This window comes from Amblyomma maculatum, chromosome 10 (genome assembly GCF_055883805.1).
Source record: "Amblyomma maculatum isolate TAMU_Amacu chromosome 10, ASM5588380v1, whole genome shotgun sequence".
In the NCBI taxonomy this organism is placed as follows: Eukaryota; Metazoa; Arthropoda; class Arachnida; order Ixodida; family Ixodidae; genus Amblyomma; species Amblyomma maculatum.
This window is the reverse complement of record NC_139353.1, coordinates 173888937-174033115: the sequence shown is the minus strand read 5'-3', so window position 1 is coordinate 174033115 and position 144179 is coordinate 173888937. Positions and strand designations below refer to the sequence as shown.

Below are 144179 nucleotides of genomic sequence, written 5' to 3'. Positions count from 1 at the left end.
GTGCGTAATGGTGTCGAAAGTAACAGCTTGTCGCCGGGCCGGAACGAAACTTGGCGGTGGGTTGCATCATAGCGGCACTTGCGGTCTTCCTGGCTAGCTTGCGTGTTGACGCGAGCAAGCCGGCAAGATTTGACCACTAGGGAAAGGAACTCGTCAGGAAGAGAGGATGAGGAACTGGCATGCGTAGAAAGGAAAGAGGCATCAAGAAGGGTAGCGGGAGAACGGCCGTAAACGAGGAAAAACGGGGTGTAACCTGTGGTCCGCTGTACCGCCGTATTGTAGGCGAACGTAACAAAAGGAAGTATTACGTCCCAGTTTCGCTGGTCCTGGTCGACGTACATAGACAACATGCCAGAAAGCGTGAGGCGGAACCGCTCAGTTAACCAACTGGTATGCGGGTGATAGCTGGAAGTCAGTTTGTGATGTGTGGTTTAGGCCTCAAGAACGTCGGCTAAAATTGTCGACAGAGATGTCCGACCACGGTCGCTGAGAAGCACTTGAGGGGCCCCATGGAGCAGTACGAGCGATTCTAAAAAGCAAGTCGCGACCTCGGGTGCTGAGCCATTAGGCAGAGCAGCGGTCTCAGCGTAGCGTGTTAGGTGGTCGACGGCGGTGACGATCGAGCGATTACCTCGTGCGGACAATGAAAGTGGCCCGTATAAGTCTATTCCAACAACGGCGAAAGGAGTAGCAGGGCAAGCTAGCGGCTGCAGTAGGCCAGCAGGAGGTGAAGTCGACTGTTTGCGGCGCTAGCATGGTAGAGACGAGGCGACGTCTTTTGCCACGCTTGAAGCGAGGCCTGGCCAGAAGAAACCGGTTTTCACGCGGTGGTTAGTTTTATGAAAGCCTAAGTGACCGCGTGTAGCATCATCGTGGAGAGCCGCCAGGATACGGGTGCGAAGCGCTTTCGGGATAACGGGGACCCAACGGGTACCTTCAGAGCAATAAATATAACGTGAGGCACGCCGTTGTCAAGTTTGAACTTTTGGAGTTGCCTGCGCATCCTAGCGGTAGGAGGGTGAGACGGCCGATGAGGGAATGGCTGTAGGGATGTGCAGCTGGTGTGAAATAATGGCATAGTATCTGGGGCAGCGGCAGGCGTAACACAGGTGAAGTGTGGAGCTCTGGACGACATTGGGACGTCGAGGGTGCATGCTGGAAGGCGCGAAGAAGCACTAGGTGGTGATTCTTGAAGCGGGCAACGGGTAAGGGCATCGGCATCTCGACGTTTGCGACCCGATTTGTATGTGATATCGAAGGTGTAGTCCTGCAAATGCAGAATCCAACGGCCCAGGCGTCCAGTCAAATTTCTGAGGGTTGATTACCAACACAGAGCGTGGTTATCGGTAACAATCGTGAAATGGCGGCCGTAGAGATAGAGGCGGAATTTCTGAACTGCCCAAACGACGGCGAGGCACTCTTGCTCAGTGATGGTGTAATTGCGTTCCGCTGGTGTTAGAGTTCGTCTGGCAAACGCAATTACCTTTTCCCAAGAAGCGGTATCCCGTTGCAGATGTACGGCACCGATAACGAGGCTGCTGGCATCGGTGTGGAGAATGGAGGCAGCAGTGTCGTTGAAGTGAGCGAGAACAGGGTCCGAAGTGAAGGCATTCTCAGGGTGTGAAAGGCTTTTTCGCATTCTTCGGACTAACTGAAAGTAGTACGGTTGGTAAGAAGGTGGGGGAGCGGTGTAGCATGGTAGCGAAATTGCGAATGAAACGGCGAAAGTATGAAGATAGGCCAAGGAAATTGCGCAGATCCTTAGCCGCTGAATTCGCGCAAAGTTTAAAACTGCAGCAAGCTTGTCAGGTCGCATCGAATGCTATCGCGGCTGACGAGATGGCCCAGGATCTTGATTTCTTTCTTGGCGAAATTACAACTTTTTTTCTGTTCAGCTTTAGGCCAGCGGATGCCAGGCACGTTAATACTAGATCAAGGTGGCATATATTATCAGAAAAAGTCGCAGAGAAAACAACTATGTCGTACAGGTAGCACAAGCATATTTTCCCCTTAAGTCCTCTAAGAACAGTGTCAATCATGCGCTCAAACGTAGCGGGGCCGTTACAAAGTCTAAAAGGCATGACATTGAATTCGTAAAGCCCATCGGGAGTAGTCTCAATTCTGCAACAAAAAGGAAGTGTATGTTTTCCTCGCGTAGATGACGCCTCGACTGCCTCTCTTGTGAGTCGTCTTTTTTTGTCTCGATCTCAGATCTGGCTATTTTCAATTTCCAGTGAATCCTGCTGATAAAGAAAACACGGCCTTTTGACGTCAGGTGGTCTTTTTTAGTTTATTTTTATGCCAATCAGGCTGTGCAATGCGCCTGTCACATTTCAATGGTTCATGGAAATAGTTCTGAGCGGCTTAAAATGGTCTGCCTTTGTTATTCTGACTACTTCGTCATATTTGGAAAATTGTTCCAAGAGCACGATGACCGTCTGGCCACTTTGTATAGCGCCAAGCGCTGGTCCCAGGACATCTTGTTAATGGTGATGGTGCTATGCTGGACCCCAGGAAACCGTAGCTGTTGTGTCCCTTAAACTGCCGCAGACAGTGAAGGAATTCCGCTGTTTTCTAGGATTAGGTTCGTATTTTGGAGGCTTTATGCGTCACTTTGCTGACGTTGCCTACCCGTTGATGTGCCTTCTCCACAAAAATGCAACATTTGACTGGACACCACAGAGCAATGTGTCATCCCGTCAGCTAAAATTTCTTTCAATATCGAAACCCATCCTCCGTCACTTTGATCCTGCTGCATCAACAGAAATTCACACTAACACTAGTGGAATCGGCATCGGTGCAGTTCTTGTCCAGCGCCACGACAAACGAGATCACGTCATTGCGTACGCAAGTTGTGCCCTAAGCAAGCGAGAGAAAAATTATAGTAACAGAACAGGAATGCATGGCTGTCGTTTTCTCTACACAGAGTTTTCGTTCATATCTGTACAGACGGTCGTTCACTATCGTAACCGACGATCATTCACTTTGTTGGCTGCGGAACCTTCGAGACCCATGTGGTCGCCTCGCTCGCTGGGCCCTCCTGTTACAAGAATATGACTTCGCCGTCGTATACAAAAGCGGTAGCCGTCGTGCACACGCAGATTGTCTTTCTAGGATGCCAGTGACGAACATGCCTAAAAAAGGCTGGCCGTGTATGTGGATGCGGGGCACATGAACGGGGACACCGTACTACCCTTCATTACATACGCGTTTAACACCGCTGCATGAGACAACTGGCTACAGCCAATCCTTCTTGTTGTATGACAGGCCACCACGGTACTCCCTGGATACCATCTTGCCCTTCTCAAGCTGTGAAGGTCCCTACCTGGCTGATACCCTCTGCCTCGCCGAAGAAGCTAGAAGAATGCCCACTTATGGTCTAGTACTTTACAGAAACGCTACAAAGCACGCTATGATGCCAGTAACCGGCGAGTCACAAATTCTATAAGTGATTTCATTTGGCTGTGGCATCCAGTTCGGCGCCGCAGCCTACATCAAAAACTCTTAGCTCACTTTGACGGACCACGTGTGGTAGTCAAACGGATAATGATTTTCATATCAAATAACTTGCCTGAAGGCATCGGGTTATCTGTCTGCGGAAACATAACTGTGTTACGTCGCCTTTTTAAAACCGTATCAGCCTCACACGAGATATGAACACGCTTAGGGGGCTTCGGCTAGGTAAGGGGGGAAATGTAGCGCTACTGACAAAAGTGAGGCATTGTGGGGCAATAGAGAAGAAACAGGAGAAGAGAAGGAATAAGCGGTGGTGTTTTGAAGCTAGTAGACTTTACCTTGCGCCTCTTCAATTTACATTGTAAATAAACACTCCACTATTGTATCGTAGGAATATATACATTAAAATGGTTTGGTTTGGTTTGGTTAGTGGGGTTTAACGTCCCAAAGCAACTCAGGCTATGAGAGACGCCGTAGTGGAGGACTCCGGAAATTTCGACCACCTGGGGTTCTTTAACGTGCACTGACATCGCACAGCACACGGACGCCTTGCTTTTCGCCTCCACCGAAAAGCTGCCGCCGAGGCCGGGATTCAATCCCGCGTCCTTGGGAACAGTAGTCGAGCGTCGTAACCACTGCACCACCCCGGCGGGGTTATATATTAAAATAAATTAGCGTAAATATCCAAAACATTTCTAACAAAACTTCTGAATATATGGTAGGTTTGACTAATCAGGGAATGAAAGGTCAAACATTGGCCTTTGCTCTCTGGGACGGAACAGTATGCACAAGATTTTTTTGATCAGCTATGGGATTTATAAGAAGCACAAACTCCCGCTTGAGGGAAAAGGATGAAAAAATTATTTACAAATCTCTTAATATGCTAAGTACCAATTCCTAATTAGTGGTGGTACCAAGAGCAAAAACCTGCGGCTACATAAGCAAACCTTTCTAAATAATGAGCTGCTAATTTTGAAACTTGCAAATGTACTTTATAGATGTTGCAATATCCTGGGACCTTGTATCTTTTCTGGGCACCATTCCGAGGCTGGAATCCATACAACACAAGATGCATGAGGTCTGACTTCATTGAAAAGGGGAAGGAAGAAGGCGTGTGGAAGCGCTCGGTTTCCTTTATCGGCACGTAAGTTACGTTTTGAAACTTTTATGAATCAGTTTGATACAAGTTCTTAACCTGACCGTCTTGCTTTGTAAAGAAAAGCAAAGAATGAATTAATACAGTCTGCCAGGAAGGCACAAAAAAAATACCAACCAGCTTTGTAGTTTATGCCCGAAAATCCATTTTGTTACACACCTGCCTTGTTAGCCAAGCTAATTTCCCAAAGAGCAATATCCCAGTATTCTTATGTAACATATTTCACAGGCAAGAACTACAGGAGAGCATTGTTTTCGTTATATTCGATGTAACTGCTATGAGCATCACAACGAATCGCGGCAACTTGTGTAGCAATATCTCAAGTGAGCATAAACTGGTGTCTTATTTCATTCCGAAATGTTAATTAAAGATGGCTATTATTCATTTCCCCCGACTATGTATCAGCGAGAAGGTACCGCGTATACAAAATTAAAGAAAGTGCAGAGAGATAGTAAAACTATTTTTTTCAAGGAACAATAAATTATTGGAGCACTTTGTACCAGGAAGTCATCATCATCAGCAGCAGCAACAGCTGGAGTATACCCACTGTAGGGTGAAATCCCCTCCCATAGCACTCCAACTCAGCCTGTCCTGAGCTGGCTGCGTCCACCAAACTGCCGCGAATTTCTTAACTTCATCAATCCACCAAACTTTCTGCCGCTTGCTACTACGCTATCCCTGATTTGAAATTCAGTTTCTCTAGCCTTAGCCACCATCAGTTATACTTTATATGTCCTACATACGCTGCCCATGGCCTTTTATTTTTTTATTTCTAATAGAGCTTTGTTAACTAGAGTAACTTCTATAGCCCACTCTGCACGCTTCCTATCTCTTAAATTTACACCGCCTATTTTCAGTCCTATAGCTCAGTCCGTTGTCTTTAACTTAAGCAGCATTTTCTTTATTTGCCGCAACGTTTCACCTCCATAGGTGAACTCAGGTAAAATGAAACTGTTATATAATTTTCGCTTGTAATTACAGCAAGTCGTTAAAACAAAAATCTAAGTAAACAATTGTCACAATGTTATATTACTGTCAAGCATTCTTTGCCCGCCCCTGGATGGCAGTCCACAACTGTCTTACTTCAGGGCGTTGAGGCACAAGACGCAGAAATAGAAGCTAGAGCCTAACAAAGCTGCGGTGACCGATTCCACTCGCACTCCGCACGATTTCCTCTGTAGCCTCTCCTACCGAAAAGGCTCATCATCCCTTTTCGCGTTCCGGTAAAACAAAATGTTAATGTGTTCGGGTGGATGCAGCTAGCACAGAAGCGGCATAACTGGAAGAAAATTGAACCTGCGGTAGGTATCATCCTGCTGCTGATGATGATATGACGAACGACCTCGTATCGGTCAAAATAAATTTGAAGAGAATCACTCTAATACGCAATGGCGAATGGCAGTCCACACTACACCATTATAATGTTCGAAATGAATGTCATGATGGCAGAGGTTATATCTGCGCGCATCGACGCGCTGGCGGTCTTGGATGGACAGTCTTGTCAGCTATCAGGATTCTTCCTCGTGCTAGGCTACGAGTTGAACATCGTCGTAAGTGTAGGCATCCGGCTCACGCGGAAGCGTGAACTGAAGTACGGAGCACCTCTCGACCTTGAAACCAGGAGAAAAGGCGAACACTCAGTTGCTTCGTGGTTTGTGGCATTGTGAGTGAAACTGAAATAGGGAACAATCTCGTCCCATGTGAGAATCTAGATGTCCACATACATAGCAATTATATCCGCCATAGGTTTAATAAATTGCTCACTATAAACACGTTCGTTTCGGGGTGGTATACAGTAGTTCTGTGGTGTTGCCTTTGCTTAAGCGGCAATTCTCTGCAATGATTTGGGATATGAACGCGGCCCGTATTCAGCGATGAAGACCTCAGGAGAACCGTGACAGAGGACGACGCACACAGCGAAACATTTCTCCACTTCAGGCGCTGTTGAAGACGACAAAGCTCGCTATTCGACAAACTGCGTGAGGTAATCTGTGGTAAGCGCAATGCTGCGGGCCCCGAGGTGCATGTAGAAATAAGTCCAATCAGGCCCACATCTACTTGCTGGAAAAGCGTTGTCAGTGGTGGAAAGGGTGATGTCCTGCAGGCTCTACGGGCGAAAGCTTACGTCTTTCATTATTACGGCAGGTCCTTGTGACGAACAGTCTTAGCCAGTTCAGCTGAGTAGTACTTAGAGCGAATTCGTGCGAGTGTTCGATTGCACCCCAAATGTGCGGATGTTCTCAAATGTCTGAATGCTGGGTCATCACGACAGACCTTCATAATTGCATTACGTACATCAGTCAGAAAATCCATATGAATAAAACATTGCTGCGAAGTCATTAAGCGAGTTTCACGCACAAGCTGAGTCGTGGTATGGTGGCTTCTTGACCTTGCAAATGAGCAATAAGATTGCAGAGTTATGCGTCGACAGTTGCTGCTGCGCTGCCATATCAACCGCACTTAGTGCTCTTAAAAATTCGTCGTAAATCTTTTCGTCTTGATGTGCACGTTTGGTTCTATCGTGGCTCTCGAGAGCAAGTTATCATCGGTGTGCCGGCGACCTGACTTATAACTTACCGTAACCTCGAATTCTTGCGACCGAACAGCCCACCGTGAAAAGCGGCCTGAAGGGTCGCTCCTGAGGCAGCAGACACTGGTGGTCTGAAATGGGCGTCTTCGCAAATAAGGCCTGAGCTATGTAAACATCCAAACTACCACGAGACATATTTTTTGCACTGGAGGAGTAGTTAGTTTCTACCTTCGATAATGTCCACCTCGTGTAAGCGATTACGCTCTTTTTTTTTCGTTCTTTTTCTGAAGGAGCATGGTCGCGAGGCCTTGTTGATAGCGTCTGTGTGAACATCAGTCTCGGCGTCCTTCTCAAATTGTCCGAGTACAGGAGAAGTCTCTATGCTCTGCAAGTCGGTCAAATACAAACTGCTGCTCATCCAAACACTGGAAGGAAACGTTCTTATCCGTAAGGCGAGTTTGTGGCGCAGCAACATGAGAAAAATTGGGCACACAGCGCATAACGTAAGAGCAAAGGGCCAATAACCTCTATATAGCGGTCTTGCCCGATGGTATGTGGAAAGAGCCGACGGCGGCTGTTTACTCGAGTACTGGACGAACACTGGCGCTACTGATGACAAGACCAAGGAAAAGCGGGATCTCATTTTTAAAATTGTGCTATGCTCAATAATGCAAATTATCATTTAACGACGACTTTATAGCGGCAATCCTTCACGAAAAAGACGAAGCAAAATTTGAGCTTCATCACAATTAACTACTCATTATTATAAGTGCGATCTCTTCAACGCAGAAATCAGGATTTATAAAATTGACCGTTCTAGAAGTAGAAACGCAGTAAAAAAGTCCATCTTCATCCTTAATGAGTGGTAGTACTAGTCCATAGGATAAAAAGTGGGGTAGGGAATAAAACTCTAAAGACACTACGCGTTACGTGTTTACGCATATGTGCAGTATATTGCCACATAGAGAAGAATTGTCAAGCCTATTAATCGACTGTGATAGTAATACAATTGCAATTACAGAAACCTGGCTATCAGGAGATATATTCATGTCTGAGTTTTGTCACTACAAAAAGAGCCACCATACTTTTCGCTATGACCGTACTAACCAAATAGGGAGTGGTGGGTTGTTAGTCGTTCATGACTGTTTTGATTCCACTTTTCTTCCTATTGGTGTCAGTTAGTAAATGTGATGCTACCTTACAGTGCATTTTTACGAAAATTATCATAAGTCTTTGTAAAAGCTCGTCATCATGCCGAGTGTCTTTCTTCGACAACATACACGACAAGCTGAATAATATAAATTTTCGGGTTCTTCCATATCAGTAAATTCATGAACAATTTTGAATTTCCTAACATTTGTTCATCCTACACATGCCGCTTTGTTAACCTTTCTAACTAGCCAAACCTCTTTATCAACACATGTGTAGACTTTGACATCTCAAATTTTAACATCACCCAGATGTGTTGCTGATCACTCGTCATCCTTTTAGATCTGATATTATCTTCACCGCCACCGACAGTAGCAGAAGTAGCAAATTTGCATTGGTTTCGCGATTAGGGTGGTTCACATTATAACGAACATGTTTCGTTTCTACATCACGTAACCGATTCAAAGGATTAGGATCAGCTGCAAAAGTAAATGCATGAACAACAAAGAACTGCCATTGCTTATTTACGCTTACTTTCCAACATTTTAAGAAATAGTAGTGTAGGAAAACTGGACTCTCATTAAACTATAATTGCTTACTTTACCTAAGCATTTTTTCCATTCGCCAGGTTTTCCACGCCCACTATGCCCCATGCTATACCGGGGCAAATGCATAGACACACAAACTAATAGACAGAGGGTTTTCGTGCGGCCAAGCGGAATTTCAACCCTGCCCAATGGTTAGGGAACAAAGGCCCGTCAATTGTACAACACGTAGGATCCTGCAAACCAGTCATAAAATCCATAACGTTCAAGGCAAATAGTGCTTTGTGATTCATAGCGTTTGTTTGTCACTATCCTGTAAAAAATGTAACTATGCCAAAAAATTGTTCGACTACACTTCGGTTATGATTCATAAATATGGGAGCCGCATCACACAACGTTAATCTAAGCATTAGAAGTAGTACGAAACCAATCAGTCAGTTTTATACTCGACATTAAAGACGCACTGCAAGAGTTACACAACCAAGAAGTGCACCACGAATAGACCAATGGTGGTCTAATGTTAGAAAACAGCAGCATCAATGAAGGGCCGACATTCACTTTCGGAACTAAACAATTGACATTTTTGGGTGACCATTCTTCCCAGTATTGGTACATCGTACAACCTGTTCACCAGTACCAATATGTCTGATTGTCTACATTTCTTTTCATAGTCCATCGGACAACTTCAACTTGTAGGGCAAGCACTTGTAGGACAACTTAAATTCATTGGCGTTGCCAAGTTTTTCTGAGCAGTGACTTTCCCTACATGGCTTTTTCTCTCGCTTTTTCACTCATGTCAAATTATAATCGCGCCCATTCGATGGTCATTGTCGAGCCATGGGGCAGCTTTCCTGCTCTGTTGTTTGATTGGTTTTCATACTTCAGTCTGTAAGAAGCGGTTAAGAATGAAATTTCAATTCAAATTGTTTCATGTACCATACACTTGTAGGCAACAAGAAGTATTCATAAAATGAGACAGCAAAAGGATTCAGAAAATACTTGTACGCAACAAGATGTATTCATAAAATGAGACAGTAAAAGGATTTAGAAAAAAATTTTACTCTTAGATATATGCCTTTAGTGCCTGATTCGGGGGAATCGAGGGTGTTTCTATTGGCTATGTCGTCAGAAGAAACAATCTTTCAAAATTAAATCTATATCTATTCAACAAATACATCAATCTTAAACCACCTTTTAATGTGCGTTTTAGAATAGTCTAATGCAGTTAAGTGACCCATGGATATGCATGAAATGAACAGATGAACAGCTACGAAGCAATTAGGTAGCCAGATGTTCTGAGGGTGTGCTGGTATGTGAACAGTTCTGGCTCGACAGGGTGGACTGGGTCACCGAACCGGTTATTGCTGCTCATATAACAATGTCGATATAAGTATCCTCTCCTCCTCTTACCGATTTCGAAGCTTCAGGCTCTCCTCAAGCCGAAGTTTCAGCAGGCTACCAAGGTATGGTAAATTCAAGCTGCTCCCTTTCCGCCTCCGTTAGGACAGCGCTTAGACCTTCATGGGTTGTATAAACTCTCAGTGACAAGTTGAGACATTGAGAATCCCTTTGAGAAATAAATCCTGGGAATCAATAACTACTATTCATGTTCTCACGAATGATATCTGTAAAAAAACAACAAAAAAACAAAACAAAACAAAGGCCTTATTGCACCATGCAGAAATAAGATTCATTGTTCAAATAGGCAAGCATAAAAAACAAAATAAAATCGGCAGCATACTTGTGATTTCGCAAAATCGCGTATTGCAAGCAGCTTGCAATAGTTTATTGTAAATTTAAGCAATGACAAAGATCACCCTTTAAGGCGCTGTGCAAATCTTTTGCAATGGCACCGTAGTGATACCCTGTAGTGTAGACTGTTGCGTTAGTTGGGTATACTGTATTCAGCGATGTAAGGGGATATTGCAGGCTGCTGGCAGGGGCAAGGCAATCAACTGCAGCAACTTGACAACAGTTGGACTTGAATGGCTTGAGGACCTCTGCTCTGCTTGAACGGTATCGTCTCTTTCACAGTTGAGCTGTATCAAGCTGTAACATTTCATTTACCTAGCTGAGTAATTAATTACACCAAGGTGAGATTATCACCCTAGACTAATTGGGTCATTATTGTGAGAAATTAAAAAGAGCAAAAGCAAATTGCAGTGAAACATGAGAAATGCTACAAAAATTGGATATTTCTTGGCAGCTTTGGAATTCAAGCCTTAGGCAAATAAAAACAAAGTATACATTTGGTTTGTACCTAATCACACCATTTTTAATTCGAAATGCGCTGTGTCAAACTGCCAAGAAACATATTCAAAACTAAATGTCAGAACCTCGTTTCTCTATATAGTGACGCTTTTACCACATATAGATATCGCATTTAGTAAGTTCTTTGCACAAAAATTTCGTAATTCCATAGAAATACGCTAGCACCGGTTTGTACATTGGCTGAACGCAACAAATTTAGAGCTGCTTTGTTTTTCAAGGATAAATAAAAATGAGCAGTTTACCTGCGTCCCTACAATATTACCAAATACAAAAATACCATTTGGTCAGCGTTGCTTGGCAGGTGAAGCAAAGCTAGAAATTTACCAAAACAATTTAACAAATGTTTCCACAGCTTTTGGTCTCATTCTCTATTCATGCCGAGGAAAACCAAACTTGCACATAGGATGCTTTAATTCCCGAACGTTTCACAATGTAAAAGGGCGAAAGGAAGGTGTTACTGACAAATAGTCTTGCAGGAAGGGTTTCTAACCTACCCTGGAGCTGCCATGTCCTGTGGGATGTGGTGAATTCCTTCCGTAGGCTCCGCGCAGCTTCACATACGCTGACTTGAATCGTGTGACCATGAATACTGCTGGAAAATGCTCTGCTGACAAGGCACTCGTTAACACAAGCAAACTAACTTTTAAATTACAAAAGGGGTGGGTGGTGAAGGCCAAGGCACGCACGTGTTCCTGCTCTGTAAAACGCAACTGTCCGAGGAGCCAAGGACGTCCTCAGCCTCACAGTTCGGCAGGCAAGTCCATTAGAGTTTCTCTATAGGCTCACAGGGAGCGAGAGCGACTCGCGATCTCGAGTAAACGTCAGGAGCAGAGGCATGGGTCGCGATGCCGCGTTTAGTTTACCAACGGCTCCTCAAGCCACAGGCAAGTGCGGAAACAGGAGGAGAGGGGTATAACGCCGCATTATATGCATCATGCGCGAAGAGGCAGCTGGATGGAGAATACACGAAGCCGTACACGCCCCCCATAGAAAATAAAAATAAAGTGGGTGAAAAATACAGGGACATAGACGGAGGGTGGTCAATACGCGGCGCTGCTTGCGAGTTCGATAAAATAATGTTTTGAAGGTCAGCATGGAAACTCACAAACACAAAATAGCGCCTCGCCCGGTGTAAAAAAAAATTATCTGTAAGAGGTCGAACGGAAGAAAGATGAAGCGACGGGATTGTTCGGTCAGAGGCAAGGTCAGAAGCAAAAGTACGTGGCTTTCACTTTTCATCGCATATCCGCTACCAGTGTTCGTATCTTTACGGCGGTGGCGGAAACCTACGATATCGTGCTATTGAGGCTACTCGCATGATGAGCGGTCATTACTAATACAGTCGCAATCGTGTTGTGCTTGTGTACCGGCTTTATCATAATAATTGACCCTACTCCCTGTAATCCATCCCTAATACGTCTCTCATTTATTTCCTCATCCACTTCGTGTGTTGCTCGCACGCTTTCGTAGACATATTTTTCTTTCCCTTTGCCATATGTTTATTTAAACAACCTCTTGCGTATACTACTTTACAGCAAAAAATGCGCAGCTCATCCACCCGTTTCTTCAAAACAGAGCGAGACATTCAGTTAAATGTCCGGCATTCTGCTGTGGCCTGTTGTTTCATAATGGAACAAAAAGGCTGCACAGATATAACAACAGATGAAAAATATTGACCAAAATAACCGTTCAGATACAAGCTCTTTTATATACTTGGACGCCACACACTAAATAATATCGTCAATTTATTAGTTTTCTTGTCACCATCCAAAATATATTAGTTATCGATAACCTGATACAAAGGTTGTGACGATAACGTCATACTGAACTCGCAAAAATCTCATTATTTGATGAATATATCATTCACCTTATGAAAATATATTTGTTTGTATGACATTTTATAAATAAAGTAAGACGAAACCTGTAGGTGTTTAATCTGACACGTAGTGTATTTTTCACTATGGTATTTAAAAATCCAATTTTTTTTTTGCGCGAGACGTTTGACAAGTCGGCAGAATCTGACTATGTGGCCCTTACATTGGCGACTAGTTAGCTAGAAATAAGGCGAAGTGCTATACAAGGCAAATTAGAAAATTGCTGCAGCATAACGCAAAAATAATTCCAAATGAGCAAAAATGATTACAATTGCATCTGACAGCTACATCAAACTCTTCAGTCAATAAATACAGTGGTGACAAGTAGAAAAAGTTACAAACGGCACGAACACCTAGAACGGCAATCATGGTGCAATTTACTGCACATGCGCCTATGTTTCCACGTAAGATGGAAAAAGAATGTTCGGTCGCCCTTTTATATTCGAAAAATTGATACATTGTTGCATGGTGACGGCAAGGAAGAGAGCTGCAATTGATGGAACAGCCAAATGTTTGTTCAGGGCACATGGAATTATTAACCACGTATAGGTGGATTGCCGCGCTTACGTTCTCTGCTGTTTTGGCCAGCGTTAGTTATGAAGTATACAAAATGTATTTATACAAAGTTATAAATTACACAATATCGGACAGATCGAATTGGCCAGGATATCAAAGCTAATCAATAAGCGCAAGGTGGCCGATATAAGGAAGTATAACATGGAGAAAATTGAGCATACTGTAAAGAACAGGGGAAGCCTTTAAGCAGTAAAGAAGAAATTGGGCATAGGCAAAAACCAGATGTATGCGATAAGGGACAAGGCGGGCAACGCCATCACAAATATGGACAAGTTAGTCAATGTAGCCGAGGAGTTCTATGCAGATCTCTACCGAGTAGTCAGATTCGTAATGAGAAGGGCGGTAGGGAAAAACAGTCAGACGGTCCACTAGTGACGAAGGACGAGGTCACGAAAGCACTAGAAACTATGAAAAGGGGGAAATTAGTTGGAGAGGATCAGATAACTACAGATTTGCTGAAGGACGGGGGGGGGGGGGGGGGGGGGGTATCGTGTTAGAAAAACAGGCCACCTTGTATACGCAGTGCCTGGTGTCATCTACGGCACGGGAACAATGGAAGAATGCAAACATTATCCTCAATCATAAGAAAGGTGAATACAAGGACGTTAAAAATTACAGACAATCAGCTTACTGTCTGTTACGTAAAGGATATTTATTAAGGTAATCGCTAAAAGGATCAGGACAACCTTAGACTGCAATCAAGCAAAGGATCAAGCAGGTTTTTGGAAACGGTACTCTACCATCGAACATAACCATACCATCAATCAGGTGATAGAAAAATGCTCAAAATATAACCAGCCCTTATATATAGCATTCATTGATTACGAAAAAACATTTGACTCAGTTGAAACCTCGGCGGTCATGCAGGCAATGTGAAATCAAGGGGTAGACGAGCTGTACGTGAAAGGGCTGGAAGATATATATAGTGGCTGCACAGCAACCATAGTTCTGCATAAAGAAACAAAATTCCCATAAAGAAAGGTGTTAGGCAAGGAGACACAATCTCCCAAGTGCTATTCACAGCTTGCTTAGAGGGAGTATTCAGAGACTTGGAATGGGAGAAGTTAGGGATAAGGGCAGATGGAGAATACCTCAGCAATCTGCAACTTGCTGATGACATTGCCTTGCTAAGCAACTCGGGGGATGAACTGCAAATAATGATTGATGACCTAGACAGGAAAAGCAGAAAGGTAGGCTTGAAAATTAATATGCAGAAGACTAAGGTAATGTTCAACAGCCTCGGAAAGCAACAGCAGTTTACATTAGGTAGCGAAGTACTGGAAGTAGTAGGCGAATATGTCTACTTAGGGCAAAGAAGTAACCGCAGATCCGGACCATGAAAAGGAAATAACAAGAAGAATAAGATTGGGATGGAGCGCATTTGGCAAGCACTCGCAGATTAGACTAGCATCTTACCGGGATCGCTCAAGAGGAAAGTATACAACAGTTGCATCTTACCTGTACTCACCCATGGGGCTGAAACGTGGAGGCTAACCAAGAGAGTTGCAGTTAAGTTGAGGATAACCCAGAGGGCTATGGAACGAAAAATGGTAAGGGTGACATTAAGAGATAGGAAGCGTGCAGATTGGGTCAGATAAATAACTCAGGTTACCGACATTCTAGTGGAAATTAAGAAGAAATGAACATGGGCAGGACATGTAGTGCGAAGAGAGGATAACCGATGGCCGTTTAGGGTAACAAACTGGATTCCAAGGGAAGGAAAGCATAGCAGCGGGCGGCAGAAAGTTAGGTGGGCGGATGAGATTAAGAAGTTTGCAAGGGTCAAGTTGATGTAGCTAGCACAGAACCGGGTTAAGTGGGACATATGGGAGAAGCCTTCGCCCTGCAGTGGGTACAGTCAGGCTGATGACGATGATGATGATAAAAAATTTTATTTCCCTAGGCAGCTGAAAATTGTCTGACTAAATATATGAATGTTTTATCTGTATGCAGTTCATGTTCGTTTTTCTGGGTAGCGTAGATATTTTTATAAAATGTCTCAAAATCGGACCAAGAAACTAAGTTTGACCTAATTGCAGGCCTTTATTGCACAGAAGGCTCATGGCAGAGCAGCAATAATTCCACACTATGTTCTCAGCATAAATGTCTATCAGAAAACTTATATTTATAGCCTATATTTATACAGCTTATGTAGCTTACATACTCATATGTATCTTAAATGGCTCATATTTATAAAACGTTTCAATAAAGAGGTACGCTCGCGCTAATTTCAAGAAAAAAGCGAACAAGGAAAACTTCTGAAGACAGACCTTTTTGATATTTTGTAACTTTGTGCATCTATTCTCCTCTGACTCAGCTTTCAAAATAATTAAAACATGTTGCATAACTTGTTGCATTAGTTATTACGGCAAGTTCAATAAGGCCCTTGAGCCAGGCGTAGTGCACTACGCAGATCTGAAGATTCTACGGCATTTGTGAATCTCCCACGATTCTCAAATTTTGGCATAATATTGTAACAGCAAGAAATATATTTACAAAGAGGATTATTTATATATACATTGATAGACAGGCAACGAGCCAGGCAATGATGGCCCAGCGTTCGACGCACGTCTCTTCAAATTCCACAAATGAGCGCGCCGCTTCGCTTCACCCTTCTCAACCCGTAACAAAATTCACCTAGTCCTTTTTTATCTCGACGTTGCAAATTAGCTGTGACAGCCAGAACAGTGAATGATTCGGAATCAGATCTGTACCCGTAGAAATTCTGACTCGTTGTTGCGTCGGGCAGCACACAGGCGTTTTTCGCAAACACCTTAATCTAACAATGAAACTTTCTGAGGACCATTGAAAAAATAGAATTTTTTTTATTTGTCTAGGCATTTTATTTCCCGACAGATTTCCACTATAATAAAGATATATTGCGTAATATTGATGCACAAGTAGTTACGGCCAGTCCAATAAGACCTTTACATAAGAATTTGCAATTGTAGAGCTGACGTCTTGCACGCTAAGCGTAAAAAAATGCAAGCAGGATTCGATTTCAGGTCCTTAAAGAATGCCGAACTGTGAAGAAAATATATGGATAGAACTGAGGACGTTAATTCTGAGATGATATAGTCAACAAAACGGCCATGATTGTGGGGTATGCTCACCGCGCCGCCCCCCACGCTTGTTTGAAGGGGTAGCGCAGTGAGAGTTCGTTTTCGCGTCTTCGGGCCGACACAGTTCGAAACAGTCGTACCTCTCGGGTAATGCATGTGCACTAGAGCTTCGCTATTCTATCCGCCTTTTGTTGGCACCGCAACCAGTCGCCGATACCGCGGGGGTGAAGGAAGCATGTTAAGCGCCCTATCGGGGAGCATTGAGCGCCCTCGTCACCAGTGCGATTGATAGCCGCTGCCGCATTAGAAACTGCTGCGCCAGATGTGATCGTTGGAAAGCATGAAAGCGGAGCTCCAGTGGCATAGCGAGGCATCGAATGGCAAAACATAATATGAGCAAAACTATTGGTAAGCCGATGCTCGCACCTATCTCAGGTGACGGCATCCAGCAGACCTCAGCTGGGTCTTTTGCCGCGCTTTTGATTTGCTGTTCACACTTCATGCCGACACGTATAACCGAGACTGCATGGAGGAAACTGTGTGTACAGGAATTAAGGCAATGTGCTCGGTCGAATCTTTTCAATAAACGAATGCAACACAGAAACACTTTTTTAATGAGGCGGTGCCCCATGCCCTTCAAAATTTTCCCATTTCACTAAAAATAATTTGGAATACGTTGCTTGCTCATTGAACTTTATCATCTTTCGGTGTAGTCCACCTTATGCTGAAGGTGATTGTAAAAAACGTCTGTGTGCTGCCCGATGACGCAGCGCATCAGGAACTGTACCCGTACAAACTGATTCCGAATCCTTCAGAGCTATGTTTGTCACAGCAAATTTGCAATGCCGAGACGAAAAAAGACAGCATGCAATAATGCTACGGGTGGATAACGATAAAGACGAAATGGTGCGCTCATTTGTGGAAGGTGGAGTGAAGTGCGTCGAACGCTGGGCCCTCATTGCCTGACGCCTTGGCTGTATCTCAATGTATTTATCTTTAATCCTGACCTGTAAATATATTTCTCCCTGTTACAATATACTGCCAAAATGTAAAAATCGTGGGCGATTCGGAAATGCCGTAGGATCTTCAGATCTTTGTGGGGCACTACGCCGGGCAAAAGGGCCTTATTGAACATATTTGTTTATGATACTGTCAATCCCATCAGGGATTGTAACAGGAAGGGCTGTGCGCATATTTACACTAAACCATAAAATCATACATATTAATACATGGTGTAGAGTGTTACATGCAGCTTAAAACAATCGAAGAAAATAGGTTATATCACATATATTATTTACATGATTACAGATGATAACTAGTACAAAAGGCTTATGACAAGCAAGAATTCAGTCGCAATGTCAGTAAGGGATCGGTATTAGTTGTACTTCACAGCCAAGGCATAATCAAGGTTTAAAATACTAAAAAAGAAGAAAATCGATTATAATGAATTCACAACTTGAATCAGGCATAAACGGCAAGTAAAAATAACAAGAGAACATGGAAGCATAAATATAAAATATACAATTGTTACTGGAGTGTGTATAATTCACCTCCAACGAGGGAACTAAACTCAGCTGAGGACGGGCTGTTAGCAATGCGCGTGTGTAGATGGTTGCATTCTCGTCTTGTCCTTGGAAAAAAAAAATGAGTAATTGAAAATATCAGTATGAAATGAAAATTCGCCTAATGTATGCGTAAGGTTATAACGGGTTAATCTGTTCGAGGATGTCGGCATGTAGTTTGTAATAGGCAGTTTTAGCTGATTTTGTATTACCGGGTATATGATTTTAAGTCTTGCAGGTAGGCTCTGTTTTCTGAGGTTAGAAGTTTTGCATGTTTGAGTAATTCTGTTGGTGAGTCTGTAATGGAGTGTTTATTATATAGTCACGAAGACAGGGATTTATGGGAATCGGCAACAGGGGCAGAGACACACAGTGAAGACAGGGGTTCACGGGAAACGGTAACACAGAGGCACAGGCTCAGGAGTCCACAGTCTTTGCCAGCCGAAGCGCGCGAGAGTCTACAACTTCTTCGTCTTTCAAGCGCTACCTCAAACCGTCAGAAGGCATTATTCTGACCCCCCCCCCCCCCCTCGAAACAAAACGCAAGCTCACAGAAAAAAAACTGATCCGGATGGCAAATACGAATTTCAGCGGGTGAAATACGGCTTCATGCGAAGCACATGCACTAGGTCAGACGAGCACTGACGACTAGAACTTGGTACAGTTCCGTCTGGAATAACCTCCTACGTAACTCCTGAGAGGCGACGCAATACTATGTAGGGTCCAAAGTAACGATTGAGAAGTTTATCTGACAGACCTGGAGCCGAAGAGGTGTCCACACCCAGACTTTGTCACCAGGCTGGAACATGACGTAGCGATGTCGGTCGTTATATCGGCGTGCATCTGTAGCTTGCTGCTTTGTAATGTGATTACGGGCGAGTTGTCGAGCTTCCTCAGCGTGGTTGGTGAATTTTTCTGCGTCAGAGGTAAGCAGCTGGTCGTCAGCGTCCGTATACTTGACGAAACGGAGTGAATCGAGTTGTTTCTTGGACGGCCGTGTTATATGCAAATGTGACATAAGGCAATATCTCGTCCCATGTTTTATGCCGCACATCCACGTACATGGCGAGCATCTCCACTATTGTTTTGTTTCGTCGCTCAGTAAGGCCATTAGACTGAGGATGGTAAGCAGTAGTCTTTCGGTAATGTGTCTGGCTTTGTTGGAAAACTTCTTCAAGAAGATGCGCTGTAAATGCCTTGCCACGATCAGTGATGACGCATGAAGGGGCGCCATGGCGGAGGACAATCTGCGTCATGAAAAAATGTGCCACTTCGGAGGATGTTGCACGTGGCACCGCCATAGTTTCCGCGTAACGTGTCAGATAATCTGTAGCCACGATAATCCACTTATTGCCAGCTGTCGATAGAGTAAAAGGGCCGAGAAAGTGCACAGCAATTTGGTCGAGTGGTACTACCGGTGGGGGAATAGGCTGAAGAAAACCCGCTGGCTTCAATGGCGGTGTCTTGTGTCGCTGGCACTCGCGGCAAACTCTAACATATCGATGAACGGTGGTGGCAAGTTTGGCTGGTAAGAGTGCGTGCAAAGCCCAAGTGTCCAGCGGTGGGTTCATCATGGCGAGCATGAAGGATGTCATCGCGGAGATCTGCAGGGATGACTAGAAGATAGACTCGGTACTGTTGCCGGCGCTTTTCTTGTAGAGGATTCCGTCGCGCGTACAGAATGATGTCAAGTTGTTAGCAAACAGTCGAGATGCTATAGAATCAAAACCCTATAGATGATCGATCACAGTTTTGATGTCTGGATCAGCCCGTTGCCGGGCTTTTAAATCAGAGGAACGGATAATGCCAAGAAAATGTGCGTCTTCGTCCGTACTCTCATGGGCCAACTCCACGGGTGATCGAGACAGTGTGTCAGCATCATAATGTTTACGTCCAGATTTATAAACGATAGAGTAATCAAATTACTGCATACGAAGACCCCACCATGCAAGACGTTCTAATGGGTCTCGGAGACTAGCCAGCCAACACAAAGCATGATGGTCTGTCACAACTTTAAATTTACGGCAGTAGAGGTAAGGTCGGAATTTCGTCGTGGCCCAAACGACGGCGAGACACTCCTTTTCAGAAGTTGAATAGTTTGATTCTGCCCAAGAAAGGGTGCGGCTGGCATAAGCGATCACTTTGTCCTCGCCTTGCTGGTGCTGGACTAGAACAGCACCCAGACCGACGTTGCTGGCGTCGGTGTGAATTTCGGTGGCAGAGTCCTCATCGAAGCGTGCAAGAACAGGAGGGTTGTGCAGCCGTTGGAGCAGCTCGGCGAATGCCTCCTGCTGCTCGGAAGACCAGACATACGGAACGTCATCACGTGTGAGGCGCGTCAAAGGTTCTGCAGTCTTGGGAAAATCGGCAATGAAACGGCGAGAGTACGCGCACAGGCCCAAGAAACGTCGGACTGCTTTCTTCGTGGTAGGGTTGGGAAAGTTGGCTCCATCGACTGTTCTGTCAGGATCAGGCCGGACACCGTCAGCGCTAACCACATGACCGAGAAATTTCAGCTGCTGATATCTAAAGTGACATTTTTCCGGTTTGGGTGTCACATCTGCCGAGCGAAGAGCGTCCAATACCGTTCGGAGCTGCTTAAGATGTTGGTCAAACGTTTCTGAAAACACGATGACGTCGTCCAAATAAACCAAACAGGTTCGCCATTTAAGACCAGCAAGTATGGTGTCCATCATTCTCTGGAACGTCGCTGGCGCTGAACACAGACCGAAAGGCAATACTTTAAATTCATATAAGCCATCGGGCGTCACGAAGGCAGTCTTTTCTCTATCGCGCTCATCCACTTCTATCTGCCAATAACCAATTTTTAAATCAATGGAGGAAAAGAACTGGCGTTGCGAAGTCTATCGCAATCTGGTGCTGACTAGAGTACTGTGGGCGTTATCTCAAAATTGAATTACCTCTTGAAGCACATTTTCAAAAACGCGATTGCTGACAGCAAGCGACATCGTTTTGCTGCCGCAAGAAAATAAGCACACCAGAGAGCGTGGTCTGTGAAGCTAACAAATTTTAGCTGCGCTTTCTGGGGAGATTTAGTTTGAGAATAATTCACCTTTCCTTTTAAAACCATCCACGCGCACTTCAAGTTATATACATGTGTCCACATACAAACCCCAAAAGCACGCCAATGGCGAACATCATTTCTGTATTGATCGCGACTTCCAGAAACTAGCAGGCACGATATATATATCTTGTAATGATTTTAAGCGGAAGACACGACTGCTGGTATGTGCACACATGATAACACTCTGCTTCGGGACCCGAAAGCCACTCGTAGATAATTCAAGTTTACTCTATGATGCGCCGCGCGAGCGCCTTAAACAGATATTCGTAGGATTACACCTCATAATTGCGCAATTTATGCCGTGGAGAAGCGTAAAAATTAAATATTGCTACGAATCAAGAATTTATCCAGTTGTATCGGAATCTAGCATGCGACAGCCTCCTTCATATTCTCATTCACTTTTCATCTGATCTGTAGCGAAATTATTTATTCTCTACAAAATAACGTTAAAACGCAAATTTACTTTTGGCCAAAAGAAGCAGTCTATAACAGGTACCCACTCGAAAATGCCAAGAGCCACAACTTTTATAAGTAGGATACCCGATTTTTTATGTTTGTAAATTAAGTAATCTACAGAGTACTCGGCATGAACGGTCATGCGTGCTTAAATACATGGCTTTATATAACAAAACAACACGTATTTAATAAAGATCGGCTTTTCGATAGCTCACTGGGGCGATGACAGCGGCCATGCTCTCGAAAGAACGCGAACGCTGCAAGACCGCCTGCACTTCCATCCAGACTTCACACGCGATGGTCGGTATGTTTTGATCTCGGCGGCTCTGGGCCGAGTTGGATATATACGAACAAAGTGCGAGGTAATATTATAAAAATGTGGCTGCCGTACCAGCAAAAAACTATATGGAAGGATTGTTCGGTAGAAACAGCAGACGTTTCCGGGAGAAGAAGCTACAAACATTTCTTAACAATAGGAATTTGCCCTCTTAGGCAAATTTCTAAAATCATTGAATAGAAAGGGTTTATCATTTACTATAAAGAGACCCTTAGAGAAGCCTCCAACTTTTATACGGTATTTTAAACGCGGTAGCGTTACTGTGAATGGTCTTCAAAAGCGCTACGGTAAAAATAAAATTCTTAGTGAAACGCAGCACACCAGCACAAATATCAGGTACGCAGGAGAAAGGCACAGCGCTGAGTTACAACTCATTGCTTTATTAATACATGTTGTTACCTCTGATAAACCAGAATAAAAAACACTAGAAAACGTGAAAAATACTCTGATCAATCACAAGACAATAAATTCTAGGTACTAGAATCTTGTGCTCTTTTTTGATATGGCGATGGACGGAGTGATAACGCATACCGTTCCTAGATTCGCAAACTATGACTGTTTAATGACCTATCTAGTGATCTTATATTTGTGATAGGTTACAACTTGACAAACTTCGACCTGTGGATGGTAAGCATAATCACGGCAATGAATCCCAATGTTGCGATCGGCGTGGTCATGGCTGTGTTTCCTGAGTAGTTCGTTAAAGCCTGGTTCACACTGCGGAAACACAACAGCGGCGTGGACAAAACACGTCCGTCCGTCAAGTCGGAGACTTGTTTCCGAAGGAACTTGTTTCTATACAGCTTGTCACACTGCACAGGCAGATGAGAAGTAAGGCAGGTTGCCGGGGTGTTACATCGGTGTGACATACCTGGGCAACGAAAATTAAATGCAAACAGCGGTCGTCGGCACTGTTTGGGTTTTTTGGTGGCCGAGCGAAAAACCTGACGGCCACATATCACCCTCACATTCACTTAACCGTGATTGATCGTTTTTTAATGCATTTCATGCTGCACAAAGTACTTCAAACAATAGCTACCCTTCGTCGCTTTGTTGTCTCCCGCGGTAGGGCGTCTTGAATGCAGTCGGGCAGTGGGCCGCAGTTGAAACCAGCTGTGGTGGAGATGCCGTGGCTCTCCGGCCCGTTCTTGCGCGCAAGACTCCTGCTTGTGTTGGGGCCGTCGTGGCTCTTTTGTGCGCCGGACTGCGGAGTCGCCCGCGGTCACGCTAGAGAGGCAGCAGAGTAGCGTCGCTGAAGATATATTTTCATTGTCACAAGGAGTTCGCGAAGGATTTCTGCAGACCTTTCCGTTCCATGTAGCGAGGCGACAAAGACCTACTTCCGGACAGTTCGTGTTAAAGCAGTGTGACAGGGTAGCCGACATTACGCGAACACGCTGTCGCCAGACAGAGTCGACCAAATGTTTTCGCAGTGTGAACCGGCCTTAAGAGGACCAGTTTGTCTAACATAGTTGTTGCCACAGGACAAAGGGGTGAGTAGAAAATATTGCCCTTGCAGAGTACTAACCTGTTTCGGTGATTCATCGTGCAGACTACAGGTTTTTACATGCTTCTCCGGAGCATTTACACGTGCGCACGCATTACCTAAATCGCAACGAAGCCGAAAAGCAGCGTCGATACCTACTTTTTCTTCAGTTCTTCGCCAACTAGGAGACACGGCTTGAAGATATTGAATGACTACAACATTACTTCTATGAGACGAAGGGCCGCAGTTCAACTGTTTTAACGTTCGCTCAGCTGCAGGTTCAAGGCTATTAATAGGATAACGAGAATCAGGGAGCCTGTCAACCTGGAAGAAAAAGCTATGACTAATCATATGAAAGCAAGATTTCTTCAGGGGTTATTGACTGCTTCTTTATGAGTGTTCAGTTACTGTAGGACGTCAGAGAAACCAAAAAAGGTCGAATGCACTGCGGCGTCAAAACCTCTAAGGTCGCAAGCAATAAAAATGATGTTATCGTTGACAAATTGTAACATATTTGTGTTGTTGGAAAACTGGTGACAACCAAAGTTTTCAATCGTGAATATCTGTATACAGTTCAGTGAGCAAGGCTGCATTGCGAGCTCATATGTAGGTGCTCTCTTTTGGAATCAAAATGCGGTCATCCCATTCCACATATGTGGATTACAAATACGTTTGCACCAAATTTTAACAGGCATTCATGGAAAGGACTGAAGCATTCTGGAAGGCTGAGGCTCCGTGCTTTCAATTGCCTAAATAATGCAAATCCTAACTTCATAACTTTTTAATCAAAAATAGAGTAATATAAATGTTTTAAATCAACGGAGCATGCACGCACCCGCTTGTCTTCATTATCTTCGAAATGAATTAATCCCCATATTTCCAAGATTTCATTATGAGTTTGTGATACCACATAACATCTTCAGCATTGTTTAGCACGCTCTTGGGTTTTGAAAGCCTGTGTAATTCTTGTTAGAGAGCTTCGGTAGTACCCAGCACTTAAGTGTTAGGCTGGATGATGCTGATAAAAAGAGTTCATAAGGCGTCACAAGTACGTCCTCACAAAAAGATTTATAGCTCAAGATGAAATAATTTTACTACAACAATTACACAGCAAAGTGAAACTGAGCTTCATATTCCAGAGTGAAATATTCCCTTTTGGGGTAGAAGGTCCCAGTAGATAAAACTTCAGAACAGTGTCAAAAATACGGCAAAATATTCTGTACTTCTGTCGTAAACGTCAGATTTTTTTGTAGTTCTGTAGTAATTTTCTGTAGTTCTGTAGTTTTTCTGTAGTGTATTTCTATTGTCTGTAGTTCTGCCTCAGTTTACTGTCGTAACTACTGAAATTTCTGATGTTACTACAGACCGTTCTGTTGTCACAACAGGTTTCCCGTCAAAAATCATATAGAAATTCTGTCCTAATAACGCAAACGTTTCTGTAATGATTTTCGACTGGGATGTGACTATCGTTACTATAATCAAGACAACTTCCTTTAGAGGCTGCACTGCGTTTAAAAACACTCGACTATTCTGGCAGCACCCATCGTAAAATGCTGCTTGAAGAAAGTGGCATAATATGGCTTAGTTAAGTGACACCTCATGGAGATCTGAATCTGAATACAGTCCGCAGTTTTCATGATGCATCTAAAACGCGGTGGTCATTTTACAATAGTTTCAGCGGAAGTCTAACTAAGGGGCCCAGATATAAAAAATTAGATTCTCCACGACGGTCATCCGATCGAACACGCGCTCTCGCCTGTGGCGCAGGCCCTCTCGCCCACATGAGTTCCCCCAGACCGATGCCGTTCAGAATCAAAACTACATCCGAACTATCGTTGCTGACGCTTTAGGCACTTCGTTTTGGTTGAAGGCTTTTCCGGCGTCAGTTTGCGCACATCTACAGATATCAAGTGGAAGTGACATCGAAAGAATAGAAAAAGAGACGAGACTTTAGTGGCACTCAAATGATCTCTTTATTGGACCAAGCTAAGAGTAGACAAGAATAAGCAACTCGTCTACGCGGCAATAGCTAGCATCACGGATGCAAGGTAATCGCCGAATTATTGTCAGTGGTTGTCTTGAGCGGTCAATTTAAAGTTGGTGGAAATGCTTCTAGACAAAACCTCAACATGACTAGAAGGTTATCAGGCTGTAATATGCAAGCTGCAATTGTTTGATGTTAATTTCTGCTTCTCCTGCTTTAACCATATTGATAAATCCTCGTCTTGATGACACCTAGTGTGAACAATCGGCATACTACTTTAAGAGCGCAATAAAAAAAATCATTTATGAGGCAGTATGCTAAGAAGAGTTAGCTGCACATATAAATGTTACAGCATTTTACATATTGTGAAGAATTAGGCAAGATAGATTTATATTTTTTGCAACCCCAACGAGCAACAGTTAAATAACCTTCATCTGAAATATAATGCAACAAGCTTTTGATTTTTTTGTCGTCATTTGGGTTATTTAGGCTCTGAAATTTAGGTTTGTACAGTGCAGAGTAGGCAAAAAGTGCAATTGCTGGCCACTAGACTTGGTCGCTGGACACACGTTTGGAAATTATAAAATACGCGGCTTTTGGATACAAATTTAGAGGTTGGATGCCGATAACGGCTTGAAGCTGCATAAAATAGTGAAAAGTAGGAAGTTGAAGACATCACCTAAGGTCAGCTCGGAGAGCGCGTACGAGGCGTTTTCTGGAACAAATATGTGTCACTCACGCAATTCGAAGTTTTTGTTTTATATCTGGATGCTACCATCGCACAAGTCTGAACAAATTTCGCAAAGCATTAATAATAGAACTGGTGCTCAGTATGCTCCAGGTTGCCTCTGTAAGATTTGTAAGCAAATGATCTCCGTCTTTTCACGTACGTAAGAGGCAAACAAAACTCTTATATAACGTTGAACAAAGTGATAATAATTGCACAATGACCAAAGTAAATTTGAATGCAACATATTTGTGCAAAAGCTTTTGAGAAAACTGAATTTTAAGAGCGCTTTAATGAATCACGTGCCTTTTTAAACGGTTCCCAATCATCGTTTTGAGTCCAGATATTGAGCTTCCGAAACAGAAATACGAACGCTTGCTAGCGTAGATTTCGTGCATTTCGTAGACTAAAAACGGTTCAATGCACCTGGTAATGATGCAAAATCATATCCTATATAATAAACTATCAAATACACGAGAAGCGTCCGCATTTCATATTTACAAATAGAAGCCTCTCTGTGTCATCATTTTGCAAAGTGTCTATAAAAGCAAGCCGAAAGATATACAGATGCTATTTTTTGACGTTTGATAAATGCATAAATGCCCGTATAGTTACTGAAATTTAAAATTGTACCCAAGATTGATGTTTGCAACTTTCAATTGCGCAAAGTAATATTGCCCTTAACATCACATAGCTACTGGTTATTTAATTGCAATAAACGGAATGTGCAACTTATCAGCTCTATAACCACGAAATTGTCCCTTTATTTTGAAAATCAGATGCACCAAGCACATAGATGTGTTTCTACAGCGCCCGAAATGCAAGTAAATAACAGCCACAGTTATCTGAGACATAGAAAATACAGGAATCACTTAGAAATCCTTTGAAAGATAGGTGGACTCTTATTGTCCTCCATGGTAATGAAAGATTTACCTTAAACACTGTCCCAATTACAGCAACCCAAATGTAATATTTTAGTTTGCGTAGTGATGCATCAGTATGTTTTATTGGATGAAACTTTCTGAACGCTTTTTGCCTTCAATTTTTATCTCTTGCAGTTCCGATCGTATTTACGGTCTCATGTGAGTATTAAACAATCATGAATTTCTTTACCATAAATAAAACTACTGCACGTATAGCAAAAGCTTTCATTTGAACAGTTTGAGCCCAAGTTCAGCACTAGCACACGTCCCTCTGCAGTGCATATTGAGTAATATATACCTGGTGCACAAAACATGCCTTTTCCTCAATGACATATTCAAGAAAGACAAATTATTGGGAGGTTAGATATAGCGGCAAAATGTAGTCATAAAATCTAACAATATTTATTGATAACACCCAAAACAGCATTCAATAGGAGCCCTAACTACTTTAAGCCATATGATAGACAAACCGTGCCATCCAATAATAACAAATGAGCGTCATTGCTTGTGCCACCACTTCATACTTTTCCGACACCACGTTCGTTAGAAGCTTGTTTATTAATCAAAGGGGCCAAAAACAGCCAATGGCCATCCGAAGAGAGCGAACACGTCATCAAAATCACAGAGAACAGTATGAAAGGATCTTTCAAAGTTTTTGAAATGGCATATCTCGGGCAAACGCAGCCAAGAGAAGACCATTTTAGGCAGAATACATCCTGCTTGCACTGCGGGAGGTCATCTAGACCTTGAATGACAACGAATTATTTTTATTGTCACCGAGACCACAGGAAGAGTGGACAAAATTATACGTTTAGGTACATTGGGTATCTTAAGTGTTACCTGAAATTTATATACATAAACGGCGGTGTAAGTGAATCCGCCCTACCGTACGTGTCAAGTTGTTAACTCGTGTTTCATGTATACATCGCAGTCTTAACGTGAAAGTGAATATTTAAAACGGAAAAGCAGTCAGGACATGAACAGCAAAGCATGGTCTCGAGCCATTAGTCTCCTTTGGAACAATACATGCTTAGCATTATTGCATATTGCACGCATTTTGAGCAACGTATCGCCGGAACTAATTGCTGTTCTAGTTACCGCGCTTAATATTATTTATCTGCTAAATCCCCATATTTTATGAGGATATAATGCCACATAATGCCACAGGTTGAACACCTATCCCGAACAAAAAGTATTTGGGTGCTCATAAACAAACCTATATATAGCGTGCTTTTGTTTTGCCATTATTTTATGCATCATTGCAGGATGTTTTTGATTATAGGTGCATGTCTAATCTAGCAGTATAATGCTTGTGTAGATGAGGTTTCAAAGGGGTGATAAGACTAAACCTGCCTAGTAAAAATTACCACTTGTTAGTGAACTAGAATGATATATATTACACAGTATTAGTATAAACAAGTAGCCAAAAATATATTTCAGGGCTGTGAATAAAAAACACAAAAATAAAGAGCCTTCGTCTTTAATTATGTTTGTCCAGCTTTGTCCAGAAAGCAATACAATGAGTGTTAAAATGCTCCACATTCCTGCATGACGTTGGTACATAATACTGTGAAAAGCACATTCATCTCCTGTCTTTTAAGCCCGATTCACTTCATTTCTTCACACCAAAAAGCCTTTTTCAACATTTCTGATTCCATGAGCTTGATGTCACTAAATTTATTTGAGCTACCATGATTAGTATCACAATAATTCATAATTACACAAAAGCATGAATGTGCCGCTGTGTTTTTAAGAACAAAATATTTGGTATGTATATTAGCTACAAATGAAGCGCCTGATCTGAAATGCCTGCAACTCATCTGAAATGCCTGTAGTATCATCAAGTCAAATCGGGTGTTCTTGCTTGTGACCTCAGTGACCACCTGCCTATTTTTGTTTGTGTGAAACTTTTAGAAAGGGAGAAGAGAATAAATCGCAAGGTTACCTATCAGCAGATTTTACCATCGCTGTTAGACCGCTCCGTAATGAAATATCAAGAGTGGACTGGTCAAATGTTCAAGAGTCAACAGATCCTAATGTCTCACACTGCTTATTCACTGAGAAGTTCGTCGAGCTTTACAGACAACATTTTCCTTTCCGCACCATCAGTGTGTCTAGAAAAATAAGGAAACCTTGGATAAATGATTACCTAATGGCTAAAATTAGAGTTAAGAATGACATGTTCCACAGGTTCATTGAGTCCCGAGACATTACTCATTTGAAAGAATTTAAGAAGTATAGAAATAGCCTTAATAAGGAAATCAGAAAGGCTAAATGTGATTACCTTGCAAATTCCTTTAGTTCAGTAAAGCATGATTCCAAGTCTACCTGGCGAAAGCTCAATCAGGTTCTTGGCCGTTCACAAGTTCCATGTCCGATTAGTGAACTTAAGATCAATAACAAGTTGCTTTCTGGTCCTGCTTTGGCGGATGCGTTTAACGAGCACTTTGTAAACTTACCTCTACCTGTATTGCCTAATCATGTAGAGCACCTCGTTAAGGAAAACCCCAGAAGTATATTCTTCAGTCCTGTGACGAACAATGAAGTGTATTTAACGTTCACACAACTAAAAATCTCAGCCAGCTGTGATGTCCACAATGTGCAAATTAAGCCTGTAAAATATGTTCTTGATATTATATCACCTCTCCTAACACACATATTTAACTTGTGTATAAGCTCTGGAGTATTTCCCAATGACATGCAAATAGCAAAGGTCAGAGCTATATATAAAAAAGGTGATCATAACATTCTTAATAATTACCGCCCAATTTCTATCCTTCCTGTATTTTCTAAAGGGTTAGAGATAGTTGTGTTGATGCGCCTTGAATCCTTTTTTGAAAAAACAAACAGCCTAATTGAAGCGCAGTATGGGTTTCGGAAATTTCGATCCACACAACTTGCGTTGCTAGATCAAAAAGAATACATTCTAACAAACATAGACAACAAACAGTATGTACTAGGGATATACCTAGATTTCACCAAGGCATTTGACTGTCTGAATCGCAACTTGCTTCTTGAAAAACTAAAGAAGTACGGTGTTCGTGGGTTACCGTTAGAGCTAATCAAATCATACCTTTCACATCGCGTGCAATATGTTGAGCTCGATGGCCATTCCTCAAGTCTACTTTCTATACAGTCGGGGGTCCCACAGGGAAGTATTTTAGGACCATTTCTATTGAATGTATACTTAAACGACATCGTCAGTGTGGAAGCGCAGGCTAAGTTCGTCATCTATGCTGACGACACTAGCATTTTTTGTGTCTCAGAAAACTGCGCAGAACTGTTTAACATTGCAAACTCGGCGTTACTTAAAGTAGGTGATTGGGCAAAACAGAACGGTTTAATAATCAACAACAATAAGACAAAAGCGATCTTTTTTCGTGCGAAAACAAGACTGGTACCGTCGGAGTTAAAACTTGAGTTAAATAGCTCGGAAATAGAAATCGCGAATTTAGAACATTAGGAGTCATTTTTACAGATACTATGTCTTAGGACCGACACATAGATTACATATGTAATAGGCTTGCGTCAGTAGTTGGTATTCTGTATAGAAACAAGTTTTTCTTACCTAAGAATGTTATGATGCTTTTATATAACTCTCTCTTTTTGTCTTACATTAATTATTGCTATCTCGTGTGGGGTACTACTACAGTGACTAATATGCAGAAACTCAGTAGGCTGCAGAGAAAGGTAGTTAGAATCATTACACACTCTATGTACAACGCTAATGCGCAACCATTGTTTCAAAAGCTGGCACTTTTGCAAGTGAAAGACATGTACAAATACAATCTATGTCTCGCATTAATCAAAGGAAGAAAGCAGAATAGTAATATCCTAACAAATTTAGGAAACTTAACTCCCAAAATTTCGTCTGGACATTTTACGCGGAAACCCGAAATCTGGAAAGTTGATTTCAGTAGAACGAATTACGGTGCGCAAACACTAAAATATTGTATCCCATCGCTTTTAAATTCCTATTTGTCTAATGATACCGACATTTTACAGCTGAATGTTAAGCAGCTTAAGAACATTTTCTTTCGGTGTTAGTATTGTATAACTTTTGGAAATGATATGACTTTCTTGTGGTGTTATCTTGTGGTGATATCCTCTCTGATGCATTAGTATACTCCTTTTTTTTTCCTTTGTTTTGGAATGCTGTGTGTGCATGTGGCTAAACTGATTTCAAATGCAAGAGAGTTGCATATATTATCTCCTTTTTCAAGGTTACCTAATTTTTCGATTTCTTAGACTCCACTATGGGCCTATAATTTTTGTTTGCCACTGCACATTGCTGTCGCCCTTGTCAGTGTCCACGCGTATATCTTTTGTGTAACCAGTATTTTCCATTGGTATTGTATGCCTTGCTGTCAAGTGCCACCTGTCGCTCTGTCGCTCTTATTGTAGGGGGGGGGGGGGGCGAGGACCAGTCAAGCTGCGGCCGCAGCTTTTAGCCTCGTCTCCCTCCATCTTTGATGGAAAATAAAGCTTATCGTATCGTATATGGTAAAATATTTCAGACAACTAAAGCTTTACAACGCAAAACATGCCGCGTCAACTAGATACGCAACAGTGTTCAAAATTTCCTCGACAAAGAAACTATTCTCCCATGCGACCATGTAGCTGTCCCGCATTTCCTCTTATGATGCCGATTTGAAACGTTGCCCGTAGTAATAACTTGACAGCATTTTTTACAATGCGATGTAGAAAGAATACAATTTAGACCTTCGTAACTTCGCTCTTACGCCAACCGCATGCTTCTTCTAAAATCACTAAAGCTGCGCGAGCGAAATCAAACATCTACAAAAGCTTGGTAGAGCAATTCGCTGGCAAGCCCACAGATCTGCGAGGGAGCGGCGCTCGTCTTGCATGGCGGCCGCATCGTGACTCTCGAGGCGTCGGACTGCAATGGTGCCCGGTGAACAATTTGGCGTTAGTTTTTGTGACTCTCTCGTGTATTGTTTGTGTTGTAAAGTCTCTGTGTTATCGAATACCTATTTATTGCATGCTTGCCGTTCTTTTCTGGGAACCTCTCGTCTGCGCATTTTCAGTGTTCGTATGTATTCCTTCGTATTGTCTCTTGCTGTGCATAAAGTGTGTTTTGTTTGTTACTTCTGACTCCGATACTTACTCTGGCTTGAACCGGCGACAGCTGGGCACCAAACGGCCACCCCCTTCTGTCACTACAAGGTAGTTGAATTCCGGCTAAGCTTGCCACGCAAGTCGAGGGCATCTCTTGTGCGAGTGGAACAGCTTCCCCCACTCATTCTAAGGGTGGCTGGGAGTGTGCACACCTTTAAGTGCGCATCGTTAATAAACCTTTAATTATTAACGGGTGACACAGATGCGAAATGGAAAACAAAATGAGTATGGCTAAGACATGGAGCATGATATGACACCTGGTAGACCCAGAGAAAACTAAAACGCCAACTTCCATTAAGCTGATAAAGGCAAAGCACCATCATGGAGGCAGTAATGAGGAACTCCTTAAAGAACCTAAAGACAAAAATATCGGAGAAGTAAGGAAAGATAAATTAGAAAACTACAAAGTACACCGAAACCAGCGACTAGGTGCTCCCATAATGGTACCTGAAGTGGTGGCAGAAATCCGTAGACGAAATCGGCTCCAGGGCTTGATGGGATATCGTACAAGAAGCTAAAGAACTTGGATAACGACACGATAGTGGACCTACCTAATATCTTGTAGAGATGCTGGAAAAAGGGGAAGTCCCGAAACAATGGAAATTTGGTGATAGTGCTAAAACCCAAACCCAGAAAACTGCTGACTCTCGATAATTTGAGACCATTATCGCTCACATCATTTGTAGGTAAACTATTCGAACATGTGATTGAGAAAGGACTGACCAGATACAGGGAGGAGATTCAGCTACGGCCTCAGGAGTTCATAGGGTTCAGGTAGCATCTTACTAAGCATGAAAAAATGCTCAGGCTACACCATGATATCGCAAAATCAAGATCAAAAGATGGTAAAGCTATCTTAGGATTGAACCTGAAAAAGACATTTAAATTTGCAAGGCTCGATGCTATTCTACAGGGTCTAAAGGGACTAAACGCAGGGCAAAGTATGTATTAATATATAAGAAGCTTTCTAATGGTCAGAAAAGCAAAAATAAGATACCAGGGTGTAGAATCTCCGATATTCGAACTGGGTAGCAGGGGCACACCACAAGGAGAGGTGCTCTCGCCCACTTTTTAACATAGCTACGCATGGAGTCCCAGAAAAGCTAAGGAAAATAGAAGACATATAATGCAGCCTATATGTGGATGACATAACCATTTGGCCAAACAAGGGTGGTGATGCTAAAATCGAGCACAAATTTCCAAAGGCGGGAGATAACACTGTACAACATGCAAAAGTGAGGGGCATGAAACGTTCTTCAGAAAATCAGAGTTGCTCATATACACTCCGACACACTTAACGCAAAAAAAAAAAAAGAAGTGGACGTAAATATAGAAGTGGAGGTTCAAGCGGTTCCGAAAGTTGAGCAAATAATGGTGCTAGGAATGGTCTTCCAAACAAACGGATGCAACGGAGAAACGATAAGGAAACTGGAAGGACAGGTCATACAAACGACACACCTTATAAGGTGTATAGCCAATACAAAAGGTGGCCTTAATGAAAGTAACCTCCTAAAGCTCACACAAGCTTTGTTAATAAGCAGGGTCGGGAATGTCATGCCATACTTTGACCTGAAGAAGGCCGAAAAAGATAGGATTGATAGCAAGATCACAAAAAGTAAATATAAGCACTACATGTCCCGGAAAGTTCCTCCACGGATGACGATGCTGGGAATACACAACACATTAGATGAAATAATTGTGGCAGCACTAGCTACACAACTAATTAGGCTAAAGAAAACTAAGGGCGGAATGAACACATTGAGTAAAATAGGTATAAAACCAAAGGAATACATTCACAAGACAAAGGAAATGAAAGAGAAGGACCAGAAACGGATCCGTATCCCCCCATTACCAAACATGCACCCTGAATATAATAAGCAAATACGAGAGAAAAGGGCAGAATCACAAACTTGGATATTCGAGGCAAAAAATACAGGTAGAATTGAACATGTAGCCGCTGCATACTGCGGCAAAGGAAAAAATGAATGCAGTCGTTGTCAATGGCAAGCGAGAAATGGCTAAAGCAATCTCTACAAAAACAAGATTGATACAGACAGCGGAAGAGGCTGCAATAGCACTGGCTCTTGCTCCTACCGAGGCAAAGTACACAGTCAGTGGCTCAAAATTGTACTCAGGAGCACATTGCAGGAGTCATAGCGACGATCGCGGTGTAATCCTTGATCAAGCATTCTGCACCAAGCAGTCTGCAGGCTTGAGATTTGATTGCTCTTACAATCTCCCATATATGTTAAGCCGAAAGTTCGATGGCTCAAAATTGTGCGAAAATAACTACTATAAATTTTTTAAATGCTCTTGCTCTGTCAGCAATAAATCATCAGTACTCTGAAAACACATGCCTCAAGAAATTTTTAATGCCCTACAGATTTCTCACCATTTATTACGCAGAGTCAATGTAAACGAAGAACTACGATTTTATTTCGGACTGAAATGCTATTGTCATCGGCAGTTTACAAATGTGTAAAGTTATCCTCAGCAATATATTTAAATACAAACGAGCATGAGAAGCGCACGGTTTGTTACCATATACAAAAACATTATCGCGATAAAAGAGAAACACACAATAAATTGAATAGCTCTTTATAAAATGAAAAACATGCAAGCGTCTCTAAACTCAGCGGCACTTTGTAACAAGCAATTAAAATGCCATATTTACCTTTAACAACAGGTATGCTATAATCACCTTATGCGGCCGATACACTACCGTAAAACCGTAATACTCGCCCCTGCTACACCATACGTCTCAATCCTTTTTTGTTGTATTCTTCGAACTTTATCTTGATGACGATGATGACTGACACCCGTAACAAGTGACACTAATGAGCCTTCTCGTCAATACATCAATAATAAATTTCGTCATTTCGTGGTTTTACTGCTGCGGATTGCACGGAAGTGGGCAACGCGCAAGCATGAAAATTGGTTTGTAGGTTTTATCCGAAAGCATTTCAGGCTATGAGAGACGCCATAGTGAAGGGTTTCTAAAATTTCAACCGCCTGAGGTGTTTAAACCTGTGTTGATAACGCACATTGCACGGTCCTCTGGCATTTCGCCTCAACCTAGATGCAGCGAATGCCGCTCCTGGGATTGAAGCAGCTTTTATGGGGGGTCAGCAGTCGAGCACCATACAGACTGGCCCACCATGGCGGTTTACATGGAAGAAGCGTCATATCAGCTACGATGCTAGAAAGATGGACGCCGTGCGCTTCGTGAATAGCTCAGCGTGCGCGCGCTGCAGCCGTTCCGCACGCGCGGGAAACGACATACGAGGCGACAACAGCGCGCGCTTCTTGCAAACAGGAGCCCTCATTCGCTGTGACCATAAGCTGCGAAACAGATGAACGTCGCACTTGATTTCTATCAACTGCGTGACGTGTCCGCTCGAGAGCGAGGGAGAAATCTGTCGTCACAGTGCATATCCTCGCAGAACTGGCGCGAGCGCCGCGGTGCGGCTCGCAGCTGCTCCGCCGATCGGAGCCGTAGGCCGCGTATTTTTGACCGCGCCTGTACATGGATACAAGGCGGCACAAAAAATACAGCCCGAGATCACATACCCCGGGCTGGAGGAGCGCCACCTGAGCAAGGCAAATTAGAGGCCCTGATTAACTATAGGGAGATAGCAACGGACTACAGACTGAGCCGGAGGATCCTACCACTACCAGACCCCACATTAGGCAAAGAGGTAGTAAATGTATGGAGAAAGCTACAGACAAATACATACCCGAACCAAGTTCTAGCCAACAATATATGGCCGAAAATACGATCCGACCTATGTAAGGAAAGGGGATAACTAGATCACATAATATGGGAAAGTGCGAAGTCACCAGGCAGGACTAAAAGTATAACTAAAGATACCTGGGAGACCCTTCTGAGAAGCTCAGACGTAAGAGCCAAAAGAGAAATTGTTCAAGTGGGTGAAGTTGCCGCCCCAGTCCAAGAACTACCGGCCTTGCAGGCCGGTAGTTCTGTCCAACCTTCCTGGTGAGAAGGGGACTGTCCCACTTTCCGGGCCTAACCTTCGAAGAGCGGGATAGTCACTCTGTTAGACAAATACAAGTTCTCTCTCTCTCTCGATGGAGGCGAAACGAAGAGGCGTCCGTATGCTGTGCGACCTCAGTGCACGTTAAAGATCCTCTTTCCCCGTTGACTACCGCCTTCCTGTCTTCCAATACGGCGCGTCAGTGGCCCACAGAATACAAGCGTCACAGATTTGGCGCCTTCCGCTTTGTGTCTGGATCGGACACTTAAGCCGCAATCACTATATGTTGCCACCAAAACTTAATGTCAAATGTTGTTGCGATTGTAGGAAGAAGGAAAAACATTCACGGACCTGCAGCAGGCTCTGTAGTCAGCCTCCTCCGCTGCTTCATTCGGACAAATGTAAAAATAGAGGAGAAAGAAAGGAAAAGAATACGCGTGTCACAACAGTCGTCGTCCTCACCGAAGCAGCAGCGGGTGTATTCACGGCTTACAGCAGGCACAACCTCCGGTGGCAGGCTTGCGCCGCCTTAGAAACGCGGGGAGCTACCAGTCCCAGTCCCATAGGGCCAGCAGCAGTCACCCTCCCAATCCCCATGTCCAAGGTCAACTGACGTGGGAAGTCGCTTAAGGCTTGAGCAGCTGAGTGGCGACATGTGCTTGCTGACATCAATCTCGAGCATATATAGAGGCCCGCCTCGGCCGGAGCAGCGCCATGGACTCGGAGCGACAGCAACTGAGCAGCCGTGCTCATTATGATCGTAGGTTGGCTGCATCTGACGATTTGGAGACATTTCGTTGCGAGCTGATTTTTTTTTTTGGAGGCGAGGAAAGTGACCTAAAGCCAAGCGAACGACAGAAACGCCTGAACAAAAGTCTTGCTAAACGCCGCAGCGATGATGCCGCAAGGCGTGAGCGACGAGCAGCAAAGAGGGCCACCAATGCACTCGCCATCACTTCTGCTTCACCATGCTTCAGCTATGGTTTCACACCAGATTTACTCGAATCTTAGTCAGGGCGAATTTTATAGCGAAAGTCTTTATATGTAGAAACACTCCGTTGTCAAAGTTGTGCGCGAGATCTGTGCGCGAAATCTGCCATAGTTTTCAACAATCCGCGTGATGAATTCTTGTCTAGAAGGTGAAACGAAGAGGCGTCAGTGTGCTGCAGAGTCACCTAGACTAGAAAGAAGGCCTGCGTACTATCACCGTGATGTCACCGCAACGGGCCCTGTGCACGCACTACAAATCCGCTGCTTGCATCAGTAACATGAAAGTGTTCACTGGTCGCTTGCGCTTCAAGTGATTTGTGCGACAGTTACAGGCGATCAATTGATTGATTGTTTGATTGATTGGTTCACAGGAAGGGAAAGGCGCAGTATCTGTCACACTTCTTTCTGTAGACACATGAACCGCGCCGTAAGGGAAAGACAGTTACAGGCGATGATTACAAAAAAACTGATTTATTTATAGGATGGGAAAGGCGCGGTAACTGTCTCACTTGTCTTCTGTGGACACCACAACCGCGCCGTAAGGGAAGGAAGGAAGGTGGGAGTGAAAGTGGAAAGAGAGAAAGAGGAGCCGTAGTGGAGGGCTGCGGAGTAATTTCGACCACCTGGGGATCTTTAACGTGCGCTGACATCGCACAGCACACAGACGCCTCTTCGTTCCGCCTCCATCGAAACGCAGCCGCCGAGGTCGGGTTCGAACCCGGGTACTCCGGCCCAGTAGTCGGGCGTCTTACCACTGCACCACCCCGGTGGGGCGATGATTACAATTTTTTCATGATCTGCAACTAAAAAAACACTAATATTATAAAAACATTGAGGGGCACTTTGCACCACTAAACTGCGGTGAGCCGAAAGCACTGTAGGTGAGTGCTTACTGATTCCTTAGCGCATGTTAAATTTGACTGTGGGACATTAGAGGTTTATAATGTTCATTCATATATGCGATACTTTCTTTGGATGGGCTTACGCACAGGCACCCATTCATTAGCCTATAAAGGCTATATAGAGAGCGCTGTCATAAAACGGAGCGTCACATAGATGTTTGACTTCACAAGAGAGTTACTTGCTCCATGGTATGTCTTCAAAACTGTGGGGAACCATAACACGTTCGTTTGTCTCCTTTGTATGCCTAAAGGCTCATCGCTTATCTCTCAGATAGGCCACCAGATCGTTAGATTAACACTGCTGTCACCGTCTTCCTCAATGGGCAGTCTCAGCCGATAGCAGGAGCTTTCAGAACAGCATCTGCTTCTAAACGCTGCCGTTTACTTTTAGGGTTCTTCAGTTTCTTAGACGTATAAAACGCACACACAGGCAACTTAGTTGGCACTACCTACGGCCAGGGCCGCACACGCGAAAGAGGAGCAATACCAGTGTGCCCCGTAAGACTACACGAAAAGCGTCTCAAATAGTGTCTGCTGTCTTCGCCGTACTGCCTGTCACTAACCTAAAACAATATGACTGCGCGAACTCGTGACAAGTACCGCAAAACGCACTTAAGAGCAGTCGAACGAATTAAAAAGCACCACCGTAGCCTGATATTATACAGACGAGCCTAATATATCTGTATATAAAACGCACCAACACTGCCTATAAAGTAATCAAGATTCCTTCTTATTCTAACTACAAATCATGCACGCTGAAAATGGCCTCTCGTTGACACATACATACGCCTGGAAACCAAAATATTGCTCAGACGGAATCAAATTTCAACTGCTTACGTTTGTGTGTTGTATGACCTGGAAAATCACTCGTGGAACAGCTCGTATCTATGTTTTCCGGAGCTTATCATCCTTGTGGAAGCAACACGTGCCATAGGCCCATAATCATTATCCCCACTGCACTTCAGCAGACAACACATAACCCAAATGTCGCTGACTATTTCTTGTCAAAACTATCGACATGCTCATGCACAGCACACAGACAGAAATACTGTCCGATGCTCTGATAAAATCTTTTGCTTTAAACACCAAGCCACAAAGCGGCGAATGAAGCTTTTGGGTCAAGAAAGCGTGAATGTCAGATGGGTCATTTAGATTACGGTGAACATCCTATGCGTGGGTAGCACAAAAGGGCTCTTGTGATCCAGCTGTATGTTAATGAACTGGAAATTACCCTAATAGATAATGTACCGAATGTTTGGCTAAAGTGCTGGCTCTCTGATTTCAAGCTGCCTTCCTGTGTAGAACTCTTCTTGTCTTCACTGTCATTGACTCCTGTGATAGCAAATTGCCGGTTATAAAATATCGTTTTCATTAGAAGCAAGACTGTTTTGCTGAGAATGAAGAAACCAGATGGAAAACAGGCGTTTATAGAAGCGCTAGACATTACAAAGGAAGGTAAGACTTTTAGACATAATATATTTGTTTAAAGCTGGAATTTCATTAAATTTATTCGATTTTTATGAAAGCTATTAAGTTCCGTAAAATCAATTAAAATATTCAGCCAGGCAAATTTTAAAGGCAACATTCGCATTGTCAATAATGCTGGGTAGCGAACAGCGGCTAAGTAACTATTTAGCAAAAGTGTTTCCTACGTTTCAGTATACATACATACATACATACATACATACATACATACATACATACATACATACATACATACATACATACATACATACATACATACATACATACATACATACATACATACATACATACATACATACATACATACATACATACACTAGTTTAGGGCTGCCAGGAATTGCACATGTGGGCCGCAGAAATTAGAGCTGTCAATTTACTTGGTTAAATGTGAATCATATACGTAAATGTGCTTGTTCTCATTTAATTTTTATTTTTGCCCCTAAATATAACATAAACTCCCGCCGCGGTAGCGGCAGGCGCTTACATCGACGGCAGGCGAAAAGCAAGCTTTCCGTGTACTTTGCGATGTCAGCGCACGTTAAAGGAACCCAGGTGATCGAAATGTCTGGAGCCCTCCACTATGCCGTATCCCATACCCTGAGTCTCTTTGCGAGGTTAAACCCCATAAACCAAACCAAACAAAATACAATACAAGATGTTTGCGGTTGTTAGAAATAGTATCAAGTTAAAACTTCAAAGAATCGCACAATCGGTCATTGGAGACCTTAGTTGCAGGGCACAGTCAATTTTGAATTTTTCAAGGAGTGTAAGTGGGAATTTCGAAAGGAGTGTGCTCTGTATACATTGTGCACGAAGGCAACCAAACGCGAAAATAAGCAATACACTGTGCAGTTGAGCAGTTCAGTACCCTTAATTTTAAGCTGCTCCCAACACGCAGTGTTTCCCTAACGTGGTTGTCAAAGCAATTTTCTGCCCTAACACTGACTGGCAAGCTAGACCTATTTATTAATGAACCACTACCAGCTTGACTGTGTATTATTCGGGAACGTTTACTGTGTGTCTTGTATTGTGAGCCTGGCTTGCTTCACACAAGCACAGACTTATCATTAGACTTAGAGGCCTATTACTTGTAATTGAAATGAAGAAAAGCTGCCCCAGTGATATCCTAAAAAATAACGATACATTTTAAGTCAGTGCTCTGTCAAAACAGCTGTAACGATGCTTGTTCCATCTTATAATTCTTAAGCAAACAAATTAGTATAACCCAGTTTTGACATTGGTGACTAATGTCGCTCTGGACCATAGTGGCCGGCATAGTACGTCCTCCATAATACGAGAAGTGTATTCATTCAGGACTAACGGAGAAAGTGGAAGCCATCCGCCTCACTATGCTTAGCTAACAAAGATTAGCACTAGAAACCGGCTGGTGGTGCAAGTCGCACATTGCTGTGGACCTAACTACTGGTTTAAAATTGGGTTACCGCAAAGATTCGCGAGGATAAAGACCAAAAACGCGATAATAATCCATCTTCAAAGAATAAAAATACAAAAATGCCGACTGCTTAAGTTATCAGGAGGTCATCTATGCACTAGAGTTTAGTTAGGTACTTGCTGGAAAAAGAGGAACATGTATAATTGACGATGATACACAAAGAATAAATCTTCGAAGTCAAATTCCAACGTTGTAGATAATGATTTTCTACTTTTACCTTGCTACAAGCGACAAGCAAGACAAACGACTGTAAAAACCTATATCAAACAGCTATAAGGCTTTCGCCTAATCACTTTTAAGTCGGATTAAGACTTGCAAAGAAGTTTTAAATGGAGGTAAGAATAATACGCAGTGCCTGGTGTCATCGACGGTACCGGAAGCATGGAAGAATGCAAACATTATCCTCATTCACAAGAAAGGGGACTCTAAGGACCTTAAAAATTACAGACCAATCAGCTTACTGTCTGTTACGTATAAGGTATTTACTAAGGTAATCGCTAATAGAATCAGGACAACCTTAGACTGCAATCAAGCAAAGGATCAAGCAGGGTTTCGGAAACGGTACTCTACTATCGATCATATCCATACCATCAATCAGGTGATAGAAAAATGCTCGGAATATAACCAGCCCTTATACATAGCATTCATTGATTACGAAAAAGCATTTGACTCAGTTGAAACCTCGGCGGTGATGCAGGCATTGCGAAATCAGGGGGCAGACGAGCCGTACGTGAAAGTGCTGGAAGATATATATAGTGGCTGCACAGCAACCATAGTTCTACATAAAGAAAGCAACAAAATTCCCATAAAGAAAGGTGTTAGGCAAGGAGACACAATCTCCCCAGTACTATTCACAGCTTGTTTAGAGGAAGTATTCAGAGACTTGGAATGGGAGCAGTTAGGGATAAGGGTAGATGGAGAATACCTCAGTAATCTGCGATTTGCTGATGACATTGCCTTGCTAAGCAACTCGGGAGATGAACTGCAAATAATGATTGATGACCTAGACAGGAAAAGTAGAATAGGTAGGCTTGAAAATCAATATGCAGAAGACTAAGGTAATGTTCAACAGCTTCGGGAAGGAACAGGAGTTTACATTAGGTAGCGAAATACTGGAAGTAGTAGGCGAATATATCTACTTAGGAGAGGTAGTAACCGCAGATCCGGATCATGAAAAGGAAATAACAAGAAGAATAAGATTGGGATGGAGCGCATTTGGCAAGCACACGCAGATTATGACTAGCAGCTTACCGGTATCGCTCAAGAGGAAAGTATACAACAGTTGCATCTTGCCTGTACTCACTTATGGGGCTGAAACGTGGAGGCTAACCAATAGAGTTCTACTTAAGTTGAGGACAACCTAGAGGGCTATGGAACGAAAATTGGTAGGGGTAATATTAAAAGATAGAAAGCGTGCAGAGTGGGTCAGAGAAATAACTCAAGTTAACGACATTCTAGTGGAAATTCAGAAGAAGAAATGGACATGGGCAGGACATGTTGTGCGAAGAGAGGATAACCGATGGTCGCTGAGGGTAACAAACTTGATTCCAAGGGAAGGAAAGCGTAGCAGGGGGCGGCAGAAAGTTAGGTGGGTGGATGAGATTAAGAAGTTCGCAGGGGTCAAGTGGATGCAGCTAGCACAGAACCGGGTTAAGTGGAGAGATATGGGAGAGGCCTTCGCCCTGCAGTGGGTATAATCAGGCTGATGATGATGATGATGATGATGATGATGATGATGATGATGAAGAATAATAAATGCATTTTTGCCGGCGCCAGAAGCGAATTTTTGATGTTTTAGCTTCCACGGCCTCACGTAACTCGTAACACCTCGTGCAGTTGAGCATTGGAGAAGGAGCAAAAGATGAATAAACGTACTAAGCGCACCGCACATAAATTCGTTTGTCAGTTTTGCGCCTTCAGTGTTTGCGCATAGTGGATTCTGTACTTTGCAATAATGTGCAGTTATTATGAATAACACTTATATGAGGCAGAGGAATTTAATTTTCATGCTTTTAGTTGCAAGAAAAATACCAGTTTTGATGTGCACTTTTTCTCAGAGACTTGTATGTGTGATGCCAATTTTGGCCCTAATCTTATGCTCCTGAATGCAAATCTATTATTTACTACCGTCTTTTGTTTGCGGCATATTTGCCTGTAATATGTTTACAACATTTTCTTTTCTTAGAACCTCTAACATTTCCTTCAGTGAGAAAAAAGGAAGAAAGAGAGCCTGAGAGAAAAAAGACCCATTCACTTGCTCCTGCACCTCGTAGTTTGGACACTGAAAGTATGAACATCTTCTCTGCGCGATATGTATATGAAAACTGCATGGTATGCTTCTCAGATCAGAAAAGTATGGTCGCCTTCGATAACTATGCTTCAGATATCTGTCGTTGGGAACGTGCCTCAGGTCATATGTTTTTTACCTAGGCGGCTAAAAATTACGCTGAATGTACTAGCAGTAGATTTACTTGTAATGCTCTTTACTACTTCTTATAATTGTATTTTTATTGATTTTTAAAGCACTAAAATTTCGAGTACTTCAATTAGGTTCATTTGGTAACAGCATAGCGGTATTGAATTACTGCTTGGGAAAAAAGGCAGCACTAGCGAAGCGTGCGTGGTAATCTGATTTCAAAATTGTTTGGTTCGAAGATACTGCGCGTGGGTGCCGAAATATGCACGCTTCCGCGAACAGCGTAAATAACTCTACCATCGGAGGACTGCGTCAGGACTTGCACTTGCTTAAGGCCAGAGATATGGGCGATTCCTATTATATTTATGACTCCACACCAGAATCCGCGCCTAATGGTCCCAAGAAAGCACCTATCGTCACCTTTGAAACAGCCTTTTTAAAACGTGAAGAAAATTGTGCGGCGCGCGATAGAGGACACAAATGCTGCCATCAATGTATTGCGCAAGTAGGAACGGGTGCTTCAATTTCTTCGTACTTTATTGTTTATTTATTTATTTATTTATTTATTTATTTATTTATTTATTTATTTATTTATTTATACTGCGATTGTCTACAAGAGTTTAACAGGATCAGCATGTTGTTTAGGAGTGCACGTGCGCTGGAAACGCAGAAATGGAGATAATAAATTTGTACCCAAAAATTGCAAATTGCAAATGAGAAACAGGAATATAGCCTTACAAAATTTGAGAAAAGTAAAAGTACTTTTAGTGATGGGTCGGTATTACTGTATCATTAGTAAAACAATATGTCTGCATTTGTTCTGTAGAAAAATGAGTATATATATGACCTAAAATTTCGTATGTAATGAAGTTATTTAAAATCATGTTTTTTTGCGTTATACCAAGAGGAGAACCATGTGTAAGGGTACGTTCAATCTCAGGTCGGTATTCTTGTCGAACATTCAGCTAGTAAGCAGTCTCTTGCGTCGTCTTCTTTCTCTGCCGTCTTCTAGCACGAGCCTTTCGACATACGCTCGTCCTCTTTGCGACAGTCACCGGGCGTTGGTGCAACACTACAATTATCCCCGGAAGAAAAAGGAGGCATCCTGCCGACTCATGGCGTCGACGCAACCAGTGTGTCATAACAGGGCTTGAGGCGGTCGACGTGCACTGTTTTACGCCCGCGGCAACACATATACGGTGTCGGTGCAAGCGGTTCTATAACGTAGTTTACCGGAGAGGTAAGGCAAATAACCCGATTTCGACCATGATATATGGAAGTAAGTATGGTAGAGAGGCCGGATGTGGGTGGCAGGAACCCAAAGCCACATGAGGGCGTCTGTGGTTTATGAAGGAGCTGGACAAGTCTTAGTGCGAAGGAACTGCTGGTGATCCTGGTTCTGGATTGTGAATGATCGGGCCAACTGGTGACATCCTTCTGCATATGCTGCCACTTGAGAGACTGTGGTCGATTCGGCAATTTCTAGTGAAGATGGGTCACCTATGGTGATAGCTGTCGTGTCGGAGCCGCATTGAAGATGTGACCTAGGCATGGCGTGACCTAGGCATCAGATGTACCTAGGCATCAGAATGCTTATCGGCCAGAGCTGTAGGTGACCTGAATGTCGTACTCCTGTAAGCGGAGGGCCCAACGAGCTAGACGGCTGGATGGGCCTTTAAGGGTGGACAACCAGCACAGTGCGGGATGGTCGGTGACAACAAATAAGGGACAACCGTAGAGATATGGGCGGAATTTCCCAATCGTACACATGATGGCTAAGCACTCATTTTCAGTTACAGAATAATTTTTTCGGCCTTTGTTATGGGCCGGCTGGCATAAACAACAACGTACTCTGGGTAGGCGGGTTTTCGTTCTGCAAGAACAGCGCCGAGACCTACACCATTGGCATGATTGCGAAGTTCGGTAGGCGCCACAGTGTCAAAATGACGGAGAATCGGAGGCGACACTACAAGGCGCCGAAATATCGAAAAGGCCGTATCACAGTCGGACGTTCAAAACGAAAGAATGGCGTCACCGACAAGGAGCTCAGTCAGCGGAGAGATAATCGAAGCGAAATTGCGGGTGAAGCGGCGAAAATACGAGCACAGCCCGATAAAACTACGCAGCTCCTTTATAGAAGTTTGGCGAGAACACTCAGCTATTGCACCGAGTTTCGCAGAATCTGGACGAACTCCGCCTTTCGAAACAACATGTCCCAATATAGGAAGTTGGCGAGCCCCGAAGCAGCACTTTTTCAAAATTAGTTGGAGGCCGGCGGCAGTCAAACACATCAGCACACTCTCGAGACGGTCCAAATGTGACGTAAAATTGTTTGAAAACACGACAATATCGCCCAGGTAACAAAAGCCATCATTCCACTTGAGTCCGCACAGAATTGGGTTCATCATGCCCTCGAAGGTGGCCAGCGTGCTGCACAATCCAAACAGCATGACGTTAAATTCATTGGGGCCGTCAGGTGTCGCAAAACCGGTTTTTATACGATCGTCAGCTGCCATGGGTACCTGCCAGTAGCGCGAGCGCAGCTCAATAGATGAAAAGAATTCGGCACCTTTAAGGCAATCGAGAGCGTCATCAATACGTTGAAGGGGGTACACGTCTTTTTGCGTTATCTTGTTCAATCGCCTGTACTGAACGCAGAACAGGATAGAGGAATCCTTTTTCTTCACGAGAACAACTGGAAAAGCCCAAGGGCTTTGCGAAGGCTGGATGACGCCGCGCTGAAGCATGTCATTAGCGTGCTCAGTGATAACTTGACGTTCTGCAGTCGATACGCGACAAGGGCGCTGGCGTACCGGGGCGTGCGTACCAGTGTTGATGTGGTGAATAACAATGGATGTGCGTTCCTAAGATGTCTGAGAAAGTCGAAAGAGAAACGGCAGCGCCGAAGCAAGCTGACGGGCTGGTCGCATCAATCTGCTGAAAGGCTGGCACCAAGACAGCCAGAAAAAGCTGAAGGAGAGTTGTTGTTCTGTACAGAAGCATGCAAGTAGATAGTATCGAGCTGAAGTGGGGCTGGGTCTTCTGAGACATCATATGTCATTATGTCATTAAAGAACGTGACAAGACCAAGACGTTCTCCTCGAAGAAGCGTTACGGACGAAGAAACGGGTTAGAGACGTCCGTGGTGCTGCAGCCACCACAGAAGGACATGAGGGCGAAAAACAGGACTAAGCAATTGCGACGATTAGCGACATGAGTCGGAGTGAAAAGGAGGGTCGAATCATAAAAGCAGGCGCAGGAAACGGGGACGAGGACGGTAGAGCAGGCGGGGATCTCAATAGCTTAGGCAACGGCTCTATTATCGACGCGGAGCGGTGTGTCGGGCGAGGCGGCAGATTAAAGCGGAGACAATTCGAAGCTAGCTGGGTCAATATCAATAATCTCATGATGACTGGTGAGAAAGTCGCAACCCAGAATTAGTTCGTGAGAGAAGTGAGACAGCACAGGAAATGCGGCGACCTACAAAACACGCTGAATGACAATTCGAGCTGTGCACGCCGCAAGCGGTTCAGTGCGATGTGAGCTGGCAGTTCGGAGAAAAAATTTCGAAACAGGCGGCGCAACTTCACGAAGTTGGCGGCAAAGGTTGGCACGTATAACAGACACAGCGGCGCCAGTGTCCACAAGCGCGAGAGCTGCGACGCCATCAACAAACACTTCTATAACGTTGGCCAGGAGAGACGGAGGACTTGTACAAGTAGAAGAAAACGCAGCGCTTGCCTCCGGAACTGCGGCTATTAGTTTTTCTCTGGTGCAGCAGGAGAGCACGGCGCAGCGGGGAGGCGGCGATCGGCGGCAGGCGTGGGAGGAGCAGTGAGGATAAAATGAGTCCTTAGAGATGCCAACAGCGACAGGGGGAGCGGGAAGGTTCATAATTGGAACTGTAGTTCAAACTGTACCGGCGGGGCCATTGCGGCACGACTGCGCGCGTTGGCGGCAAAACCGCACGACGTGGCCAGGAACGCCACACATCAATAAAAGATTGGGCGATTGTCGCAGGTCCGCCATAGGTTGCTCACCGGGCGTCGAGGAGGCAGATAAGGGCGGGGCGGAGGTGGTGGCGGTGGTAACGGCGCAGCATACGCGACAAGGCACGGTGGTGGTCTGGCGGTGACAGCGGCGTACGTTAGCGGGGCTATCACAGGCGTAAGCTGAGAGCTTGACGGTAAACCTTCTGCAACTTGTTCCTGGATGGTGCGTCGAAGTGCAGGATCAAGCGATAGGGTGGTTGCGGCAGAAGCACGGAGGAGCGACAGTTGGCGAGCCACTTTCTCCCGCATAAAGGCCTTGATCTCGTGAAGGAGGAAAGGCAGTTCGGAAGCGAGACCGCATGCTGTCGGAGGCGCGAATAACCGATATTTCATAACAGAATGTCTGTAGAAGCTTGGGTCACGCTGGCGAAGCCCACCAGAGCACAGGGTGGTACGCGGAGCGGTGGGAGCAGTCGAGCATGAAGTAGCGGTCTGATTTTTTGCCTCAGGCATAGCGGATGGCGGAGCGAGTGTGCGGCTGCGAAGCTCCAGCGTGAGATGAGGGAATGAAGAGCAGCCTCCATCAAATATAAGTGTACTTTCAATCTTAGGTAGGTGTTCCGCGCGAACATTCAACTAGCAAGCCAGTCTCCTGCGTCGTCTTCTTTGTTTGCCGTCTTCTTTCTAGCACGCGCTTTTCGACATACGATCGTCTTCTTTGCGACAGTCAGCGGGTGTTAGTGCGACACTAGACATGCAATATTTGATGGATGAAATTTGTTTCGAACTTTGACTAACTAAAAAATGCGGTTTACATGACAGATGCTGTGTCAGAGCGAGACTAAGCAAATCACTTTAAGAAGAGCCGTGGTGAACGTGCGGCTATATGAGTTGTCGATCATCTAAACAGATGCCTTCAGGATCTGTCTTAGGAATGTGAGATTTAGTGGAAGGATCCTACGTCACGACGGCTTTTTATAACACGCAGCTATGAATGATATTTTCATAAAGTTAGCGTATAATGAAGGGACTGGGCTTCAGTTTACGTCTGAGGAAATATAGTTTTTATAGGGCTTCAGTTTAAACATTGTCAAAGTGATACATCGAAGAGAGGCCATTGCACATTCGAAGGCCAAGTTGCTTGTAGGTGCAGATTTGAGGGGAATTTTATTGTTAGTAGCAAAGGTAAACAAGATAGGCTTCTGTTTCTACGTTAAACACACGTTTATCTTAGCTAACCAGCATTTTAGGTTGGTAACATCATAACTTTACTTAGCCAACTTGTTCCTCAGCCTTCTTAATCTTCCTATGCGACAAACATTGCTCGGCGTTGAGCTTAGAAGTGACAGAGGTTGGTGATAATATAATTATTGCGAATCAAGGAAAACAAAAGGTCCAAAAACAGACCCCTGAGGGTTTCTGAATGAACAGGAACTGTTGGGGTAGGAGCATTTTTTACTACCGCATATTTACGAGTGTTTAGTAATGAAGTTGTAGTGAATGCAAATAATTTGCAATTTTTAGTGCACTGCCTAGTTTGCAAATACTCTTTTTTGTGCGAAACGTAGTCTAATGGTTTTTAATGTCCATAAATACTGTCACTTTGGCGGTGATGCAGGCATTGCGAAATCAGGGGGTAGACGAGTCATACGTGAAAGTGCTGGAAGATATATATAGTGGCTGCACAGCAACCATAGTTCTGCATAAAGAAAACAAAATTCCCATAAAGAAAGGTGTTAGGCAAGGAGACACAATCTCTCCAGTACTTATCACAGCTTGCTTAGAGGAAGCATTCAGAGACTTGGGATGAGAGCAGTTAGTGATAAGGGTAGATTAAGAATACCTCAGTAATCGTCGATTTGCTGATGACATTGTCTGGCTAAGTAACTTGGGGGATGAATTGCAAATAATGATTGATGACCTAGACAGGAAAAGTAGAAAGGTAGGCTTAAAAACCAATATGCAGAAGACTAAGGTAATGTTCAAATGCTTCGGGAAGGAACATCAGTTTACGTTAGGTAGCGAAGCAATGGAAGTAGTAGGCTAATATGCATACTTAGGACAGGTAGTAACCGCAGATCCGGACCATGAAAAGGAAATAACAAGAAGAATAAAATTGGGATGGAGCGCATTTGGCAAGCACTCGCAGATTATGACACTACAACTTACCGGTATTGCTCAAGAGGAACGTATACAACAGTTGCATCTTAAGTGTACTCACCTATGGGGCTGAAACATGGAGGCTAACCAAGAGGGTTCTACTTAAGTTGAGGACAACTCAGAGGGCTATGGAACGAAAAATGGTAGGGATAACATTAGGAGATAGGAAGCGTGCAGAGTGGGTCAGAGAAATAACTCAAGTTACTGGCATTCTATTGGTAATTAAGAGGAAGAAATGGGCATGGGCAGGACATGTAGTGCGAAGAGAGGATAACCGATGGTCGCTTAGGGTAACAAACTGGATTCCAAAGGAAGGAAAGCGTAGCAGGGGGCGGCAGAAAGTTAGGTGGGCAGATGAGGTTAAGAAGTTCGCTGGGGTCACGTGGATGCAGCTAGCACAGAACAGGGTTAAGTGGAGAAATATGGGAGAGGCCTTCGCCCTGCAGTGGGTATAGTTAGGCTGCTGCTGATGATGATGATGATATATTGTCAAGTGATAGTGACAGTTATGTACAATCAGTAAAAATAAACAGAGAGGTGCAGCACTGGCAGTAACTTTTTCATGGGCTGACTTGCGTCGGCAAAAGTACTAAGCAACTCGACAACGGTGGTTGCAGCAAACGGGCGCGCTGTTCGCCGAACAGAGAATGCCCCTGCATGAGGCAGTGCTTATTTAAAGTCTACAAAGAAGCATCTATTGTGTAGAAAGCTGAGAATTTAAAGCTCAAAACTTTCGCATAAGAACATATTGCCTTCCGTTTTCATGAATACGTATTGAATATTCATTCATTTTGATGACGGACAACTCCACGCCAGTTTGGAGGGCCGGCATGGCCAGCCCTAATGAAAGCAAACGCTCTCTTGCCTACCTTCCGAGCCTTGCGTAAAACTGCAAACCCTCCAGTAGTTTCTTGACTGGCCGGAAGCCATAGCTTTCGAGCATAGTTCTCAAGGTATCACTTAACGCGCCAAACAATTCATTCCGCACAGGAATGTAGAAGAACTCCTTTATAATCAATCACAGCGGGTATTATACTGTGTACACTGATGTTATCTATGGCACGTCTTTCGTTTTCCAACGCCTTGTTCAACCATCCCTCGGCGAGGCGCGTGCAGGCGTATACGGACATGCCAGAGTTAGGCGCTATATCCTTAAAACGAAACAAAGCTGTTCAATATTTCACAATTGACGAGGCGGGTGCTTCGCTTCGCGCTGTCTCGGCTTGTCTTCCTCGGCCAGTTTTTCTAGCAATCGCGTCCGTATGTCATTGGGTATGTAAACCGGAAAATAATTTTTCAACTACTTAGCTAGCGCGCGTTAAGCGTTGTCTGCCACTGAAGCCTGCCCGTGCCTCAAGCGAAGACTGGTTCGCCAACTGTTCGGTAGAGCAAGGACGCACGCACCGAGGTGCCGGCGCTCTGCAATCTCGACGTTTTCCAAGTGGGTCTAGGAGTGGGACTAAACTGTTGGGCAACTGGTACTGAAACATCCTCTACCTAATGCATGAGCTATTGTGCGTACTTAGCAGCTAGTGGCCTGTTTCCGGCCGCATTAGAATGATCGACGAGTAATACACATAGTGTTCACCGAACAGGCGAGAATAATCATACTGCTGTATCAAAGGTGTTATGACTGAGTGCGTACGGGTCCGCGCTTTTCGCTAAGGCGTTTTTCAAGCGTCAAAACTAAATTCATTGCATGATTTCGGTGAAGAATGTCCTCGCTTTACAATCATGTCATTTGTTCCCAGTGCTTCTACGTTTTTTTTTCTGCATGGTTCGTCTCGGCATACTGGCCGTAGCATATCTAACGCATACTAGTATCGCCCGGCTAAGCATCTGTGGTGTCGAGTGGCACTTAGCAAGCCAGTCTGAGTACATTTGTTTCTGTTTTTGGACGTCTGTGGTGATAAAATTGATCATTCAATGTACTGCTTGTTAATCACAAACTGCGCGCCTTGTGTGTAGATTAGGACTTTGTTTTGAACTGAAACTTTTATACCGCTGAACGTAATATTGACGGACCATTGAACGCCGTGTTTTGCATAAAATCTTCATTGTTGTTGTTGGCGGCGTTGTGAGAAAAATTGCTGGCATAGCTCTGAATGTTGCTATTAGGCAGATCGACATGTCTGGGTACTAAATGGTCGGTGGCAATGAGTGGTCACTAGACCATATGTCATGTGAGCTCATTATCCCACGCCTGCGTATTGGCTTGACCTCTTCGTTACCGCCACAAAATTTCGAAATAATTACGTCCCTTAGGCTGGCCGCATATATGTGCAACCACTCATAGATCAATATAAAATGTATGCATGTCACTTTTTATCATTGCTTTTGCTGGAAATATTATATGCGTGTCTTTAAAAATGGCTATGGGGCAATATACATTTACCTATATTCTCCACTATTTTCATTCAACACTACTTTTTTAAAAAGTAAAATGGCAGCCATGTGCGCAAGATTTTTGAAAACTTCTTAAAAGTGTATTACACACACGAGATCCAACAGCAACTAATATAAAGAAAATCTAGAAAATTTGTTTCTGTTGCTCATTTAGGTGCAACCTAAATATAATCATACAGATGATCGATTAGACATAGGAAGAAAAACAAATACATGCCACGTTGAGATACAAACCAACAGCGCCTATATTGTGTATCTGGTTCGGATGTAGTTGGCTGTATGTGGTAGGATTTTGTTCTATGTTTTAATCAATCATATCCAGTATTATATTATTGTTTGAAATTGATCCCCATTCAAAAAACATCCCATGCGTTTTTCTTCGTGTCAATGGCTGCTATATATTTCGCAAAACGACCAACTCATTATTCTAGATATCAATGATGAACCTGTATGTAGTACGACCAAAGTTGGTTTATACATTGGTCAATTGCCAGTATTCAGTGTCAGATGTGGCATTATGAAATGCTGTGAATCAAACATGGGAAATCATTTAAATGTATTCTCCGAGACTTCGTTTCAACACGCATGACTGAAACTAGGCATTAAAATTGGAAACAAAAATCTGCATCATTAACACCACCACCCTAGGGAGCAATTGAAGAGGACAAAAATTGTGCAAAGTGTGCAATCAAAGGTTATCATAATGGTGCCAAAGCTTCATGCCAACAGCTGCAACATATGGTATGTAATTCAGTATTCTTGTGGCTGATTTTATTAATGCCTCTATAACTTCCTTAAAAGTTTTTCACGGATGGATGTATGGAAAAGGCTCTCCTAAGTAAGGAATCAATTTGGCAAGTCTCCATTATGGGTGTATCCAAGCTTGTTGGATGGAATAATTTAATATCTTTAATAACGAGTCAGGTAGCTGCTCAAAAATAATCATTATCATTTTCATCATTATCATCTCAATAAGTGGCTGCTAATGTCAATAGTACAGCAGAAAGCTCAGGAAGTGTAATTTGAGGACCATAAATATCTGGATTCATTGTTACTACAGATGTCGAGCATGATGGAAATGCAGACGAGAAACGCTTCTCCAGTCTTTTGGAAATTGTTTCAATTGTTGCCTTTTGCTTCACGGGAAGTCTAAATAAGACAAGGTAGATTTTGTGATGTGCGAATCTTTTTCCGCTAGCGTAGAAAAACATAAAACGCACTTCGGTTGCCATACTTAGAAAGGAACTTAATATTTTAACGTAATACACGGAATTCGCTTGTGCAACTGTACGTTTAAAAGTAGCTACGATCAACTTATAAATATGCCAGTTTTTCAAGCACTGATTGTGGAAAGCTTCTTACATGCCACCATGCCGCCTTTCTACGTCTGTAATCATGGGCACAGATCGCAGACTTCTTACAGACATCCCCAATCACCGAGCATAAGTGTTTTGATATTTGTTCTTCATCCGTGTTAATTACTGAATCAAGAATAGAGCGTAACGTTAACTTAAAATTATTATAGTTAATAAATGACTTCAACTCGGAAGTCGCCGGTGTTACGGGGATATTAACATTAAAAGCAATTGGTATATGGCCACAAGAGGCGCCGCCATCAAGTGCCGATCAATTATTGACAGCAAGACTGGAAATGGTACAAATTAAATCTAACATAGGTTGACAGTGTTTTCGTATGATAGTCGCCAAATCCGAATTTTGACAGGAAAGGTTAATATGTTACCCAATCCCAAAGACGCTTCGAAGTCTTTCAAAGGAATTTCAAAGTCGAGCTAATAACTCCCAATCTGGAGAACATAACTGGAAAGAAATCTTAGCCTTGTGACAGAATTCGAAGGGACAAATATAATTAAACCTCCTTCTTTTGACTGGCGATCTTGTCGGAATGACCGAAAAGTTTATTAGTGGAAATGCTGATCGGCTGTTAGCCAAGGTTCTTGCAAAATAATTATATCTGGATTATCCTGTTAAGAGACTTAAGCTAAATCTCTTGAAGCTGTTAGAATTGATCAACAGTTCTATTGGATAACGTTTAGCACCCCTACGATTGCGAAATTAGGGCAGCCGAAGCTGCCTACCCCAAAATATTGTCATTTAGCTTATTACCAAGCTAATGTTTATTTGAATTCGGATGGGACCGCGGCAAAGAGTTTGACATGGGTGACTTACTCCGTTTTAGAATTCTTACATTTGACTCCATCATCTCTGCGTCATTGTGATTCCATACTCATCTGGAGGAGCAGTCCTGTGAGACGAAGTAGTAGTAGTGTTTCAAGAGGCTGAGACTTTTCAGAAGGCATGTTTAATATTACAAGGGCTGGTCCTGTTTGCAAGGCTTGTGTAAGCTGAACTACCAGATGGTTAGTAAAACACCTTGAGAGAGTAGCCAATATTCGGTCCACTATTTTAGTTATAGAAGCTTCCACACCAGTCATTATTGCCTTTGATATTTATGTATCCAGATTTACACCTGATCGGGCTGACACACCTGCATAACCATGTAATTGCTCTTTAACATCCGTTACAGCACCATAACGCGAACAGCGTTTTTTGTCAGTCTCTTTTTGAATTTGAAATTGCTGTGTTCGAAATAAACAATCCAAGGAATGTGCACCATCGGCTTCACCTTAAGTGCCCTATTTGTCGTTTTGGTCTGGAAATGATGACGGATGATGACCATCACCAGAGGTATAGCGCACCCAACAGCACACAAGCGCTAACTTCAGCGTCCTTGTCGCACAACATGCTGCCCATAAAAATGTTTTCTTCAGGAAAATCTGAACGCCACTGATGTCGAACGCAGCATTATGAGTTATAGCGATAACAGGCCATTAGCTGCTTTTGAAGGCAAATTCAGCCCCCGGGAGAAACAGCAAAAATTTGTGAAAGCCTTTGTACGCTGGTTAAAAGACGAAACTTCACCACACGCTCTGGGGAATTGTGAACGTCCTGTTGATTACTGGCCGGAAGTCTATAAGGGAATCGGCATATCCCGCGAGAATGTTACAAGCCTATTTCGTACATACGCTGGTGAAAAGGAGGACATGTAAAAGCAATCTAAATGGCACGTCGCTCATTGACTGCCTCTAATTACGTTGTGCCCTGGGAGATATTGATTGATAATTTTATACCCACTATGGACGACAGATTGATATTTCTGACAAATTTTCTCTAATTCTTGCTCGTTCCTGCAATGATGCAAAATATATATGTGCACCTCTTAGCTTTGCAAACATGTATATAAATATTTTAAGAAATGCTTTACTGAATATTTGCAAAAGCAAATAGGTTTTCTAGCCTTAGATGGGAGCGGGACACTGTTTAGGGTGTGTAATCAGGTGACGATAAATTTTCTGATCGAATTAAGAGCGACTGCCAATTAGTGCTTCATACTCAACGTCAGAGACCTATATATAAATCCAGCTTTACAAAACCCTTGGGGCTCAAACTGTACGTCGCGTCTATGCCACGCAAGTATATGTGTACGGCTAGAAAAAAAGTGGAGCATTATGTCTCTACGCTTGCTGTAATTTAGCCAGCATAAGTACCAGTCATCACAAGCGTGTCTCTTGAAGGTGATGGCGAGAAGACAGGGACATATTTTAGCCAATAATTTTCAAGACAACCCAACCTTGTGATTTCGCATATATTAGGATATGCCAAGGTAAACTATTGAAACTTCCTGTGTTTATTTTCTGCAGAAATTGGTGAACTCTACCATCAAGGTGTCAATGAAATACCCGTGCTATATTCGGGCACCACATGCATTGTACTGGGCACTCTAAGAGAGGATGGTAGTGCTGGTATGTTTCAAACAGCCGTTTATTTATATTACTATGATACCTTTTTTGCGTGCCTCTGGCATTTCAGTGAAGGTACAGTTGCCTTCATTTGCACTAAATTTGATTTCCTTTTTTTTAAGCAACGGAACATCAGGTTTAGAGAAACGAAGCTGTGAAAAAGATAATAGCTCCCTTGATCAAAAACAATAACCAGCGAACACGCTGTGACATAGAAGAGAACATAGTTTCCCAAAGGGAGACGGACAGCTTCTTAATAATGTGGCCAAACAGCGCCAGTGTCCGCATTCTAGAACCGCGCATTCCAGCAGCCACATGCTAAATCTTGTCGCACACGTTTATCTTTCCCGAGTCTAAGCAATAACTCAAACATGCACTCGCTGCCTCCCATGGTAACTCCATGAGAATCGTCGACTACTGGCACCGGCGTTTAGAAATAATTAGCGACACCAGCAGTACCGACTCCCTCTTGTGGCCCCAATCAGAACTGGCGATACAAAGTGTGTCAGGCACTAATTCTGACGTGTAAATCCCACAAAATTCCACATCCGGCGGGGAGGTTTCGAATGACGTCGTAAACTGCTTTCATGTTCCAAAACGCGAAGCGCGAAATAAAGGAACACCGACTGGTCACCTGCTGTTGCAACAGTTCCGCGATAAAGGAATTTCAACAACTGAAATCCCTTCTTGCACATCTCTCTTCTAGCGGATATTAAGTTTCGACATCTGCAGCCATTGCTCGACTGATATTTTTAATATTCGATATTCATACTTTACTGCACATCTATTTTCGCAATTTGTTTTTCCTTGAACAATGCCAGTACATTATCCATTGAGCGAAAGCAGCGAGTCCACGGAGCAAGAGAGAGGTCCGATGCCATTTTATTATGCACAGAGATAGTAGATGTCCGACTGTATCCAAAATGTATCTTAACCGCCTCCAAGCTTCCCTTAAGTCCTAAGATTTTACGATTCTTGGTGTACGATGCCGCACGCCCGCTTTCTATGGAAACATACGTAAAGCTCATGTCAGATTAAGCAAACGCATTTTTCTGTATGTTTCCTTGCGGCTCATAACAATGGGCTACTTCATAATAGCCTTTCAGCCAGAATGTCTATTTAATGTTCCAAATTTAGATGCCACTCCGATGGACGGGAGTTCGCAGCTTCATTACAAACGCCTACACATAGCCATCAGCGGAGTTAGTGATTCTTCATATGTTATAAGTCGACAACGTGCCGACGGCACGATCGCACAACACTGCGTTCAAATTTTCGTAACGCGAGTGTTTGCATCAGTGATTCTCTCTACAAACGCTTCAAACTGTATATAGATTTTCTTAATCTCATAATACAGAAATAGATACTGAATACATTTGACGATGTCTGGTATTGTTTGGATTATAGGGTTTAACGTCGGAAAATGGCGTAGGGTACGAGAGACGCCATAGTGGAGGTCTCCGGAAGTTTCGAACACCGACGTTCTTTAATTGCACTCACATAGTACAGCACCCAAGTGCCTGCCTTATTGCTTTCTCAAAATGCGGCCGCCGCGGTCGGCGTTCGATATGCATTGTTGTGCAAACACTCTGACAATAGAACCGCACTTTTTGGTTCGTTTTTAGTAATAGTTATATTTGAGGTTTTGGTGCATTGGTTAGCATTTGCGTTTTATTTGCTAAATTTCAGTGATACTAAGTTTACTCCGATTTATGAATAAAGGGCCTAAAAAACAACCTTGTTGTAGTATGCAAAAGGCTGCTTTACGGAGAGTCTATAAGAATATTGGTGCGTAAACCAAACATACCATTTCCGGTTACCTTATCAGCCCAGATAAATAAAAAACGTGCAGCGGCTTCTTGTATGAAGCGTAGACTCATTCCATGCTATGCGTTTTCCGCGCTATTTGATACACCGTCAGTGCTGAAATAATAGGTAAGTAAATAATACTGCTATGAATAATAATGCTACTAATAGGAATATTCTTCATTTCCATCAGGATGATGGTGGAGGTTGCGCGTAAAAACAGCTCGTGAACGGCAGCTTGACAAACCCTCCCCCCTCTCTCTATAGGGCAAGAACAATAAAATACGAAATGCACATACAAGTATGCATGTAAGCTCTTCGCAATTCAGTAGAGCAAAAATAAAATAAAGTAGAAACAAAGAAAATAAAACATCAGCCAAATAAATATAGAGGATACAAAGCAGTGCAATAAACACAGGATTAAATATATATATCATAGGAATACAGGTGCACTTTCAAGAATGTATGCAGCGAAGCTGTCGTAATTCGTGTTTAGATATTTTAAGCAGGTCAATACTGGTTTTCTATAGTTTAATATTATCGGAAGGGTGAATGATAATGTTTCTAGTGCGTAGTAGGTTCTAGGAGTTGGTATAATCCACTCTTATTTATGACCGATAGGCTAACACATAGTGCTTTTTCGAATATCTACCACTTATGCAGAGATTCACGATGATATTTTAATGCATGCAGGAAAGCCAGTGCTATCTTATATTTGTAAACATTGAATCCTGGTATTATATTTCTTTTGGGGAAAAGACCTGGCGAGTGACTGTTACATGTTAGAATGGAGAGTATTTTGATTAGGTTTTTTTGAAGCATGAAGATCTTTTGCAGATTTGTATACGTATAGTTATGCCCTAGGTCAGAAAACAGTAATTAAGATCAGAGAAAAACATAATTATAAAGCAAAATCTTTATTTGATAAGAGAGATATGCTTTGTAAATGAAAATAATGCCAACTGCTCGACATAAAGTAGTTAAGATAGCATCAAGGGGACTATCCCATAATAGGCTCTGAGAAAAGGTAATACCCTGATTTTTAATAATATTTCTTATTTCTACTGGTGCTCCACCGTAACATAAGCCTACATGAAATATAACTGCCTCGACTTAGGCCTAAATATTGCAGCTTTCGCCTTATTAACATTTATGCCTGAATGCTTCACTATTGACCAGGTTTATAGCTTGCTAAGGAAAGAAATTGCGTCGTGGTGTAAGATATGGCAATCTAGAGCAGATAGACATAGGCTAGTGTCATCGGCATAAAAAACATTTTACGTTTAGTAGAAAGGTTGTTTTTTTTTGTTGATTATTCCTTAAGCTTTATTCTTTAAGCAGTGCTGTATTTTAAAATATATCTTTTTTATGTGTGCGTGTGTGTGTGTTTAGGGTATGTTTGCCTTTCTACAATGATTTTTATTTTTTGTTTGTTTGTTTCTGCTCCCATAGTGCATGGGTTTTCTGTATTTTCTGTGTAGACCGCATCATTTGCCTAATTTATTGTGTACTAGATGTTTGTTCTTATTTATGATGTTTCCCCCCTACAATAATGCCCCTGTGAGGGCGCTGTGGGTACTGTGCATAAATAAATAAATAAATAAAAAAGAAGTGCAGCAAGAATGCTGCCCCGAGGAAAACCTTTCTCTATGGATTTTAAATCAGAACGATACGTTTCAATTTGGACGAACTCCTGTCGAAACATGAGGTATGATTTGATAAGGTCCCGAAAATGTCCTGGGATTTCATATATTCCCAGTTTGTTCAGCAAAGTTAAGTGATTAATACAATCGAATGCCTTAGAAACGTTTACCTAAAAATGACACTATAAGGTCCTTTTTTTTTCACATTCAGAGAAAAATTCATTGCGTTTCAGCAGAGCTAATTCAGCCTATTTGTTCTTCCTACGTCCACATTGAGCATCTGAAATAAGTTTGTGCAGATCAAAGAAAGAGCAAAGCTGATAATGGAGAAGCTTCCCCGAGCCTTTAGAAAAAATGGGTAAGACGCAGATGGGTCGGTAATTTTTCATGTCAATAGGATCACCCTTTTTAAAAAGCATGGTTGCTTTAGGGATTTGCCTTTGTTTTGGAAACATGCACTTGTTAGGCAAAGTTTAAAATTATGGGCTAAATATGGACACAGGACATCCAACACATATTTCACTGGACGTAACTGAACTCCTTCAGCATCTCAACTTGAACTATTATTTAAAGTAGAAAAAAGTGATGTAACTTGATCTTCTGTTACGGGACATAGAAAAGTAAAGGAATTACTTCGAACCGGCATAAAATTGTACATCTCTTCAAGTACACCATGAGCAAAATAATGAAGTAAATACTCTGTAGAGAAGTTCCGATTATGCCGACAGACCGCTGAGAAAGAGGAAGTGCTTTTGCGGGCTAGCTGTCTAGAAGCTAAGTTACCGCCGCCCCGGTCCTGCTCGCTAACAGTGCCTGGATTCTTGAGGGTTTTCGCCGTACTTGTACGGCTGCGGTTTTCCGTCCCGCAAGTTTTTTGCCGTACCTGTACGGTTTTAATCCTCTGTTCGAAAGTTCGCGCCTTAATGACGATGCATGCTCACTGGGAGGTGCTGCAACCTACTAGGACTTCCAAGAAGCCCTTGAAATTTATGGCGTTGCGTTCTTGCGAAGACAAACATAAGCGATTCCTAGCTGCAGCCTGGTCTGCGGCAACGCCGCCGCCCTATCGCGGTTTCGGGTTCTGGATGTGACCGCAACAGAGGCGCAAAACTTGATTTCTATTTTTATAGGCACTTCAGTGCAGGAGATAAACAGAACTGATTACTAGCAGCAGCTTGTGGCCCGGTATGCGGCAAGGCCCTTGCATGGTTTCGGTTATCCCCCTCCTTCCCCCCATGATTGCAATGGACGCGCGCAATACAATTTTTATCTTTATGGCCACTCCAGTGGGCCACAGAAGCCGATTTCCATTTTTATTGAGGCTGCTGTTAGCTTGTTTATTATCGACGCTCACAAGGTATTTCTGCCCTCCTTGTTGTTTTCTGAGGTTCCTGAGTTTGCACTCTGGAGCACCGTTGACTCCTAAATACGGTTCCTAATATTTTTCGACAACATTTTCCTTGACTCTACTCATATTGTGCTTCCAAAATCCGCAACAAAGTAAATCGACCATCTGGGGAAGTTATTTTTTTTTTTCGAAAAACTCGACCTTCAAAGGGTTAACACTTGATGGAGGTGGGGGGATTTATCTTCCATTTCCTCGCCCTATACCTCCGCAGCCGCCGTATTCCGACCTCAATGCCTGATTCCAGCACCAACACTACCGGCCCCGCTTCCTCACTCCCTTCTATTCCATGTTCCGAGGAACGCACACAAATTTAGATAAACTGACAACCATTCAGCCGAGGACTTCCTTTAAAGTTTGCGCATTCGAAAAAGGTTTGAGAAGCGTACCAGGTATATCGCGCCAGTGGCTCAGATGGGAAGCTTCGCTTCTGTTACAGTCACATCAAGAAATCTCTTCGCGTCTGAAACGCTTCTATGGAGCCCCTTGAGAAGCATCACAGGCACTCCACCAAACGCACAACCCAGAAGTCTACTGCGGCTTCTGTTTAGCTTCGCGCATAACTGACATCAAACAAAGGATTTACAGCTGTCTATATCGATTATCACGCTAGAAATATGAGAAAATTTGCTGAATTATTTTATCCTGTTTCTCCGCACTCCGCACGTGCTGGAGGCATCCCGAAAACGTGGCTTCATAATGTTATTCATGATTCAGCATTCACTTGCAAGTCTACCTGGCGACATGAGCGAAATATAGTATAGGCGGTGGCGTCAGCTTTTTCTTTCCATCTGACATAATGTTCTCCGTTATGAAGGCCACAGCTGAAGCTGAATCTGTATGGTGTGAAATGTTTCTTCATAAGCAGTTCATCGTAGTCGGCATTATCTGCCACCTGGTTCATCTGTCGATGTATTTATACATTCTTAATGTATATTAGAAAAGACACACATTCAAACTGTCTAACCAAATTCTGATTTGTGATTTCAGTGCTCCATGCATCAATTGAGAAACACTGAGGATTTAGTTATTCTTCGATCTAAAGCATATTGGGCCAGTAAAAGAACAAGAGGTGTCTCACCGCTTAATTTATTTTTGGTGGTTTCAAATCTTCATCAATGCGATTCTAATGCGATATTTTTGCAGGAATATCGGTCCACAAAATTATTATTTTTTCCTTCAACTCTCCTGTTCTTGTGCCGCTGTCGGCTTTCACCACAGTACCTGATTTCACTCTCGCTGATGATGTTGCTATCACCAATTTTCTAGCTGCTTCTTTTAAACATTTGGATGCTTAGTCATATCAGTTGCATCAACGAATTAGTCGATAGTATTGAAGCTGTTGTCATGCAATAGATATTGAAAAGGTTTTCATGCAACAAATAGCATGCAACATTCTATTCCGCTAAATTATAAGAAAAGCCAAAAAGTGTCCTAAGTGTCTCATGATTTCCTACAAGCATCAAGCCGCGTTGGACGCCTCAGGAGCATGAAGCGTTTATCGGATCCAGAAAGTTCTGTCCAGTATAGCATGGCCACGCTAACACCTCGAGTAATGTGCAAATCGGCCAAAGACCGTTTTTTTAGGTCCACTTAGGAAATATAAAAGTCAATCATTGACAATTTAGGCGCTTTGAGCTGTGTGTTGCGAACAGAGTCTACATATTTTGTCTTCGAACAGGGAAGACACAGTAGCCGAGCAATCGCTTGGACTCCGATTTATTGTGATCCGGCTGTGCATACGCCTGGCCAAGACATTCTCGCGCAAAATAGATTATAGCGTGATTATATAAAGGTACAAGGAAGAGAGGCGAAAACGTCGACGCTCCTACATCGACACATTACCATGATTTCGCTGCTTGAACAAACACTACATTTAATTCTTTCTAGACGACGCTTACTTACATTGTTAAAAAGAAACGTTTGCCTTCAAAAATCAAACAAAGCGGTTTGCCTTCATACTGACATAACTGAAATAAACTTGCTGTTCAAAGCAACGACGACAGGTTCTTTGGTACAATTACGGCAGGGATGTCCACCGATAAGGGGATCTAAATCTTCCTGGGTACCAGTGTTGTGTGGAAGGATCTTTGACCTCCGCACCCGGAAGATGCCTAGAATTATTTCAGACGTGTTACGAAACAAGGGTAGCACTTCAGTTATGGTCGTGGCTTGCTCCTGAGGCTGCCTGATAGCTAAACGGTTCATCAATACCGGATGGTGCCGCCGGTACCCACCGGTTTTAAATGGGTGCATGAATTCCCTTGGCCGGATGCTCGGCTCTTCTATCTTTCGGAAAGTGGTCATAAAACGTTTGGACTTGGCCACGCTAGAAACTCGAGCTCAAGCCCATGCCGCAAACATATGGCTGCAACAGTTGCCAAGAGTCATAAGCATCAGCGCCATCACATTGAACCGCAGTCGTCTTGAGGTCCACCAGCCTTCGGCATATATGGTATTTGTGCCTTTGCCATTCTATGACTCCATGCGATGTAGTCACCTGCAACACGCAAGACAGTGGCCCAGAGCGCGATGCCACTGTTGCCTCCAATCATATTGGATCTTGTCTATCGTTTCTCGCGAACTCTTTCTCGCCAACGGCGAAAACACCTTAAAGTTTTCTGCGCCTACGTGTCTATAGGAAGTGTTTTTGCTCGACCACTGAACGAGCACTAGGCTTTAGTAAATCGGGCTACGTTATAAGGAGTAGCCCTATTGAAAGCACTGCCGGCAAATGCTGGGTGGTAGCATGGGGCTCGTGAAATTTAAGGCTGAATTCTGAACTTTACATTAGAAAAGTTTCCCCCCGAAGTGCGTAGCATACGGTTACTTCGTTGCCGCCCTACTCGCGTCTATCGGGTAGTGAAAGACGTGACAGTCTGCTTCCACGTTGGTTGCCCCTGAATGATAGAAAAGATCTAACGGTAGGCCGACAGCGTAATGGCCCACCTCTACAACAGAGCAGTGACAATGCTTAGAACTCATGCATTTGGATTAATGGTGGTCTGTGGCCCCGCTAAATTTTCAACCCTGAATGTATAAATGAAGTTTCTTAATTTCGAAGCTTAAGGATAGAGCTTATCGGTCTTAATAGATGTATTTCAGTTCACTGGGTGACAATGTACGCGTCGCAAACATTATCGACCATCTAGGACAATATCTTACTCCGCTTTTGGCTTGAACTGCGCCCGTCAATATGAGGAACCATCACACAGTATTTGAAGAAGTGCTTTCTGGAGCATTGTGGGCCAACACCGACGCTTTCACTCTTTCTGAACGCCATATAGGACTCTTAACTCCATACCCAGGGCTCATTCTTACCGATCAACTGATTCAGTAGGGAATGGTATAATTGATACCTCTGATAAAAAGTCTTTGCGGTATGTTACCGTACCCATAAAAGTTATCAGCTGCTTTTTGCCGATGAGAATGGGGGCGTTTATTACGGCCTTCACGTTCTCTGACCTGCCGAAAATGCTTGCTTACCATGTGCATAACCCAGAACCTGCAGTTTTGGTTTCAAAACTTCACACTTGCTAGCCTTATTATGCACTCCGCTTTCCTGTAACCTGGTGTAGCGGATGTGGGTTCTTGAGGTCTTCATTTTTGTTTCTCCCCATGACAGTAATATCACCAAAGCAGCATATTACTCAATTTATCCCCTTTAACATAGTTTCTGTGATCGCTTAAAAAATGGCGGGTGCGGACGCTACTCACAACCCTAGGTGATATATTTAAAACACTCCTTTGTGCGTATTTAAGGTAAGGTACTCGCGAGAAGCCTTGTTCATTAGAACCTTCTGGTATGCTCGATCCAGGGCAATCTTTGAGAATACTTGCCATCGCGCCATAATAGAAAATATTTCTTCAATCTTTGGTAAAAAATAGTTCTTAATTTTTAGACACAGGTTCAATGATGCCTTATAATCACCGCAGGTGCGTACACTGCCATCTTTAATATTTGCACAACCGGCGAGATAAACTACTGCTCGAAATCTGCTTGACCAAGCCAAGACCAGCGAGGTTATCCAGTTCTTTTCCCAAGGCTTCTTTCAGCGCTTATGGAATGCTTCTAGCTTTACAAAATTTTTAGTGTAGTTACGATTTCATGGTTAGTTGAGCTTGGTGACCTTCAATCCCACCGAGTTTTTCGTTGAACAACTTGATATGTAGGTTAAATGCTTCTCTCGAGACCAGGCGGTCGTGAGCATCAACGTTATGAACGCTACTCCAGTCTAGCATGAGCTGATACAACCATTCCCGCCCTATGAGAGCAGAGCCCCCCTACGTATTATGTGCAGACGCAGCTGTAACGACTGCTCATTCTTCAAGTTTATTGTCACCGTTCAATTAAACTCACAATTATTCACTCGCCACACATGTGCACTCACATTTCCAACCACTCAAACTCAAACCCGCCGCATTCAGTTCAATTCATTCAAACTCGCGCTCACGGGTGTTAGTGTCGGTGAGGTGGCACAGCGTTCATGAATGAGTGTGCCGCCCTCTTTTGAAACATCAGGAAATGTGCAACGATTTACATATTGTTACGAGGTTTATTTACACAGATGTTAGAATGCACTGGAGATTAGCGTACCAGACTGGACAGAACCAGCTTTCTCTTCTGCTTATCCCGCCAAACTTCCTCTTCGTCCAATACAGGACTGCGGGAAGTGCATGACACTGCCCCCCTCGTTGACGATGCCCACCGAACGAGTCAAGGTTCGTCACGTTGATAGAAGGGCTTCATGCGAGCCACGTAGACTACTTGAGTCATCTGAGAATGACGACCTTGGGCGGTCAGGCGAGAAACTACAAAGTTCACTGCGCTGAGACATTCCTGTACAACGAAAGGACCAGTATAACGGTGAACCAGTTTCTGGGACTAGCCGCGCTTACGCAATGGCGTCCAAAGCCACACCAAATCACCAAGGGTATAATTAACATCTTGATGACGCTAGAGAGTCGACGAACTTCTTCAGCCAAAGAGAGAGTAGGCGCGACTGAAGTTTCAGCAGAGAGTGAGAAAGGTAAAAAGGTGTCCAGAGTAGTTCGTGGAGGTTGTGCGTAAAGCAAAAACGGACTGTAGCCTGTCGTTTCGTGCCTAGCAGTTTTAAATGCGTACGTTATAAGCGGAAGGACTACGTTCCTCTTTTTCTGGCGGAAGTCGACATACATTGCGAGCATATTGTTAAGCGTACGATTGGTGCGTTCGGTAAGACCGTTTGTTTGTGGGTGGTAAGGAGTTGAATGGCGAAAATGGGATGAGCAGTGGCGAAGAAGTTCCTCTACAACTCCTGCCATAAACTGTTGCCCACGGTCGCTTATTAACACATGAGAAGGCCCATGTCGAAGAATGATGGACCGTAGGAGGAAAGCCGAGACATCAGAAGTATGGCAGTAGTTTCACAGTACCGCGTAAGGTAATCTACGCACACGATGACCCAGCGTTTTCCGTTGGAGGATCGAGGAAATGGTCCTAGAAGGTCAGTTCCCGCCTGTTCGATCGGGTTCGTGGTGACGTTATAGGCTGAAGATGGCCTGGCGGAGAGCAGGTTGAGTGCTTGAAACACTGGCACTGGAGGCAGCTGGCCACATAACGTTGAGTAGTTTGACGCATCTTCGGCCAATAAAAACGTTACTTAGTCCTGTGCAATGTTCTGGCGAAACCCAAGTGTTCAGCTGTGGCATCGTCTTGCATTACCCGAAGAACCTGACACCTAAGACTTGTAGGAACTATCAGAAGAAATCACACACCTACTGACGAGTAGTTCTTCCTGTTTAGTAGACCGTCACGAATGCAGAATGTGGGCGGAGGGTTCCGGGAATTTGCTGCATCAAAAAACGGGGTCAACTCCTTGTCGTTCCGCTGCGCAATCTTGAATTCATCAACATCGGGGAAGCTTGGAGAGGTGGCAGCTATATATTGCACCTGGTGTCACCATGTTTTTGCTGCGCCTGGAAGTAGAGGACACTGATGTTGGCTCGCGTGCTGTGCGCGGAACTTCGCCTGCAGGTACAGCTTCATTCTGCCGTTTTAGTCACGTCTAGCCCTGTTGTCCATGACATATTTTGGTGGAGGTGCTGGGTGTAGATCCCAGTATATGCCCTGTTTAAAATCGATAAATCAGCACCAGTCTCTACCAATGCGCTAACCTCATAGTCGTCGACGCCCACGGGTATATCCAGCGAGAGTCTATCTTCACGTGTACGAACTGTCGTCGGGGCCGTCAAGTCGCGGTCGCTCACAAGTCGCGTTATCGGGGGGTCTTTGTCGCGTCGATTTGAAGTGGCCTCGCCCCCGGAGGTCGCTGACTTTAGCTTTCCCGACGCGGACTAGGCGACCATGTTGTCCGTGACAATGTTCATCCAAGACCTCATTGTCGCAATCAGTAGTTTCAAGCGGCAACCGTGACAGGCAGTCAGCATCACCGTGCTTACGACCACTCTAAAAGACACAGTAAAATTGAACTCTTGCAGGCGCAAAGCCCACCGCGCAAGGCGTCCACAGGGGTCACGAAGGTTTACAAGCCAGCATAAGGAATGATGGTCCGTCACAATTTTAAATGCACATCCGTAAAGATATGACATAAAACCCTTGCACACCGAAAACAGCAGCTAAGCATTCCTGTTCTGTCACTGTGTAATTACGCTAAGCCTTGCTCAAAGAACGGCTTGCATATGCAACGACATGTTCATTGCCATTGTGGCGCTTTACGAGCAAAGCACCAACTCCAACGGCGCTGGCGTCACTGTTAAGTTCTGTTGGAGCTGATAGGCAGACGTGGCGTAGTACAGGCCCGGAAGTCAAAATAAATTTTACCTGCCCAAAGGCGGAGTCACAATCGGCAGTCCCCTTGAAAGGCACATCTTTTTGCAGAAGACAAGTAAGGGGATATGCTAGGTCAGCAAACTTCGGAACAAAACGCCGGAAATAGGAGCAAATCCCCAAAAAACTTCTGACCTGTTTTAACGATTTCAGTAGTTTAAAACCAGCGACAGCCTCGTTTTTTTTTCGCATCAGGCCTGACTCCATCCTTGTCTACGAAATGTCCAAGTACCACAGTCTGGCGTTCTCCAAAACGACATTTCTTGGAATTGAGTACCAGACCAGGTTTCTCAATACACTCCAAGACAATCTCTAATCGACTGTTGTGTTCACGAAGAGTAGTCCCGAATATCACTACATCGTCCAAATAACACATTCAAATGTGTCACTTCAGTCCGCGCAAAACTGTACCCATGAATCTTGCAAACATGGCTGGAGCGTTACATAATCCAAACGGCATCCTATTAAATTCATACCGCCAGTCTGTGGTGATGAATGCCCTCTTTTCTTCATCTCCCGGGTTCATGGGGATCTGCCAAAAGCCTGATCGCAGTTCAACTGACAGAAAATAAAAGGCAGAATGTAAAAAATCAAAATCGCGTCATCAATACGTGGCAGGGGATACACGTCCTTCTTGGTAACAGTATTCAGCCGTCGATAGTGAACACAAAATCGCCATGTGCTTCTTTTTTTGACTAGTACCACAGGGGCAGCCCACGGACTAGACGATTCCTTAATGATGCCCTTATGCAGCATATAACGAACATGTTCTTCGATTGTTGGCGCTCTGATGGGGATACACGATAATGCTTCTGACGAATTGAATAAGCAGTCCCAGTATTGATTTGGTGCTGCGTACAGGAAATAGGAATCTGTGGTGGTGAGTCCCGAGAGAAATGAAACATTGTTCCAGAAAATCGAGTCCAAGAATTACGTCATGGGTTAATCGAGCAATTACTGCGAATTCAGTTCGGAATGTGTGGCCGGCGATAACAAGATTCACAGAAAAGCCTCCAAGTGCGTTAAACGGTTCGCCACCAACACCACACAATGTCGCCGCACTATCCCAACCAAACATAATTTTACGACCAAGGCAGTTTTTAAAAGCGAGGCTTATAATAGAAATGGTTGCACCTGTGTCCAACAACGCCATAGTACGTACACCTTCCACAAACACTTAAATTCGGTTCTGTAACATCGAAACGGCAGAGGCATAGGTAAGCTAGAATCATTTGAGACCTCACCTCCATCGGCTACACTCACTAGTTTCCCAGAGGTGGCGACCGTCGTCGCGGAGAAGGGGATCGTCGTAGGCGCCGAGATGGTGGTGTCCGACTACGGTCAAAGGCCGGGGATTCGTTTCAGTTCAGCGCCATTCTGAGTTCTTGTCGGGTAGCTGTTGCTCTATACTCGTTCAGGCCAGATGTTCTTCTGCATGAATCGTCATTGTCTGCAGGAAACCTTGAACGGGAGTTCACCCACTGTCAGCGATACTGCTGGTACGGACGGCGATTGCGGCAAAAACGCGAAATGTGGCCAATCATTCAACTGGCATAACACACTGGCAGCTCACATGCATTCGATGAATAAGGCTCATAGTCGCTTGGATTAAACGCATCGTGTTCTGGATGTAGCCGACGAGGAGGACGAAAGTGTTCGCTTTTGTTGGCGTTGATGGTGAGAGATTGCATGTTCGGGAGATGAGCTGCAGAGCATCGGATGTCCGAATGAGTTTAACGAAGGGAGCATAACCGGTAGAAGATGGGCTATTGTCTGCCGACGAGGTGTCACTGTAGACGGGTCAGACGTGGCCCCCAATATCTTGATGCCTCCGAAACTCAGACCTAACCACACTGGCGACAGTTGTAACACTAGGCAGCCGGCCAAACTTTGGAATGATACGGAGTCACTTCAAACCTTCAAACGTGCGTCAGTGTCGTGTTACATCAGCGGTAGTATCCAAATCCTCCTTGCAGCTGAGAAAGATGAATACATCTTGCGCTATTCCTTTGAGGAGGTGGCCCACTTTGTCTTCCTCAGTCATCCGAGCATCAACTATTCCTCATAGCTTGAGGACTCCTTCTTGTGTAGGTCTCCCCCGGTACTTGCGCTCGCTGAGCCAGAGTCTGTTCGGCGCTCTTTTTTCGAGCATCGGCATCGCCGAATCCCGCTCTCATTTCTTCAATGAAGCGATCCCAGGTGGTAAGGGATGCTTCATGATTGTCAAACCTTGTTAGTGCAGTTTCTTCAAGAAAGAATACCGCATTCACAAGCTTGGTATTCGCATCCCAGCGGTTGTATTTGCTCAACCGATTGTAGTGGGTGAGGCAGTCATCCACGTCTTCCCCAGTCTTGCCATAAAGTGTCGGGGTTCGCGGTAAGGCTGTGGGGTGGTCGGTTCTGCTGCTGGCATGGGCGGCGTTGAAAGATCTACTTGTGCCATCTCCATCCGTGGGGGGGGGGGGGGGGGGTAGCCCAGCAATTCTTCTGCTTCGGCGGTGTAGTAGAGGTTCCGTGGTGATCTATACCACGCACCTCCACCACACCTGATACGAGGTTTATTTACACAGATATTAGGATGCGCTGGAGATTAGCACTCCAGAGCGGACAGAACCAGCTTCTTCTTCTTCTTCTGCTTATCCCGCCAAACCTCCTGTTCCTCCAATACAGGATCGCGGGAAGTGCGTGACAATATTAATATCAAGTTTCGTCTGCCTTGTATTCACAATTTAATCACGTAATTACTTTCGACTTCAAGCAGTTGACTATCGGTGTTTTCAAGATATTTGCTTAATTTACGTATAAAAACAATCATATAAAAGGAAGCATAATTTGGAAGCAATTACTTTTCAGAAATAGCTCTTGTTCACAAGAAGCATGCTCGAACCCTAACCCTTGAGACACCCAACATTTTATGTGTGCAAATATACAAAATATTAAACACTGTAATTCACCACGAGAAATCGTATTCGGTAAGAAAAAGCAAATGTAATCACGTGAAATTATTTTTTTGGACGTTTACACAACAGAGGTTAACAAGCAGCTGACAGTAGTTAGCATTGTAAAATTATGACATACCCCGATAGTTAGGAATGCAGATTTTAGAACCTTGTGGACAGTATTAATAAATAAAAAAATGCATGTATCACATGAGACAATTTGCGAAATGGTTGGTGAAATGAGAAAACTTGTATTCTTTCTAGAAGACAAAAACGACACATACACTTATATTTTTTTTGGCGATGTGCATCATTCTTGTCACCATATTCATGGATAATACCTTTATTTTGGGTCCTGCAAAATCTTAAGATTTTGATGCCATAATATGGGACTAGGTAAAATATTTGCTCTTAAAATTGACATCAACTCTGCAGAAATAGCTGAGTTTTTTTTGGGCAATGGGTAGTTCGATGTCACACAAAACACACTAAAAAGCCAACTGGAAGCTTATGGTATTATCCAAAGGTAGCACTAGGATTTGTTTAAATTTATACAATTATGCTTTCTTGTAATGCTTTATTGTATAGGACCAGTTGTGAAAAGAGAAAGCGGACGCAGTACTGCTGTCTTTTTATATGCAAAGGTTACTTTTAAAGTGCAGGAAAGTCTTCAAAAATGCCAACTGGGGTTGCCCAAGAAAAACCACTTTGTTTCTGTAGACCTCATGGTGAGTTTAGCAAACGGGAATGCTCAAATGCCGTGCAAATTTGTTTCTTTTAGGGTACTTGATGACATTATCATCAGCTAGACTATGCTTACTGCACGGCAAAGCAACTCCCATATTCCTCCCATTACCCAGTCTTCTGCTTGCTGCGCATTCATTGCAACCATACGAAACTAACCTGGTCAGCCCACCTGACTTTCTGTTGTCCTCGGCTGCGATTTCCTTCCTTTGATATTCGATTTGTCACCCTAACCGACCACTGGTTATTCTCTCTTCGCATTATTCCTCTGCACATGCCCATTTCTCCTTGAATATCACAAGATGTCATTAACTCGAGGTATTTCACTGACCCACTCTGCACATTTTCTACCCCATAAGGTTAGAAATGCCATGCCATTATCCATTTCATAGCCTTCGGCGTTGTCCTCAACATACGTGAAAATCTTTTAGTTAGCTTCCACGCATGCTTCACCGATACTGGTAAGCTGCTAGATACAACATGTTAGTACATGAACAACAGCTCCACACTAATTGCTTTCCTCTCGTTATTTCCCTTTCATAGTGCGGAGCTGTGGTTAAAATCTGTACTTAGTACATTTATTGAGCGCATCTGCCTCGTAAATGTAAGCTCTCTGCTAGGAGAAAAGTGAGCTGGTGCTTAGGCAGCGCCCTATTAACGAACGCGAGCTCGATAACCTCGGGACACGATCGTCACTGTGGAGGATCGGAATCTGCTTAAAGACGGCGATAAAGGGTACCGCATACGATCTGGCCTCTGGATCCTTATACATCATCGCGAGGCCGGAAGAAGCGAGCTGGACGATAGTTTATACATTATGCAAGGGTGACTGTGCCCCACACAATCGTTTGAAGTACAAATAGCACCATACATTGAATAAATTGTGAACTTTTACGCATACCATTTTACCTTATATCCTGATCACATGGTGTATCCAACGTAACTACGTCCGTTATACACCATCATTATACAGAAATAACGGCAGTTTGTCAAATTTAAATGACAATGTGTGTAGCTCAAAACAATAAATCATTTCACGCTAAGAACGTCCTGCTACGAACAGTATAGCATCAATGACCACTTGTAGAAACCTGTAGAGCATATTACAGGAGGGCAAAGGGCGCCGGTTCAAGTCCTCAACATAGAGGAGGCTCTTACGCAACTAAAATGTTTATGCTATGTCGCCCGCCGAAACGCTTCAGAGCACCCCAGACGTTTTCTACAAAACAGCAGTCTCATATACATTATAGAAGTAGTGGTACTGAGGGGTCCTCCCATCCATGTCTTCCAGGATATGCTGTATATAGCAGAAATAAAGTATCATCATCATCAGCCTGATTATACCCACTGCAGGGCGAAGGCCTCTCCCATATTTCTCCACTTAACCCGGTTCTGTGCTAGCTGCATCCACATGACCCCTGCGAACTTCTTAATCTCATCTGCCCACCTAACTTTCTGCCGCCCCCTGCTACGCTTTCCGTCCCTTGGAATCCAGTTTTTTACCCTCAGCGACCATCGGTTATCCTCTCTTCGCACTACATGTCGTGCCCATGTCCATTTCTTCTTCTTAATTTCTACTAGAATGTCAGTAACTTCAGTTATTTCTCTGACCCACTCTGCACGCTTTCTATCTCTTAATGTTACCCCTAACATTTTTCGTTACATAGCCCTCTGGGTTGTCCTCAACTTAAGTAGAACTCTCTTGGTTAGCCTCCACGTTTCAGCCCCATAGGTGAGCACAGGCAAGATGCAACTGTTGTATACTTTCCTGTTGAGCGATACCGGTAAGCTGCTAGTCATAATCTGCGAGTGCTTGCCAAATGCGCTCCATCCCAATCTTATTCTTCTTATTATTTCCTTTTCATGGTCCAGATCTGCGGTTACTACCTGTCCTGAATAGACATATTCGCCTACTATTTCCAGTATTTCGCTACCTAATGTAAACTGCTGTTCCTTCCCGAGGCTGTTGAACATTACCTTAGTCTTCTGCATATTGATTTTCAAGCCTACCTTTCTACTTTTCCTGCCTATGTCATCAATCATTATTTGCAGTTCATCCTCCGAATTGCTTAGCAAGGCAATGTCATCAGCAAATCGCAGATTACTGAGGTATTCTCCATATACCCTTATCCCTAACTGCTCCCATTCCAAGTCTCTCAATAACTCTTCTAAACAAGCTGTGAATAGTACAGGGGAGATTGTGTCTCCTTGCCTAACACCTTTCTTTATGGGAATTTTGTTACTTGCTTTATGCAGAACTATGGTTGCTGTGCAGCCACTATATATATCTTCCAGCACTTTCACGTACGGCTCGTCTACCCCCTAATTTCTCAATGCCTGCATCACCGCCGAGGTTTCAACTGAATAAATGCTTTTTCGTAATCAATGAATGCTATGTATAAGGGCTGGTTATATTCCGAGCATTTTTCTATCACCTGATTGATGGTATGGATATGATCGGTAGTAGAGTACCGTTTCCGAAACCCTGCTTGATCCTTTGCTTGATTGCAGTCTAAAGTTGTCCTGATTCTATTAGCGATTACCTTAGTAAATACCTTATACGTAACAGACAGTAAGCTGATTGGTCTGTTATTTTTAAGGTCCATAGAGTCCCCTTTCTTGTGAATGAGGATAATGTTTGCATTCTTCCATGGTTCCGGTATCGTCGATGACACCAGGCACTGCGTATACAGGGTGGCCAGTTTTTCTACCACGATATCCCCCTCGTCCTTCAGCAAATCTGTAGTTATCTGATCCTCTCCAGCTGATTTCCCCCTTTTCATAGTTTCCAGTGCTTTTTTGACCTCGTCCTTCGTCACTGGTGGAACGTCTGACTGTTTTTCCCTACCGCCAATCTCATTACGGTCCTGACTACTTTGGCTACTGTAGAGGTCTGTATAGAACTCCTCGGCTACCTTGACTATCTTTTCCATATTAGTGATGACGTTGGCCGCCTTGTCCCTTATCGCATACATCTGGTTTTTGCCTATGCCCAATTTCTTCTTTACTGCTTTAAGGCTTCCCCCATTCTTTACAGCGTGCTCAATTTTCTCCATGTTATACTTCCGTATATTGGCCACCTTGCGCTTATTGATTAGCTTTGATATCTCGGCCAATTCGATCTGGTCTGCTGGAGAAATAAAGTATAAACCAGATTTTTACACCCTCGCACGAAGGCGGGGCTGAAACGTGGAAGCTCACCAAGAGGGCTCTACTTAAGTTGAGGACTACCCAGAGGGCTATGGAACGAAAAATGGTAGGGGTAACATTAAGAGAAAGGAAGCGTGCAGAGTGGGTCAGAGAAATAACTCAAGATACCGACATTCTAGCGTCAGTTAAGAAGAAGAAATGAACATGGGCAGGAGATGTAGTGCGAAGAGCGGATAACCGATGGTCGCTTAGGGTAATAAACTGGATTGCAAGGGAAGGAAAGCGTATCAGAGGGCGGCAGAAAGTTAGGTGGGCCGATGAGGTTAAAAGTTCGCAGGGGTCAAGTGGATGCAGCTAGCACAGAACCAGGTTAATTGGAGAAATATGGGAGAGGCCTTCACCCTACAGTGGGCATAGTCAGGCTTATGATGATGATGATGACGCAGGCGGCTGGCACGCTCCTGCTCTCGACACCAGACAATATCTGTCGGGCGCGCGTAGCCAGGGCACTGCGGGTCGTGCGGGCGCCTCGCATTGAATACGTGTTTCTGAGCAAGCTTTCTTAATTCTGGCATTAACGAACTCTACGCCGTATGCAAGTAGGTACATGTTGTACATGTTGTTCTACGCTACTTGCATTTGTCCCTGTTCCAGAGAGTACTAGAGCAATTTGAAGAGACCGTTTCCTCGGGGACGTAATATACGAGGGTAGTCGTAATATACGAGGGTAGTCTACCATGAGGTTACGAACACTACATCACCATTTACTCGCAGCAGCGGCGTTTTTATTTCTTTTTTTTTTGGGGGGGGGGCGGGGATTGGGAGGGGCTGCCGTTCACAACTTTTTCCTTTTGCGCACGAGGCTGTAGGCGTTTGAACCTGACTCCATGGTGTCAGATTTTCCCGATAGACGAGCATCACGCTGAAGTTTGCTTAAGCAAACTTTGTTTTAACGGCCAGCATTAGTTAATTTTTAGCTTTAGTTTTTCCTTTAAGGGAATCAAAGTACAACTACCAGGGCTTCAGTTGCTATTTCCTTGTCTCAGTGAGAAGTCAGCGTGCAAATTGGTTGAGCAGAGTATCTTTTTGCTGTAAGTACCTACCTCGGACGCAACAAAAACGATTTCATTACATGCTATATGACCCAAACGCCCAGACAGCGGTTACATATAGTCGGTTTAATATACTCGTCTTCTCGCTGCAAAACTCGGATGAGCTGGCTGCTGTGTTATTTGTTCAAGGGTTGATACAAGTAATGAAAGGGGGTTGTGCCCAGCAGCGGTGGTTCTGTGTTCAGTGAACCTGACTGCTGACCCCGACGACAGGTTTGATCACAGAAGTGATCAGCACTTCGATCAAGACGATGCTAAAGTGCCTCTTAGTGTGTGATGTCAGGGCACTTTAAGGAACCCAAACAGTCGATAAATTTCCGGAGCTCTCCACGGCGGCCTCTCCCATAGCCGATGTAACTTTTGGGCTCCAAAGTCCATTTACCAAATGAAAACTCAGTTGTGCTCCAGCTAGCATTTATTTGCTGCTGTTTTTTTTAGCATGTACGAGAATGTATAGTTGCAGACATAATTAAACGGAGCACGCTTTATTGTTCATGTTAAAAGCACGCCTTCAGCACTGGAGATAAACAATATTTGTCCAAGCGAAAGGGCACTGGCGGCTACTACCACATCGCACATACCAAGACTGCCAGTTTCAATTATACAACGGGTGAAAAATGGCAGAAGAAAAAAGCGTACTCTGTTTACTTTTGACCGTATAGGAACGTGCAGGATACAAAAAGATGCATTATACTTGACATGCAGGCGCAACACTTTGATAGGAGCTATATAGTTCCAGGGACAAAAAAACGATCCAAGCGCGGCGATGTTCATAAAAAAACCGCAGCTCAATTTGCCTGCTTTTCAACTCAGATGAGTAGAAATCGATTATATGTTGATATGACTGGCGCATACGACGCTAACGAGAACACAGCCTAATTGCTAATGTTGCAAATGGTTGGCAAAAAAGGAAGAGCGCATTGGAAGTGGAATTATATGCAAGTCATACGCAAGAGCATTGTTTGCAATTGTTCACAAACGTTTTATTTTCAGTAAGGGACCGAAACGCCAATATTAGCGCCGCAGCAGGATGAGCACTAGCACAGTTAACGCGAACGTAAAACTGATGCCCTCTAATAACAAGTTGATTTTAATCCTATGATAACACAAATAAATTGGTCAAACACAACCATGTGGTGAAAATATTTTGGCGATGTTTTCTAGCGCCCGAAGGTTAGCTAAACGTGCCTACCGTGCAGGCGCGGTCCCGGAGTCTCAAAGGAAAGCGCCCGCATGGCGGTGCGCTAGTCGCCCGACAATGGCTGCTGCCGAGGCGGCAAAAAAATTTGCTCTATGCATCTGAATAGCCTTGCTCCGTGCTCGAGCGCAGCCGGTCGTGTCCGTTGTTGCAATGAAACGGTCATGAAGGCACGTGGTATAGCACCATTTCAGTCGAGTAATGCATATAGATTATCACAATGGCATTTACATGGTGAATTGCTATTTTCAGGCTATGGCTCTTATCCCATTGGAGACCGGCAAACACGATCTTATCAAACAATTCACTCATTTCGCGAGGGACCCGCAGAAATGACCAGCCATTATACTTTTCTGAATTCTTTGAAAAAGTGTACAAAATATGCAAGGTCATTTACAAGGATATCAGTTTCACGTATACCGATACATGCGCTTTGCGAAATCAGCTAAGTTTGCGCAGATGCCTAATTCGATTCTAAATCTTTTCCTAAATGTGGAAACACTTTCCGAAGCACGACAAGCAGCTGCACAGAACGTGATGCCTTCACAAATACTGCCGCCGTTAACCGATTAAAGTGTTTAAAGTAAACTAACCTAACAGAATAAAGAACCGCTGGCAAAATAACCGCACAGAACAGCAGACGACTAACACTGCTAACAGCCTGCGAAAAGGCTGCCCTGGGTATCATCTGCGATGTCACTTGTTGATGGGTATAACGTGTTCCAGCGTCTGTAGCAGTGTAGCGGCCAATGATTCAAATTGTCATTGCGTTTGTAAATCATTTGCTAAGCTTCTGATGGAGTGTATGGATTTAACAATCGTCTTAGGGAGCACATGTATCTTATGCGGTAGCATGTGATAATACACTACTAAGCTTCCATGTTTCGCTAGAGCGCCGTATGGCTCCTTTCCTGCTTGCAGACACGCGTGTCTAGCTACATAATAAAGACAGATGACATTTGAAATGGTGTAGCATCATTTGCGAAGCACTTCCCAACAGCGCTCACCCATTCAAGCGACAGACTACATCAGCTGGGTGTCCGTCTCGGCTGCGGGAGGTGGTCAGTTCCAAACCCACCGGACACTTAGCGGTAAAAATGGGTACAAGCATCTTTCGGCCTGGCGCCCGGCTCTCAGGGGTGGGCGCTTCAAAGAGGCTCCGCTAACCCTGCTGCACCCCTTCTGGGGCAAACGTTTCGAACAAACCCTTCGGTCTACAAAGGCCGCGCGGACGAGAAACGAAGGAAAACAAAAAAGGCATAAAAAGCACCGCAGTCCGGAACAGGTTCAATTTTTGGCTGTCGGACTGCAAAAAAGGGGCCAAATATGGGCTTCTGTCGCAGGACGCGGACTTATGGTTGTCTGTAGGCGGAACGAATCACTGTCCTATTGGCGCAACTATTTGTACCTTGACCCCTCTCCAAGCATTTTACACCATAAGAGGCGAGAACCAGGCCGGGGGAAAGCTTGTAACGCCTTAAAATTGGTGGGTACCCTGCAGAACCAGAAATAGAACCTGGTATCTCCCGAAAGCGAGGTAGATGCTCCACCACAATTGCCATGCTTCGGTCATTACCGAATATAGGTGTGATATTTGTGTTATTCACCTGACACCCCGCCTTTTGATACTTGGATGTACATATATTGACGGCTCCCAGGATCAGCATACCGAGAAAAGCCCGAGTATCTGCGAAGGATGCCTCTCAGGAAGACATGGTCAGAAACGTCAAGCGCCAACTTGTACTTTTTTAGAAAGCGAAAGGACATTGTGATGATCTCAGCAATAAGTGTCAGGAGGAGGACAGGGTCATTGATGAGTTGCAGAGCCAGTACAGAAGATTGGAGGTGGAGCATGTGGAATTTGAGAAGCTTTGCCTGGCATACTACAAGATGCAGAAGTCACAGGAGAAACAGTCATATTTTAGAGGCACATCTGCAGGCATCCACAAACACGTAGCAGTAAGTATAAGGAACGCTGGAGAAGCTTAAGAGCACGGAATCCAAGATGACCGCATACACTTAAGGAACAGAATGCATTCAGCAAGATTTGCTGCGCCAGGAGGGAGAAAGCAAGGCGGCCGCTTGTCAAGTGGAGGAGCTTCATGTCGAGAGGGCTAAGCTAGCAACAGCAGCTAAGCTCACTCGAGCAAGAGAAGCGGTCGGAGATCTCACAAACCCACTTGAAGCAGAAGATTGAGAAGCTGCTGTTTCAGTGCAGTGTGCTTCAACGAGGACGGGATGCATGTAGTGTAGCTCGGAAGGCTCATGCATAGCAAGCAGAGAGCGTCAGTGAAGAGGCATCTAGACTTTTACAGAAGCATGCAGTACTGTTGGAAGAGCGATCATCTGTTCAGAATTAGCGTTATAAGAATATGGATGAATGCTACCTACTGCAGGAAGAAAAAAAACGTTACAAGGGTTCAACACTGCGGAATCAAATATTGAGCGAAAGCATTAGCTACGGGTGACCGAGTTTTCTTCTCTTTTTCTTCTTCCTCAACCGAAATATAAATCCCCTCTTTAACCAAGCCGTAAGAACGGACCTTAGTGGCTTATAGGGGCAACATGAATGCCAGGGTACTAGCAGGCTTATTCTGACATAACCGTCCCATGTGAAACGATAGACCTAAGTTGGCAGCTCCTGCCAGCCGCTTGAGTTGGTAGCCCAGCTCTCACCCTAGTGTCATATGGGGTGTGACGTCGCAACGTCACGTGGGTAAGACGTGGCTACGGCAGCGCAAAGCTGAAGGCTTGAAACCTAGAATAGTATTACTTTCGCAATAAAATTGCTTGTAGAGACAGATGTCTAAACTTTACTAGGCCAAAGAAGACTTCGGGCTTAAGGACGCGTTTTCAAAGATTCTTGATGACAATAGCAGCCAAGAGGCGGAACGGGTAGAGGCGGAAGATTGTAGTGGTCCGCAATGTTCACAGGATCTCGAAAAATTTAATTTGGCGGAAAAGTCAGGCTTGATTACCTTTTTGCTGCGCCCTTAAAGCTCTCACGTTTGTACAGTGTAGCCAGGAAAGACAAATAAAAGACGGGTAGGTGCGGCACTGACCACAGGAATGAGGTTGTGCCTTCTAAATCAGAACTTATAGAGATTCTGTGTAGCCGTGATGAGGAGTATATTATAAACTATTATAAACTATTGCTGCCGAACACTATTTCCTCAGATACAGCACCTGGACAGTATCTACCTTAACACTGCAGGACCTGCAAGCATGATGAATTAGACCGAACTCCACTTTTCGGCCGGACTAATAATATCGGATGTGCGCGGGAAAGAAAAGAGCGGGAAGTCCTTGAAGTATTCGAAATCGCGAAATTAAAGCCTGGTAAATAGGTAAGCGAAGCTTCCGTTTACTTATACCTCAATAAGCTAGAAATTCTTTGGAGGACGCGATTATTTCGTGATTTGGATTTGTGTGTTCGTTCCCATGCGCTTTGTTGATGAAGTAAGGAGGTGTTGGTGCAATAAACGAGTTAGTTCACACTCGTCCTCTGTTCCCTTCTCCCGTCCTTTTCGGGCCGTTCTCTTTATGAAAAATATTTAAAGCAATAGCACTTGAATTTCGTCAAGAAAATACAATCATTGGTATCATATTGAAAATTATTTTGATGCTTTTTAAGAAACATTAACACGATGTATAAATTCGGCGGCAGCTTTCATAACGGTAACAGAAAAACAATATATATAAATTACAAATTTCGCAAGGTTAGATTTCTTAAGGCTCCTATATTTTTCGATAATGCTTTTCCTTTCGTGCGAAAATCCAAAATATTTCATGAGAGTTCAGGCAGTACATGAGGATTTTGACTAAGGTAGAAATCTTTTGATCAAACACGCAGAACACCTGGAAAAATGCTCATAAATGACTAAATTGATCTGCTTTTAATGAAAAGGTGGCGACAACATGTTCAAAGTAGAACTGCAGATCAGGCTAGGTGCTGTTGCTTCATAATGGTGGTTTAACCGCGCAAAACAGACCCACAGTTCTGCATCTATTTTGCGTTGGTAAACCACCACTATGATGCTCAAAGTGTTTCTCTTTTTTAGTTGAAAGACGGGTACCCCAAATCCAACCTGCGCGCTACGTGTAAAATATAGCGCCTGTACGCGACACAGTTTGCAGAATAGTGCCTCACAGAAGAGCAAGCGAAATCGACAGTGAAACTTGTTAAGTTAATTTAAGCGTACTTTAAGCGCTTTATTAATGTGTAGGGATAAGAGCGTCTCAACGTATGCTCCTTACAATACCCCAGCTGGTCGAGAAAACTTTGTATTTATATCTACATTGAATGAAAGATAAGATTACAAAAAATTAAGTCAGATGACTATAGCATGACTGACCTGTAATACATAAATGTTTTTCCTAAGTAGCACGCCGTCAATGGACCGCCATCAGCCCAATATTGGGGGAAACCGGTGCCAATATTGGAACCAATAATGTCGTTTTATCGCGGCGCTACTCGTACCAAGATTTAATCCAGTCTTCTAGACTGGCTTTCCTACAATGGCCACAAATGACAGACTAGGTTATTTATTGGCATGCAGCCGCACTCAATGACTAACCAATATCTTCCACCCAAACATACCCACTGGCTTCTATACAACGTACATCCAGCCACTCTCACTGGCTATTCAATACTTACAACCAAGCTTACTCACTGGCTTTTAAGAACTGCTATCCTGCTAGGCTCATCGGCTGCCCAACATCGCCCACCCAAGCTTGTCCACTGGCTTTGAATTTTCGGCATCCAGGCAATCCCATTACTGCTGATTGTTGTTTTTTGTGACCATTTTTTATTTGATATGTGTTACGGCACAGAGCCAGATAAGGCCATCATGCGTGAAACTTAGGTTTGAGTTTGTTTTTGTGCAGCTGTTTTACATGCAGCTAACAATATATGTACAGCATCCTGAAAGGATACATGCATTCACACAAAAAGCCAGAATTGTATGTTTCATGGATATTTATTTAGTGCGCATGTGGTACATAGTGAAAAGAAAACTATAGGCAGAATTATTTCAGACTTCCAGGACGTAACCTCTGGTTGGGTCCATTGACAAGGTGTCGGCAGATCCCAGGTTGTAGGAAGACGGCAATAAAGGAAGCTTCAGGTGTCTGCAGGTGCCAGCATCTGTAGCATGCACCTTTTGCTCTTGGTTATAAGGACTGCAGCTTTCAGCTGCCTTTGCCGATGTATGCTCGAGCAGCTTGCATGTCACCATCTATCCTTTCGTTCGTACAAACATCTGCAAGCGAAAAAGAAAATAAGAGACAATATTATGCGATTTTTTTTTAGTACAGCGTAGGTAAACTGTTCATGAGCAGTAAAATTTGCCACTGCTAAAATTAATTTTGTCAAAGTCAGTGTGCTGAAATTGGAATTCATGAAGAATGCACATTTTCTGTTTGGTGCGATAGAGTTGAAGCAAAAGATTTTCTTACTCTCGGCGTAAATAAACAGCAGATAAGCACATTCGGATAATTTTAGTTATCAGGTGCCAAGACTGACAAAATGATTATTTCGAGTTAATACGCCGCACTGTATAAAAAAATTGATATCTCACCTGTCGTAAAACACAGCCTTGCATGCAGCGTCAACGGAAGCCGCCCAAGAGGAAATTGGTACGCAAAGGTCTGTCTTAGTGGTCATGAGCCTACTCGTGCAGGGAAATGTAGCAACAAGGCAGGCAAATAAAGCCGCAAATGCTCCCCAAAACCTACTCCATCACGGACATATATTTTAAAATAAAGAGTCAGTGGTACTCACACTGAGTTGCAGACTGTTCTAAGATCTGCGAGACAGGACGAGGCATGTCGTGTTCCGCTGTTTATTCTCCGAGTGCGAGCGGAGCTGCAGAAGCCAACGCGAGGCGCGCAGCTGCGCTGCTGGAGGGAAGGGTGCAGAGCGGAGAGAGAGCGCTCCGGCGCAAGCGGCGCCAGTCGTGCGAGCGCGGCAGGGCTATCCGCATCGTTTGACATGACATCGCAAGTTGAAATTCCACCGACGTTCACTGCCCGCTGCTGAGGCGTGGGAACGAAAAACGCGTAAGCCACCACAGCGAAAGCTCGCGCCACTGCGTTGGCTGCGTCTCAAATAGCCACCTGCCTATCACAGCTAGAAAGAACATACATTTTCTCTATGCTATTAGAACGAACAAACGTAATTTCTAAATTGAGATAACTTGGGTCTGGTTGCCAAATGTTTTGATAATACTCACATAATAACATGGCGAATCTCCCCAGAATACTGCATAGGAACAAGTCTAAACGCGTGATGTTATGCCGACATTGCAAAAATATTTGAAGGCAGGTCATGAGTGTTATACAAGCGATTATACAGTTTTTGGACAAAAATAATTTCCTTGAAAAGCAGCATGACCAGTCAGCAATAATTTTATGACAAATATTTCAGTGATGAGCACGCATTCATGCTGTTGTTTTTTTTTTTGTTTCTGGAAAATAAAAAAAAATCCTAGACACTTATTTCCAGTGCCCAATTGTGAGGTTGCTATGCTTCAAGCTTCTTTAATATTTTATCTTTTGTTTCTTTACCAGCAAATATTCTGTCCGAACTAGTTAAACAGCTGCCACAACAAGTACATAATTTGTAGTAAAACGTTGGGCAGCGTGCAATGCCATCGAATTTAAATGCACTTCATTCCAGATCATCTGAGAAAGCTATATAGAAAGAACGTAAAGAAAATAATGCCTTTATTTTTTATCTAGGCGGATCTACCTTCTGACTATGAGCTATGTTGCATTCAGCCTAAAGGGTTTGTGCATCATTCGTCGCTTGCTGAAGCAGTCAAAGCAGAGCACGCTGGCATATAGGAATCAAGCGCAAGTTTATGGCTGATGTAAATTACAATACAAAATATATTGTGGCTAGCCCATCGTCCGTGCTTACAAATTGGTGCTGGCGCCTCGTTGAGGAGTCAGCTAGCGTACATGACGAAACGGTGCAGAATTTGCCTTCACTAGCACAATCTCTTCGACATCAGTTTTCCAGCATTTGATCTCTTCTTTCACCAAGAAAATGAAATAGTACATAAATAAAGCATTTATGTGTCTATTTCCAGTGATGGAGAAAAGTTTTCAGGATGCAGATGTAAGACATTATCTCTACGAATTAACCCTGGCTGACAGCCTGCACTATATAACGTTTTGAAGATGCTACGTTTAACTGGCCTACTGCAGATTGCAGAAGTGTGTATGCTTGTATACTGCGCCGTATTGTGTTTCTATACATAGGCAGCGACAGTTGTCAGCTTAAAAAAAATTATGCGTCTGTTTTGTTGCGATTTGATCGAGGAGGGCGACGAAGTATTTTTAAACTTTTGACGTATGAGTGGCCTTACGCATCACGCTGACGATGCATAGAAGGAATGGTAGGGTGTGCAACTGCTGCGCGTCCCACGTCTGTACTAAACTTCTTCACAGTTGAGAACAGCGCAACCGTCAGGCATTTCTTTACGTTTCGTAGACAGCCTAAGCCACGCGTTAGACTCGATGGCAACATTGCACGAAGCATGCCTTACTTGCATGCGTAGTGCCACCCAATCATTCATTTCGGGGCTTTATAAATGCTTTGGCTCAAGAATCTCTGCCTTTATCTCATGTCATGGGTTTGCCAAGAAAATGAAGCCTTACGCCGGCAGGGGTTGAGCCACCGGAGCAATGGGGAGGACCCTATACAAACCATGCTTTTACAGCCTAAGCAATTTTTTTGAATAAATGTTCTCTACTACTATATCGTTGACAATGTATAAAACATACTTGAAAGCCATCGCGAAGGACACGACAGAATTGTTCGGGACGTTAAAAATATATCAGGATATACAGGTTAAGAATTGATCGTTCATGTCTGCAAGCCAATTCCAGCCAACACATGTCATGATATGTGGAATGTTTTTCCAGCCGTCAGACCTCAGTGGTCAATATGGACCACTATAACCCAGTCATAATCACTGTTGTAAAGTCCGCAAAACCGGCGCGGCCACACGACCACTGTATGCCAAAATGTATTCAATGTAGATAAGCCAGCTACAGTAACAGGATCATATCAATCAATGCATACACTGATGCTTGTAATGTTGACAAGATCTCGCAGCTGCCAATAAAATACCACCATACCACTATAACCCATTACCAGTACAATATTCGCAAATTATCTCAACTAGTAGCAAAATATTGACCATCATATGTCAGTAAATATTTCAAGTTGGCAGGCCGTCAGCGATGGCAAGAGAATGTTGATTAATCGATGTAAAGATGTATGGATTTTGGCAAGCAGTTACACTTCTTCAGGCACCATCGACCACTGTAATTGCAAATATACAATGCTGAAAAGCCATGACGACTGGCGGGAGGATATTTACCAATGTATGCCAAGATACATTCGATGCTGACAAGCAATCGATATTGGCATGTCAATATTCACCAATGTATGCCATGATAGGTGCAATGCTGGCTAGTCGCCACAGGTCATTGGGCGATATTGCCCGCTGGAACCAACAAGTATACATTGTTGGGAAGCCACTAAGACAGGTGGGTTAACATTAACCAATATATGCCAACATATAAATGTCGACAAGCCTGCTACACTGACAGGACAATATGTACCATTGTATGCCATCATCGACCGTTTTATCAGCAGATATACACAATGTTGGGAAGCCGTCACAATTGGCAGTTGGATATTGACCAATGTATGCCAAGATATAATCCATGTTAAGAAGCCGTCAATACTGGCTGGACAGTATTTACCAATGCATGCCATGCTATGTACAACGTAGGCCAGTGACCACCACTAGTTGGGCAATATCCGCCACTGCAATGGAAGACGCATACAATGTTGGCAAGCCACTAAGACTGGCGGGATGATATTGACCAAAGAATGCCAAGGTATATTCAACATCGACAAGCCATATATACTGGCAGGAAAATATTTACCAATGTATGCCATGATTTGCGAATTATGGGCGAGACATTGCTGATGGCTGGGTAATATTCGCCATCATATATCATTGTGTATACAGCGTTGGCAAGCAATTCTATATGCAAGGACATTATTGGACATTGATAGCCCATGAATGCCATTTATGGGGGAAAATGTAAATCACTGGTCCAAGTGTGGTCAATGTTATCACATTGCTTTACCATTATTGGTAGCGCATTGACAATGCCGGGCCACTGGTGGGTCAGACGTCGCCAATCAATTTCTAGTATCGGGCCGGTCGCATGTGCTATCTGGGGTTTTTCATTACGCAATGTGAACGGTTAACGGGAAGGCTAGTTACGCCGATATTATATGCTCTAATTTGTGTACATTGTGCTGCCTGAACATTTTCCTGGCCCTACTGAAACTTGCAAATTAAGTCATTAACAGGTGCCCCCCGATGTTTTCTTTTTACACTTCCTTCTTGACGTTTGTTTGTGTTATTCCGTCATATGATGTAGCCGCTTCTGCGGTCGACAGCCACTGATATTATTGCCACTGCGATAGCTGCCCACTGTGACTAGGCTGACGACTCTGCGTGCCGGAGGCGCAGGTGCTTTCTCTATTGGAAGATTTTTCGACTATTCCGATGAAGCCTACCGCTGAAGAAGTTTTCCCTGCGAGAATGCTGCATCGAGATTTGCCTCCTTGGAGGTAGGCAAGCAGAAGACGCTGAGTTCCTGTCATCCACAGCTGCTTGGACTACTACGTAGAGACAATAGAAACATGGAAGCAGAGCTCATGAGAGGAACCAGGAGCTGAGATTAGAGCAAAGTAATGCGGGTTTTCGAAGAAAAAATTTTATTTCAGCGAAAGACATATCACTGTTCCAAGCAGCAATCCGAAATAGACACATCATATGAATCTCCAATTGCAACAGGAAGCCACCAATTCCATTCTTCTATTGAAATAAGATTGCCGCAGAGAGAGGAATAAAATTAGTACTGGTTTAACTCTGGGTAAACTAGTTGCATTGCGATAGAAACAGCGGGATCTTATTTTGCCGCTGCATTATTCCCCTCTCACGCCTTATCTGTGTATGGTGCTATATTATTGGGGACACTGAAGCTCAACCTTTAAGAGTAAGACGCGAGAGTGTAAGCTGCTAGCCCGCATATAAATGAAAAGTGTTCAATGCTGCCGAACCAAATGTGGAGCGAAAGCATTAGTTGCCGATGACCGACCGTTCTTCTTCTAGTACCTCCACGCTTACATCATGTCTTCTTCATCGCGCAAACCGGAGGAGGCACGTCGTCATCACAACACAAACACGCGCAGAGGTATGCATAAGTTAGCAGAATGAGCTAAATTTTAAATGCAGATTTCATGTGCCTCATTTCTTAAAGAAGTATAGACATGTTGTCACGAAATCGGCACATTTCTATTATGCCGGCGTGGCGCGAAGCCCTCCCGCGCGGCGCCGCATCAAAATTTTGACGACATTCCAGAAATGCCTCCCCCCCCCCCCCCGCGCGAGAGAGCGCGTACTTTTGTACGCGTCGGCATCACCCTCTTTCTCATCACCTAGCGATGACGGTCATTCATCAGTCTGGAAGATGCCAGCCGATTCCAGAATGTTCGACAGCATCTGACCAAAGATGACGCGCGGGTTGATGGGAGGAAAAGGGAACGCTTCCACAAGCGAAGTTAAATGTGTGTGCGCGCTAGCCTTGGCGTGTCTTAACAGACAGACGCGGTGCGCCCTAATTAATGAGGGCGCGGCGCTTTTGTGAGTCAGCCAGGGATTGCGGCGTGTTCGCAAGTGCGACAACTAAACTCCTGGGGATCACCTGCTGCTGGCAAGCCCACAGACGTTCGAGGGAGCGGCGCTCGTCTTGTATGGCGACAACATCGTGATTCTCCAGGCGCCGGACAGCAACAGTGCCTGGTGAACAATTTGGTGTTTGTTTATTTGACTTCTGGTGTATGTTTGTGTATGTAAGCCTCTGTGTTATTGAATAATTTTTAAGTTGCATGTTTAACTTTGTTTTCTGTGAGCCTCTCGTCTGTACATTTTAGTGCTCTTGTGTATTCCTCGGTATCGTCTCTTACTGTGTATGAAGTTTGTTTTGTTTGTTACTTCTGACTCCGACCCTTACTCTGACTTGAACCGGCGAAAGCTGGGCACCAGACGGCCACCTCCTTCTGTCACTACAAGGTAGTTGGATTCCGGCTGAGCTTGCTACGCAAGTCGAGGGCATCTCCTTGCGACCGGAACAGCTACCCCCGCTCACTCTAAAGGTGTCTTGAAGTGTGTGCACCATTAAAGGCGCATCAGTAATAATCTTCATAATTATTAACTGGTGACACACGCACATTTTCTGTTTCGGGAGTGTGGTTTTAAACAATCCACGATGCTCCAAAACAGAGGGACTGCGACCCAAAAAACCCCAAAACGCCTGATATAAATAATTTCGTTTTCGTTTTCGAGCTCTCCCAGCACGAACGCGCGATGACGTCAAAAATGCGAGCACGCCACACGAGCGCCTCCTGCTGGCAAAACTGGCGGCACGTACACACAATCTAATGACGCATACGGTTAGCGTTTTTCATCTACTTGCGATCGCACGTGCAAGAAAATATCGTCGTTGAGCAGTATTTCAGCATTGCATGATGAATTCGGCGTTGTTTCGCCCGAAGGCGCGGATGTTATTGACATTGCAGAACATTTTTATTTAGACCCGCTCGCCAGCGGCTCAAGCGAAAAAGCAAGAACCAACAGCAGCCACGAAAACTTGCGGTTGGCGCGCAGGAAATATCGGCTGGTTAGACATGCTGAAAAAAAGGTCATGAATAATATGAAGATGCTGCTCTCTCAGCCCGATTTAACGGTGCTGTGAGCCCCAGGCTAGCTTCCGAAAAACATGTTTTATCAGTAAACAAAAAAAAATTCATGGCCTGATCAGACGACGTCAGCCACCGTGGCCTGCTATCGTGTTAACGATGCTCATGCTCATTGCTCATGGCTACTCACGCCTGCTCACGCGCTGATTGATCCCGACGCGGCAGGTCTGAGCGGCGTCGTTCTAAAGTCACTTTAACTGCACCGTTCTAAGGCTCCTCCCTTTTTTTTAAGGTGCCGACAACTACACGAGCGCCCTCTCGAGGGGTCCATGGGGCAGCTCTAGCAGACGACGCGCCGCAGTCTTTCGTGTATACAGCGTACTCATGAAGCCGTGCTCGGTGCACACATAAACTGTTTAATTCATTAATTCAACAAATTCATCTCCTATCCTGCTCAAAAAGCTTAAAAAGGCAGGAATAATAACGTAAACATGCATGTGCACCATAAACGTCAAAAAAAAACGCGTGCGTTAAACGTGCCAGCTCATTCTTCGGAAACGTTCGCCTCAGTACAGCGGTTAGGAAACTGTTCAATAATTATGCTTTGAAATAAGTAGCGAACTTGAAGTAGAAACAATATTTCAGTAAACGTATTTCGCTCGGTTCCTTACTAAAAAAATAAGTAGACTGCTAATGTTCTGCAACTTTTGGGAACATCGTCGTGCATAGAGCTCTAATGCAATATGGGCGTCATGGCGTTTGTAACCGTTCGGGTATACTCCGTTTTACACACTTTTTTGGCTCAAGTTTATTTCATTTACAAACTATTTCAATAGCTTTATTTTGGAGAAAACGTCAGTTTCTCTGCAGCTGTGCATTACCAACGCATGTATATCTTCCAACAACTACAAAATAATTCGGGTATGATGCGATACAAAGCTGACGGGTAATGTTAACGCACTTTATTCTTTATTTGCTTTATATTGCCTTCTTTATAGCCTGCCGGGCAATAATGTCTCCAGTAAGCTTTGATGCCGCCTCTTGAAACTTGACGAGTCCCTGTGCGCGTTCAGCGGAAGTTGTTTGCATTAGGTGCAATGCTGCGTGACTCCTCCGTTACAATAATAGAACAGCAGCGTTTCACACACACGGGTGTTTTACACTTTTTATTGTACATTGTTTTTTTTTTACTTTTATACACCGATATTTAGCATAGGCAAATATTTACTTCCCATTTCGATCATTTTGACACATTTGCACCCTCCTCTTTTTCCAATGTTTCATTTTCCATTTTTATCAGTTAACTGATTAATTGTTCGGAATAAATTTTCATAATAAGAATTATCAAGCATTGCCTTTTCATTCTGATTATTTTGACACCATTGATTCCATGCGCTATACTGCAGTTCTGATGTTTTCAGGGAAAGTAAGGGGGCCCGAAACGGCAGTGAGTTTTCACTAGACATCCACAGTACAAGTAATGGCTACATAGTCATAGCGTCCTTGATATTTTGCTGATGAAATAGCATATGCCCAAACAAAGGTGATCCCGGGCAAGCGAACAGCTTTTTAAGCAGACAGAAGTCGCTTCGCATCGTCGGGTGTTTTTTGTGGCAATGAAAATCTTACGCCCGACTTCATGAGGCCATAGCTCCCTTCTGTTACAATTATCGTCACCGCGAGGAATGGAAAATGATTTTTTCGCGTCTTCTGTGCGGTTCCGGCAGCAAAAAGCACAGCAGCCCGACGCAGCCGCATGTCACACGAGCATTTCAAAATTTGAGTTCAGAGATGTACTTCTTGAGTTAGCTTAAGCATTAAGCACTGCATGTAAGCTCATAAAAATGCAATAGAGGTGTATAAAGTACTTTTTGCTAATCGGCCAATATCACGCAGTGCATTTCAGCGGTGCAGCCAAGCACCGCTGGACCCTTTGGGCGGAGCTTGGCGGCGAAGAGGTCACGTGCAGCCAACCGGCCTATGGGGGGGAGGGGCGGATGGATCAAGACCTGTCGCTACCTTTAAAAAATAGAGGAGGCTTACACCGTTCTAGCATGGGGCGCCATCTGGCGCTGTCAAGGCTATGTGGGTTTGCAAAGCGCGCCGCGGCCATGGCTCTGATAGCCTCCGCTAGCGGTAATCTGTCGCGGATCACTATTTATTCGCGTGCATAGCAACTCCGGACAAAGGACCATAAATAGCGAATAAATTGGGAGGATTGTTTGAACAATACTGAGGCGCTGGTAGAGTGATTACAGCGATTACAGCCTGGTGGAGTGATTACAGCATTTTTTTAATGTCCTCTGTGCGACTCGCCTGGTGTCTGCTAGCTCCGCTGCTGAAGGTGCCTTGAGAATAAAGAATGCATTTTAATTCCGTAGGCTTCTCAGTAAATGGTGCCAAAGTCCAACGCTTTTACAGCGTTAGCCCATTCCAAAGCTCCGTGAGCTGGCCGCTTCGATGTGAAGTCAGCTAGAATCAGCGAATCTAGGGCAGGCGGGGAGCGGCGGCACAGTTCACGTCTCTCGGTGCGGCAGCGGACGGCGCAGTTGCCGAAAGCTGTGCACTTGTGCTGGAATACAGCAGGCAGCCTTTATCTACACCAGGTTCAAGTTGCACGAGTGCGGCGTTAATGAAACAAGTATTGAATTGTGCTTCCCCTTTTCGGATTCCAATAGGTGTGTTCTTGCGCACGCACAAAGTATACCCAAGCATTAAGCTTCAAAAACACGCCGACCGCGAAATCGACGCCAGGTGAAGTAGTAACATGCAGCAACGAAGACAGTGGGGAAAGTGATCGAGTTAAGAGAGCAGAAGCCCAGAGCCTTCCCTCGGGTGCCCACTCGATACATACAAGGCAGACGCGGTGAGCTATCTCGTGTTGTAACTGCTCTATGCTCTGCTGACTCCACGATGTCATAGTTTTTTGATGACGTCATGTTGTTTACCTATATACACGTTTTCGTCAGAAAGATATCACTGTCGATAGGTTTTGAAACATGAATTCTTTGCCTGGCGTGTATTTAACATCAAATTAAAATATATTCGCGGCAAAATGAGACGTTGTGATTACTTGGGGATCTCTGTATAACGAGGAAAGCAATCGTATTCCTTCCGACTCTTCAAAAATTGGCGTCTATACTCTTTAACCATATTTGCACTTAAAATTCATTTTTTACGATAAATAGGCTCATTTATCATTTTACACAAATATTTTCCCTTTTTCTCAAATAAACAAGTGGCATTTATGTATGCAAATACACACAAAAATGTTTCACCCCTTTCGCTTGAAAACAGGTTTGGTTTTTGTGGAGAGAGTAGTAATGACTTGGATCGAAACAATGTTACTTGCTTTTATTACAATGACTAAGGAATTCTGCACCGTTCGAGAGGGGATGCTTACTTTGTTTCTTAAGAATTTACATGCGTTTAAGCATTTTATTTCAAGGATCTATTCTAACCTCCATGCATTCTTCAATTTTCTTTTCTTGTTATTCTATCTACGGCAAATACTGCCTCATTTTAATATTAAGCTTCTAGTACACATACCTAGTGGCCTCACGGAATATATATTTTCACAAAGCACAGAAGCACAGAGCACATGACAAGCTTCGATGAAGACTCATGAAACCTTGGTCTATGGGCTTTTATGATTTTGAGTTAGGAATTTTTAGCAAATTTGTTTATGAATATTGGCGTTCTTCCTGTCATCAATTCCACCCATCAAATAACTCCATTTCCCGCATTAAAACGAGATGCCCCGCATCTGGGTAGTAAATAGTGATCGGAATTAAACTGGCTTGTAATTAGAAGAACGATTTTTCATTTTAAAGGATTTATCCCGGCAATGCAAATATGATGCTATAGCGGGATTTGAAACCTAGGGAGAATGCTTAAACATCATTTGTGCAGTGTCAGATTTCTAAAGATTCATTTGTACAAGTATGGACTCTTTAGAAAGAGCATCAGCGCTTCATAACGCACTTATTATAATTGAGATGTGGAATTGGCTAAAATAATGCCCTTCTTTGCAACAACACTAAGTGTTACTAGATTTGATACAAAGCTTTAACAATTAGCAAGAAATAAGTTCTTGCTCAACTAATTCAAGTAAAGTACTTTTTAAAATGTTACTTTTCACAGGTTCATCTCTGTACCAAAGATTAGCCCAAATTCTTGCACTGATTGCCATCCCGTTTTCTTGTTTTATAGGTGGGTGCACGATGTGGGTTCAAGACAAGGCTGTCAATAGTCAACTTAAGTGCTGCAAGCACATCATGCTGTCTTATTGCGGTAGGCAGGCTTACCAAATATATAAAACTGAGAAGGACAGTTGCCCGAAGTATGAAACTGATCCTTTGATCATAAAGGGCATACCGCTGCGTGTGTCTTACTAAGTTTTTTGGCTGTAATGCATGTCCAGAAAGCTCACTTGCAATAAAGAACACCCAATGTTTTAGTGGGTAAATGATTGGTGCATATTACACTGGAAGCTCCCAACAGCTGTTGTTCTTATGCAGATCTCCAAAAAGCACATTTCATTGCCAACATAAAGTTATCTAAGCGACTCATCCATCATTGTACCAGTGCATTGCTGCTTCCTTTGGTTCAGGATATTGCCTCTGAGCCATATCGCCTGCCATTTAAAGGACATTCTTTGGAGCTTTTGACTAACTCAGAGATTAAGCCATATACACACATGGGAGGTAAGCATGAAAATATTGTTGCGATACACACTCTGACGTAGTCGCAACAGTTCGCCGACAGTGACACACACGCGGTACCAACAGAGAATGGCTTGAGCTTAGTCGTTTTTCCTACGTCCGCACATCTTGGTCGTCTCTGAGAGGGCCCATCGCAGTCTCTGAGAGACTAACATCCCGAAGTGTTTGCCTGTTTTTAAAGGCGAAAGAAGCACTCCTTATTTGAAAGTCATTACATGGCACAGGTGAGCTACAGTTACCGAGAAGTTTTCAAAATGTGGCGCATTGGGACGTACTGGTCCAATTTGATCAACGATTCCCTTGAAGAAGGTAGACATGCAGTTATCTATGAAGAGTGCTGTTTATGGATATGTAGTCACCACTGGAACAATCTGCAATTGTCTTGTTGCTGCTAACTGTTTTAGTAGTAAGCGTAGTTATTTTGAAGTGAATAACACAATGATCACTGAAACCGGGCATGTAGATGACGATATAGAAGATCAAGATTATTTTCAAGAATAAAGTCTAACAGGTTAGATGTACCAGTACCAAACCTTGTAGTCTCTGAAACAAGGTATGTAGGTTAACGTTTATAATGCACTTTGGCAGCGAAGGTATAAGCGAACAAAAAGCATTTCGAGGGCAGTAGAGACAATGACGGTGTCTGATACGAGGTAATCGGCAACGGCAATCAGTACACCAGCTCCCTGTTTTGCAGTCCTACCTTGGTGGTAGATGGCGTAATGTTTTTCTCAGTTAAGCTATTCCGCATTAATTATAACGTTAGAAAGTCAAGTGTCCATTACCACCACAACATAGGCAGCGAATACATCAATTACTGACGATAGATGATGGCCTTTCTTCACAAAACTCCGGATCTTTTTGAAGAGAAACGATAGATTCTGACGGACGACATTAGGACAAGTTTTTGGATTAGGACAAAGATGTATCTGCGTTGGTTCTGGCAGTGCCAGCCGAAGACCCGGCAGGACTGCTGTCACTGAATGGTCCGATTTCGTACACGCTGTCAGTGTCCATTGAGGAAATATAACATCTATTGCCAATATGAACCTTGTTATGCCGAACTAAACTTTTTGCCGCTTTGAGTAGCTAAATAGAAAACCTTTTTTTCACACATTTCTTGTCGCTTTGCCAAAACCTTTGAGCAAAAATATTTTTATTTTGAGGCAAGACTATTTTCCCTCCGTTTAATGACTCTAATTGAGCAGTAATGGGTGACATTCGTCGGTGACAAAGCGGCTTAGTCTATGAGCTCGGGATATGCGTTCGTCGCTCTGATCCAAACCGAAGTTAAATAATATATTGGAGGTTAGGGTTGGTGTGTAGGATGGCGTAATGCAGCGGCATAGTTCATGTCTATTGAATCTTGCGTTGGAGTGGTCTGAGCCATTGCTTGAAAAACGTCCAGCGATTGCTGGACTTTCCTCACAGATCACCTGCGGGTCGACTCAACCTGCTGCTGTGTTAGCGATGGCAGGCGTCAGCGTCATCATTCATGAACGACATTACGGGTGGTCTCACGGAGGTTATATCCACTTGTAGGAGTGGTGTTGCTGTGGGATACAGACAGTGTTTCAAGGAGACGGTTGTAGAGTGCCATTCCTGATTCTAAGGTCTTCTAGATATTCGCTGCTTCCTGGCAGAACTCCGCCACAGTTTCAGTAGCCGGCAAAGAAGACCTGGAAAAAGCTGATCTTTTAAACCGCGCATCAACAGGTTCACCTTGGTATTATCTGCCATATAGAGATCGGCGCGGAGGAAGAGACGCTCCATATTATCAAAGTAAACCAATACAGGCTGTTTTGGGAGCTGAATTCTTGATTAGAGCAAGGCCTGCCCTTGCAAGAAAGCTTAATGAGTTTCTGATTAAATGTTAATTACATTTCTCATCATGCACATTAACATTTCTATACATTTTCTTGATGCATTTTTGATGAGTTTCACAAGAAAGTTGGCCACCGTGTTTCTGGTTTGTACCTAATGTGTGCATTTCTTGTGTGTTGTTCATGAGTGTTGACCGATGAGCGCCTGATGGCTTTAACTTTTGGATAAAAAGTAAAAGCTAAAACGTAGCGAAGCACCTCAACTACATTAAAAAAAGCTAAAAAATAGATCTAGCGAAAAAAAACTGCACCTCTGGCGTGATTCGAAATCGGTACCTCTTACTCCGTAGCTGTCTACGCTAACCACTCGGCCACTCGGGAAACTGGTAACGTCGGTAACGTATTTGCTTCTTATGTCTGGACTGCATTAATAAGATTGGGACTTAATGTTTCGAAACATGTTTCGAAGTGTACAGGCCATTGCGGCTGCTCTAACAATTACAACTTCTTGACGATTAGAACTTGTATCTAATGTTCTGGATACCTATGCGCACTATTTTGTCCACTGGAGTCATTTTAACATGTCGAGTTTGGCATCGCTGGCAAATTTATCAGCGGTGGCTCTTCGGTGGTTGCTACCTTGGGCGTAATTTTCGCTGAACACGGAGCTGTAGCACGAACCTTTAAGGAAAAAAAGTACGACCAAGCTTCAATACCGGCAAGCGCAGCAGCGCCAACACTATTTTACTGGTAACTAAATCTTATTTGTATCTAAACATTTCGGGAAGCGATGCGATGACTGAGGGCTCGACTAATCTATACGCAGAGCAAGAAGGAGCTGGAAAGCTTAAGAAACACGCAAAATATCATGCATTATAAAGAAGGCATTGCCTCTCGTGCTCTGGTCGCGCACATGCTGCCAGGACGGTCCAGTTCCGAGGAAACGCACGGCTCGGGTTACGTCCGCGCGTCGTTGTCGGCGCATGGCAGGGTACCCCTGCTGGTCTTTCCGAAGCGGCCTGCTCGCAGGTGCAAGGAGGCATTGGAAATGGAGCGGCCGTGCGTCCGTTTGCTTGGAGGCGGTGTGGCAGTGCGTCGGTTCGCGTACACAACAATATCCTTGCCCGTAACACCCTAAAGCATATTGTCCAAACATAGCACCGTTTCGCTTCGCAAGAAGTGATTTGCAATGGCACAAACACCCAAGACTCAGGGTGTAAGCGTGTTTTGAACGAAACAAATGTCCAAAAAGTTGTTTTTGTTTTTACAGTGCATGCTAAACAGAAATGAAAACATAGTAAAGTATATAAATTCGCTTAGTGATGTATACTTTCTCTAATTTGAGAAAAACAATGTATTTCCACATTAGCTCCCATACAAAAATACTGTGTTTTCCAAGCACAAAACTTCTTGCGTAATCTCAAATGAAAGTCTGTTGCGGATCTCATGTTAAAACACATAAAAGTTGTTTCTTAGGCAACATCCTACATATGCTAACAAGAAATGCAAACATAGGGCTCTGAAAGTGTGCAGTTAACAAGGAAAGAATATATATTCACTTATTGATGTGTACTTTTCCTCATTTGAGAAAGTCAATGTATTTCCACATTAGCTCCTACCCAAAAATACTGTTGCGTTTTCCAAGCACAAAACTTCTTGTGTGATCTCAAAGGAAAGTGTGTTGCGGATCTGATGTTAAAACACATCTAATCTTGAATCTCCTTTGAGTGGTTGATGACTCAGCAAAAACACATTACGTGCGTAACGGAAATTCAATATCTATTTTTGTAAGGGTGGACTCTTTTGTTTCGGACGGAACTTGCAAAATCCGTCGCGATTTCTCAAACGTTTTGAATCAGATTCAGGCAGGTCCTTGAAGAGCAGAGCAGACTTGCCTTAGTGTCACACATCGCTCCAGCATTTGAAATCTGCCACGCGGTCGAAGAGGTTCATTCAGTCTTGCGCTTTTTTCAGTGGGAAGTCCACAGAAAATGGTTGGCTCCCGGGATTTGACGAAGACAACTGGTACGGCACACTCGGTCATTGCCACTGTTTACGCTTTCCGGGGTCTAACCGGGTCCGGCAGCAGACTATGTTCGGGTTTGAGCCCTTGATGGAAGCAGCAAGCCGGTGGCCTGTTAGAAGGTCGCCTAGGACAACAGTACCAGGCCTGTTGTCTGAAGGAGTAAACCGGAACACGATGGTAGCACCTGCCCCAGAATCACGTAGTGGTGTCAATGCCATTGGCACCCAATCAAGAGGCTCAAATTTCATTTGAATGAAATCTTTATTGGGCTGACTTGCGCGCAAAAGAACTAAGCAGTAGACGGAGGCGATATCAACAATCGTGGTCGGCGGTGTTCGATCTGGGAATACCTGTCCCGCACGTTAACGCTCAATATAAATGAGGCGAAGAAACATCTAGATAAAACCGGAAACGGTAACTAGCATAACTAATTATTGTAGAAACACCCGCGATTCCTTGGAATATTCCTGATACATATCGAAGCATCTAGTGGGAAGAAAAGAAAACCTTAAAGTATTATCTCCTCACAAATCGTATGAACAAACAAAAATCCACGCGCTGTAGTTACGGTAACAAAGCCGCATGTCGGCAGATGTAGAAAAAGAACAAATGAAAAGGACAAATGAAATTGAAGTAATGCCGCGTCGACATCGAGCGCAAGTCCACTGCGAATGTTTTATTGGCGAAAGCCGAAGGGAATTATGTAGTTGGCGATCAGTTTTAATAAATGTGTCGAATTTATTTTTTCAACTTTTTCCAGTTATCTCAAAAGTCAGGGGATAAAATAGACATGTCAGTGCCTGCAGCAAAAGGAATTATGGTGGAAAAAAGGAAGAAGCCGAAACTTCATTTCGGGTTTAAAATTTAGCTTGAGAACAGGAAACTAGTTACAGCGAGTGGCGGGAAAAACTTTTGTTCCCATTAACTGGGAACAACTGGGCGGGTGGCTTTAGACACAATCATTGCCTTGTGTTCCATCCAATAGGCATAGGAGTGAAAATTTTGGTAATAAAAATAACGGTACTGTCGGTACCAGTAGTGAACATCGCGGCCACATGCCGCTGCAATTACATCTGCGGCATTGGGAGCCGCCATACCTCTGTAAAAAAAGTGGGGGCATGCGACCTATTTAGTGCATTACTATTTGTCTCACAATACTCACAAAATTTAGTTTTGTTCGTTTTTTTTATAAACACGAAGACATGGAGGGAGGGCGAACTTTTGAGTAGCTCAAAGGAACCTGTTCGTTAAGTTGGTGGGATCCAAACAATTATCTCCGCTGTAAATTGGCTTACAAATATATTACAGGAGTTCGGATAGCTAGTGGCTACTGGCAAAATGGTTTAATTTGGTACAGGTAAAATGATGTTGGTGACTCAGGGGATTGTTAACGTGCGGAGTAGACGCAGGTGAGTTCGGATGAGATAGGTGGTGCTTTATAGCATTCAAAAAATGGATATTTACTGCCTAAATCGAGGTTGCAGTTTTGATGTACTTCACGTCTTTAACCACGTGGTTTCTTGAGAAATCAATTGTAACGTAGAAACGTGCGTCACAGGCCTAAGTGCTTGACAAACGGATATCTGTTGACCAGATGAGAGCTTTGCAAGCATGCTTATGGACATGTTCATTCGCCCCTATGTCAACGTGACAAAGTGTCTATCTTACCATAGTGGATGGAGGGCATAAAAGGCTTACTTGGGCTTGTTTCTGGCAAAATGTCTTGTGAACCAATCTGCACAGAAAATTTAGCGATCTCCTAGTATCATCATGAATTTAAGGTTTTGCCTAAGCGCCAGAAAGGCATCGAAAGAGCAACCACGCAGATCCCTTCGCGCAACATGACTGCAGAATAGACGCCCTGTGAGCGGTGGCGATCCATATGTCCTACAAGTCAACTGGCATTCACGTTAACAACATATGGTCTGTGCGCGTCATAAACATGTCTTACTTCTTGCTTATACAACAATGTTTCTTTTGTCATACCATCACCGATGGGATGAGGTCGGCGGCAATTGATTCAATTTCGTTTTTTTAGAAAGGAGTCATAAACAAGCCTTGAACTTGCAAATGAAGCTCCCGGCTATCACATAACGTGATCTGTTTTCTCATCCACTGAACCTTAGACTAAGCCCCGCAATAAAACACCAATACACAATAACCAGACCAGTGTAGAGGAAACAGGCGCCAACACATTATCTCCAAAGTAGTAGCCAGGAAAGGGAGCTGCAGACAGACGGTGGTGGAGCAGTCAGCCTTTAGTCAGTAAGATTTTAGTGTCTCGATTCTTGTCATTGCCTGAGTAACTGAACTACCTTCTCAATATTAAAGGCACATTATCCTGAGCACGCCTTCGTGATATTGTCTTGCTGTCTTAATTCCAAAAGATCTGTGATTGCAGACTTGTTATATGCATTTTCGTTGGCACGAACCAAGGGCCAGGAATGCAAAAACATGATTAAATTATATTACTAGGTACATCCTTGCTGTAGATAGGACCATTTCTCGTTCCATTATGAGCCAGCTGCTCTAACCACATCTGTGATTATGGTTTCGTCACAGCAAAACGTCCAAGAATTGTTATCGAGACTTTTTGAATGGCCATTCTGCATTCCCCTCTCATACTCAGCAAAAATTTGCTTTATTGGGAGCTATCCTCTCAATAAGATGGAGCGCAACCACAAATCGTGTTGTCCCAAAGCCTCTGTCATGCTCCGGGGAAATTACCCGAGCAGAATCTCATGCGGGAAGGATTCGGGACATCGTAGGTATCCCCGCAGCCAATCGCCGCACATTTTGTCGAGCCACTCTGTGGCGATGCACATTACACGCAGTCGTGTTTTTTGACGCGAATCCGCGTGCAATAGATCGAAACACGCTACTATCATATTCACGTTTTAAGGTACCTCAGAGTTTATGCAGGGTTTGTCAAATTAAGTTTGGTACCATGCGGGCACGCCCGCCTTCCAGCCCCGGGGCTGGAAGGCGGGCGTGCCCGCATGGTACCAAAATCGGTCCCTGTTGGGAAATTTGAAGGCACGTGCAAAAGCAGGTGGGCTTTAAGTTCAAAAACAGCACCCACCCCAATTGGGGCTGCCCACAAAAAACTGTTTTAAATCCCACATGGGCTGTAATGGGGCTGGAAGACGAAATGGCCCGCCTTATAGCAACATCGCTCCCTTGTGGGGAACATGAAGGCACGTGCAACAGCAAGTGGGCTTTAGGTCCAAAGAGAACACCCAGCAAAATTGGGGCTGCCCACACAAACCCGCTGTAGGTCCCACATCGGCCGTAATGGGTCTAGAAAGCGTGCGTGCAATTGTGTAATCATTCCTTCAAACCTTTATTTGTATTAGATGCTGCCCTAAATTATTATTATAAATGATTTGTATAACAGTTATTGCCATGTTTTGTCGGTTAGAATTAATACATGGCTTTAGGTTCCGCGCTCATGCAAATTGCGGTAAAAATACTCAAAAGTACTGATTGCTAACTGTTACTCCTTATGTGGTTGCTGTGGGCAGCCTGCAACTCTGCACAATATTACTGTTCAGAACACAGATCTCCATAGCCTGAAATGTAAAATAAACTTTTTCTAAACACATGAAGTGAGTTATGTTGGAATTATTCTAAAATTTAATATTGTGGCTGTTTAGAAAGTGCAAACATATATAAAATAATTACTTAATTATGTGCATAAATATTGATTGGGAAAATTTGGACTAGGGCTTCCCATGAATTTCCTGCATCGGACCGCTATGAGAATAATGCGAGCAAGCCCAAGTGCGGCTGGCGTTATAGAACCCGCATTGGTCCTATGTCATTATCTGAGGGGCTAATCGAAATAAAAAAAATGTTCATCCAGAGCGGCTGCCCGAATCTGTCCAAAGTAAGATCATCGGGGAGACTTGGCGGGATGTGCCCTTTTGGCAATGCGGGTAAAATGTGGTCAGCCCCGCAAGGGCTGCCTGCATCGGTCCCCAGTGGGGCCCATCGGGGCTTTGTCGACAGCCCCCTTTAGGCCTACGTCGGCCCCTCTTGCAGCACCCACATTGAGCCCACCGGGGCTCTCCCTTCATAGCCCACTTTGTGCTACCTGGGAAACTCCTGATCATGTTTTGTAGATGGCGCCCAAAGACCTGAAGTACGCTGAAAGTGAAGTCAATTTATCACAGTTGTGGAATCAATTTTGAAACCGTAATTTCCGAATTGGACAAATTCAATAATGAAGAGGAAGACCGTGTAATTTGAGTGTGATCTAACTTAATTTGACAAACCCTGCATAAACTCTGAGGTACCTTAAAACGGGAATATGATAGTAGCGTGTTTCTCTCTATTGCACGCGGATTCGCGTCAAAAAGCACGACTGCGTGTAATGTGCATCGCCACAGAGTGGCTCGACAAAATGTGCGGCGATTGGCTGCGGGGATACCTACGATGTCCCGAATCCTTCCCGCATGAGATTCTGCTCGGGTAATTTCTCCGGAGCATGACAGAGGCTTTGGAACAACACGATTTGTGGTTGCGCTCCATCTTACTGAGAGGATAGCTCCCAATAAAGCAAATTTATGCTGAGTATGAGAGGGGGATGCAGCATGGCCATTCAAAAAGTCTCGATAACAATTCTTGGACGTTTTGCTGTGACGAAACCATAATCACAGATGTGGTTAGAGCAGCTGGCTCATAATGGAACGAGAAATGGTCCTATCTACAGCAAGGATGTACCTAGTAATATAATTTAATCATGTTTTTGCATTCCTGGCCCTTGGTTCGTGCCAACGAAAATGCATATAACAAGTCTGCAATCACACATCTTTTGGAATTAAGACAGCAAGACAATATCACGAAGGCGAGCTCAGGATAATGTGCCTTTAATATTGAGAAGGTAGTTCAGTTACTCAGGCAATGACCAGAATCGAGACACTAAAATCTTACTGACTAAAGGCTGACTGCTCCACCACCGTGTGTCTACAGCTCCCTTTCCTGGCTACTACTTTGGAGATAATGTGTTGGCGCCTGTTTCCTCTACACTGGTCTGGTTATTGTGTATTGGTGTTTTATTGCGGGGCTTAGTCTAAGGTTCAGCGGATGAGAAAACAGATCACGTTATGTGATAGCCGGGATCTTCATTTGCAAGTTCAAGGCTTGTTTATGACTCCTTTCTAAAAAACGAAATTGAATCAATTGCCGCCGACCTCATCCCATCGGTGATGGTATGACAAAAGAAACATTGTTGTATAAGCAAGAAGTAAGACATGTTTATGACGCGCACAGACCATATGTTGTTAACGTGAATGCCAGTTGACTTGTAGGACATATGGATCGCCACCGCTCACAGGGCGTCTATTCTGCAGTCATGTTGCGGGAAGGGATCTGTGTGGTTGCTCTTTCGATGCCTTTCTGGCGCTTAGGCAAAACCTTAAATTCATGATGATACTAGGAGATCGCTAAATTTTCTGTGCAGATTGGTTCACAAGACATTTTGCCAGAAACAAGCCCAAGTAAGCCCTTTATGCCCTCCATCCACTATGGTAAGATAGACACTTTGTCATGTTGACGTAGGGGCGAATGAACATGCCCATAAGCATGCTTGCAAAGCTCTCATCTGGTCAACAGATATCCGTTTGTCAAGCACTTAGGCCTGTGACGCACGTTTCTACGTTACAATTGATTTCTCATGAAACCACGTGGTTAAAGACGTCAAGTACATCAAAACTGCAACCTCGACTTAGGCAGCAAATATCCATTTTTTGAATGCTATAAAGCACCACCTATCTCATCCGAACTCACCTGCGTCTACTCCGCACGTTAACAATCCCCTGAGTCACCAACATCATTTTACCTGTACCAAATTAAACCATTTTGCCAGTAGCCACTAGCTATCCGAACTCCTGTAATATATTTGTAAGCCAATTTACAGCGGAGATAATTGTTTGGATCCCACCAACTTAACGAACAGGTTCCTTTGAGCTACTCAAAAGTTCGCCCTCCCTCCATGTCTTCGTGTTTATAAAAAAAACGAACAAAACTAAATTTTGTGAGTATTGTGAGACAAATAGTAATGCACTAAATAGGTCGCATGCCCGCACTTTTTTTACAGAGGTATGGCGGCTCCCAATGCCGCAGATGTAATTGCAGCGGCATGTGGACGCAATGTGCACTACTGGTACCGACAGTACCGTTATTTTTATTACCAAAATTTTCACTCCTATGCCTATTGGATGGAGCACAAGGCAATGATTGTGTCTAAAGCCACCCGCCCAGTTGTTCCCAGTTAATGGGAACAAAAGTTTTTCCTGCCACTCGCTGTAACTAGTTTCCTGTTCTCAAGCTAAATTTTAAACCCGACATGAAGTTTCGGCTTCTTCCTTTTTTCCACCATAATTCCTTTTGTTGCAGACACTGACATGTCTATTTTTTTCCTGACTTTTGAGATAACTGGAAAAAGTTGAAAAAATAAATTTAACACATTTATTAAAACTGATCGCCAACTACATAATTCCCTTCGGCTTTCGCCAATAAAACATTCGCAGTGGACTTGCGCTCGATGTCGACGCGGCATTGCATCAATTTCATTTGTCCTTTTCATTTGTTCTTTTTCTACATCTGCCGACATGCGGCTTTGTTACCGTAACTACAGCGCGTGGATTTTTGTTTGTTTATACTTTTTGTGAGGAGATAATACTTTAGGGTTTTCTTTTCTTCCCACTAGATGCTTCGATATGTATCAGGAATATTCCAAGGAATCGCGTGTGTTTCTACAATAATTAGTTATGCTAGTTAACGTTCCCGGTTTTATCTAGATGTTTCTTCGCCTCATTTATATTGAGCGTTAACGTGCGGGACAGGTATTCGCAGATCGAACACCGCCGACCACGATTGTTGATATTGCCTCCGTCTACTGCTTAGTTCTTTTGCGCGCAAGTCAGCCCAATAAAGATTTCATTCAAATGAAATTTGAGCCTCTTGATTGGGTGCCAATGGGATTGACACCACTACGTGATTCTGGGGCAGGTGCTACCATCGTGTTCCGGTTTACTCCTTCAGACAACAGGCCTGGTACTGTTGTCCTAGGCGACCTTCTAACAGGCCACCGGCTTGCCGCTTCCATCAAGGGCTCAAACCAGAACATAGTCTGCTGCCGGACCCCGTTAGACCCCGGAAAGCGTAAACAGTGGCAATGACCGAGTGTGCCGTACCAGTTGTCTTCGTCAAATCCCGGGAGCCAACCATTTTCTGTGGACTTCCCACTGAAAAATGCGCAAGACTGAATGAACCTCTTCGACCGCGTGGAGGATTTCAAATGCTGGAGCGATGTGTGACACTAAGGCAAGTCTGCTCTGCTCTTCAAGGACCTGCCTGAATCTGATTCAAAACGTTTGAGAAATCCCGACGGATTTTGCAAGTTCCGTCCGAAACAAAAGAGTCCAGGCCCTACTCTAATCAAGAATTCAGCTCCCGAAACAGCCTGTATTGGTTTACGTTCAGAATATGAAGCGTCTCTTCCTCCGCGCCGATCTTGATATGGCAGATAACACCAAGATGAACCTGTTGATGCGCGGTTTAAAAGATCAGCTTTTTCCAGGTTTTCGTCGCCGGCTGCTGAAACTGGGGCGGAGTTCTGCCAGGAAGCAGCGAACATCTAAAAGACCTTAGAATCAGGAATGGCACTCTGCAACCGTATCCTTGAAACACAGTCTGCATCCCACAGCAACACCACTCCTACAAGTGGATATAACCTCCGTGAGACCACCCGTAATGTCGTTCATGAATGATGATGCTGACGCCTGCCATCGCTAACACAGCAGCAGGTTGAGTCGACCCGCAGGTGATCTGTGAGGAATGTCCAGCAATCGCTGGACGTTTTTCAAGCAATGGCTCAGACCGCTCCAACGCAAGATTCAATAGACATGAACTATGCCGCTGCATTACGCCATCCTACACACCAACCCTAATCTCCAATATATCATTTACCTTCGGTTTGGATCAGAGCGACGAACGCATATCCCGAGCTCATAGACTAAGCCGCTTTGTCACCGACGAATGTCACCCATTACTGTTCAATTAGAGTCATTAAACGGAGGGAAAATAGTCTTGCCTCAAACAAAATATTTTTGCACAAAGGTTTTGGCAAAGCGACAAGAAATGTGTGAAAAAAGGTTTTCTATTTAGCTACTCAAAGCGGCAAAAAGTTTAGTTCGGCATAACAAGGTTCATATTGGCAATAGATGTTATATTTCCTCAATAGACACTGACAGCGTGTACGAAATCGGACCATTCAGTGACAGCAGTCCTGCCGGGTCTTCGGCTGGCACTGCCCGAAGCAACGCAGGTACATCTTTATCCTAATCCAAATACTTGTCCTAATATCGTCCGTTAGAATCTATCGTTTCTCTCCAAAAAGATCCGGAGTTTTGCGAACAAAGGCCATCATCTATCGTCAGTAATTGATGTATTCGCTGCCTATGTTGTGGTGGTAATAGACACGACTTTCAAACGTTATAATCAATGCGGAATAGCTTAACTGAGAAAAACATTACGCCATCTACCACCAAAGTAGGACTGCAAAACAGGAAGGTGGTCTACTGATTGCCGTTGCCGATTACCTCGTATCAGACACCGTCATTGTCTCTACTGCCCTCGAAATGCTTTTTGTCCGCTTATACCTTCACAACCAAAGTGCATTATACACTTTTTGCTCATATGCCTACACTTTAACCTACATACCTAGTTCAGAGACTAAAGGTTTGGTTCTGGTACATCTAACCAGTTAGACTTTATTCTTGGAAATACTCTTGATCTTCTATATCGTTTAATCTACATGCCCGGTTTCAGTGATCATTGTGTTATTCACTTCAAAATAACTACGCTTACTACTAAAACAGTTAGTAGCAACAAGACAATTACAGATTGTTCCAGTGGTGACTACAGATCCATAAACAGCGAACTAGCACTCTTCATAAATAACTGCATGTCTATCTTCTTTGAGGGAACCATTGATGAAAATTGGACCAGTACGTCCCAATGCGCCACATTTCGAAAACTCGATAACTGTAGCTCACCTGTGCCATGTAATGACTTTCAAATAAGGAGTGCTTCTTTCGCCTTTCAAAACGGGTAAACACTTCGGGATGTTGGTCTCTCAGAGTCTGCGATGGGCCCTCTCATAGACGACCAAGATGTGCGGACGTAGTGAAAAACGACTAAGCTCAGGCCATTCTCTGTTGGTACTGCGTGTGTGTCACTGTCGGCGAACTGTTGCGACTACGTCGGAGTGTGTATCGCGACAATATTTTCACGCTTACCTCCCATGTGTGTATATGGCTTACTCTCTGAGTGAGTCTAAAGCTCCAAAGAATGTCCTTTAAATGGCAGGTGATATGGCTCAGAGGCAATATCCTGAACCAAAGGAAGCAGCAATGCACTGGTACAATGATCGATGAGTCGCTTAGGCAACTTTATGTTGGCAATGAAGTGTGCATTTTGGAGATCTGCATAAAAACAACAGCTGTTGGGAGCTTCCAGTGTAATATGCACCAATCATTTACCCAGGTAAAACATTGGGTGTTCTTTATTGCAACTGAGCTTTCTGGACATGCATTACAGCCAAAAAACTTAGTAAGACACACGCAGTGGTATGCCCTTTATGATCAAAGGATCAGTTTCATACTTCGGGCAAGTGTCCTTTTCAGTTTTATATATTTGGTAAGCCTACCTACCGCAATAGGACAGCATGATGTGCTTGCAGCACTTAAGTTGACTATTGACAGCCTTGTCTTGAACCCACATCGTGCACCCACCTATAAAACAAGAAAACGGGATGGAAATCATTGCAAGAATTTGGGCTAATCTTTGGTAAAGAGATGAAGCTGTGAAAAGTAACATTTTAAAGGGTAATTTTCTTGAATTAGTTGAGCAAGAACTTATTTCTTGCTAATTGTTAAAGCTTTGTATCAAATCTAGTAACACTTAGTGTTGTTGCAAAGAAGCCCATTATTTTAGCCAATTCCACATCTCAATTATAGTAAGTGCATTACGAAACGCTGATGCTCTTTCTAAAGAGCCCATACTTGTACAAATGAATCCTTAGAATTCTGACACTGCACAAATGATGTTTAAGCATTCTCCCTAGGTTTCAAATCCCGCTATAGCATCATACTTGCATTGCCGGGACAAATCCTTTAATATGAAACATCGTTCTTCTAATTACAAGCCAGTTTAATTCAGATCAATATTTACTACCCAGATTCTGGGCATCTCGTTTTAATGCGGGAAATGGAGTTATAAGATTGCTACAATTGATGACAAGAAGAGAGCCAATTTTCAAAAACTAATTTGCTAAAAATTCCGAACTCAAATCATAAAAGCCCATAGACTAAGTTTTCATGAGTCTTCATCGAAGCTTGTCATGTGCTCTCTGCTTTTGTGCTTTGTGAAAATATATATTCCGTGAGGCCACTAGGTATGTGTACTAGAAGCTTAATATTAAATGAGGCAGTATTTGTCGTAGATAGAATAACAAGAAAAGAAAAGTGAAGAATGCATGGAGGTTAAATAGATCCTAGAAATGAAATTCTTAAACGTTTGTAAATTCTTAAGAAACAAAGTAAGCATCCCCCCCTTGTACGGTGCAGAAGGCCTTAGTCATTGTAATAAAGGCAAGTAATACCGTCTCGGTCCAAGTCATTACTACTCTCTCCACAAAACCTAAACCTGTTTTCAAGCGGAAGGGGTGAAACATTTTTGTGTGTATTTGCATAAATAAATGCCACTTGTTTATTTGAGAAAAAGGGAAAATATTTGTGTAAAATGATAAATGAGCCTATTTAATATAAGAAATGAATCATAAGTGCAAATATATTTCAGAGTATAGACGCCAGTTGTTGATTCGTCGGAAGGAATACGATTGCTTTCCTCGTTATACAGAAATACCCAAGTAATCACAACGTCTTATTTTGCCGCGAATATATTTTAATTTGATGTTAAATACACGCCAGGCAAAGAATCCATGTTTCAAAACCTATCGACAGTGATATCTTTCTGACGAAAACGTGTATATAGGTAAACAACATGACGTCATCAAACAACTATGACATCGTGGAGTCGGCAGAGAAAGAGCAGTGACGACACGAGATAGCTCACCGCGTCTGCCCTGTATGTATCGAGTGGGCACCCCAGGGAAGGCTCTGAGCTTCTGCTCGCTTAGCTCGATCACTTTCCCAACTGTCTTCGTTGCTGCATGTTACTACTTCACCTGGCATCGATTTCGTGGTCGGCTTGTTTTTGAAGCTTAATGCTTGGGTATACTTTGTGCGAAATCAGGGGGTAGACGAGCCGTACGTGAAAGTGCTGGAAGATATATATAGTGGCTGCACAGCAACCATAGTTCTGCATAAAGAAAGTAACAAAATTCCCATAAAGAAAGGTGTTAGGCAAGGAGACAGGATCTGCCCAGTACTATTCACAGCTTGTTTAGAGGAAGTATTCAGAGACTTGGAATGGGAGCAGTTAGGGATAAGGGTAGATGGAGAATACCTCAGTAATCTGCGATTTGCTGATGACATTGCTTTGCTAAGCAACTCGGGCGATGAACTGCAAATAATGATTGATGACCTAGACAGAAAAAGTAGAAAGGTAGGCTTGAAAATCAATATGCAGAAGACTAAGGTAATGTTCAACAGCCTCGGGAAGGAACAGCAGTTTACATTAGGTAGCGAAATACTGGAAGTAGTAGGCGAATATGTCTACTTAGGACAGGTAGTAACCGCAGATCCAGACCATGAAAAGGAAATAACAAGAATAAGATTGGGATGGAGCGCATTTGGCAAGCAGTCGCAGATTATGACTAGCAGCTTACCGGTATCGCTCAAGAGGAAAGTATACAACAGTTGCGTCTTGCCTGTACTCACCTATGGGGCTGAAACGTGGAGGCTAACCAAGAGAGTTCTACTTAAGTTGAGGACAACCCAGAGGGCTATGGAACGAAAAATGGCAGGGGTAACATTAAGAGATAGGAAGCTTGCAGATTGGGTCAGAGAAATAACTCAAATTACCGACATTCTAGTGGAAATTAAGAAGAAGAAATGGACATGGGCAGGACATGTAGTGCGAAGAGAGGATAACCGATGGTCGCTGAGGGTAACAAAGTGGATTCCAAGGGAAGGAAAGCGTAGCAGGGGGCGGCAGAAAGTTAGGTGGGCGGCTGAGATTAGGAAGTTCGCAGGGGTCAAGTGGATGCAGCTAGCACAGAACCGGGTTAAGTGGAGAATTATGGGAGAGGCCTTCGCCCTGCAGTGGGTATAATCAGGCTGATGATGATGATACTTTGTGCGTGCGCACGAACACACCTATTGGACTCCGAAAAGGGGAAGCACAATTCATTACTTGTTTCATTAATGTTGCACTCGTGCAACGTGAACCTGCTTTAGATTAAGGCTGCCTGCTGTATTCCAGCACAAGTGCACAGCTTTCGGCAACGGCGCCGTCCGCTGCCACACCGAGAGACGTGAACTGTGCCGCCGCTCCCCGCCTGTCCTAGATTCGCTGATCCTAGCTGGCTTCACATCGAAGCGGCCAGCTCACGGAGCTTCGGAATAGGCTAACGCTGTAAAATCGTTGGACTTTGGTACCGTTTACTAGGAAGCCTATGGCATTAAAATGCATTCTTTATTCTCAAGACGCCTTCAGCACTGTTTTACGTGTTTAAATAAGCTCGCGCGGTACTAGGTAGTATAATGTCTGCGTAATTGTTAGTGGGCCCAGGTCCACCAGGAGCCACAGACAGTGTGAACACACCAGGTAAGGATGTATTGGACACATGAACGGCAACGAAAATGTAAGGAAAACAATAAAACACAAAAAGAACATCTTACATGAAGGCTGCTGTGGTGCCACGGAAACGCCGGCTCGAATAGTAGGCATTCGGAGGAGCAGACGACGTCTTCGACTGTGGCGCCTGAGTATTTGAAGCTTAAGCAGCGCAGGAGAAAGTAAGAAGTTAAATTTACCACCCGTAACCGCTTACGGCGTCTTAGTTACGGCGTCGTAATGTCAATGGGTGGCAGCGAGGTGTCAGACGGCAGCGTGCGTCGCCTGCATGTGGCTTGGAGCGTGAGCGATTGCGTCAGCTAATAACGTACGGGCTGGCGGCTGACAGGTTACCGTGGTGACGTGCCGTGTGCCATTCTCACGCAGCCAGGTACCCGACTGTTCCAGCTAACAACAGCATAACTGGTCGAACGCGCACGTGCGGCCAGTCAGCACGAGCTGTCATCCACATCGTCACAATGACTTTTTATTTGCCCTACGTTTAATGATCATTACATTTAGCCCCCAGTGCCCATTTGTTAGAACCGTATAACCGCACTTTTGACCAATAATTTGCAAATTTGCGGAAATATCATTTTAATTCATTGACAATATGCTACCCCAAATATTATTTTGAGCACTGCTCTTCGAAAGCAGCATGAAGTGTGCTTCAAATATATTTTTAAGGAATAACCATTTTCATAATTGAAGTATACTTTAGCCACATGCTTTCATAATTGCAAAAGTACATTATAAATTCCTTTCCAAGATACTGCCCCAAATATGAATTTAAGCACGACTCTTCTAAGGCAGCTTGAAGTTTGCTGCAAATATATTTTCAAGGGCTACCCACTTACTATACTTGCAATGTACTTCAGACATATGGATGTCATATTTGGAAAAGTACATATTTAATTCATTATAGGTATGTAAAGATCATATATATTTTTTGACTTATTTGAATAATACTCAAAGTGCGCTTTCAGATGTGTAAAGATGAAGAAGTACACAAGAAACATTCAAGGTGTGGCATTGTGATCGCTGCGCGTGTTGGACCTGACTTTGTTCGCTGTCGATGTGTTCGCCGCTGATCTGCCCAGTCCTGCTTTTCGAGTCCTGCTGATCTGCTCAATAAACTCCTATCCTAAATTTGTCGAGGCGCTGGTTAAGGTCTATCCTCTCGCCCTGAAACTCCACAGCCGCACATTACCACCTCCTGCGATGCCTGAGGGGGTTACCCACCAAGCCGTACAAGTTGGCTCGGCCATCATCTGTCCCGGCTCCCTCCGCCAGCGAGACCCCGCCATCTTCAGCGGCACTGACGACCATGACGTCGAGGACTGGCTCACATGCTATGAGCGAGTGAGCGCTTACAAAAATAGGACGCGGAAACGAATTTAAGCAACGTAATGTTCTATCTCACCGGCATAGCAAATTACGATTTCGGAACCATGAAGCGGACATTCCGTCATGGTCTGTGTTCAAAGCCAGCTCCTACGAAGTTTTTGCCCCTTCCGACTGTGAAGAAACGCCGCGCTGAACAGCGTTTCCGTGCGCAGTCTCAGCAAGTTGGCGAGAACTTTACGTGTTATACCGAGGACATCGCCGACTTGTGCAAGCGCGTGAACGCACAGATGTCAGAGGCGGACAAAATCAACCACATTCTGCAAGGAATTGATGACGACACCTTTCAGATGCTGATGGCTCGAGATATCCGCGTCATCGCGGAAGTGGTCACATTGTGTCAAAGTTATGAAATACACAAACAAAGGGCCATAACTCTCGCAAACACCGTGCAATCTGAGTCGCTTGCTGGCCTGACAGATGCAGATGAACATTCTGCGCACCTGCCACAAATCAACAGCTTCATTCGGGAAGAAGTTGCTCGACAGCTCTCCCTTATGTCCTGCCATGAAGAGCCTTCCTCACACCTAGCACTCAGTTCGCGCCAGATTATTCAAGAACAGCTAGCCGAATCTCTTCCTCCAGCCCCTCAAACCATGCCTGTTGCCGCCCCGTTGACATAGGCGGGTATTGCTGCCCGACCCCCCCTACATATGTTCGGTCGCAACCTGCATACGTTCAGCCGCCTCCTGGTCCTGCTCGAGACCCTGTGCAGTTTATTCGACTGGCTCCAAGAACACGAAATCCCTGGCGCATGACAGATACCCGGCAAATTTGTTACACTTGCGGGCTGTCTGTACATATTTCTCGCTATTGCCGAAACCGTCTCCCAGTGTCGGCACCACCTACTCATGGTTCTGGGTACTAGTCTTCGACACCGCAGTATTCAGCACCTACTGAGCCTCCAGCCAGCCGTCATTTCTCTCCAGACCGCTCAGCCAAGTCCAACCGCCATTCACCGTCGCCGTGAGGCCGCTCTATCTCTCCAATGCGACGTGGACAGAACGCTTCACGTGAGGAAAACTAGAGGCCGCAGTTCCTGAGGCAAGAATTGCGACTCCGTCGAACTTCCCAAGTCCTCATCTGTCACCGGCCAACCTTATTGAATCTTTCGTCGAGGGTTTTGCTGTCATGGCTCTAATTGACACTGGTGCTGCGATTTCGGTTATGGACGCAAAACTATGTAGCACTTTAGAGAAAGTTAGACGCCAATTGCGGGACTTTGGTTGAAAACGACCAGCGCTCAATATATCACGCCTTTTGGAGCGTGCACCGCTCGAGTAGTTATCCAGAATTGCCTTTATACGATTGAGTTCGTCGTGCTGCCGAGTTGCTCACACGCTGTAATTTTAGGCTGGGATTTGCTGTCGCGTCACGCTGCTATTGTCGATTGTGCTCGAGCTGAAGTGGAGTTCTCGACTTTGCCCGATACCTTACCAGACGTTTATCCACCACATTCCTGTTCTAAAGGCCTCGTCGCCGAAGATATCGACCTTCTATCCTGCTCTTCTGTGCTTGTTTGTGTCGCTTGTGCCTCCGTTTGCGATGCAGTATTTTTTACACATTTTAAAAATGAATTTAAAATATTCAGAAAGAAATTTTGTGAGTATATTTCAAACATATGTTGAGCGCATTCATGAATACGAAATATATTTAAAATGCATTAAAAATATGCCCCTGTGTATTCCAAACATATTTCGTTTTGCTGAGGGAGGCCTTCGCCCTGCTCTGTTAGGCTGATGATAATGATGATGATGATAACTTGTAAAACACGAAGAAAAAGAAATGCCATGCAATAACCAATTTCAAATAACTTGTTTGGGATATTACCGCGCTAGACCATTTCTCACCTTGCAATTCTGAACCAGCTTATTTAGTCTGGTCCATAAAATATATCCCTCCAGTACATCATTATCCACATCTTATATTGATAAAAAATCTGCCAACACCAACTACAACCGACCCTAAGCTGCCAAATATCGTCTGAATATGATTACAAAGAACTATGAATTCCAGCTATTCATAGTACTCGCAACGGCTATATTGAATATCGAGTATTTTATTTGCGGAGCAGTATGCTTCTCTTCACTCTGGCCACGAAATGCGGTCTTTCTGCCATCACCTATTACATCTATTAGACATCCGAGAAACGAGTACCGAAGATTGCTGGATCTACCCAGTCAGAAAAAACTACAGAACATTTTCTGATGTTAAGACAGAATTTCTGTGCGGTTTTTGTCGAAAAACCTGTTGTGACAACAGAACATTCTGTCGTAACATCAGAACTTTCTGTAGTTACAATAGAAAAGTACTACAGAACTACAGACAACAGAAATATACTACAGAAAAACTACAGAACTACAGAAACGTACTACAGAACTACAGAAAAATCTGATGGTTACGACAGAACTACAGAATATTTTGTCGTATTTTTGACACAGTTCTGTAGTTTTTGGAAATAGCGACTAACGCGTCTACTGAAATTTAGGCCGTTTAAATGCGAGCAGGCTGAGTGTATGATTACTTACTTGCAGTCGGAACTTCAGCAGCAGCCATGCAAAGATATGCGGGAGGAGTTTGCGAGACACGAGGAGAGTTACAGTTGGATAGCAAGAACGGCCGCGGAATATTCTTAGTGAATTGGCGCAGAAAGGGAGCGGAAAGAGGCATTACTCCTTATAAACGCCGATCCCTTCACGTTGACTTCTCAGCAGCATTCGAATGCAGGAACTGAAATTTTAAGGACCTCTTCGTAATTAGAAGGAGTCGTCAGATTTTCGAAGTAGCTCCAGCGCTGGGGAAGAGGTGCCCACGGGGCCGGTATGGTTCACGTTCGGGGACAACACTTGCCGTATCAAAGTATTAATTTGTGTTAGCTACTGGCTGTGCTGAACACCCTTTTGGAACATCTAATTTATGGCTGGCTGCCCCTCACGGCGACTTGAGGCCAACAACCAATCGAGAAACACAAGAGCTCTGTATAAGACAATCAAAGATATCAAAGGAAGCTTCTGTGCTAAGCTGGGTGTGATAAAGGACAAACAAGGCCGAATCTCTCACTGAACCTCAGAGATAAAAAAGAGCTGGCAGGAATACACAGAACTGTACAAGAAGGACCCGAATGTGCATACCCAACATAAGACGGTTGTGATTACTGATCTCGAGCCGGGCATCCTGAAGAGTGATGTTGAACGGGCCTTAGCTAGCCTTGCTAACAACGAAGCTAGGGGGATTGATGGCATTCCAGCTGAGTTGCTTCAAAACCTCACCCATGACGACGCTGCTAACGTTCTGTATACAGTATGTCAGCAAATTTGAACAACCCTGCAGTGGCCACAGGATTAGAGGAGTTCAGTTTACATCCCCATTCCAAAGAAAGGCAGTGCCAAAGATGGTTCTAACTACCACACGATCGCGCTTATTACGCATGCTAGCAAGGTGATGTTGAAAATCATCCTCACGAGATTCCGGACGTGCAAGCTGGGTTTCGAAAGAGCAGATGAACTATTGATTATGCGAAAGCGTTTGACTGCGTAGATCACAGCAGATTGTGGCAAGCTCTCCAAGCGATGGGAGTCCCAATTCACCTCATCTGTGTCCCCAGGAATCTGTATGAAGGGCAAGAGGCCACAGTCAGACCTGGGCATGGTCTTGCTGATTGGATTCCGATTGAGAAAGGAGTCAGACAAAGCTGCATACTGTCGCCCTGCCTATTTAACCTATATGCTGAGTGCATCATGAGGAAGGGCGGTCTGGACGAGTCTTCAGCTGGAGTGAAGATTGCTGGGAAACGTATCAACAGCCTTAGATATGCGGACGATACCACTTTAATGGCAGAACGTGAAATGGAACTCAAGAGACCTCTGATGCGCGTACAAGAAGAGAGTGAGAAGTTTGGGCTTAAACTGAACATTAAAAAGACAAAGATCATGGCGTCTTGTCCTATCACGTCCTGGAGCATCAAGGGACAACAAGTGGAAGCTGTGACAGATTTTCTCTTCTTGGACTCCGAGATTACCCCGGAAGGAGACTGCAGCCATGAACTTAGAAGACGTCTACTTCTGGGAAAGAGAGCCATGGCTAGCCTTGACCGCCTAGTAAAGAGCCGAGACATTACACTGCCAACCAAGATCCGTATAACTCGTCGTATAGTCTTTCCAGTTGTGACGTATGGATGCGAGAGTTGTACTGTGAAGAAGGCTGCCCGCCGAATAATTGGCGCGTTTGAATTGTGGTGCTGGCGGAGGCTCTGGAGAGTTCCTTGGACGGCCAGGAGATCAAATCAGTCGATATTGTCTACCATAAACCCTGACTGCTCATGAAGGGTCAAATTCTAAAGTTAAAGCTCAGCTACTTTGGTCATCTGATGAGACGAGAGGAATCGCTGAAGAAAGATTTGATATAGGGAAAGGTTGAGGGTCACCAGAGAAGGGGTAGGCAGCGAACGCGATGATTAGATGGCATCCTCGAGGCGCTGCAGATGAAGTTATGTTATGTTGGGAAGATAGTGAGAGACCGGAAAGCATGGTGTGGTATGGTCCATAGGGTCACAAAGAGTCGGACACGACCGAACGACTGAACGGAACTGAACCGTCACGGCATCAAGTTCGCTTCAGGTTCTATCAACTGGTGTCGGCTTGAGTTGTGTAGAGCGCGAAAGCAGCGCCAGGAGAGAGAGAGAGAGCATCTGGTGCGAGTGTGTCTTTCACATACCCTTGGTTTATTTCTGGATTTTCAAAAAGCATTTGATTGTGTACAACTTGATATTTTATTACGTAAATTGGCTGATTATGGAGTCCGTGGTGTGCCACTAGATTTATTAAGAAGTTATCTGTGGAACAGGCTACCTTTTGTATGAGTTAATAACTGCTGCTCTACTAACATGGTTATACGGCAAGGTGTTCCCCAAGGATCAATTTTTGGACCATTGTTATTTATAGTGTATAATACTGATATCACAAATATTCCTAACTCACTTGATTTGATCATATACGCGGATGATACAAATATTTTTCTTACCGACTGTGCCTTGTCTAGATTAAAAATTAAGGTCAATGAATATTTAAACAATTTATAAATTTGGTTGACAGCTAATAAATTCAGTTTGAATCTTAATAAGACTACCTACATCATATTTAGGCCAATCAACACCGCTCTTCAATGTAGTATAGTAATTAAATATAACAGCGACGTTATAAAGCAATTTACGAATCACAAGTTTCTAGGCATTTGGTTCAATGAAAACCTTTCATGAAATACGCTCATTCTAAATTTAGTAAAATACTTGAGCAGAATTGTAGGATGTCTACGGAATTTCTAATTTGGTACCCGTATAGTTAGAAATTTCAATTTATTATGCTCTTTTTTATTCCAAACTAACATACTGTATTCTCATATGGGGAATCACAACTTCTACAAATATTAATAAGCTGCTTGTTCTCCAAAAAAAGCCCTTCGAGCTATTGAAGGTTATTACGGTATACCGCGCGACTTGCGTACAGAACCTTTATTTAAAAAATAAGCCATATTAGCCGCTAATCAGATTTACTACTTTCGTCTTCTGCAGTACATTCACCATAATAGGCTGTATACTACTCTACACGATAAATCTACAGTAACGTATGATCTGCGAACACGAAAAAAACTTGTACCCTTTATTCGAACCAACTACGGAAAACAGAAATTAACTTTTCAAGTGCCATCCGTTATCAACAACACACCAAATGTAGAATTTTCATTGGCACCTAGGATATTTAAAAAGAAGGTAAAACAATATTTATATGAATATTCTCTATAATTTCAATGGTGGTAGTAACTGTATTTTTTCTCATATGCAATTTTTTTTGTGTAGATATATTTTGCTATGACATTTATGTTATTGAGTGCGTGGTCTGTTGATTTGTATATCCAATGAATACTGCATGTATTGATACATTTTACATATCGTATGTGTGTGTTGCATAATGTTTTCTTTTTATATTTTATATACACTGGAGGTGTTATCTGTTTTGGGAGCCAAGGCCCAGTCAGGCTTGTCGCTTTTTTGCCTTGGCTTCCCCTTTCTTGTAAAAGAAAGAAATAAACTTTAACTCCAACTCCAACCTACAACTGACTAAATGAAAGCACTTGCTGGGCCTTACACTCCGTTAAAGTATCATGCGCTTTGAATTGAATGGCAGCAAAACGCCCATTTTTCTTTTCTGTCATAAGAACGCCATCAAATGTAAGAGTGTGACCGCCTGAGATTTGTCGCATCGAAGGAACAGGTTTCCGTCACTTTTTTCTAACCCACTCCTACCGTCCACCACGCTGGATGCCTTTTTGTCATCACACGAAAACATGCACACCCATCTGCCCAACGCTTTAAATTCGCCCTGTTGAACACGGCCTATGTGTCTTCCATTACAACCTAGGTCTTGAACAAAAAGAGAAAACTGATCATTTAACCTGCAGCTCTGCCGACAGGTGACGAAGCACAGAGTGCGCTAAGGGTCATTACTCCAATCGCCACATTGCTACAATCAGCTCGGAAATGACTCCCCTGATGGAACAAGTCAGGCTAGCTTTCAGTCGTCGCGTATAAGCTGGATGTACGGCAGGAGCGTCCAACGCTTCAACTGTAGAGCTCTATTGTCCAGCATGCACAACACTATGAGCAGCAACACATGCTAGGCCTCCGTCCTCTGGCCTAGGCTTAGAAGGCACCGATCCAAAGATGCCAGCCTACGATTTGGCCTTGCTTACATTTAGCGTTGTAAACGTCATTCGCCCTTCGGTGTAGCGCTCGGTACTCAGCAGCCTGTCAAGTGCGCATGATCCTTTCCTTCCATATTGCGTTCTGACGCGAGTTCATCCTTAAATATTAAATGGCCCTGGCGCAACCTTTTGGCATAACGCAGAGTGCATAACCTCAGTGTATATCTACAGCATTAGCAATTGTCCCTTCGCAGGAGCTTGTACAGACATTGCGTTCGTAATATTCTTCCCGCAGTTAAGCAGCTTATTTCTCTTCATAATTGTGTTTCCGTGGTCGAAAGAGGTTCCAACTGATGCTATTTTTTAGATTTCTAACGGTAATTGACCGCGCTTCGCATAGCTTGCTTAGCAAACGAAATAAGACTTCTTGACCCACTCATTAACTGGATAAATGCATATGTGCAAAACAGCACCGGTTTGTTGAAATTTAAGAGATCAGATCAAACAAATGAGATGCCTTGCTAGGATACTGCAGTGTTTTGTGCTGAGGTCATTACTGTTTCTAATCTACGTAAGTGATATTGTTTAATGTGTGGATGACTATATGAATGTGAAACGGCTTGCTGGCGATTGCCTTATTTGTGTTGTTATTAAAAATGCATCTTCTCACTCATTGCTTAATGCAAAGCTTTGTGAATGCTGGGGTCCGTGCGAACGTAAAGGAAAGCAAATTGTTTCCATTAAATTTGTTTCGGGGTATATCACTAGAGGAGGAGGAGGACAAAACAATTATTTACAATGATATGATTTGGGAAGTGAGGTGCGTTTCGTTTTGGAGTTAGTGGTAGACCCTATTCCTGGACGCCATTGGCCGCCGCCGCTGCCCGAGCTCCCTGGACCAGGACACGCTGGGCCACCAGGTCCGAGCTGGACAGGGCCGCCTCCCAGCCCTCCCTAGTTGGCTGTTTCATTGCTTTTAGTTCTGTACTTTGCTGGCAGGCCCACACCATGTGGTATACGTCAGCATACGGCCCCTCAGAATTTTCACCTACCCCTGAATGTCGGCTTCATGTGTTTTAGTATGGTGGGATTCAGAAAACACCCGGTTTGGAGCCGTCTAAGATGGCACTCTTCAGATCTGTCGAAAAATCCTACTGTATACTTATTTTATCAATGATCTTACAATTGAAAACAATAACTGAATAAATAATGGGGCTTGCTGACGGCCAGAGAACTTTCCTGGAGAATGCATATTAAAGTATAAGCAAAAAAGCTTTTATTATGTTCTTTTACAGATCAAAATATGCCCACCTCCATTATGAAGCCAAGGCTTACCACACCTTGGCTCTCCCAGCCCGCAACTATAAACGGCAAATGGTGTGCAAACCGTGGTTTTTAAAACATTTTGCTCTACTGGAGCGGCTACGGGAACTGGCCACCAGGTTTATCCTGTCAAGCTACAAGCCTGCATTCTTATTTACTAACATGCTGACGCAGTTTGAGCAGTAACCGTTCCAAGCCTGAGGAGTTAAAGCAAAAGTAAATTTCGTTTTGTGATTCTACTTTGAGAAAATATATTTACAAAATAATAAATGAGTTTTCCTACTACTACAAGTGGTCACGCGTCAACCATACTAAAGCCATACGTACGTTTCTAGAAAGAATTTACCTTTTTAGAAAACGTTTGTTTTTACACAACATCGAGCAACAAAACTGTCTGCCTTTATCTTGTCAAAATCCTGAAATTGTTGTTTTCGTGCGCTCTTTAAAGACGCTCTTTCTCTAACCCTTCCTTCTTCGCCAGCGACGCTTTCTGCAGTATTGTGAAATAAATAAATAATCATAAGGCAGTTAAAGGGAGTAATAAACGCACTTCTATAGGAAGGAACACTTCCTTTAGCTTTTTTCTATGCAATCATCAATCAGTCACCTCTTTATTGATGCAGAAGAGCGAAATAAAAGCCAACCTATTCAAATGAGTCGAACGCGTTCTGTAAGCAAGGCCGTCAAGAGCAACCGATCAGTGCTTTGTTCCCGCCGCTGCGCGTTTTTGTTTTAACGGCTGGGCGCGCTATAGACACGGAGTATCAAAACATCGCGAGGCTTTCAAGATGCCCAACGAGATGCTGACTGCACGTTCATCTGATCACGGATGTGGTAAGTTGCCTATGTGAGAATCATTGGGTGATTTCGAGAGGCAGCGTGTGGAAAGTGCGACTGCCGTTGATGAAGAGCAGCAGGTGGTGCGTGCAATGATTTTTTGAAGCCACTAGCGCTTCTCAGGGCATAATTTTAAATGATAACCATTCGGAGGTTAGTCAGAGAAATGTTATTCGCTGCACCGATGCCGTATGCATGACAATCGTGAAATGCCTGAGACATGCGTATATTGCATTGCGCTATACTACGACTGAATTCGGCATCGCGATGAAGGGCTTCGTGCTGCTGAAACATGGACCCTAGTGACGCCTATTTGCCATTAACGGCTAATGTCTGTACATATCCACCGTCTGCATCGATTACTTCTGCAGCACACGATAATATCCTTTGACCTTCATGGTGGTTTGAACAGCAGTCATTTCTGTAGCAATGTAGGCATGAACCACACTACCGGCTTTGCATTCGATCCGACAAACGCCTGCTGGAGAGAGTGAGGTAGCATGTGTTCACTAAAAAATGGCACATTGATAATATCTGGAAACCCAAACAATGCCTCGAGCATGTAAGCTGTTTGAAGCGCGCTTTTATGATTTAAAGTTTCATGTTGTTTCTATGTTCGTCACCATGCCACTGAGAAAGAAAATAATAGAGATTGCAGACAGGTATTTTTACAGTGTATTGCTTCCTTTACAATAATTCATATTAGCATCGTGCTCATATAGTACTGATAAAATCATGCATTGTTTATAGCAGCAGTATCCTTAGGCGGTACATCATTATTCCCGAAATTGCGCAAGCAAGGAGATCTCGCACAGAAAAGGCGTAATAACTTTCTGAAGATTACGTCTTGAAGCCTGATTGTCAATATTCTATGGCAATTTATGGTGTTCGGTACTCCCAATATTTTTCATCATCATCATCATCATCATCATCAGCAGCAGCAGCAGCCAGATTATACCCACTGCAGGGCGAAGGCCTCTCCCAAATTTCTCCACTTAACCCGGTTCTGTGCTAGCTGCATTCACTTGACCCCTGCGAACTTCTTAATCTCATCCGCCCACCAAACTTTCTGCCGCCCCCTGCTACGCTTTCCTTAACCTTGGAATCCAGTTTGTTACCCTCAGCGACCATCGGTTATCCTCTCTTCGCACTACATGTCCTGCCCATGTCCATTTCTTCTTAATTTCTACTAGAACGTCGGTCACTTGAGTTATTTCTCTGACCCACTCTGCACGCTTTCTATCTCTTAATGTTACCCCTACCATTTTTCGTTCCATAGCCCTCTGGGTTGTCCTCAACTTAAGTAGAACTCTCTTGGTTAGCCTCCACGTTTCAGCCCCATAGGTGAGTACAGGCAAGATGCAACTGTTGTATACTTTCCTCTTGAGCGATACCGGTAAGCTGCTAGTCATAATCTGCGAGTGCTTGCCAAATGCGCTCCATCCCAATCTTATTCTTCTTGGTATTTCCTTTTCGTGGTCCGGATCTGCGGTTACTACCTGTCCTAAGTAGACATATTCACCTACTACTTCCAGTATTTCGCTACCTAATGTAAACTGCTGTTCCTTCCCGAGGCTGTTGAACATTACCTTAGTCTTCTGCATATTGAATTTCAAGCCTACCTTTCTACTTTTCCTGTCTAGGTCATCAATCATTATTTGCAGTTCATCCCCCGAGTTGCTTAGCAAGGCAATGTAATCAGCAAATTGCAGATTACTGAGGTATTCTCCATCTACCCTTATCCCTAACTGCTCCCATTCCAAGTCTCTGAATACTTCCTCTAAACAAGTTGTGAATAGTACTGGGGAGATTGTGTCTCCTTGCCTAACACCTTTCTTTATGGGAATTTTGTTACTTTCTTTATGCAGAACTATGGTTGCTGTGCAGCCACTATATATATCTTCCAGCACTTTCACGTACGGCTCGTCTACCCCCTGATTTCGCAATACCTGCATCACCGCCGAGGTTAAAACTGAGTCAAATGCTTTTTCGTAATCAATGAATGTTAGGTGTAAGGGCTGGTTATATAGTGAGCATTTTTCTATCACCTGATTGATGGTATGGATATGATCGATAGTAGAGTACCGTTTCCGAAACCCTGCTTGATCCTATGCTTGATTGCAGTCTAAGGCTGTCCTGATTCTATTAGCGATTACCTTAGTAAATACCTTATACCTAACACACAGTAAGCTGATTGGTCTGTAATTTTTAAGGTCCTTGGAGTCCCCTTTCTTGTGAATGAGGATAATGTTTGCATTCTTCCATGGTTCCGGTACCGTCGATGACACCAGGCACTGCGTATACAGGGTGGCTAGTTTTTCTAGCACGATATCCCCCCCGTCCTTCAGCAAATCTGTAGTTATCTGATCCTCTCCAGCTGATTTCCCCCTTTTCATAGTTTCTAGTGCTTTCTGGACCTCGTCCTTCGTCACTGGTGGAATGTCTGTGAGTAGAAGCTGTTCAGGCTACTTATCTGCTTCACGGTGTCACAACCATGTCTTTTTAATACATGGTTTCTTGTAGCTTATTGAGAGCGTCATAGGGCAATATTACCAGTTTGATAGCAAATAAAGAAAATATTTGGTTGTTTCATGTCTCTTCTACCAAATAGGCTGGTATAAGGAACATGTATTTAATATCTGTGAACCGAACAGTAGATCTTCAATTCTGTTATAAATACACGCCAGGAATCATCAGTAAACGACCGAAGTGCAACCCATGCTGCGTTTCGCTGTAATAAAACCAAAAAATAAATAAACGTATCACAGCTATGCCGCAGTGTAAATATCAGAACATGGTTATTTCCGTATGCCTCAATGACTTCTTCATGCTTAATCTAGTTCGTGATACCAACCTTCGCACCAGGTAATTTGTTGGAATACTATTAGCAGAGCCGAAGATTGGGCGAGTTGGTGTATGTTCATGATAAAGAAAGCGCTAAAGAAACGCGAAGGCTGGAAATGAGTACGAAGCCAAGTGAGCGTTATAGCAGCAGCGGCTGTGGTCAAGCAAGAACACTGTTAATTCTTCATCCATTCCTCAGGTTTCTGCTGGGCTGCTGTCCTCTTCAGTGGTCCAGAATATTACCGCACGTGCCGTCCACCTACGTGCCATCTTCATATCTTCCTGCCAGTCAAGGCTGCTTGGACGGGACCTCCTGCGTCTGCGCGGACTGCCGGCGTTCCTTATAAAAGTCGCCGCCGACATGGCTCCGGATTCATAGCAGCAGCGGCTGTGGTCAAGCAAGAACACTGTTAATTCTTCATCCATTCCTCAGGTTTCTGCTGGGCTGCTGTCCTCTTCAGTGGTCCAGAATATTACCGCACGTGCCGTCCACCTACGTGCCATCTTCATATCTTCCTGCCAGTCAAGGCTGCTTGGACGGGACCTCCTGCGTCTGCGCGGACTGCCGGCGTTCCTTATAAAAGTCGCCGCCGACATGGCTCCGGATTCATAGCAGCAGCGGCTGTGGTCAAGCAAGAACACTGTTAATTCTTCATCCATTCCTCAGGTTGGTGCTGTTGGCATCCTCTTGTCATATTAGTGTATTTAGGTATTTCACCACAGCTGCTGCTGCTGCTCCTCTGCTTAGGCATTTTTGAATATTTTGTCCAGTGATCTGTAATCTGACTGCTTTAATCACAATGCCGACGAATGCTGAGCTTGCTAAGCAAATCGAAAGCCTCGAAGCTAGGTTCAATGAAAAGTTGCATGAACTTGTTGACGAGCTTATAACGAACATCAAGGAAAAATTGACTGATGAGGGACTCGACTTCGGTGGCCTTAACACAAAGGTTGAGGGAATGACGGCGAGCCTCCAGATATTCAACAAACTGGTTGAAGACGTGCGTGACCGGCAGATTGATCTCGCCGCCTCTAATAAAGCGCTTAAAGCTGAGAACGATGCTCTTCGAAAAAGAGTAATTGATCTCGAGCAATACTCCCGACTCAACAACATTGAGATCAAGGGAGTGCCTTACACACAAAGCGAGGATTGCACGGCCATCGTGTCGGCAATTGGCGAAAAAATTGAATGTCCTGTGTTGGCCACTGATCTAGAGATCGTTCATCGTGTACCAACAAAAACGAACGAACAAAACATCGTAGCCCGTTTCTACTCTCGGTCACACAAAAGCGAGTTTGTGAGAAAGGCACGAAAGGCCAGACTGAACACTAGCAGTCTTGGATTTCAAGGAGAAGTCAAGAACCCAGTCTTTGTTAATGATCATCTTTCGCCAGATAACAAAAAACTGTTTGCAAAAGCCCTAAAGCTTAAGAAAGAAAAAAAGTGGAAGTTTCTGTGGACCGACAATTGCCGTATCAAAGCGCGCCAAACCGACGACAGTGACGTGTTCCGTATCTGCAGCGAATCTGATCTTTCCATCTTTTCATAAGCTTGCCCATTTATAATAAGTAATCGTATTTCTTTGTTTTTGGTTTTTTTTTTTTTTTTTTTGCAACGACGACTTACTTTTCACCTTCTCAGCTTGAAGCCTTTCTTTCTGTCCCATGCCGTTCATTTATTCATTTCAATGCGCGTAGCCTTCGCAAACATTCCGATGACATTTCTAATTTCCTATCATCGATTCATCACAATTTTTCGCTTATCTGTATCAGTGAAACATGGCTAAGCTCCCACGACCAATACTTACACTCTTTTCCGTCTTACTCAGCCGAATACTGTCATCGAGGGGATAGTAACCATGGTGGCGCTGCTATTTTTATATCATCTCAGTTCCATTACCTCAGACGTTCGGACTTGTCAATCAACACGACTAATTGTGAGTCTGTATGGATTGAGCTTGATAAGTCGTTTGTGTCACAAGATTCAAGAAACATTATCATCGGTTGCTTATATCGATCTCCTTCATCATCTGTTAGTGAATTCTGCTTGGCTTTTGAAGAAATTTTAAATAAGCTTTCACTGGAACAAAAAAATGTAATTATCATGGGTGACATTAACATCAACCTTCTAGATGCTTCAACGCCTTCATATCATGAATACAACAACTGCATTAATGGCCATGGCTTCGAATGCCTATTAAAAGTACCTACAAGATGCCCTAATAACGGAAACAGTTCACTTATTGATCATGCGCTTTCTAACTTAATTACTTCCCCCGATGCTGGCGTAGTCGAAGTTGAATTAACAGATCACCACCCTATTTTTGTACGAATAAAATCTATCCCCGTTGATAATCATGTGCAGGTTACTAAGAAACGCTTGAATTCCTCACTATTTTATGAAACAATTGCTAACATAGATTGGCTACCAATTACTTCGATTGATGACCCTGAAATTGCTTACGAAGCATTCACTGCTGTACTTGCTAAAGCTCTTGATACATCATCTACAACAGTGACATATTGGAGAAAAAGGTATCACAACCCTTACAACCCATGGTTAACTACCGGTCTCTTGAAATGTCTACGGAAAAAGGATAATCTGTATAAAAAGACTAAGAAGCAGCCATTTAATATTAATTTACGGACACGATATAAAACTTATAGCAATATACTTGGCAGGCTACTCAAAACTGCGAAGAAAAAATATTATGAATCTGAAATAAACCAAGCTGGTAGTGATTCTAAAAAACAATGGAAAGTGATCAATTCATTATTAAATAGAACTCCTACTACGGCTCCTATAAAGGAAATCCAGACAGACACACATGTTTATCGTGATACTAGTGACATTGCGAATGCTTTCATTGATTCATTTGTCATCGATCAACCTCACGTTACTCACCCCATTCACATGTACCCCCGTCTACCTCATAGTTTCTTCCTTTTCCCGGTTTCTCCTGATGAGGTGCGCACTGTCATTATGAATCAGAAAGATGCAAGCCCAGGCCTTGACAACTTCCATTCTTTCCATATCAAGCTAATATCTTCTCTGATTTGCAATGTGTTCTCTTACATCGTCAACTTAATCTTCAAGACCGGTATCTTCCCTAGCGCACTAAAAAAAGCCAAACTAATACCCGTCTTCAAAAAAGGTGACAGGCGCCTAACAAGTAACTATCGTCCCATTGCTATTCTTTCCTTTTTTAGCAAAATAATTGAAAAGCTGTTTGTCGTCCGTCTGACAAAATACCTCACAAAATTTAACATCATATCTTCTAATCAGTTCGGCTTCAGGTCTGGTTTTTCAACTGAATTAGCCTTAATTTCTTTAACTGATATGATTAAAGATATTATTGATCGTGGTCAATTAGCTGGCGCATTATTCATTGATCTTTCGAAGGCATTTGACTCAATTAATCACAACATACTTTTAGATAAATTAAATGCCCTTGGAGTATCTGGTCCTGCACTTTCATTTATCCGTAGCTACCTACTAAACCGAATCCAAGCAGTTTGCATATCTGATACTTACTCTACACCTAAGACTACTAATGTTGGCGTTCCTCAGGGTTCCATCCTTGGACCACTTCTTTTTGTTTTATTTATTAATGATCTTCCCTGGTGCCTTACATCTTCTGAATGTATATTATACGCTGATGATACTACCGTACTAGCATCTGACTCGTGCATAGATTCTTTAACACGCAAATTGAATACCGATGCAGCAAACATAGCAACCTGGTGTCGAAATAACATGCTTACAATTAATGCATCCAAATCTAGCTTTGTCATCTTTTCGTCTCCTCTCAAGGCTATTCCTGCATCTTTACATATTTTCCTTAACTCTCACATACTCTTTGCCACTGATCATGCGATGTTCCTTGGCATAGATCTTGACTGTCACTTAAAATTTAACAGACATATATCCTCCCTTTTAAAAAAATTAGCATACGGCATAAGGGTGCTCATCAAGGTGCGAAACTACTTCAGTTTACATACGCGCATTTCTCTCTACTATGCTTTCATCCATAGCCATATGAACTATTGTATTTCGTCTTGGGGAAACACATACAGAACACACATAGCTCCGCTACAACACATACAAAATCAAGCCATACGCATCATTACTTCTAACAGCCATTTGTGCAGTGCTGCGCCCTTGCTGCAAGCTCATAACATCCTTGAAGTCTCATCCATGTTTCATTATTCTATTGGCATCCTCGTATTTAAATTCATGAATGGATCACTTCCCATCTCAATAATTAATAGTACCCAGCTCCCGAGACATAGCTTCACTCGGTTTTCATGCCAAAATAATATTTTACTGCCAAAACCCAGAACTAATTACGGCAAATCTACAGTTAATTTCTCTGGCTCATTTCTGTGGAATTCATTACCATTTAGAATTAAGCAATCTTCTAATATTCATGCCTTCAAGCGTAATTTTCGTACTTTTCTGCTATCGGGCTAAAAAAAAAAATAAAAAAAAATTATTAATTGATAAAAATACTTATGCCACATACAATTGTTTTCCACTGTTTTGCATTTATATAACATGTTCTCAATTTATATTCTGTTTATATTACGCTATCATGTATTTCTGCGTGTTCCACATTTATATTATATAACAGGTAGTTTTCATCCGCTGTTGTTTGCACTTAATTATTTTTGTTTTGTATACTTGTAACAGGAGGTCCCCTGTGCAGCCATTGGCTTTGGGACCTCCTCCTGTACTTACCAATATTTGTATTCATTCTTTGCATTGAATCAATAAATTCTGATTCTGATTCTGATACTGCTTGTCTATGTCTTCCTTTCCGTTCTTTGCGTTCTTTTTGCGCTGTGTCTTCATCATTTCACGCAGCACTCAGTGTTTAGTGCAGGTTACTTTGATGTGGCATATGCGTCACTAGCGCATCATGCATTCTCGATCACAATTTTCGGGGTAGGCAAATATATTCTAGGTATTTCACTGCAGGCACACTCAGAAAACATATTAACTGGGCGAATGTAATTTCAACCGGTACTTCTTTTCCTGCCATTTGGTGAACCTGGTGAAAGAAATGTATGCTGAACTCAGGGCGTGCCATATATCTGCAGTTGGCGTTAATGAAATGTATACGCACGGTTTTCAAATATAAATGGGTTGTGTAAATGAGTTGCATTAGTGAAGCAAGCCAAAAAAAAAATGAGAGCTCAAGTAACGTTCCGGCTTATATTCAAGGGGACTATCTGTAACAAGTATATGTCACCGTTTTCTTGCAGTAAAATTACCAACCCGGGACTTATCAGCAAGCTTTATTTAGAGTAGGGTGCAAGGACATTTAGAAAAAAAAATGTAAAAGGAGTTACTTTTGCAAATTTCGCTTTAGTAAATGATAAGTCGCCCCTCCAAAAAATGCGTAGAATTATGTTTTAAGATATGGTATCGCAAACATACAGGAAAAGCTTCAACGTAGTGCTCTGCTTGATGAAGCAAAGCTATATCTTTCCCACCGATCTTCTTGTTTCAATATAATTTCTCTTTAGAATTTTTTTGCAGTTTATAACTGTAATTTTTGTTACCCTGTGTCTACTTTAGTAGACTAACACTCAGACATGCAGGAGGCTCTCATGGGGTCAGTAGTGCTATTATTAGTAGAACTATTATTCTCTGTTGCGGTGGTGGACTGTTCCAATTCAATACCTCGGCGTGCCACTTCACCTCTATTGTGATTCGGACGTGTATTGGTCTGATCAAGCCTTTCACTTGTTTCTGTGGCAATTTGTGTCGAATTTCGTTTATCTACAAGATTAAAAGGAGCAGTTTCTCCGCACAGTCATACAAGTACGATTACGCAGACTGCTACGAGAATTAGTTTTGACATCATGCGAAATCTATGGAGAAATGTCAGGTTATCTGCATGAAGTTGTCCTTTTTTACAAGAGGCTGAAGGTGCGATTTTTGCCCTAGTACCTGAGCAATGCTAATAAAAAAAAAATTTAAAAGAATCTCATTGATACAATACTTTCTGTATCAATGTAGCGTTTTCCACATCGTCCAGGCCAAGGACAGGATGTGTTAAAAAGGTTAAAGAAAACGCCAGTTTTAACATCTGTTAAAACATTCTTATTTCAAATGCATGCAGGCGCACTTCCACTTAGGACCTGGCTTGATGAAAAGGGTATATTCCTGTCATGAACAACAAACTTTTGTTTACAAGCCTCTCGATACAATAGAACACGTATTCCTGTAATGCCGCTGCCCCATATTTTTCTGGGATTCACTACAGCGCACAATACTGAAACAGCTCCCACTACACCAATATGGCATACGTTTCTTGCCGGTATATTTATTGGATGACATCCAGTAGGATTTATTATTGGTCCTTGAGATTATTGCTATGTCAAAAATGCAAATGCAATTTGAACATGCCGAGCCTGCTGTACACCCCGTGCACAAACACTGGATGGAAAGGGTTGTCTGTCTGAGAGGTGTATCGAGCGTTATTAGATCCCGATATAATCGGAGTAATTTCTTTACATTAATTTATTGCATTCAATGTGGATTAATGGCGTCGCTTGGTCAATGACAACAACAACGGCGACACCGGGTTCATTGCGACACTGGACCTTTTTTTTTTTTTCTAAGGCTAAGGCTGCACCCAGAACAAAAATATATCAGGCTGTCGTAAGACTGCTCTAGCGAGCTCCGTTTCACGATATTGTCGCGTAGTTTTAAAATAACGTCAGAAACCTAGCAATCTGCGCTCTCCAACCTTTCTGGTTGGAGAAACTGATCACCGTCCTGATACCCCATCACCTTCGAGAGAATTCCTCCTGCGCGATTGGTTCCTGCTAAGGCGCTGTTATGTTTTCTCTTTGCGGCGTTTATTTGCTATCTACGCTTCGCGCATAATGAGATAGTCCAGTATTTACGACTCTGAAATGAGTATACAGGATGCGGTGCACGGCACCGCAACACATACTGCGATTGGCGCTCAACTTCAAACACCCATGAATAAAATAGGTAAGTCACTCAAATAAAGTGATGTTACCCATCTGTCGTAAGCTATGAGGACCAAGCTATGAGGACTTCGCTCCAACGTCACCGGGTGGCACTTCTTGCCTTCCGCGAGTGACAGATGCTGCGCCTTTCCAATCCTGTAAAAGAATTATAGAACGCTGTGTGTGTGTGTGTGTGTGTGTGTGTGTGTGTGTGTGTGTGTGTGTGTGTGTGTGTATGTGTGTGTGTGTGTGTGTGTGTGTGTGTGTGTGTGTGTGCGTGCGTGTGTGTGTGTGTGTGTGTGCGTGCGTGCGTGTGTGTGTGTGTGTGTGTGTGTGCGTGTGTGTGTGTGTGTGTGTGTGTGTGTGTGTGTGTGTGTGTGTGTGTGTGTGTGTGTGTGTGTGTGTGTGTGTGTGTGTGTGTGTGTGTGTGTGTGTGTGTGTGTGTGTGTGTGTGTGTGTGTGTGTGTGTGTGTGTGTGTGTGTGTGTGTGTGTGTGTGTGTGTGTGTGTGTGTGTGTGTGTGTGTGTGTGTGTGTGCGTGCGTGTGTGTGTGTGTGTGTGTGTGTGTGTGTGTGTGTGTGTGTGTGTGTGTGTGTGTGTGTGTGTGTGTGTGTGTGTGTGTGTGTGTGTGTGTGTGTGTGTGTGTGTGTGTGTGTGTGTGTGTGTGTGTGTGTGTGTGTGTGTGTGTGTGTGTGTGTGTGTGTGTGTGTGTGTGTGTGTGTGTGTGTGTGTGTGTGTGTGTGTGTGTGTGTGTGTGATAAACTTTATTTGGAGGAAGCTTGAGGTAGCCGGGGCAACCTCACGCAAACACTAGGGGGACACCTAGTTACAGGAGCCCATTGGCGACCGCTGCGGCTCGGGCTCCGTGAACCAGGGCATTCTGGCTTGCCAGATCAGAGCAGCCTAGCAGGGCTGCCTCCCAGTCCTCCCGGGTGGGGTTGGGGTTGGGGCGAGGTTCGGGGTTTACTGGCATGCCCACACCATGTAGAAGATGTCCGAAGACTTCTACGCACAGTGCAGGCATTTTCCTGTACAGGTAGGATCAAAGTGTTTTAGAACTGCCGGGCACAGCAACGTTTTGATGCCGTTGAGCTTAGATACGCTAGACGTGGAAGCCAAGGAAAGTTAGCTGCTTGCGAATGGCGACGAGGACGGGAGAAATTAACTTCTGATCCCGCCCGCGCCGAGAAGAAAGAGAGACAGAATAAACTTTATTCTTTAACGGATTAGCGTGGGTGGCTTCCTTTGTCCAGGATACCATTGGCCTGGTTTGAGGAAACCACCCACTCTAATCCGTGGTTCGTTTTCGTTTTTTTTTGTCACTTCGAGAGGACGAATACAATGATAAAATGGCTGTCTCCCGGGCCCTGGTGAGCCGGCTGCGCTGCTCAGAGAGATCCTTGTCGGCCAGCTCTGCCTCCCACTCCGCTTGGCTGAGGGCTCGAGCTTTGTATTTCTTTAATTGCTCTTTGCAGTTACATATCATGTGAAACGCTCCTCATAATTCGGCTTGTCTACAGTAAGAATGATAGCGGATGCTGCGAGTCCCAGATACTGCGATTGGCGCGCAACTTCGACGCACCAAAGACTAAAATAGTTAGGTCACTCAATTAGGGTGACGTTAGGGATGTGACGTCACCCACCTAAAGTCAGTTATGAGGACAAAGTTTTATGTATTCTCCTTGGCTCTAACGCCGCCGGGCGCCGTTTCTTGCCTTCCGCGAGTGAGAAATGCTGCGCCTTTCCTGTTCTGTAAAAGAATTATAGAATTCCTTTGAACTTAGACGTGCTCTACAAGGAGGCCAAGGAGAGGTTAGTTGCTGGGAAATTGCGCCGAGGACTGGAGAAATTAACTTCTTATCCCGCTTACGTCGAGAAACGCTCTTCATTGTTCCGCTTGTTTACCGTGAGGATGATAGCGGGATTGCGCGAGTTACAGGTACTGCGATTGGCGCGCAATTTGAAAGTTCAGAAGACTAGAATACTATACTTAAGTCCCTTATTAGGGTGACGTCAATGATGTGACGTCACCCATCTGCCGTCAGTTATGAGAACCAAGCGGGAACTAGTGCGCTCGAATACCGCCGGGCGGCGGTTTTTGCCTTCCGCGAGTGCCAGATGCTGCGCCTTTCCTGCCCTCTAAAAGAGATTATGGAAAGCCGTTTAACTTAGATGCACTCGACATGGAAGCCAAGGAAAGTTTAGCTGCTGGCGAACGGCGCAGAAGACTTGAGAAATTAACTTCTGATCCCGCCCGCGTCGAGAAACGCTCTTCATAATTTCGCCTGTCTACCGTGAGGATGACAGCGGGATTCCAGGAGTGATAGATACTGCGGTTGGCATGCAATTTGAAAGTATCAAAGAGTAATATAGTTAATCTCTCAATTAGCGTGACGTCAAGAATGTGACATCACCCACCTGCCGGCAGCTGTGAGGCAAGCGGCAACGAGTGCGCTTCAATGCTGCCTGGCGGCGCTTCTTGCCTTCCGCGAAGCAGATGCTGCGCCTTTCCTTTCCTGTGGTGGTAACAACTTTTATTGCCACAAAATGAAAGGAATAATTTCCGGCTGGGGCGTGTCTAGGGTGGCCTCTAGGGGGCCTGGATGCTCTCTCTCGCCCCCGCTCCGTTCAGGGTGGGGACATTCTTTGAAAGAGCTGTCGCCGCCTCGACCGCTTTTCGTAGCCGCTGTCCGCCATTGCATAGCCCAGTCCCCACGGAAGCAGCACGTGTGAACTTTGCGCGGCCGCCTGGCTGTGGTTTTCGGCGCAGAATGCCTGGTTGCTGCGTGCCGTTGTGTACGAACCACTCCAGAAATGGTTGGAGAATGTTTCATTTTCCAACAGAACCGAAAAGAAGGCTCCTGTGGATTGCGAAAGTCAAGCGCGACATGTGGCAGCCGACAAAGGGATCGTGCGTATGCCAAGTGAGTATTGTGCCTTCGTTTTTCCTGTCTACAACTTATTGCCGTGCACGTGTAGTAACCGCTATTGGAGTCTGTCCGTTTGTGCTCTGCAATGTGTGGCGCCTGGCAGCCTGTGCACTAAAACGCAATAAAAAGGCTGTCATGTAACGAATGAGTTTTCTATGCCTGCATCATGAAACTGTACAACGCCGGAATCTTTCGAGGGTGCTAAATATGTTGCATGAGAACCAAGTACTGAAAGAAATATGCGTTGATGATCCATATCGATATTATATTAAAAGCTTCTCTCATTATGTCTCGGTTCTGACATTGCCTGCTGGCCCACTTTGAAGAGAACAACTTCGAACAAAATCGGGCGGACGGCTGGAACAAGTTGAAACCAAATGCTGTGCCAACGGTATTTCCCTTTAACGGTAACTACATACAATACTTTGACCTCAGCGTTGCATTCATAAGGACGCTTGCCGTTGTCGTATTTTGACGAATGTCAACGGCACTAATGTGCTAGCGCTTGCAATTTCAGGCTTAAATCTAATTCCGGCAACGGGCATTCTTATTTGCACCTTCAACTTGTTCATTATTATTATTATTTATTTATTTTTACTTTACTAATATTATTATTATTTTTTTTGCTGTTGTAGCCTTGCCGCGGTAGAGGAAGCCACCGAAAGAAAGGATGCGAGCTCCTGTGTCATCCGTGGCATGTGAAGAAGGGTTGTCGCCATGTGAAGATGAATATTCACTAACAGCTGCCGCCTCATCACCTGAACGCAAGGAAACAGCTTCAACGTCCCTCAAAAGCAGCAATGAACCACCTCCAGGACATGACTGCAACCCAAAAGCAGCCAGCCTGAGCCTTTCGCCAAGTGACAGAAACAACGCGCGAAGCTCGGCTCCTGCTGCGCTGTCTACTGGAGTTCATGACCAACAATCTGCTAATAGCTCCTGCGCAGAGTTAAATAAGCAACTGGCAGATATGACGAGAAAATATAACCAGCTCCATGAAGCGCACAGCAAGGCAAATACAATCATTCAAGGCCTTAAAAAAAGTGAATAAGCTGGAAAATAACTTTGAAAATGTTAGAAAGCGCATGAAGTTCTTGAACAAAGATCAAGTGGAAGCACTTTCACGAAACAGTAACCAGGGGAGCACATTGTCACCACAAACAATCCGGCCAGCACTTCAGATTAAATTTGTATGTGGAACCTCAGGTTATGAAACAGTTAGGAGACTTGGGTACCCACTTCCGTCCAGTAGAACTCTTGCGCGTCGCTTACAGGGTCTGAAGTTTACGCCGGGGATCCTAGCTGAGGTGGTCGACTTGCTAAAGATGAAGGCATGGAAGACGTTGAGAAAGACTGTGCCCTTTTTCTTGATGAAATGGAGATCGCCGAGGGATACGAACTTGATCGTGCTGGAGATGTTGTGTATGGGGGAAAAACTTTGCTACTGAAGCCAGATGAGCCTGCACACCATGCCCTCGTATTCATGGTGGGTGGCCTCACCCAGAGATGGAAGCAAGTAATTGCATATCATTTCACTGGAAGCCACGTCGATGGCCTGACCCTCAAGGAGTGCGTTCTGCAGATTGTTAACTTTGTGCCGACATTTCGCTGAGAATCCGGGTCGTGACTTCGGACATGGTAGCTTCAAACCGGGCGATGTGGCGGGAGCTTGGATTTGCGAGTCACAGAAATTCTCATACTGTTTGCACAATATCACATCCTTGCCTGGAAGGTAAGGAGCTTTTTTTTACTGCAGATGCAGCACATGTTCTAAAAAATATCAGGGGACAACTTCTGAATTCATCTGTGTTTACTTTAAGTGATGCAACTGTATGTGAACATGGCTTGCCATCTAACGAAGTAAGAATAGATAATGTACGCGCTGTAGTACAGTATGACAGTGACATAGAACTTAAAGTAGCTCCAGAGCTCTCAGAGGCGCATGTTACTGCCGGCCACTTCACTAAAATGAAAGTAGGAGTAGCTGTACAGTTTTTCAGAGAGGCTCCATCCGCAATCCGGTATCTGGTGAGGCATCAAATTCTGGGCCCAGAAGCTGGGACAACCGCGTGGTTTCTGGAACTAATTTCTAAATGGTACACGATTATGTCTTCACGACACCCATCAACGGCCCTAAGCCTTCAAAACATGGAGAAATACTATTCAGCTCTCAGCACACTTATGTTGGCACTTGATACCATTCAAGGTATGAAAGCAGGCAACACGCCTCAGTGGAAGCCATCTCAAGCAGGTCTCATGATTTCTACAACCGTCGTTCTTCGACTCCAGGACACGCTTTTGAAGGGAGAAGGCTACAAGTTTTTTTTACTAGTAGAATACTCTAGGACTGCCTGGAAAACCTATTTTCCGTCGTACGTCTCAGGAAACCGGTTCCGAATGCCTACGACATGAAGTGTACATTGAAGCTTGTTTGCGTGAGCCAGTTTTTGCACACACCAACGACAACAAACTATGAAATCGACGATGGCCAATATCTTGTTGACATGCTGTTGAAAGGCCTGAAAGAGCAGGCTGAAGCAGAAGTAGAAGGCATTGACGACGCAGAGATATTTTTCATTGAGGAGCTACAATCAGCTGATTGAGCTATTCTTTTCCACATTGGTGGGTTTCTTGTCAAAAGCATTGTCAAAGCGTTTGACTCCTGCAAACAGTGCAAGACTGCAGTCTTGGGATCCAACAGCAGTGAGCATGCATATTTAACAGCGCTGAAGGAATATGTTAGCGATGGGAACAACCTTCACTATCCAAGCGGTCCAGTCATGAGCACCCTAAAGTCTTGCGAAGAGGATTTCCGCGGCGTCACCACTTGGACTGATAGCGCACTCACCATTAAATCGCCAGTGCAGGCAATAACAGCATATCTGAGCAAGATGTTGCGATTCAATCTGGAAACATGCGAACAGCACAAGGAAGCAGTTCAGAAGATGCTCGTTTCAAGCTACGCGAGACTGCGGTTACGCATACACCTTCGTCAAATTGGGGCAAGAACAATTAATGGAAATGCAAGTAAGACATGTGCAGTAGTCAACCTGCCATAAGCTCAGAAAGTGTCATGTTTTTCTCTGTACATAGCCACATTATATGTTCCTCCATTTTGGTTTAGGAATAGTGTTTCAATGTTGTCTGCTTTTGTCAATTTGGGATTCTCGTCATACTACACATTTTATATTGTTTTCTTTTCTGTAATTATTTGCATTTTATACTCAGCTCATTTCCCCTTCTGGCTCACTATCTGTTAAACGAATAAAAGCTTTCAAAACATTGCTCTGTACGCCTGTTCTTTTAAACTACAGGTGTATCCGGAACTAGCATGATAATAGCTGCTGAAGTATATTCCCCAACACTGATGTCAATGCCAGTATTTACATCTATTAAGATTTTTTTTATTCATACAATTCAAATTAGCACTTTGATGCTTCGTAATGGCACTTCAGTAAAAATTTAAAGAATTCAGCCAGTTTGCTTTGGGGATGTGTAACATCTAGAGTTCGCCTATGCTACAGGGAACACGTCCACACCATGTCAATAAGGATTATCTGCCATGCGCGGCGCGAGAACACAGCGATTCACGTCTGGTACTTTCTACGTGAGCATTTCCTACCTGGAAGCAAAAAAAAAAAAAACACGCCTCGTTTATAGGACAACGCTTTGCAACATAGGTTGAGCAAAACTATACCTTCAAAAAAATGAGCCTCCCTGATCTATTATTATGGCCTGCCACCTCTTCAAGGGTATTTGTCAGCGCGAAACGCCTTTGCGGATGAAAATTTAGTGGTATATTCGTGTGCTTGTAGCGCGCTACCCGAGTGACGGGCTACGCAATGGCGGACGCCGTAGCAGACGACGCGGTTGTCCTCACCCTGAACGGAGCGGGGGCGGGAACCCTTGTGGCCTCCAGTCGGGGGCGACCTCTTGAGCTCGCGTGACGAGGGCGACTTGCGTAGTTGTTCTTGGACTGGCCAACAGCTTTTCCCATTCCTCCGCTGAGGGAGCTGGCAAGAGTGTCGATGGAGGGGCATTGCTGGCGCATTCCCACAGTATAATGGTCTTGAGTGGCTTGCGTCCCGTCACCGCAGTGCCGGCATGCAGGATTGTATTCTCCGTTCGTAATTAACGATAATCGATAGGGGGCTAAGAATGGCCTTTGTTTGTAGGCGTCTGAGTGTCGTGGCTTGCGCCCGGTGCAGATCGGGGTGAGGGGCGGGGTACGCGCATCTTAGCTCGCGATAAAAATTTGTTATCACCAATATACGAAATATTCTTTACCTTTCCTGTAAACGAAGTACAGAACGCCGGTGAACTTAGACGCGCTCGATATGGAAGGCAAGGAGAGTTCAGCTGCTGGGGAACGGCGCAGACGTTTGGAGAAACTAACTTCTGATCCCGACGTATTCACTGCTCTTTGCTACGCTATGCCTATACAGGCTTCATTCAAGTCCGTCTATCGAGAGAGCAAATTATTTGTACCTTTCACACGTCTCCACGGTCCACACAAAAGAAGCCTAACCCACGAATGGAAGTGGCCGCTATATTTCTTAAGCCTCCACCGATCTCAGCCCATTAGAGGCTTGAAATTAGCTTTAATTGCTATCAATGACAAACTTTAAGAACCCGCCTTGGAATGCCAACAAAAGCAGCTCAGGCCTCAAAAGAAGCGACAAACACTCAATATGCATTTTTGGCATGGGAATTACACGAACAACGCAGAAAGTACGCTGCTGAATTTTCAGTCCGCATATGACACTTTCAGTAATTGCACAGCAAAGAGCGCTGCATGAACGCGTTTGGAGGAGCGATTCACCGGCACTGTCGTAAACATGTTCTCTTCTTGAAAAACAGACTTTTTTATGCTCATAGAAAAAGCCCAAAGCAAAGCCATTTTTAGAACTGTATTTCAAAAAGGTCTACGCTTGGAAGGTTCAATATTTATAAATGTAAAACAGCCAGTTTTCTGGTAAAATAAAAGTAAAATTTAATCTCAGGCTAGTGAATACATGTTCGATATTTCACTTATTCTGCACATGTGACCTCTTGACGAATTTGAAATACTCCTCAGAAGTACAGTGACGAAAAGCACTGGCCTCTTTAATGTCTAATATTTCGGCTCATTGTTGGTTCTAAGCCGAAAAATCTCTGCTCTTACTTCTGCCGTGCTAATAGGGGCATCAAGCTCATCATTGGCGTCCCCTAAGTAATCGGGAAGGGGCATCCTGCTTGTATCGCTAACATACAAGTCTTACAACTGTAGAAAGAACTTCTCGTCATCTCCTGGAAAGGAGTGTCTAATCTTCATGAGGTTAGTGCTTACTTGAGCTTTCGAGCTCTCAGGGTCCAGAAGGTGACGAAGAACTCCCCAGGTCTTAGGCATGCTCATATTATTCTCCATGTGTTCGCATCGATCCCCCCAGTTTTGCTCGCATAGCGTGAAAGCGTAATCTTCAATGGCCTTATTATGCCGAGCTATCTTGCGCCTTAGGTTACGATTCCACCGCTGCCCCTTAAGTCTCCTTTCCATTCGTTCCTTTGCCTCCCACATGCGGAGAAGACGACTATCCACTAAATCCGGAGCGTTAGCGTCATCGAGATATTTAGTTGCTGCCTTGACGTCGGACTTTAGTTGTGCAACCCACGTGTCGAGGTCGGTTATTTTTCCTTCATTGTCGCCTGTCCTGTTGTCCCGAAATTTGTCCCATTCCACTATCGCCGGCTTTGCACGACGTTTGGGGCCGGGGCCACCCCCAAGTTTAAGCGCGATTATGTAGTGATCGCTACCGAAGTTCATGTCCGTGTTGTTCCACTGGGGACTGAGGGTGCGCCTAGATAGTGTGAGGTCGGGGGATGTGTCGACGCTAACACTGTTCCCAATTCGTGTCGGACAGGTAGGATCTGTATGTATAGTGTACCCTAGGTCTTGTATATCCTCCCACAACTGCCTCCCTTTAGGGCAAGGTGTACAGTATCCCCACGCAGGGTGTCTTGCATTGAAATCACCCATAATCACTAACTGATGTTCCCCGGTGACTTGCTCTGCTTTCCGGAGCAAAGTCCTGAATCTGGCCTTGCGCTGCCTCGGTGAGCTGTAAATATTGAGGAGGAAGATACTGGCCCTAGGACTGGTTCCCAGGATAATCTCCACAAAAACACTTTCTATCTCTGGCGATGCGAGGTCGTGTTGTACTGCTGCCATATTTCTTTTAACTAAAGTTGTCACTGCCGCCCGCTCCCCCTTATCGCTGTGGAATGCTTGGTATCCCGAAAGTTTAGCCGGGCCCCCGGTTTCCTGAAGTGCTAATGCGAGAGGCGCATGTTCTATCGTTGCGAGGAACAGCTGCAGCACCAGCCGTTTCCTTCGGAATCCGCGACAGTTCCACTGCCATATCTCATACTTAGCCTTGCGAGCCATGTTTACTCGCAAGGGTCTGTTCGATGTTCTGCTGCCAGGCGTTGATGCCTAGCAGCTCGTTCTGGAGTACTTGAGACTCCTCAGCTTGTTTTTGCACTGCCCCCACAAGCATCTGGAGTTGGGAGGTGATTTGATTTAGGGAGGCGGCCATCGAATCTAGCGCCCCCTCAATTCGGGTCACCCTTTCTTCTACTGATTTTTCTTCGGAGGGATCCTCGCGTACCTTCCGTTTTACAGGTGGAGGGCTTGCCGTGTCAGTGATCATGCTATCCTCTTTAGCGTTCTGCGTATTGGGCCTGATATTCAGATTAGCGGCTGTGCCAGATCTGGACTGCCCCTGCTGTTGCAGATTTTGAATTTGACCTCGAAGGGAATCTACTACCCCATTAAGATTTTGTAGCATGCTTCTAAGCTGTCTATTTTCATCTCTTAGTTTTGACAATTCCTTCTGGGAGACCATATCTGCGAAACTCACCCCCTGCTTCTCCTGGCTGCCGCTCCGCCGCCAGGCGTCCGCCGGGTCCCGTGAGCTGGAACATTCCACCAGTTCCGTCTTGTTGCCGTCTAGCCGGGGAAAGGATTCGTCCCTGACCTTGAACTCTCGCCCTTGCTTGCTCTTTGATCTGCTGCGCCGACCCGTTGGGGGTTGGTCTTGAGCTTGCGGCTGTTGATGTTGCTGCTGTTGCTGTTGAGTCAGCTTGTCCCATGCCTCCTTCTTAACGTGATGCGGGGTGCGATACATTTCCTTGCACTTCTTGTCTCCGAGAATATGGGCTTTTCCACAGAGCATGCACTTTGGCTCACAGCGATGCTCCTGTGGTGGGAGCTCCATGCCGCACCCCCTGCATCTTATGTTGTCGGGGTCCGGGCAGACATCTGAACGGTGTCCAAGTCTCCCGCACGATTCACAAACTTCATATTTCTTGCGATAATGTTGGCACTTCAGAGGCATGACATTATCCGGTCCAAGAGTAAAGATACTAAGGCCATCCTTGGCCTCGATCTAAAGAAGGCATTTGATAATATCTCACACCAGGGAGTCATGGACGGCCTATCAGCATTGAATGTAGGGACAACAACGTATAACAACATCAAAAACTTTTTGAGTGGGCGTAGTGCCCGCTTTAAATTTCGCGATAGCACATCGTCACTTTTCCCTCTGGGCAGTAGGGGTACTCCTCAGGGTTCGGTACTCTCGCCTCTTCTCTTCAACATAGCAATGGCAAAATTACCAGAACAACTACGACGTTACCCTCATTTAAATTTTAGTATTTATGCTGACGACATTACACTATGGATCAGCCGGGGTAGCGATGCCGTAATTGAACACACGCTACAAGAGGCGGTGGACACGATCATGCGGTTTGTAGCAAAATGTGGACTTACATGCTCGCCGGAAAAATCAGAATTCTTAATTACAATCCACGGTGCCTGCGGAAAGAGCGTAAAGTGGATATACAGATTTCGGTACAAGGACATCAAGTTCCCCAGGTATCGCAGATCCGTATATTAGGTCTCCTTCTCCAAGATAACGGCTAGAACGGAGAAACTATTAAAAAGCTTGAGCGGCATGTATCTCAAACAGTTAGCCTCATCCGCCGAGTTTCGAGTAAAGGCAGAGGACTAAAGGAAAAAAATCTTCTGCGCGTAATCCAGGCATTTATCATTAGTCGAATCAGCTATTCTACGCCATACTTACCCCTTAAGGCAGCAGAACGACAGAAATTAGAGAGCCTCATCCGCACAAGTATTAAAAGAGCCCTTGGACTCCCGCGCTGTACTTCCACCGCTAGCCTCCTGCAACTGGGCATCCATAACACATGGGATGAAATCGCGGAAGCGGTACGCACTTCACAGGTAGAACGGCTCCGCCTAACCGCCGCAGGCAGATCCATTCTAGAAAAACTGGGCATCGACACTTGGGGAGGCGCTCAGACAAAATCTGAAATAGACATGGCTGTACGGGACAGGCTATGGATACCTCCGCTGCCAAAAAACATGCATCCCGAACACCATACGGAGCGTCGGGAAAAAAGAGCTCAAATGCTCAGTAGGAAATTTAGCCGCTTGCCGCCGGAGGAAGTAGCCTTTGTAGATGCTGCCGGAGGGGCGAGCTCCTTTATGGTTGCAGAGGTATCGAATGGGTCGGGTAGACCGATCACCGCGGTCACCCTGAAAACTAGATCTCCTGAGGCAGCTGAGGAAGTGGCTGTAGCTCTAGCCTGCGCCCAGACAAAGGCGCGTTTCGTGATCTGCGACAGCAAAACTGCCATACAAAATTACAGTCGTGGGTTTATTGCTCCCCAGGCAATTCGAATATTACAGCAATCACCAATCTCGAGAACTATACAGCTGATTTGGACTCCATCGCACACTGGCGTTCCCGGCAACGAATCCGCCCATGCCATGGCTCGAGGGCTCTACCACCGAGCCGGTGGCAGAGAGGGCGGACTTGGAGCGGGGACCATAGACTGTGCCAAATCTTACACAGAAATTCTGCCGCATTATAGACTCAGTAGACAGGTGGCTGCTGCGCCAGCCCCTACCCTAAATTTCAGGCAGGCCGTCGCCTGGCGTCGCCTTCAGACTGGGACATTTCCGCACCCGCTCCTGGTGAGCCATATGCTCCCAGGAGAAAGATCTGAATTGTGTGCAAACTGTGACTCGAGAGGGACCCTCGAACACATCTTCTGGGACTGCCCCTTTTCTCCCGGGAGGGGTCTAAATCTGACGCCGCAACTCTGGGAGACCATGCTGCGCTGCTCGGACCCTGAGCTCCAGCTAGCCGCCATCCAGCTGGCCTGGGACGCCGCCGGCCAACAACGTCTGCCGGCCTGCGTCTGAGGCGGGGCACCCGCCATCCATCCCAAGCGACGGAGGGCCGGAGCCTCTTCATCTGCTGGAATCAATAAAAAGTTCTGCTCTCTCTCTCTCTCTCGGCTCATTGTCTACATATCGTTAAAGAGTAAGGTAAATAATTATCCAAACACAGAAAAAATACAGCTGGCAGCTATGACGCCAAACGTAGGAGTGAGTGCAAATCATACGACCGGTCATAGAACCTTCTGCTGTTTGGTGTGTACCTAATGCCATTACCGCGGCCTATGTTCACAAGAACGCAAGATGAGTATGAGTAACTCTTAAAGCTAGGGTGCAAGGGATCGTTCTTGTATTTAGTGGTTCATTTACTCGTTGTTTGCTTATTTTTCTTCTGGCATGAGCTTGATTAAAACATTGACCATTCTTACATACCGAATGCCGAAACCAATACCTCACGGCTACTGATAATTATAAAACAACACACATGTTTTGTGCTATGCTGGCAAAAATAAAGGTATTCTGTTCTCACGCTTTGTAACAGTACAGAAAATGAAGCATAACGATCATACCCTAGGGAATGAGCGCTGAAATATATTTCCACCGGAAGAACGCTCTAATTCTTAGTGACTTAGACTTTTCATAAGCAGAAGTATGTAAAATAAATGCTTTGCCTACCAGAAAACAATTCTATAAAGCTTTCTTCGTCTCTTCTTGACGCGCTAACAGTAAGAAAATGCTTCTTAAGGGGATATTGATCAACCAGTCTAGGGCACATATCGCAAACAGTTAGATACTCGCATTTTTCTCTGTTGAAGAAGTGAATTTGTTTTACTGCCCCTGTAGATGATGATCAAATATTTGACATGTTTTCGGTGAAAGGTCTGCAAGTAAACAATCTAGGTATATTAGAATTTAGGAAATCTGTCATTCTCGCATTTCTCATTTAATAAATTTCCCCCTAATTATACAATACAACGCTAAGCTCCCGTTTTAATACGAAGTAAGAATCAAATACTGCTAATATCTTCTATATGTTCTATCTCATGTATAAATAATGCATATCTCACACTTCATCCGAAGTGGTTAATTAACCTGTATCACGTTCATTAGGAATCCGCAGGCAGTAATCGTAGAAACAGTACCGTTGCAGGTAATCACCCACAGCTGGGCTGCCGCACAACTGCTTTCAAGTTTTCACTTATGGATTACGTGTTTGAGCCGCGCATTATGTTCTGCTGAAGGAGGCTTACAAACTGCAGTTCCTGCCATGTGTTTGGTTAGGCAGTAACAGGAAATTAAAGTAATCCTTACCAAAATTGAAGTAGGGAATTACCAATACACTACGAAGAGGCAACTTTTATTAGGGCATCATGACCACTTGCGGACCGAATATTGTAGCATGCGTTGACGACAAAGAAGCGCAGAAGTGTGAGAGGAAGAAGTGTGCTAACCTCGAGCCTGAACTCTGACGCTGTTCGTGGAACCTTTGCCACGCCTTGGACCTCGGACGCAACTGTAAAGGTCGCTGTTTACGCGACATCTGGTGGAGCTGCCGGGTACGATTTTCATGAGCCGGACGCCCCCTACAAGCCCAGGACGCACCCCTAAGGTGGAGACCCCAGTACACCAGAGCAGCCGCCGACTGCAAGCTCTGCCTCCCGAGTGTGGTCCTCTCCCTGACCACAGACCAACAAGGAGCGTTTCTCTCAGCGCGATGAATCCCCCGGTATCGACAACTCCTGTCCTGCTCAACCACCAGCGGGATCCACCACATTTCCACGGCCTGCCACATGAGGATGCTGAAGACTGGCTGGAGCAGTTCGACCGGGTGGCTGCCTTCAACGCCTGGAACGCTGACTCGAAGCTTCGCCATGTCTACTTCGCACTGGAGGATTCTGCGAGGACATGGTTCGAAAGCCAAGAAGCCGGACTCCGAACGTGGGATACATTCAAGGCAGAATTCTTGCGTATGTT

At 44.0% G+C, this 144179-nt stretch overlaps 2 protein-coding genes and 1 pseudogene across 2 annotated transcripts; all 3 read left to right on the top strand.

The window, feature by feature from the left end:
- Window positions 1-39586: 39586 nt before the first annotated feature.
- On the top strand, window positions 39587-92995 carry LOC146177962 (uncharacterized). Its single transcript, XM_084581841.1, has 4 exons — window positions 39587-39660; window positions 43329-43430; window positions 55837-55938; window positions 92771-92995. Exons 1-4 carry the CDS (start codon window positions 39603-39605, stop codon window positions 92953-92955), a joined length of 447 nt encoding a protein of 148 aa, XP_084437967.1. The 5' UTR covers window positions 39587-39602; the 3' UTR covers window positions 92956-92995.
- Window positions 92996-123842: 30847 nt separating this feature from the next.
- LOC146177961 (uncharacterized) lies at window positions 123843-124592 on the top strand. Its single transcript, XM_084581662.1, has one exon. The coding sequence runs from the start codon at window positions 123843-123845 to the stop codon at window positions 124590-124592; it is 750 nt and encodes a 249-aa protein (XP_084437788.1).
- Window positions 124593-132801: 8209 nt separating this feature from the next.
- On the top strand, window positions 132802-136020 carry LOC146177960 (uncharacterized; annotated as a pseudogene).
- Window positions 136021-144179: the final 8159 nt, after the last annotated feature.

Bases quoted from the DNA above. Each gene is read 5' to 3' on its own strand.
- LOC146177962 (XM_084581841.1), top strand. From the start codon at position 39,603: ATGAAGAAACCAGATGGAAAACAGGCGTTTATAGAAGCGCTAGACATT. The intron at 39,661-43,328 runs GTAAGACTTTTA...TTCTTTTCTTAG, and splicing joins GCTAGACATTACAAAGGAAG to AACCTCTAACATTTCCTTCA. The intron at 43,431-55,836 runs GTATGAACATCT...TATTTTCTGCAG, and splicing joins TCGTAGTTTGGACACTGAAA to AAATTGGTGAACTCTACCAT.
- LOC146177961 (XM_084581662.1), top strand. From the start codon at position 123,843: ATGCCGACGAATGCTGAGCTTGCTAAGCAAATCGAAAGCCTCGAAGCT.